The sequence below is a fragment of the Lygodium microphyllum genome, chromosome 10, assembly GCF_053477565.2.
Source record: "Lygodium microphyllum isolate KBCC chromosome 10, Lygodium_microphyllum_v1.1.10, whole genome shotgun sequence".
In the NCBI taxonomy this organism is placed as follows: domain Eukaryota; kingdom Viridiplantae; phylum Streptophyta; class Polypodiopsida; order Schizaeales; family Lygodiaceae; genus Lygodium; species Lygodium microphyllum.
In genome coordinates, this window is record NC_141144.1 from 12,761,562 (window position 1) to 12,905,740 (window position 144,179).

Genomic DNA, 144,179 nt, shown 5'->3' on the forward strand with positions numbered 1-144,179 from the left:
GTGCCATTGATAGAATTTTATTCTTGGAAAAATAAAAGGTTGTGAATAAGAGATATTCAAATATATGATATTAAATATAAAGGCATTATCAAGGCATGAGACATTCATAATGTGCAAAAATTTATATGACAATCATGACCACATATAGACCTTGCTTGTAGAAAAAGCCAACTAGAATGTACAAGCTTTAAACATATTATCACAATGCAAAGATGGATGACAATGGTTATTGATGCTTTTTATACCATGGTAAACCTGTCATTAAGTAGTCATGATCATGAAAAAGCATTGAAAGAAATTCATATGCTATAAAAAGGTCGTGTTTGACTTATGCAAATAGTGTTTCATTTTATAACCAAGATAGTATGTTTTTGTCATATGCTACATACTTCGCTTAAACCTTCTCTATATTTCTTTTTTTATAAAAAGTTTTACTAAAGGAAGAGAGTCCTAATAAATATTTAACTAATTACCTTGGGAGGAACACCTATAAGAAAACATCTATATAATATATGTTTGAAGGATATCAATAAATACCTTTTCTTTACATGCTAGAAAACTATAAGCGAGTCTTTTTGCTCACTAAAATTACATATTTTTTTCAAATTGTAATTTTAAAATCACTTATAAGTATGATCCTTTAAATGTTGCTAAAAAAAAAACCATTTTTAAAAAACTCATGCAATATCTTACATGTTTTGTAAGGTACATCCCCTGAGCTAATTACAAAGACATTTGATTCATCCCTAGATATCTAATGATGATGTCCCGAAATTGATTTGTGTGCTTATTCCTTGAGTTCATATAAACTCTCAAGAGTGATAGCATGTATTCAGTCTTCTTGTAGACATGTTTTGTGAAGAAAATGCAATATAGAAGCAAGCATTATTAGAGGAAGTTCAAATTATAAATCTTGATTAGTTGTCTTCTTTGTGGTGATAGTCTTGCGATGTACCCTCCTGCGCAAATCCATTGTAGTTGGCATAACGAAACACTTTGAAGATCCTCGTTATGCCCCCCTCACAAGGACGTTTTGAAGGTGCCAATAATTGCCCCTTCCTAGAAATAAAGAAAACATTGCAAAAAGATTACATCCTCAAAAGAGATTTGCTTTCCTGTAGCAAAATCTTTAATGAAGCTGGTAGTAGTAAGGTTAGAGCATCTTTTCGCGATTATGTTCCTCTCCCCTTTCTACCACTTATTGACGAAGAATTTTCTCAACTCTCTCTAGGAAACACACACACAGTTTCATACACTTGGAATAATATATGTGATGTTTTGTCCAAATTAACAAGGGTGGACGAGCCCCATTCTCTCTAATGCAAATGTAATGTGAATACAACACAATGATAGATGCTTACAATTTGGACTCTTTACTTCATCAAATCAGTTAATTAAAGTTATGGGATATGGGATGTATGTAGTGTTGGTGTGAGACAATGTGGTGCAATCTCAATTGCTAGATATATTAAAGACAACTCTGTAAAGAACATCAGGGCATATCAATATATATGCCCAACTAAACATGCTGATTGGTATCACAGTCGTCTTCTTATACACCTTCATGCATCAAAGCTTATGTACTACATTGCAATACCAAGAATACTCTGTAGTTTTGGTCTCTCAAATAATAGGATTTCCTGGTAGATCATTTAACTGTTGCTACGACATGAGTGATGATTCTAGCCATGCTATCATTGCTAGTCGCTGAACGTACTATGTATGTTCATAGGCATTTCTTTAGCTGATTTTCCTCAGTCAGTATGCTCAAAAACTTAGATGCCTTTGATAAACAATATGTGGCTGATCCAAATATGAACTGTTACACGCCATAGCATGCCATGTGTTCCCTTCTCTAGAAGTTATGTTCCTATTACAGATAGCATCAACATTCTGTGATCTAGATATTAGAATTAGCTTAGATTTGTGTAAGCTGAAATAGATAATAGTTTTGAGTTTTCAGATACTTCTGGAAAAGAGATTCCTGCTCAATCAAGACAATCATAACCAAGTATGGGGCTGATCAAAGAAGCACAAAACTTTACACAAGGTAAGGGTGTTACAATGAGACAGCAAAATGGATCACGGGATATTGTGACAGCTTCACTGATGTACCATCAATCTTGACAGCTTCACTGGTGTACCATCAATCTTCATTCAAAATATTAGTAAGAATAGAAATTTGTAATGCTTTGGAGATGACGCTTCCACAATATGCGGCAGCCCAATAGGAGCCAACTTCAGTACAACAATATGCATGCTTATGTCCTTCTCTCTCTATTTCCAGATCCAAATCGGGTGCTTCTTTAGAAATCTGAAAAATAATGATTGTGAGTATTCCCTTTTGAAGGTTTCTTAGTTTTGGATTAAATGAATTTGTACGTAACATGTTTTGTTGATTGTTTTAAAAATATAATATCTTGTTCAAGGTAAGCTCTTGAGCTAGCACATGATCTTTTCTATCACATTCTATAAGTTCTAACAGTCACTTGAAATTTATCTCAATATTTCTACTTAACTGTTGTAATTTAGTCATGCTTTTTTTACATTTTGTTTTATACATATGTACTTGCAGAATTATTTGTGAATATAAGTTGCGTGAGTATGATAGTTGTCTCCATTGGTACACGTGGAAAGTCAAATCTATATTTTCAAGTTTTCTTTAAAGACATTTATAACTGTGTGAGTTTGTATCAGTTTGATGTCACTACATAATAAGTTATCATCAGGCAGAGCACTGATGAACAGTTGATAGACCCTCCAAATTTATTGTTACAGTTGCAAGGAAGGAAAGAAGATGCTTCTTGATGCACTACAGAAACAACTTAAAAACCTTGCATATACCTGGTCAAAGAGAGTTAAAGGACCCCAGTGATCATCTACTCCAAAAAGAAGAGAGATCCTATCTTGCTTCTCTTTTAAAACTTGCCAATCAGGATTCCGTTGCAACTGCTTAGAAGGTATGCACAATCGAAACCCCCATCACAAAAGATCAAGACAGGCAAAATACTCACAAGACATTACCATGTAGGATTGGAAATGGTACCTTTTGAAATTCGGTCATTCCCATGTACATAAAATTCTGCACAAGAGAATACTGCACGTGCATGGAATGTCAATCATACTGTCATCATTGTTCCAACAAGTGTGACCTTCATGAGTGTCTGGGGTGGGACCTTACTTGAAATATATATTGGCATGCCACATCAATGGAATGCTTGCTCCATCCATGTCCTACAAAGCCAGCAACAAAACCTCTGGAAAAACTTTTGGGCAACCGTCCAACAAACCTTGCAAAATTGCTTAACAAATTACGTATCATCTGTTGCCTGTCACGTTCCAAAAAGTATTGATACAGTAAGTATGAAACACAGATCTCAGAAGTGCAAATAACACGTTTTGTATATTAAACCAATCCATGTGTTCTTTTCACCTTGCACACCACCTTAGAAGAGATTGATATGAGGAATCTGTATTGATCGCAAGGAAAGGATACAAACCAACCACATGTCCCACCTGGAGAAGAAGATAGCTTTGTCTCAATATCATGCCAGAACAATCCATTCTGCATAGGCTATCAGCCATGCACACTGTTACATTCCAGAGTAAAGGAATAACAAGGGAAGTTTTTATTGAAGGGAGAACAAAACCTTAGACCTTGTCTGGAAACCTCTTTAAGATATGGAGAGCAATATATGCACCAATGGAGTGTCCCACCTGTTCAAAAATAACGATCCATATCGAAACATGAAGTAATAGTGAACATACCTGTTGAAGATTGTAATCAGAAGTCAGTTCTTATGCAACACGCATAGAGTTTAATATATAATGACAATTACCAGGACCATTGGAAGTCTCACATTCAAGAATCTTTTCTGTAGAATCTGGACCTGCAACACCAGTCACATACACACTGATTTTTGAGCCTTAATAGATCAAGGTCTCACTCCATATATAGTGTTTCGGAACTAACAAGTTATCTAAGATATATGACCACTACACAAATCAAGAGAAGAGTAAATACTCTTCCAATGCAAACAAGCAACTGAGCATTTTGAAAGCGATTTGTTGTGTTGTCCACATACTTGCCCAAACGCATTTTAGACACCTAAAATGTGCATACAGTTTGCAAAGCGTTTCACAAACTTTTAAAATCATAAATCATTTCGGGGTCCCCTTTTTTTGTTTTTTTGGGTGGAAGCACTCTACGTGTGAATCCCTATACCCAGTGGTGAACCCTCATATGTCCAGCATCAGGAGGGTGTAGTCCTGGCATGTGCCTATGTTGTACCGTTTCTTTCATTGAATAATGCAAGAGTATACCTTGCTCTCACATATCGTATTACCTTTCTGTGCCATGTTGAGTGAGTGATGAGTGCAAGTGCACACACTTGGTATCAGAGCAACTCTTGCTCGGAGTGGAGTACTCACAGAAGCAGGAGAGGAGATCCACTGCCCCAAAAAAAATTGTGTCAAGATGACCTACGTTGTGACACCCCAATTCTTTCGACCCCCATCACGTCGGCCCTGTCGCAACGACCTCCGGCGTGACGACCCCGGTACAGTGACCCCGACACCAACCAACATCTGAAGACGTGACATGACTTCCATGCAGCACGACCACCATCCGAAGGCAAAACATGGCTTCCCCAGGTCAACAATACCAAAAGCCAAGGTGCGGCTTCCCACGACAATATGGAGGATGACACAGAGAATGCATCCATCCCAATGATGGAAGAGAGGAAGAAGAGCCGAGGTCAAGAATGGAGAGGAGCTCAAGAGGAGAAAGTAGCTAGTCTAGAGAGATAGTTGGAGGGCATGTCACAGGCCTATTGGACTCAATCTGGAGGAACATGCAAATGGAGGAAAAAGAAGAAAGGAGAAGAAAACTAGAAGTGGAGCAAAGTTACCTAGAGTGGGTGATACAACAACAAGAAGAGGAGAAAAGACACAGATTGCAAGAGGAGATGGATATGTTAGGTAAAGAGGAGACTTCTAGGAGAGCTCAAGATACAAGGAAAGACAAGGAGAAGGTAGTTGAAGCAAGTAGCAAGTAGAAGGACAAGAAGAAAGACAAAAGACACAACTATAGGGAAGAGGAGGAGAGTGACAATTCAAAAAACAACTATGGTAAGTTCAAAATGACCCAACTCGCCAAGTACAAAGAAGAAGAGATGGGTTGATTTTGAAGAAGTGGATTACAAAAGTAGGCAGATACTTGAAGTATGCGAGGATCATTGAAGACAGGAAGGGAGAAGTGGCAGCCATCTACTTAAAGGAAGATGCTGCTAGTTGATACCTACTGGAACAGGAGCAAGGACACACTATTTTTTCATGGGAAGAACTACAAGAGAAACTCAGAGAATATTTTATCCTAAAGATGGAGAAATTCAAAGTTAGAGATGAATGGAGAAATCTCATGCAAACACAAGGAAAGATGAAGGAGTATGTTAGCAAATATAGGCAACTAATCCTGTACTCAACATGGACATTGACACTAAGGTACATGGATTCCTATTTGGCATGCAAGAATGGGCCAGAAGAGATGTGGAGAGATAGGAACCAACCATTTTGGTAGAGGACATGAGGATGGCTGAAAGACTAGTTGACCTAGAAGGGAGAAGGATAGCCCAAGGGAACCAAACCAAATTCAATACCAACTTCACCAACAACTCTTGGACCCCGAGGCCCCTTCCCGGAGGTGCGGAGTCAAGTCTCGAGCATAACCCCAGCTGCATCACAATCCGCCTTAGTGCCAAGAGGAGTAGTTGGCCGATGGGGGAACAACCATTGTAGACCAACTTTGAGTGCATTATATGGGTCCGCGGAATCAAAGCCATCATGGTGGAGACCACAAGGATTAGATATTTCAAGTGCGGGGGATCCCACTATCAAAACCAATGCCCCATGGATGACACAACCTTATCAAGCCGGTCTACAATAGCAGCTTCTAGTGTGTATGGAGGAGAGGAGCCACAACCCCCATGCATCCACGAAATTCGTGATGGAAGTGATGAGAGCTTAGACCACCCAAGGGTGGGCACGGTTAGTGCTCGTCCCCAATGCATTGCAGCCACGTAGCAACAATCCAACACTTATACCTCAAAGGCAGAGTGAGTGAAGGGGATGACAAAGGAGCCACCCACAACTTCATCACCCTAGATTGTGTAGCCAAATATGGGCTCAAATTGTCTCAGGCTCCAGAAGGGTTAATACTAACCCTTGCACAAGGAGAAGCTAGGGAAGTTGAACACGTCTTTGCAGTGCAAGTAGAAACAAGGAAATGGAAAGACAAACTCAACTTCTTAGTCATTCCCATGGACGATTTTGAAGTGATTTTAGGCCTTGAGTTCTATAACAAGTATGTCATTGCAATGTTTGGGAAGGGAGTTAATGAGATGATACCGGATATGCAAGGAGAGGGCGTTAAGAGTACCCAGTGAGAGAATGCAATTGCTAGGCAGGACATCAATCAAAGTATAGATGAAGCAGAACAAGCTTGGATTCTCATGCCAAACGACAAAGCCAATCACTAACCAACCAAGAGCACCAACCCAAGCACCCCCTTGCCAGGCTACCCATATTAGGCTTCGCATCATGACCTGCACTGCCAAACAAGTGGAGAAATCAGTAAAGAAGGGAGAAATCATGAACCACACTAAACTCATGGAGTTGAAGAAATAGTTACATGAATTGGAAAAGCAAGGTTTCATCCGACCCAGCAAATCCCCGTTGGGTGCCCTAGTGTTGTTTGTCAAGAAGGATGGGGGACTCCGACTGTGTAGACTATAGGGCCTTTAATAAGATCACCATCAAGGACAAGTATCCCATGCCCTTAGTGGAAGACCTCTTAGACAGATTACATGGAGCCAAATACTTCAGCCGTACAGACTTAGGTCAGGGTATCGTTAGATTCGCATAGCAAAAGAAGACATTCCCAAAACAGCCTTTTGTACCCGATATGCAAGCTTTAAATGGTTCGTCGTAGGTTTTGGATTGAGTAATGGGCCAAGCACCTTTTGTGGCCTAATGGATGGAGTCTTCCGGCCCGAAATAGATGTCTCCATCATTATCGATAGATGATCTCTTAGTGTATAGTAAGACTCTAGAGGAACACAAAGGACACACCTAGTTTTTGAGAAGCTGAGACAACACAAATTGTATGCCAAACCTGAAAAATGTGAGTTTGCAGTGAAGAAGATTTCCTAGGGTTCATTGTAGGCGAGGCCAGCATCAAAGTAGACCCCAAGAAAGTAGCAATAGTAAAGAATTGGCTTTTGTTAAAGACAGTGAGGAAAGTTCGGGAATTCCTAAGCTTCACAGTGTTTTGTAGAAGATTCATCAAGGATTATAACCTAGTCACCACACCACTATCCCACCTCACCAAAGGAGAGAGCGGTTTCACATGGGGAAGCAAGCAACATGCCACTTTTGTGATGATGAAGAAATCTATGAGTCAAATCCCTGTCCTCAAAGTACCCAACTTCACAAAGCCCTTCGAGATCTCTACAGATACATTAGATTATGGCATTGGGGGAGTGCTAGTGCAAGATGGCCACCCCATAGCTTATGAATCCAAGAAGTTCACACATGCCAAAACTAGATGGAGCACACACAAGAAGGAGATGCTAGCAGTGATTCACTGCCCTAGAAGATGGAAGCATTATGTCCAAGACAAACACACAGTGGTCTTCACAGACAACATATCCCACAATTACTTCTAGTCCCAACCAAAGTTGTTTGCCAAACAAGCCCGATGGCTTGACTTTCTAGCAAAGTTCGACTTGGAGATCAAACACAAGCTTGGTTCCACCAACAAGATAGCAGATGCTCTAAGTTGCAAGGCTGATTTGAGAGCCGTCAGTGTGGTCGGCAGCAACTTCCTCAAGTTAGTGAAGGAGGCTTTGAAACATGACCAAGAAATGCACAAGATTATCGAAGAGGTGAAAGCTGACAAGACACCGAATGGCATGTATACCCTCAAGGAGGGAATTGTATTTGTAGGCAAGAGATTGTACATTCCTAATAGTGTGGAACTAAAGAAGGTCATACAACATGAAGTAGATGATGGGAAACTAGGTGGGCATAAGGGACAAAGCAAGACACTACTTAGAAAGCAATTCTTTTGGCCAAACATGAAGAAATAAGTCATAGACTACTTGACAACTTGTGAAGGCACGACGCTCCAAGACAGTAGGATTACTTCAACCAATGCCAATATCAAGCTAGCCATGGGATGTCATTAGTATGGATTTTATTGTGGAGCTCCTAGAATCCCATGGTTACACCATCTTTGTAGTGGTGGACTATTTTCTCAAAGTAAGCTCACTTCGTACCTGCTAAGCCACCATTAAATGCCAAGGAGGTAGCCCATCTCTTCTTCATGTATGTGTTCAAGCTGCAAGGCTTACCCTTAGCCATAGTCTCAGATAGAGATTGTAGATTCATGAGTGACATGTGGAAGGAACTCTTTAAGACTCTAGAAACACAATTGAGATTCTCCTCCTCCTTCCACCCCAAGACAGATGGGCAAACAGAGAGAGTCAACCAAGGCATTGAAGTCTATCTCAGGAGCTACACCCATGTGGATCAAAAAGATTGGGCCTTATACCTGGATGTGCTCCAGTTTCACTACAACAGCTCAATCCACTCTGCCGCGGGCTACACACCCTTTGAGTTAGCTACAGGAAAAGAAGTCATCACACCCCTTGCCTTGGGGTGGGGTGGGTGCAAGGGTATATTTGGTTTCCTTAGTGAGAGAGAGTGCATGGATTTGCACAAAGATTTGGTACAACTCTTCTTGATAGCTAGTAGCTGCTAAATAGTGAGTGTACTTTGGCAATTCAAGTATCTAATTATCTGAAGGCTAAAGTAGTAGCTTGTACCACAAATATATATTCATCTACCACAAGCTAACATAAATTTTTGGTTCCCATTTTGCCATTCCAGACTGAGGCTCAAACTTTGTTTCACAACTCTGACCCCAATTTCTGTTTCCCCATGTCCAAAACTCCTTGCAACAAAGATATCAGCTAGTTTATACCATTGACTTTCGCTACTTCTACTACAAATATATATTTGTCTACCACAAGCTAAACTAAGGTTTTGGTTCCTGTTTTGCAATTTCAGACCATAGCTCAAACTGTGTCTCATGACTCTGACCCCCATTTCTGCTTCCCATTGCCAAAGCTCCTGGCATTAGTCTCAACTTCACTGGACTAACAACAAAGTTAGTCTCAACCTAACTAAACTCACAACAAGTTGGATGTGGTGATTAAACTCAGTTCTTCGTGCAGAATTTCCTCACTGGTCAGGGTAAAAAAAAGCTTCATCCACACAAACGAATGCAGCACCAATACAAGCCATCCTAATGAATAAACACATCACCAAGAGTCTCAAATAAGTCGTTTTCCACTAGGAGGCTAACAATCAATGCTACTCAATCAACAAGGGACACTAGTACTAAAACTTCAGCAACACCTGTAGGGCCTCATCACAATGGAAGCTGGACAATCTCCTCGTCATAATTAAAATCAGATACCACTGGAATGGGCTCACAAATGTCCAATGACATCAGCTATTGGACACTCATTTCTGAAGTTAGCTAATCCATCCCCAATTATCATCTTCCATAACCATTTACAAGGGCACCGGAAACAAAATAAAATTCAATGTGCTGATGAGTCTCAAGAAAGTATTCACCTGATGACTCAATCAACTTAGGGAACAACAAATACTCATTAGACACACAAGAAGTAATGAATTGCTTACAATAATGTCATTGCTACTCCATGACTTGAAAATAAGGGAGGTGGTGTGAAAGTGGTTTGTTAAGTATTAACATCATTCACGCCTTCCTAAACACATTTGCATGGCATGCCTCCACATATAAACATAAATAACTCCTAAGGGCAGAAAAGGAGTAATGGCAGAAAGTCATCCTCCATGTTATCATCTTTCATATTAACTGTCAATTTGAACTTACCTTAACAAAATGTCATAAATGATAAGCCTTTATGACTAGTTCAAAAATTGGGGAAAATGCCTCAAAATCTGAACTCCATGCATGCAAAAGCCCAACTCTCCCCTTCACTTTTGCAATTGACATAAGTGACACTGCTCACATAAGTGACTGAAGCGACACTCTGGGGTTACTTTGAGGAGATCTGCAATTTGTGGTTTAAAACTTGCTCTTTTTTTTGGGTATAAAGTTATGGATCTCACACTCCTCACTTCCAATCTTTAACCTAGAAACCTTTTCCATTGCACATCTTGATGGATCTGATGCAATTCTTGGTATGCCTTGGGATTACAGACGAGATTCAGCGCGCATCTACTTCCCAAAAAGGAACATGGAAATCAAGCTTCAAGGCAAGCAGTACGAGGCTCAAAGTAGTTACACATGCACTTTATAAAGTGCCTCAAATCTCAACCATAAACTGACTCGTCATGATGAATCTTATTGACTGACTGAACAACCATTTGGCAAATTTCAAAAGAGGCACATGCAAGTTCACAGAAACTTGCTAGCTTATTAGATGATGGACAAAAGGCTCAAAGCTTTGACTTAGTCTTTGCCAGTACTAGATACTCCTTCGAATCTATTACAACAAACTTTATACCAAATAACTCAGGATCATGAATTGTGTCATTACTGAAAATTTCAACAAGGAAACACGCGTATTCCTTCTCACTAAGCATTAAAATTTTTACAAGTTGCACAACTCTTCATCTAATATAGCTTCAAATTACCTTTTGAGATTATCTTAGATAAAAATTCCAAATAAACAAGTAGCTTTCGCATAATTGTTTGAGAATGTGAGTTATAGGAGCTGGAAATCCCTGAAACACCTATTGGAGGTGCCCAAATCTTTAAAAAGGCTTAGGGAGTTCCAAGACACATTTCCCAAGGGAAAAGATTCCCCTTGTCAAAAATAGCACCACATATCATTCCCCTTGGATCCCAAATTGGGATGCTAAGTAGCAAATTTCTGGTAATTGAATATAGAGTGGAATGCCATAATATGTTGTACCTCACTATCCCTTTAAGAAATCTTTTTATTTTCCTCTCCTACAATGTCCCCTTCCTTGACACTACACAAGCTTTGGTGTCCCTAGAGGGTCACCACTTTACTCTTTCCCCTTGGATCCCAAATTGGGATGCTAAGTAGCAAATTTCTGGTAATTGAATATAGAGTGAAAGGCCATAATATGCTGTACCTTACTATCCCTTTAAGACATCTTTTTCTTTTCCTCTCTTAAAATGTCTTCTTCCACTACACTAGCTTTGGTGTCCCCAGAGGGTCATCACTTTACTCTTGGAGAGGATATGGTTGAGTATGCTAGATCCTATGTACATTTGGAGATCAGATTCATTGGACCTACATTTTTATTATGAGATGCAGCAGCAGCCATGTCGGACAAAGGTTTTGCAAGTCTTCAAGCAACCAGGGGGAAGTATGCATATGTTCAATTTTGGGAACCTTGGACCAAAGTGTGGTTGTTTGATACATTGACTACTCCAACACTACTATGTGGAGTAGCAATATGGATCTAGGTCTTTGCAAAAAACCTGAAGAGCGTTGAGAGGCCATTAATCATGATGATTGCTCAGATAATGTGGAGCAAGCCATCAATACCCTGAGGACAGACCGTGTCCATTAGGGTTCCAGATGGGACTCAACATCACTCTTGCCTAGCAGTTTCTTCCAATCCTCGACTCTATTCGGTGGAAACTGTGGTCAACCAGGTCCTCCTAGCGACTGCTTAGTACATCGCCTCGTGTGTTGGTGCTTTTCCTTGTCCTGTGTAGTTCAGCTTCGCCGGCTAGTGCAGAATTTTCTCTGGGCTGGGTCAGACAGTTCCATGGACTCTCAGGCCAAGGTGGCGTGGGCGACCATCATTTGTGACATCAGGCAACCCCCAGATGGCGATACACCCCCCCTCCCCCCCCCATGGCTTCTTGCCCCCATCCCCCCCAAACCGCCTTGAGAGGCTTGTACACATGATGTATTTATGACCTTGCACCAGCTCCAGCTAGTCTGTCGAGCATGAGCATTCCATTGTAATCAGTTTTTTGAGTAATATAATATAATTGGCCACATTTTACTTGCAAAAAAAGCCATCAGTACCCCATGAGATGGTAAAGTAGAGACGGGAGCAGCACCTATGGTTATGGAGGCATTATTTCAATCAGTGACTCGCTTATAGAGGATATGGGAACTCTCAAACCAAATGACTAACATTACAAGAATCGCAATTGGACTATGTGGTTGACAATGAGAGTGAAGAAACCACAGCATGCCAAGAAAGTAAATCATCCCTGTGAAGAATGTCCGCAAGATCAATGATGCTAAACTGCCAATGGAGAAGCCCTCTCAGACAAGCAATGTGGCTGTGTACTGCCGAAGTAGAATCTCCCTCCCTCCCTACCTACTCCTCTCTCTCTCAGATCAGTTAAAAGTACTGAAATGTACACAATGCCTTCGAGCCTACCAACTAGAAAACAATCTATGAAACCTCATGGCTACTATCAGAAAGAAGAAAATTAACAAAGGAATGAGGTGGGAGTCGAACACAATATCCCTATCCATGAAGCAGTTACCTTACGAAAGACTATTAATACCAGCAAAAATTATAGAACCAACTTGCTAGAACAATCTCCAGACACCAACAGTAATAGTAGTAGGTGTTCTAAGCTACAAGTTCACAATCAAACCCAAGACCCAAGAATGGACAGTGGTGCACCAATGTGTCACAAATAACCACATAATGAGAAATAAAACCCAAGTCCATCAAGGTAGCCTGTTTCATAGTGCCATTTGTCATTTTAATTGAACAGAGCACTAAATGTTAACATCTCTAAATGATTGAAAATAAGTAAACAACACAATGTAGAAAACAAGATGATGATAGCAACAGCAACTCATAAAGCAAGTTAAATAAAACCTTGTGCTCAATTTGCTCCTCGAGGGAGAAAACATCTCCATCGTGCCAATCCTACAACAGAAAGAAACAAAATTCAAACTTTTTTTTTGGTGGAAAGAACAAAGCTATTAATAAAGACAAATGTAGTGTGGTAAAGGACTTCCAAAAACAGAAGTATACAACAAAGGGAAGTCTATCACAAGGCCTGTGTGAATAACCAATTAGAAGGTTTATAATGCCAATTTGCCAAACCATATGTGGCTGACAAACATGATGTTATTATTTGCAAGATCATGTCTGATTCCCTTATCACAACACAAGTCATGTATTATCCTGTGAGAAATGTTTTTTCCACCACAACCTACAATACTTTCAGCTTTCATTTTGGCTTGTATTGGGCTGGCTTATTTGTGTTTTGTCTTTTACAAAGTGATCTATGCTGATGTATGATCTGGATAGTACATCAGCATAGATCATGTCTGATTCCCTTATCACAACACAAGTCATGTATTATCCTGTGAGAAATGTTTTTTCCACCACAACCTACAATACTTTCAGCTTTCATTTTGGCTTGTATTGGGCTGGCTTATTTGTGTTTTGTCTTTTACAAAGTGATCTATGCTGATGTACGATCTGGATAGTATTGCTTTCAAGCGCAGCAGTCCAAGATGCATCTTGTTACAATCACAAGAAGCCTCCAGTACATACTTTTACTGAATGTGTAAAATGGCATTTTCTAGTTAACCTGAAAATAGAAGTATAGTCGGCATGTGTTGTCACTCATGTTATTAATGTTACAAAGACCACCACCATTGGAATTCTATCTTTACTGTAGTTGCTAGTCTCTTTCTTGACTGTCTACAGAAAAAGTCTTTAGGGACATCCACAACAAACTAAACTTTTCCTAATGCCACCTCCCATGCTGTGCCACACCAGCAATCTGCCCCACCCGATTGCCCTGCCAACCTGCAATCCACCAGTTTGCCACACGGCAGCAGCTGCTGCCACTGCTGCCGCCAGTCCATTACATTTTCATGCACTAGCAGTATGGCCATCAGCAGACCCATAGCATCTTGGTAAACCCAAGCAAATGCAAAGAGTCATTGCAGAACTAAGACTTGTCAAACCATACTACCTCATGCATGCAGTAATATTGGAGTTCCACTGCATACCCTTCTTGTACTTGTGACCACCTACTCCAGCACCCACAGCTCCTAAAGCCTATCAGCATCCATTAACTCCAGCTCCTCATGTTCCACAGTTGTTGTAGGCATATGTCCATGGTACTCCACAAGATTAATAACATGAAACAATGAATGCATCTTCTACTTATAAGGGTACTTCCAACTAATAGGTCAATCACTTAGCTTCTTAATAATGCAGAAAGATCCCATCTTCTATGGAGCTAACTTTGGTGAAAACTCCCCAAACTACTTCAATTGTTGCTTTTAGATCTTGATGTAGCACCATTGACCTTCAAGGAAGATCAATTGACACCAATGCATTGTAGATGTGCTTCATGGACATACAACACATCTGATAGCTTTTTAGATCAATGATTGTTGCAACAAAAAGTAAGTTCCTCTTTATAACGGGTACATAGAGTACACCTGATAGCCTTATAGTAACTCCATTTGGTAGAAGGAAATAGTACCTAAGCCTTTTGCCGGACATTTTGCATGGTTTCCCACAACAGCCACGATGTACTCTCCTACTAGTCATAGCGAGGAATACCAATCTTTATGGTTGGTATGAGTGACACCATTATCAATTATCCAACAATCATTTACTTTTAAAGAGTGAACTGCTTTTGCGCACATCTCTTCAATAGCAACCCATAATTCAAGCTCTACTTCATTATTGTTGGACTCTTTATTGGCTGGTCCAATGGCCTTGACTATCCCGTTCTTCTCATCTACAGTGTTTTTTTTTTTTTTTTTTTTTTTTTTTTGGCATTCACTTTGAATGTGGCCAATCTTCTTGCAGTAGAACCACTTCATCTTTTTCTTCTTCTTATCTTTTGAAGCTGATGAAAAGGGATTACTAGAGTTCTTTCCTTTGCCTTTCTTTGTATTTACAAAGAAAGCTACATCCTCTCCTTGCAATTGCTGTCTCACTTTTTTCGTAGTTGTTTTTCTTGTAGGATTGAACAGAAATCCTCAAAGTTGATCGGAGGAACAATAACTTGTGCATTGAGAGAAGTAACCAAACTATCAAATTTTTAAGATAGCATGCGAAGACATCTTTGTTCAAGATCTTCAGTTTGAATAGGTATTTCAAGTTGTCATCTCATCTCTGAAGTCCTTGATCCAAGTCATCAACTTTTCAGCAGATTCAGTCTTAAACATCTTCTTAAGAGCCAACTAATTTTCAAGGTTTTGCCTCCTTGTCTTGTTTGTTGTTTCATACTTCATCACTTAATGCTACTAAGTTGATCGATGCTCCATCTTCTTACTCTCCGTGTTAGCTTCTTGATTCGGGGCAGCAATTTTTGTGATTGCTCTTCACCCCAAGGTCACTTGTTGATCTCACGCCCCAAATGGGGGTTGCCCTACTCTTCTAGTTGTTGCCCTCCTTGATAGATGAAACCAACCCTTCTCCTTGGTTAGGGTGGTAAAGCATTAAATTCACATAGATTGAAAATGCACACTTTACCACTTTAATCTTGGGCAATGAACACCTGCTTGGCCCCGAAAATGGCACCCCTTGAGGTATTTCTTTATCTTATATTGCAAATGGAAGGAGTACAACTGAGATCCTCTAATCTCCTCCACTTATCCAAGTGCGTATTGTTGTCACAATTGACCCACAAGCCTCCAAACCAATTTTCCCCATGGTTTGCTTGGGGATTGGCCTTCACCCTACTCTGTGAAAAACAAATTCGGCCCCAAATCTAATATTGATTGGTTGGCCTCTTGAATCTCGCTAAAATTCCTCATTTTCACTTACTGGAATTCAAGTCCTAAGCCCTCAATTCTAAGCACACATTTTGAGGCAACTGTCAAAACCCTACTTTCTACTATAAATTAGGATTTACAACAGAGATTGACTAAAATCTCTTCCTCGATAGTTCAAACTGCTGGAAAATACTGAGATAGCTAGGGGATAAGAGAGAATGTTGCAAAGAGAGAAATTTCACAGTTTCATCATGAGACACACTAAAATACTATTGTTGCCTTACTCAAACAGCCATGGACGTTGCCACCTACAGCTTAGGACCACCAGAAAGACTATTGCCCCATCCTATATGATGTCATCTATACCAAAAGGACCTTGGGCTGCTATCACCCGCTCCTCGAGAGCTCTAAATTTCTGTCACATTCCGTAGGATTGATCCATAGTGGCTACAAATCACATCAGTAGTCTCTCCTTACTCTTCTATAGCTTAGGACCATCAAAAAGACTACTGCCCCATCCTATATGTTGTCATCTGTACTGAAAGGACCTTGGGCTGCTATCACCCGCTCCTGGAGGGCTCCAAACTGTTGTCACATGCTATAGGGCTGAGATCCCTAGTAGCTACAAATCACATTAGTAGTCTCTCCTTACTCTCTAACAACCTTCTCTCTCACAATGGCTAGAATAGACTTCCACCAATCCTAAAAACGTTTTTTCCACTTGCATGGGCAAGTTTTGCCAAGTGGCAGATTTCTAATTCCATTTTCTGGCATTACGAGCTTATTAAATTAGTTTTCAGAATATTAATTTTGAATATTAGCTTAAGAATTATTCTAGTGCTCAAAAATTTAATTCCAACAGCCAATAATTAAATTGGCTAGGTCAGTATCCTTGAGCACTTATTGATTCTTAGACTAGCATTAATTAATTAATTGACACCTAGTCTCTAATGTCACCGCCACTGACATTAGTGGCTAGAAAATTATTCTCGGTCAAAATCTGACACCACGTACTATCTAGTACATATCAAGCATAATTTATTATAAATTTTGACTTTGGCATCAAGTGATATCTCGGTCTTGGGTGCCACACTATGAAACAATTAACTTGCACCTCTCATGTGCAAGTAACATTAGCACATTTGATTAACTTTTAATCAAATGCTAAGCAAAGTAATAAAATTTCATGTCCTCATGATAACATACGCAAATAACGTTATCGCATGCTGCTCCTTGGCCTCCTGATGGGGTTGAAGTAGAGTGAAATCCGCCTAGCCCCATATAGACCCTAAGTACCTACAAGTACCTACTCGAAATAACTTTACACTGCTTTTTGCCACACTCACCCACTATTCACTTTAGTTACTTAGGTTGTCACCATGACTTAACTATCTTGCATGTACACCTCATATATATGCACAACTTAATCATGCCAAAGCTAAGCAAGTACATGTCCTCGTGACAAACCTCCCCTTGAAACCCTTGCAAGCGTTCTTGATTGCACTATAGGATGACAAAAAGGAAAACAAAACTCACCTGTATAAAGCATAGGTATCATAGTCAAAGCACATTGATGTTGTTTATACTATGCTACTATCAAACAAATGCTGAAATTTCCAACCACATGATTCAGTTATAACTGACAAAAAATGACTCATAATTAGGTAAGCACAAGGATAAACGTGAGAATCACAATATTTTGAACTTAACCAACTTGATCAATTATCGCCATGAAAATCAAAAGACAGAGGGAGAAAGAGAAAAAATAGAGTCGACACTATGTTGAGAGGGAAATTGACCCCTCCCTTTTACATGAATTAATCGAAACAAACCACGAGCATCAAGTGCTTGAACCATAATTTGTTGGAGTTTTGAAAATTAGGATTTTGAAACCCTACTTTATGTATGTTCTAGGCAACAAGTAGATTTTCTTATTTAGTGCTTCAACTAGATCAAGCTAGGTAGAAAGTGCTCCTTAGATGAGTGATATATAAAAAAGTGCAAAGCATGTAGCTGAAATTTCAGCATGAGAGCTTGTTCGAAATGAAGAGAAATATCTCCAATGTATATGTGTGGGGGTGCCAAAAAGTGAAAAGGAGAGACTAAAAATTGATGAGTGTTTGCTGAAAATGACAACTAAAGATACACTTATCTCTTTAAAATGACACATGCTGCCACAAGGACGTGAAATTTTTTAGATGCTTTACTCTTGCTACTAACATTTAATTAATTTAATAATCAAATGTGCAAGGTTGCTAGGCACATGCGATGCACATGGCAATCATTTCATTGTTGATGGCCAAGGACCCCGAGGAGTCAATGGATGTCAAAGGCAAAAGTTTTGACAAGTTATGCCAGTTGGAGCTTTGGTTGTCAATTGGTATCAATTTTGACCCTAGGACAATTAAATGGCCATTAAGTATTAGTAGTGATACTAGAGACTAAGCACTAATTAATTAGATATGTTAGCCCAAGGGTAAATAAAGATTAGGGACCACTCCAAGTTACAAATGGCCTAGGCAATTTAATTATGGATGGGAACATTAATTTTGGGCAATGTCGAAATGGCTAAAATTAGTTTTCAAAATTAATTCATTTTGAAAATAAATTTAATAGCTAGAAATTGTTAATGATGAGATTAGAAGACTGCCAATTGACAAAAATACCAATGCAACTAAGAAAATAAGTTTTTGGGGCTCATAGAGACTGATTTAGAGTTGTACACAGAGAGAGAGAGAGAGAGAGGACTGCTAGGAGATCACGCCTCCACGGGTCCCCGTTTCTGTGCGCCCGTCTGGCCCCTGCCGTCGCCTAGACCTGCGCGACCTGTCAGCCCGCCCCGTTGACGCCTAATGATTGCCCGCTTGATCCGCCTGTGCTCGCCTGACGACTGCCCGCCTGATCCGCCTATGGCCGCTTGCTCTGCGTCAGCGTGTAGCGCCTGGTTCAACTGCCCCGTCGACGCCTGAAGACTGAACGCCTGACGAGCACGCCTGACGAGCGCTTGCCTCGCGATGGCCTGACGACTGCCCGCGCGCCTGAAGACCCACCCGCCTGTATTCGTCTATCGCCGCCTGCTCCGCCTGTGCCTGTGTGCTTGCCTGACGCCTGCCGTCTGAAGACTGTGGTCACAGAGCACAGGCTTAGCCGCAGCCTGCTCCTACTTGCTTCTTCAGAGAGAAGATAGCAGTATGGCTGGCCTAGATATGGATTTTCTAGACCGAACGGTGGCAGCCCTTTGCCCTGATTCTGATACAGAGGAGCCGGAGGATATGGTGCCGTGCACGGAGGAGATGCCTCCGGGTTCTGAACTGCCGCCTGCGGGCAAACACTCCAAGCATACTTCTGACGAGCCAATGGGTCCTCAGGAACGTTCCTATATGCAGGTTGCCTCTGATCCTGTGGATTCGCAAGAGATTGACTGGGAGCATTTGTTGGACTTTGCCAATACTCTGCTTGGCGATTATGTCCAGCATAATAATGAAACTTTTTCTGACGCGGGAACTGATGAGGTGCTGGAAGCCACGGTGGACCCGAAATCAGTCTTGCGGTCCTTCTCAGTGTTTTATGACCATGCCGTTATACTTTTCTTCACTGGCAGGATACCAGTGCTTTCACATATTCGCCAGTGGATGCACCATTTATTGCAAGGGGAGTGTGTTGAGGAGATCTTCCTTGGACCTCGCGGCTTTTATGAGGTGCTGTTGAAATCGGAAACACATCGAGCTGAGCTCCTGTCCAAGTTGCCATTATTCTTTGATCGCCGCTTGGTCCATGTTGCACCATGGCGCCCTATGGGCGACTTCCAGCGTCTGCTTCAACGAGAATGCTCGGTGTGGGTGGAAGTGGAAAATTGTCCAGCGTTCTATTGGCCATTGTTGAAGGATGCGATGGCAGTTGTGGGAACAGTGTCGGTTCCCCCAAGCCTCAGGGCTATGAATCGAAACCGTTTATGCATGTTATGGGACACGGCCAGGAAAAGACATGCGTGGCTTCGCCTCAATTGTTCTGGCATGCATCCTTTGCAGGGCTATGAATTGAAACCGTTTATGCATGTTATGGGACACGGCCAGGAAAAGGCCTGCGTGGCTTCGCCTCAATTGTTCTGGCATGCATCCTTTGCATTTTCACTTGAAATGGGGCAACTTTGCAGGACATTGCTTTTCATGTGGTAAATTGGGGCATTTTATGGCCGAATGCCCCGAAAGACAACCGTCTTCCGAGGATGCGCATGTTGTGCTGCCTAAGGATGACATGGTGCTTGATGCCCCGACACAGGAAGCCCTTCAGCCACCTAATGCAGTGGATAAAGGCAAACAACAGGTCCTGGGTTTGGATTCCCGTAGAACTGATTGGATTGAGGCACGTCAAAAAAAAGGTAAAAAGTTGGATGCAGGCCTGGCGGATCCTGGGCCTAATGCTTCAAAGGATTCTGTGCGCACATATATGCACAGGAAAGAAATGTTCACTTCACAGCATGTTGCGCGTACTATGGTCCCGTCTGCCCCCCGTAATCAGTCTACAAGGAAAGTCTATACAAACGGTCCCAAGGGCCCACCTGCTAAGCTGGCGTTTGATACAAAAGGTAATGTGATTATACCCTAGGATCGGCGTTATCCCCGCTCCACTCCCAAGGCAGTGGATTTTCCTTCTACCTCTAAAGCAAGTCGCCAGAATTCGTTTGCAGTATTGGCTGATTTTCTGGATGAGGGTGACTTGGATCCTCTCGCGGAAAAGGTGAAATCAAGGCAACAGGCGCCTCGTTCCTGACTTCCTTTTTTTGAAGATATATGAAGATAGCCACGTGGAATGTGCGAGGCATTTGCTCTCGCCATAAGCAACATGCCATGTGGACTGTCTTGCATGAGAACCAGTGGGATGTATTGTGTGCAGTTGCGCACAAAAGTCATGGTGAAGCAGGAAAAGTTGTGGATTGTCATGGATTCCGTCTGTTTTATGCAGGGACACATGCTACGCACTATTCGGGCGTGCTGATGATTGTCCATGAGAAATACCAGCCTATTCTTGTTAAAAATGATGTGCAGGGCTGCTTTCTGGTAATCGAAGTCTTATTTGAAGGAGAGATTTTATGGTTGTTGGGCCTCTATGCTCCGAATGATCCCGCATCCCGACGGGATCTTTGGTCGACTTTGCAGGGCTCGATGTCACTTGGCCGAAGGGGGTTTTTGATGGGAGATTTCAATGTGTGTTGACTCTTCTCAGTCCACTTCAGCGCATTCGGTAATGGATACGCCGGAAAGCCGGGTGTGAAATTCCTTTGCTTTGCGCGTACTTAAGCAAGATCTTTGGTCGTGGCTTCACCCTTCTTTTTCAGGGCTTACTTTTCATTCCGCACAATATGCAACTACTTGGTCACGGTTGGACCGAATGTATATCATGCAGGGGGATGATTTTCTTCTCGAGATGCTGGAAATGAAGATCTTGCAGCAATATGCATTGTCGGACCATTTCCCCCTCTAGCTTGAGATGCGGGCACAACCTATTGCACCTTTTATGCAGTTGCTGGATAGGCTCCCTTTACGTTTCAACTCCTCTTATTTGAAGCATCCAAATTTTCAGGGCTATATGCAGCAATTGATTCAGAGGTTCTTATTGGACTTCGCCTTTGAGGGCTTGGCTTCATTTGCACGGCTGCTCTCTAATGTGCAGCGGGTTGCTCGGCAGTATGGGATTCATCATGCCTCTCTTTGTCAGCGACGTTGACATGTAGCATAGGACTTACTGGCTTTGGTCTGTTCCTTGCTCGTGGATACCCCAGATGATGATTTTCTGCTGTCTCACTGGAGAGGCGTTTGGCCCATCTTATTCAAGTATTTCAGTTGAAATCTTATCAGCAGGCCAAGCTGCATAACTTGACTGACACATTGCAAGATAGTGCCTGCCAGTCTCATAAGTTCTTTCGCGCCTTGCATGCTTCTCCTGCTCGCGAAAATATGACTAGACTCCAGGATTCGGAAGGTCGCATGGTCACTAATCCGCAGACCATTGTCAATATGTGCAGAAATTATTTTATGGAACTTCTTGGTTTTTCTCCCTCGCCTTCTAGCCAGGTTACGCATGCCCGCTCGATCTTCTATCATCTGGTCCGCCAGCAGGTTCCACTTGATATGCAAGCCACTTTGGAGGCGGATATTTGCGAGGAGGAGGTTATGGATGTTTTGTTGCACCTGCCTAAGGATAAAAGTCCTGGTTGGGATGGTCTCACTAATGAATTCTTTGAGAACTTGGCCACGCAACTGGTGAAGCCATTGGCGGTCATGTTTCAGTAGGTTTGGGAAACAGGGGTCATGCCTTCCTCATGGAAAGAAGGCCTTATCAAACTGATTCCAAAGGTCCCTTCGCCGTCAATGCTGCAACACTGGAGACCAATTTCTTTGATGGGCTCGATGTATAAAATCTTCTCCAAAGTGCTGGCAAATCGGCTTCACAAGCACCTTCCAGCTATTGTGCATCCTCTCCAATATGGTTTCATTAAGGGCCGCAACATTCTGCATAATATCTTAAATGTGCAAATGGCTATTGACTATACGCGGCACTCCAGTCAGGAAGTGGTATTGATTCAATTGGACTTAGAAAAGGCGTTTGACTATGTGGACTGGTCTTTCATTGCAGATCTCATGTCTGCTATGGGTTTTGGTACTCGGATGTCCCGATTGATCTACACCATTAGTGCTGCGGCTTCTTCAAGAGTATGCTCAATGGTGGGGTTACAGAGCCATTTGTCCTTGCACGCTCGGTCAGACAGGGTTGCCCTTTGAGTCCTCTCTTCTTTGCCCTGGCGACTCACCCGGTCCTTTCAATGTTATCCTCAATGGTGGCTTCTGCTCAGCTGGCAGGATTGTCTCTTCCTTTGGGGCAGCACTTCATTAGCCAATCTTTGGCTGATGACACCTTTATGATTTTGTGGGCGGACAGGGACAACATTCGAAAGGCATTAGATGTTTGGACGCTCTTTGATCAAGCCTCTGGTCTTCGCATCAATGCCTTTAAATCAGCCATTCTCAGTTGCACGGAGCCTGATTTACAGTCATTAGGCTGGCAGGGCCAGGTGTTTCCCGCGGATCCATTGTCAGGCATCTTGGATACCCATTGGGGGTGGATGTACGGCCAAAGGACCTACTTGAGTGGATTTCACAAAAACTGGCGGCGAAGTTTATGTATTGGAAGTCGCAAGAGTGGCCATTCCATGTCCGCCTCAAAGTGGCTCAGACAATTATGCTACCAATGCTAACGTATTTTCTGCCATTGCTGCCGTGGACGCCTACTACTTTGAAGGCTCTCACTCATCCCATTCGTTTCATGCTATGGAAGAAGGATTCACTGCAGGCAGGTATTTCGTGGATTTCATGGTCACATACATATACCCCTAAACGCATGGGTGGTGGAGCTATTTTGGATGCCGAAACTCATATGCTAGCTCTTCGTTGGTCTCTTTTTCGTACCATGTGTGTGGATCATCACCCGTGGACCATCATAGCCCGCTATTTTCTTGAGGACAGCGGGCTACGCCATGGTAATACACGACTTCGGGCCTCCTGGTGGCATGTCCTTAATGCTGACTCTCGATTTTCCAGTCCCTCTTCCTCTCTGTTACTGCACTTGGTCGGCTCTTGGAAAGTGGTGCTCCAAAAGGCCCGTTGGCATCCAGTGGGGGACCGCTTGCAAACTAACTCCTTTCAACTGGAATTGTTGGCAGTATCGAGATTACTTTCATGGGAAGACAAACATCAGCTTAGACCAAGATTTAACCGCATGGCCCGTTTAGGTGTGACTTCGATTGCGGAGGCTACCCTTGCCACTCGCAATGTCCTCGCATCGTTTCGAACTGCTAGGAGAACTTTCAGGATCCCGCGCGAATACCGTGGTTTATGGGAACAGCTTTTGTCGGAGCTTCAAGGTAGGCAACCTTTTCCTGCCCTGGCTGTGGATCGTCCTTGGCAGGACTGAGACCTTGCAGGCCGATTGAGTCTGGAAAAGGCCTCTACTAATCAGATGTATCATCTTCTCATTCAAGATCACCAATGGCTGGGTGTGAAAGCTAATACTGTTTGGGGACTGCGGAAATCGCAGTCATGGTGGCAGGCAACGCTGATGGAGGGTTGGCTGAATAAGGCACCTTTCAAATGCAAGGTCTTTCTTTGGTGGGTAATGATTGGTGGTCTTCCTCTTGCCTCGGCCCTTTCCAAGCGTCGAATCTCGAATGGCAATTGTTTCTTCTGTACCACTACTGTGGAATCAGCCCGACATCGTTTTCTTTCTTGCCCGCTCGCCAAGAATATCTGGTTACTCTTGTCGCAAATCTGGCGCGCAGTGGTGGGGTCCTCACTAACTCCTTTCGATTGGGTTTCAGGGATTTTAGATGCTAGCTCAACCATTGGAAATTGGAGTAGCATTTGGCCAGTTGGGGATTGAATTTATGCAAGTCTTAGGTGAAAATCAAGGAGCAATCAGCTCGAATTGCTTATTGATAGTTTGTACAACAAGGGGCTTTTGGATCGGCAAAGGAGATTGTGAAATCTAAGCTTGTACACAATCCATTGGCAATTCAAGTTAAAGAAATGCCACAAGGGATGCAAGTTTTGGGACCAACAAGATGCGCATTGATCACGATTGTTAAGGTAAAGTATACATTTCAATTTATGCTCATTTATTTATTGTTGTAATTAAGTGCTTAATTAGGTATTACCACCCTATCAAAGAAGAAAGGCTAGTTTCATATCTCTTATTCTAGATACCACATGTCACTTTTCTAGAGAAAGAAGCTTTTAAACCTCTACTCTAAAAATCTCTCAAGCAGTTAAAAATGTGAGATAGCCACTAAAGACAAAATTGTTCCTTGTGAAATTTTGAAGCCTTTGATGCAAACAAGATTTTCATTTGAGTAACTTCCAAAAATAGTAACCTCCTAAAGTTTAGGAATAGCTAAACTTAGATTTTAGAGAGCTTAATTTGTATAGGTTCACCGGTTCATGGTTCGTTTCTTTGATCATGAGCATCTAGTTTTGCTTTCTAAAACCACTCATTATATGCGCTTCTAGCCAATATGACTACCTTAGTGAAAAAGTCTTAGTCATCTCGACTTTCTGGTCAATCGGACCGCCTGACTAAACTTATAATTTCTCTTGGGCATCTCATCAATGACAACCCAAGTATAATTACAAGGCATTTTGTCCATTTGGCAATCTTGAATAGAAAGATAAACATTTATTCATATTTTGAAGCACTCAAATAATACAAATCACCTTTCAAAGTAGATGAGCATTAAATTAATATGAATTAACTTGCTCCTTGAAAAACAAATTTTGTCCAGACTCAATGTTGCATGGCTGGTCTCTTGAAATCTCTAAAATCACCAACTTCCAATTGCTAGATTTCAAGTGTTAGGCCAAATTTCTGAGTACTCTTCCCAAACTGGCTAGTAAACACTAATTCCTACTGTAAATAAGTGTTTAACAACATAAATTCTTCAATTGTACCCTACTAGGATTGAATTTGGATGAGATTACTAGAGTGAAGTTGTGAATTGGCTGACAAAAAATAGAGAAAGATGGACACACACACACACACAGAGCATCCATCATCCAATAGTTCCAATTGAGATCTTATCAGTAGTTAAACTAAAATCTTTAACTAATGATTTGCAAGATGCTTCCTGCCATTCTCATAAATTCTTTTGGGATCTCCATCCTTCCCATACCCATGAGAATATGGTTAGACTATAGCATCCAAATGAGGACATGGTTACATATCTGCAGTCCATTGTTCACACGTGTTACGACTATTTTTTGGAGGTTCTTTGCTTGGCTCAAAAACCCATCTGAGCATATTTCTACAACCTGTTCAGCTTTTTATGTTGCACCTATCCACCCTCCCCAGGCTACTTACATGGTTACCATGTCTAGGTCTAGTCAGCCCACACACATATGGATCCACTGTTCACACACCTCCAATGCATAGTGGGCACCTTAGGGCAAACCCGGAACTATACTCTAGCAATCACTACTCAACACTCACAGTCCTATTGCTACAGCCAAGAATACTTTTAGCGACAAGACTCAGTTTAACTAGTTGAATTTCACAACTTCCTCAAACCTCATGTATCAAAAGTGTGAATTTGAGGACCTTTGAGACCAAGTAGTTGGTCTAAAGGCTATGCTAAACCCTCAACTGGCCTACCCTAGTAATTTCCGTCAATGGAAGACTCACAATGCTACGATGAATGTAGAGTTGATGCAAGGATTATCACACAAGTTTCACTTATAGCTTTAGTACTTTCCCCCAACATCCGGGGATTGGAGTCATCTCATTGATAGCTATGCAACAAAAGATTAAACCTAACATATCAATCTCGATCATAAGTTTTCTCCATTTAGGAAGGGGATAATCTCAAAGTCAAGATGGCCAAGAATAGGCAACCACTCACCATGTTTGCCACCACACACTCACCGAAGTCGAATGACGACCAAGTCACGTTGTCCTTAAACAAGCTACCCTCCAAAGACTTCCACTTCAAACAAGTCATCTCTTTATCCTACCTCCCAACCTTTTATGAATTTAAATGTCAACTCTTGCATTACGCCAAGCTCCATGACCAAGTCCACAAAAAATCCTTCCTCATATTGTCCATTTTAAAGTGGGCACCAAGATCCTCTTCTTGGAATAGGAAATTTGAAGGTAGCAAGAGCTTTAAAGAGGGAAAGGCAAGTCCTACAAAAGGTGACACCTCTTCTTCCAAATGCAACCAAAGAATCTAGACCTATCTAGTAGCGATTCCCTAAAAGGCATGGGTTTTGCACTCACCAATGCCAATGCTTGGGTCATGTAGATGAGAAGTGTCGTAACACGACCTAAGGTCTTCCACCTAGGTCCGCTCAAATAGCAAACCATGACTCCACCCACATCTCGTGGGAAACTAAGAGAGAATCTCCTCCAACACCTACATCTATTGCTCATGTTCATCCTTGTATCCACCCACCTAAATGGCACACCATTGGATATGTGGCATATGAACAGTCTCCTCATCCTACACCTTTCAAGACACCTAAAGATTTGGATGATAGATCTTACACATATAGGACATTAGAGTTCACACCATAGGCTCATCAAGCCAATCTTATGAAAGCTTATGACATGGCCACAATTCAATTTCTCCCCCTCGCCACAGTTTTCATTGGTAGAGACCTACTAATGACCATGCACACTAGTGGCCGCATCCTTAGGCTAGCACCTTCTAGGTCCCTTAAGGTACATGAGGCTAATAAATCCATAGGCTAGTCCCCTATTACTTCTACTCTTAGCTCATTAGGCTATTGAGTCAGGCCCATCAGCTACTTGTCTTTTATACCACTTACCTTAGGGTTTTTATTTTTAATATTCCACAATATCTTACTTTTACAACAGCTTTGCTTTGTTTTTCTTTGCGTAGCACAAAAGCATCTCAATATGAAGCACTTGTATGCAGATTTTGGTCTTTTCTAGTATTTGCATGTTGGGTTTTGTACATCAATCAAGGACTAACATCGTAGGTTTGCACCAAATCTTATTGAGTTGAAGACATGGGTGATTAGCTATCAACTTTGTGGTTTCATCTTCCTTTAAGATTGATTCTTCAACTAGCATGGTGGCTTCATCTCCGTAAGCCAATTTTCAAGCATCTCTTCTTGCTACCACAGTGGCTGCTTCTGCTTCTCCCTAGCTCTTCTAGCTAGGGTGCATCTTCTTCATCCTACTTTACATGGTTCTCGACACCACACAAAGAATGATATCAAGCTCCTCCTCCTTCCTTATTGATATCCATAGTTGAGAGGGGGTTTCTACTTTTCATCTAGGGCCTAGAGGTTTTGGCAATTTCTTATTGTCTTTTGATATTGGCATCCCTTCCCTATGTATCTTCCCCTTGGCTTTGCATGATCGTCACATCATCTTTGTAAAGGGTGTTGGGCAAGGAAACAATTTTCCCTTAAGGCACACTATCCAACTGGCACCTTGCTGCATCAACATTCTCATTTGCATTGTGTAGTTTCCTTTTACACATCTCATTGAGCACAGCACATAAGCACCCTACTCCCTTTGGATCCCAAGAAGTTTCCACCTATGGTTCAACTACATACCTCCTCTACATCCTTGTGGGTGGCTGAGTAAATGCTCTCTGTTTTGTGATTTGTGAGCCAACCAATGGGCACAATTTCTTTTTAAAGTCAATGCCCTAATTGCTTTGGGGTGGGATCTCTTGAGTAAAACAAGTGAGCTTCACATGGCAATCCCTCTTAGTTCTTGTTTTGGGCTCAAGAGGGAATGTTAAAGTTTTAAAATTTTAATCTTCATCAAGTCATTAAACATCCCAATACTTAAATGCACTAAGTGTGCACAAGAGTCGCATAAGCAAACCCACAAACTATGGTTGGTTCCATCTCCATAAATAAAGCGTGTGCTAGGTTACTTGCATCTCAGTTCATTATCAGTCTACCCACTCCAGTGCTGCCATCTCCATTGACTAATTGCAGTCCATTTTCTCCAACTAATGCTGTGGCCATCTACCACAGCCACCCTGATCATCTAGAGACTGCCCAGACCTGCATTTGGTTCCAACTACTGACATCCCAATCTAGAACTATGATTGCTTCATTCTAGTGCCGCCCAGCTTGCTGTTCATCTCTGCAACCTGTCGCCATCATCAATTTAGGCTTCCTTTTACTGTTAAGCACTACCTCCTCATCATCCAGCTGCTGGTTGACTCCTAGACGCTGCAGATCAGGCTGCCCTGACTGCCAAATCATCAAACTACCTGCGAACAGCTGCAGTATTTTGAGTTTTCAGCACTTCCTCTAGTCCGACTAGTAGTTGATGCACTAAGGATCTATCTCTGGTGGACAATACACTCTGACACCTCCCTCAGCCCACTCCCACAAGCGCCTCTACCGTGACAGTATATACATTCATTCATTCATTCATTCAATTTCATCTTCATTTTCTGTTCTAGTGGGTTATTGTGCTTTAGTCATGTTTGTACATTTTGTCTTTCCTTCCCACAAACCCTTTCATATTTTCACAAATGCATCTTGTACCTTTGGGGAATCCCAAAGGTAGTGCTTTGGGGCCTCTAAGCAGCACATGAAGTACTTCTAACAAGCACTTAAGTTACAGCTATGTTGCACCCACCCTAGAAGAACTGCTTGAAAGGCAAAGTGATGCCTTGTTGTACTAAATGTCAAGTCTTCTCACTCATTAAACAACATCAACACATGTTTGCAAACATTTGCCCAATCTGGCACTATAAGCAGACCTGTAAGGGAGAACTCAGAGATTGAGGAGGCTAGCAAACTCCATACATTGGGGTCCCAACTAAGCTAGTTTATAGTGTGGCTTCCCAAACCCACAGATGCAACTTTCAAAAGACTAGGATAGAATCAATCCTCCAAGTCTTTCTTCACAGCCAAAACAAGACTCTCCATAATGCACATTTGGCAAGGGCTCACCTTTGGGTGCTCCATCCAAAAGAAGTTCCTAACCCTTCTAGATTGTAAAGAGGCAATTTTGCCATAACAATTTACCCTGCTAGGTGAAGCAAGTCCCCCATCAGAAGGGATATTGCCATCCTGAAAGTTCCACTAGGCTAACAAGAAATCCTATCGAATAGCTGCATCCACTCCTAAAGAAGAGGAACACTAATTTTCTACCAACACATCCCAATGTCCCCAGACCCTTTCATGCACTCCAAAACTTCATCCCTAAAGATCATATATGTCCATCCAAACTATAATTAATCCACATCCCAAAAGTGCCTGCTTAGCATGGCTCTCAACAGCTGAGGTTATGGTTTCCAGTGTCATTGTATTTGAAGGCCACTCCTAAGTAGGCCTCAGGACTACATACAAACTATGAAGGGTATGATGGTGGCAAGGTGAAGACAAAGCATGTGAGAAGAATGGTTGACCAATGGGTGAGTGAGGGAACAGACAGCTGAGGGTGTTGGTGCAATAATGCATGATGACAAGCAAGGTGACGACCAGCCTTATGATTTCAAGCCATGTATGTAGACAATGGCATGGTGGTTGATCAGCACACTTTTGCAGCAGGAGAAAGCACATGCAAACATAAGTGGACAGACATATCAGCAAGCTTTTGCAATCAAAAGCATCAACAAGGCTTCCCTAGACAAATAAGTCCAACTTGCAATGCAGCTCTCATACATGTAACCAATATAGTGCTAAGATAATATGCAATTGACAAGCAAGTTTTCATCACTACTTGAAATACTTTTCTTAGTCAAAACTTAAAAGAAGTTTCAGACCTATCCAAACTCTGTATATGGCTGATGCCAGTTCCAATTTCTTGATGCAAGTAGAAATATGTTTATTTTGGAATGAGAAATGGAAATAAATTACACCTTTGAAGTGTGGGCGATGTGGCCAATAGCTGCAGATACCAAACAATGATTGTTAGACAAGTCTGCCACATAAAAGAATACAAATGAAACAAAACTACACTTAAATGTTTCATATATGAAAAAGTAGGGAGCAATTATCTATTGTCATTCTTGCTCCTGAATTTGTAATAGGATGTGCTATGCTATTATTTAGAGATTACCAATTACCAAAACTTATCAAATGCTATTGAGCTCTATATCAATAGTGAAACGAATTTCACATTCGGTGGCGGCTCTTTATTGGCTGAATGGATTAGTGCCTAGTTTAGTTTAGCATTATCAGCAGTCCCCCCCAACCCCCTAGGGTGCCCCCATAGGAACATTGGATGGCCATTTTCTAGCTTCTCGTCCCACTCCCATCCCGTCCCCATGTTAGAGCCCCCTCTCATGGTAACATAGGATGGCAATTCCTGCCCCTCTCCCTATTCCCATTCATAGTTTCCGAGTGTTTCGGAAACGGGAGTTTCAAAAGCTGGAAGAAACGGAGTTTCGGCCATTTGAAAATTTGGTGGAAACGGTGTTTCAAAGAAACAAATAAATTACGATTAAATATACATATATATACACATACTGAGTATACTAGAGACTAGAGTCATTGGTGACTGAACAATCTTAACTTTTAGCACAAGAATCCAACTTCCAAGACCCATGATTTAAATTTCAAAAATCACATTGCGCAGCAATTTCACATAGTTATCAATTTCGCAAGCTGCAAATCACAAGATTGAAGAAATCTTAAATCGCCCAAAATAACTTACAATATTTTGAAACAAAAGTGTAACATACTAACATCATAACATCTGTCATCCAAGAATCATGATCAGAACTTGAAGTTAAAAGTCAAGTTCATTATTCATGAGACTCATCACTCGTCACTCATGATAATACGAGTAGTCACCGATGACAGATCATAGTACTAAGTAGATACATGATACATCAAGATTCATCATTTATCATTCAAATTTCAAAAAAAGGCAACCTAGATTCTAAAATCTAGATACATCTAACATCAACAAAAGCCAATTTAAAGACTCAAGAGTCAAGACTACAAGCTATAGCAATGATCATATGATGTATCATGTGAGTCGTGACATGTCTCAAGAGTCAAATATCAAAGTAAGATAATAGATCTATGAGATCTCAAAGAACTGATAACTTCAAAGTTCAAACAACGGCCATTGGCCAGCCATGGAAAAAAACATAAGCAATTGACAACTATCAACAATGCTCAACATCAACGATAAAATTAAGGCTCAAGGCTCAAGCATCTATAGCAACATCATCTAAGCCAATAGAGGTGCTGTCATCCTGATCCTCCTATGGCTCATCGCTATCCACATCAGCTGATGAGCCAGAACTATCAAAAGCCCCTGAATCTGCTAGAGAATCTACTAGAGCAGTTGAAGTGCTAGCTCATCCTATGGCTCTCTAACGTTGTGAAGCAGTCCTACTGCACGTGGTACGGCTTAGGGCTATCATCTCTTGGTAGAGCATGGTATATATGCCCCGTGTTAAGAAGACTGCTAGGGTTTGCACTGAGGACACATAGAGTGTACGACCACGACAGAGACACAAAGACACAGATACAGACACAGAGGGCAAAACTCAAACCCTAAATGCAAAACTCAAAACTCAAACACAAAAACTTAAACACAAACAGAAGAAGGGAGAGAGAGAACACAACTCTGAAGTGAATGAATGTTGTAAATTAATATAAGAGTGTACAGTGTGCTCAAGGGCAAAGCAATGTCAGAGTGTGATGTCCACCGAAGACGGATCCAAAGTCTATGACCACCAATCGGAGTGTAGGAGTGCTGAATAGTGAATGGCATCAGGCTGGTCACCAAAACGCAGCAGTCTGGAGACTAGAAACTGGTAAACGCAGCAGTGTACCACCGATCATGGGCTGGAAGCTGTGCACAGTCTGTTATAAACAATAGGCTGAAATAGTGTGAGAGTGTCAGGGCCTGCAATGCTGAAAACGCAGGCTGGCTAACCCTGGTGATGATGGACAGTAGGCTGAGCAGCAGTCTGAGTCAATTTGGAGCAATCGCCAACAGCTGAGAGCTGTCACCTACAACAATGGACAGGCTGAAGATAATGTGGCTGCTGTTGATGATGGCTGGACAGCAGATGGAGGCGGGCTGCAGGTTGAAAACTGGGCGCCAACAGCAGCAGAGGGTGTGTGGGCTAGTGTAACCTGCAAAACAAGGATGATTGCTGAATGGGGACAACCTATCTATTTATAGATGTGGAAGGGCGCCCCAAAAAATAGGGTTTCCACTAAACTTTCTCGAACCGCTCCCCGTTTTAGCGTTTCCACTGAACTCTCTTGAACCACTCTCCGTTTTAGGGTTTTACTCTAAAAGAGCATTTTTAGTGTGTTTTGGGGCTGTTTAAGAAGCTAATCAGCAAGTAATGCATATTTTAGTTCAATACCCCCTCTCAGGCCAAAAAGTGAGCCGAAAGGTTAGGCCAGCCATTGTGATGTTGATGTACCCCAAGGCGTTCCACCCCAAAGCAACCAAGGCATTGGACAAAGGGTGCACGTTGGCTGCCCAATGGCCTACCAAGACTACAGAGGCGATGGTTATCTTACCAAGGGAATCCAAGTAGTCACCCCAGAGAGAACAGGGCATCGGACAAAGGGTGCACGTGGGCTGCCCAGTGGCCTACCAAGCCCTATAAAGGCGGATAGAACTACATGGAACTTGTGTTTTTTTTTTTTTGAATAAGTGTGGTAGATTTTATGGGATGCGGCCGATTGAGGAATAGTGACCCAAAAGACAGGAGTAGGGAGGGTATACCCAACACATCACAAAACAGTATAAGCTAACCCATCCACTCAAGGTGTCGATGACGAGAAAAAGTAGGTGATGAGATATCCATGTGATAAAGAAGGATGGTGGTATGGTAACAACAGCCGCTGGTGGAAACAGCTTAGGATCCGCTCAAGTGGTGCTCTGCACAATGAGATGTAAAGTATACTACATACTGAAGAATGCTCGTGCAGCAGGTGCCACTTGGACAGTGTTTCTCATGGAAAAATTGTTCACTTGCCCAAGCGCCCTAGTACAAAGATGATGAAATCATGCAATGCAAAGGATAAGGTACAACACGGGGAGAAGCCGATGTTGAAGACAAAGTACTGAAGCCTGTAGAATACCAAGAAGGATAGGAACCCCCTCTCAACCTGGATGTAGATGCCGAAGAAGGAAGAGGAGCCTGATGTCAGTCTTCGTGTGGTGTCGAGAACCATAAGAAATGAAGAGGAGGAGGTCCAGCTGGAAGAGCTAGGTAGAAGTAACCGCCATGATAGGATCAAGAGAGATGTTGCACGATCCGCCTCAAGAGGGGAAGCCTCCATGCTGGTAGAAGAGTAAAACTCCAAGGATGATGAAACCATGAAGGAACGGCGCACATCCCGAGTCTCCAGCCCAGATAGGACTGGGCAAACCTGCATGCTAGCCCTACACTGAAAACAAAACCTACAAAGGAGATTAAAGTCTCCAATCACAGAGATCACTAGTGAGATGCTCCAAAAACAAAACTAAACTAAAATGAAAAGCTAACTGAAGGAACAAGTGCAAAGATGCAAATGTGTATGTGTGTGTGAGTAAATATAGCAGAAGATTTAAAATGTAGAGACAAAAATCCTATGGGCCCGACTCTAAGAGTGCAAAAAATGAATGCTAGACTGACCTAGGGTATCCAAAAGGACCTAGAGACATGCTAGTCTAAGAAGGTGGCCACCATTGCATACGTCCAGTAGCAGGGCTTTGCCAAGGGAACGCCTGACGAGGAGGGGAGGAAGGTGAGATAGATGCATAAAGTGCAACGGGATCGGAACCTGCAGACCAATCAACCAATCCCTCAGAGATAGTGAAAGAGATGGGCTACTGAGGCTGTACTCGAGCCACATGTCCAGCACAGCAACGGGTGCTGAAGGAGCAGATAAAGCAGGAGCGGAAGATGTAGCCCAACTGGACTATGGAGTCGCAGCGGTCTGCTGAGGCTTTTCAGGTGGAAAACCTTGGGCCTTGGAGTGACACTCCTCTTCCACATGGCCTGCTCTCTGGCAGTGTGTGCAAAACCCGTTTTTCTTAAGGAGTTGCTGCCAGATAGGTCTTGATTCTTTGGTTCCATCTGAGGAAGACGAGTCACCCTTTGATCGGCTTACCTTCGCATCTAGTGAGTTATTGTCACTTGTGGCAACCAACCCCCTCTGCTCTGAATAAGACTGTGATGAGGATTTCTTGTGGACTTGATCATGCAGCCTTACATAATGCAAAAACTCGCACTCAAACTCGTAGAAGGTTAGCAATTGAGGTTGGGAGATGATGTGTTAAATGAAATTGAAGTATTTTGCGGACAACTTATTTAAGAAGAATGTAATCTGATCATCATCTAACTTTGGAGAGCCAGTAGTGGCGAACTCAGCAAGTAACCGCCTATAGTCATCCAGCTTGACTTTCGGATCATCTCCTTCCTTAAGAGATAACTCTTGAAGCTCAAAGTCGAGATTGATGCGCCGAGTAGGATCACGAGCTGCATAGCGGTCGAGAAGGTAACTCCAACGCTCTGACGCGAGTGGGAAGTGCTGCAACTGAGAGTGAAACTCAGGAAGCAATCCCTGCATCAACCCAACATTGGCTGTAGCGTTGCGGACTCTCCATTGACGGATGTAGTCAGGGTGAGCTAGTCGAGGGTCCGGCATAGGCTCTATGACGAGGTCCCAAAGACCCTCAGACTCAAGTACTGTTACATACGCAAAGCCATCCGGATCCTGTACCTCAAAAGAAGAAACAGGCGAGGGTTTTGATTTATGCAACACAAAAGAATTGTGCAAACCTGACATTGGACCCGGCGGAGATGATGAAGATGGGTCTAGGACATTGTGATTCGGTTACGAGTTGTATTGTGTGCCTCGCACAAAGACTAGCTCTCAACAATATCCGCAAGATACTCTTTACAAGAGCATCGGCTCTGATACCATGTTAAGAAGACTGCTAGGGTTTACACTGAGGACGGGTTGAAGATAATGTGGCTGCAGTCAATGATGGCTGGACAGCAGATGGAGACGGGCTGCAGGCTGGAAACTGGGCGCCAATAGCAGCAGAGGGTATATGGGCTGGTGTAACCTGCAAAACAAGGATGATTACTGAATGGGGACAGCCTGTCTATTTATAGATGCGGAAGGGCGCCCCAAAAATTAGGGTTTTCACTAAACTTTCTCGAATCACTCCCCGTTTTAGGGTTTCCACTGAACTCTCTCGAACCGCTCCCTGTTTTAGGGTTTTACTCTAAAAGAGCATTTTTAGTGTGTTTTTAAGCTGTTTAAGAGGCTAATCAGCAAGTAATGCATATTTTAGCTCAACATCCCGCTCCTCTAGAGTGATATCTGAAACAAACCTCACCTTCTCTATGTCGATCTTGTCAATATTTACTTGTGTTTATTTGACATAGAGATTTAAAAAAGTTATCATCTTTAGATTCTAGAATTTGCATTCAAGAGTCAAACTTCAAAGACCATAAGCTATTAACAAAATATAGATATAATCACATGCGCAAGCTCGGGATGAATATCGTTTTTCTCAAGTAGTTGGAGGTTGCAATGGCAAAAGACCAACCTCTCTAACTGAGCAGTGGTAAGTTTATTCATTTTCTTTGTATGGAAAAGGGCCCAAGTACTCCAATTTCTCTCACAAGGGCTTGAGCTACAATCTTGTGAGAGAACCCATATAGCAATGCATTTCTATAAATCATCATTTAAATAGAAACACAAACGGAGCCATAAGAATCTAAGATTCAACTTTCAAGAATCAAACTATGTAGTGAATGCTAGTGATAATAAATTACCAATATGTGATTATGTATAATTATTAAAAGAAATCTTGGGATTGCAAATTACCAATGTGGACGCACAATTTCTATAATTTTCCCACCATGAGACAGCAGGCTGAACTTGAGTCTCTCTCAACTTCGCAGTCTCTCTACCGAAATGCAAGTTCTCATTGCGGAATGTCAAAAGATTATCCTCAATCCCTTGAAGCATTGATACATCGCCACCTGTCACCTTTGTCATATACTCTATGAATCCCTCCTCTAGCTCCTCACACTCACTCTACTCATCATCTCGCCAAAGAGGATGCAAGACATGGGCCACTGAATGAATTGGTCTATGAAACCAATTCCATCTCCTCTCCCACACAGCTACGATTTGAGCAGTCCTTAAGATGTCAACATTGAAGAAATGTCAATTCAAGTCTCAAGAATAGTTATTCAAATTTTAAAATTCACACATATAATATCAATTTGTAAAATAAAGACTCAAGAGTTACTTGTCCAAGAGCAAAAAGTTATTTTTTTTTAGAGTCTCTCCTATCTTATCCATATACTCATAAAGAAGACCCATAGTGCTACCCTCCATATCGGTAATGCGTAGCACTGTATCGATAGGATTGAGAGTTCTCACCATAGCCTCCACATCTTTCCACCAAGGATCATTCATGACATTGCACCGAAATGCCATGGTCTTTGGATAATCATACTCATCCCACTGCATGAACTCATCAAACCATATAGTGCGCACCAACTCCTTGTAAACGCGCACCAATCTCTCAAGCACAATGAAGATATAGGCAAATCTGGTGGTGGAGGGTTTTAAGAGCTCAAGGTGGCTAAATGAGAGAAATATGGTAAGAACCTTAGGCCTTCTCCTCACAAAATTGACCATATTTGTGGCCGTGCTAAATATGACCTCAACCCATTGAATTTTGCCTATATCCTCAATCAAAAGATCAATGGAATGAGAAGCACATGGTGTTCATACAATGCTTGGAAACTTCTCCTCTAACTGTCCATGGAGACAAAATTGCTTCCATTATCGGTCACAACCTGCACAACATATTCAGGCTCGATTTTCAAGATGACATCCCGCAAATGCTTCCATATAAATGTACCTGTTACTACAAGGCTTGGCAAAGAGGCATCAATGGCCTTCACAAACAATGCCCTTATAGCATGAAACCATGACATTATACGCATTTCTCCTACGGGCGTCAAACCATCCATCACACAAAACGGTACACCTATATTTCTTCCATGCATCTTTCAATGGCTCTAACTGAACCTCAATGCATGTCTTTTCCTTCTTGAGCTCTCGTGTGCATAGTGCCTCTGAGGATGGGCCCTCCCATTCACATCCAATGCGGCTGATGCCTTTTATGCTTCGCCTCCATTGCTTTGTTTTAGCCACATGGAAGGGAATAGCACATCTAATGAACAATCTCATGAACTCTCGAGTTGCCTCAGATATGGCTTGCTTTTGCATAGCAGCATGTATGCTAGCCCTCTGTAATGAACCTCTGGGAGCATCTGAAACATCAGGCTGAGGCAAAGGAATCCTCGTCGCACGTGAATCAGAGACCGAGGCTGAAGCGGATGCACTTGCAACAAGATTTGATGCAGCCCTACTTCTCTTTGATGGTCCAACCACACTTGTGCTACCCTCTTGTTGCTGAGCTGTGGCTAAGTCTTGGTCCTGTTTTGCACCAACTGTTGGAAGACCAAGCGTTGCCTCCTCCATAAATCAAGAGAAAGCTTCACATCTCTTGGCACATTTGCACATGGAGTTGTGTCTCTTCTTGGCACATGAGCAAGATGGTCTTTGACCCTAGTGACACTTCCTGTTTTCACCATGCCATAATAAATACATTTCCACTTTTTAGATCCACCTGACCCCTCATATGAGGTTATGAGAGTAACATGGTGCCAATTAGGATCGGGAACCACGGTATTTTCTTGGCGGCAAGCTGTCCAAACATCAAACAAATAACACATAAGGCTGAAATAATGTGCACATGGCTGGCAAGACAAATAATTTCTTATATCTTGGCTGAAAATTGCAAAAATTCAGTTCTGAAATCTACATGTGCCATGAAAGCAGGCTGAATGTTCACAAACAAATGACACATAAAGCTGAAATGTGTGCACACAACTAGCAGGACAAAAAAATTCATATATCTTGCTGAAAATTGATTATTGCAGACATTCAGGTCTGAAATCTGCATGAAACACGCTGAATGTTCACAAACAAATGACACAAGGCTGAAATAGTATGCACACAACTAGCAGGGCAAAAAATTTCATATATCTTGGCTGAAAATTGATTATTGCAGACATTCAGGTCTGAAATCTGCATGAAACCGACTGAATGTTCACAAACAAATGACACACAAGGCTGAAATAGTGCACACACAACTGGCAGGACAAAAAATTTCATATATCTTGGCTGAAAATTGCAGACATTCAGGTCTGAAATATACAGGAAAACAAGCTGAATGTTCACAGTTGAAGGTTACCTTTCGAGAAGAGAGCTTTCAGCGTTACTGAGTGACCACGGGCTGATGTGCAACAGTTCAGGCACAATTGCTTCAGTTCGAGCAAGTGCAGCAGTAGGAGAGTCCAAAATGAGTAGAGGGAGAGAAAATATGCAGGTGACTAAGAAACGCAGCCTGTTTTGGGGGTTTTACCCTGCCCGTCCCCTGTTTGGCAGAAACGCCATTTCCCAGAAACGGCCGTCCCATTTCTGGGCACCGGAAATGCCGTTTTTGGAAACTATGTTCCCATTCCTGTCCCCAAAACCTGTCCCATGTTAAATGTTAATTTAACTATCCTACTTTCTAGAGCCATTGGTGAGAGTTTCTACTTGTTTCTTTTTCTTGGATTATCCAAGATTAAGTTTGACATGTTGGTCTCTAAGTAATAATGGTTACACTTGCAAGGACAAATGAACTCATTTCCCTTTCCTAGTCTAGGTAACTACTCTTACTGACCATAATCAAATACTATTTAGGCATATGCATGTGGTTGATAGCTACAACAATAAGTTTTTTTAATGCATCAAGCTTTCATCTTGGAGATATTTCTTGCACTACTGGCAACTAGCAAGAAATCCAAGTTCAAATGCATCAACCTCCCATATTGGAGGTATTTCTTGCACCCCGTCCCTACCCCCCGTTGCTCACAACTACACAAAACCCTGCTCTCCCTTTCCAATTACTTGGATCATCATTGTGTTATGCCAAAGAAATGTTTATAATGTTTTGGTGTCTTCATGCAAAGGCACCGTTTCATTAAGGCCATCAATACCTCTACCTTAGGTCTTACCATTGCAGAAGCTTTCATTTGGGAGAACATGCGACGGGTCATCATGGACATAGAAGTCCAAAATATGGTGTAAGTGGTGACAAATAATGGAAGAAATTGTGCGTCTATGGAATATATACTTGAGGAGGAGTTTTCTAGTATAGTATGAACTCCATGCGCATCCCATTGCCTCGACTCCTTATTAAAGATGTTGGGCAAATATCTTGGGTGGATGACATTTTCAAGACAGCACAAGCATGGTAAGATTTGTGAAAAAGAGGCCATCCATCACAAGTATGTTTCAAGCCAATAGCACACTTGAGCTATTGAAGCCCTCTGCCACTAGATTTGCTGATATGTTTATTGTATTGGAGAGATTGATAAGGGTCTATCCAAATTTGATACATACTATTGCATGCCAGAAGTGGCTCTCATGGAGTGAGAGAGTCTACAAAGGCTCTTATTTTTATGCGCAATATTTTAAATGAGAGTTTGTCACTTAAGACAAAGGCATTAATGAAAAGTCTCTCTCCTATTTGCATTGTATTGTGCATTACTAATATGGAGGGAAGTACTTTAGGCCTTCTATATAAGTATATGGATAAAATTGGCAAGGCCTTGCTTCGCAAAAGCTTTTTGCCCCAAGTTAAGTAAGTTACTGTTTAACTTTTACATATGTAATTATTTAGTATTCACAACTCATTGATGATTGTTCTAACTTATTTTGTCTATGATCCATCATCCTTTGCTCTCAAGGGTTAATGAGATTCGTGTAGTGTGGAATGCATGATGGGATTGGTTCTAGGTTCTATAAACCAATCCATGTTGTTACACATATCTTGCATCCCCTTTGGCACAAGTGAGGAGCAATATACTAGTGAGGAGTTGAAGGAGGGCTTCAAGGAGTACATGAGGCGTCTCATAGGGGATGATCTAGATATAATGAGGAGAATAGAGGATGATTTACTCGCATTTTGCAATCATTCTCTTCATTTTGGTCGATCCATAGCTAGACTTCAAGAGACACAGCTTCAGTTATCTCTTGGTGGAAGAAATACAATTGTGCTCCTACTTTGATATGTGACTGGTGACTTTTATGTTTTGAATCTTGATAATCTAATGTATTATGCAACCTAGGTAACAGGTTACAAGTTCTATAATCTATTGCCCACTTAAATGCTGAATTTGTGGCTTGGCTATTAGCAATTTCCAATTACCTAACCTCAATCTCTTAAATTTAAATAGAAATACATTGTCATTTGTATCCTCTTGCAAGATTGTATTTCAGGGCTTGCTGAGAGGAATTGGAGTACATGGGCTCTCTTTCACACCGAAGCGAGGAACAAGCTCACAACTACCCATCTGGAGTATTTAGCATTTTGCCATTGCAATCTCCAGCTTCTTGAGAGAACTGCTTTGTCCCCTAAGTCTTCACAAGTAAATTGGTAATGAATAGAATTATTATAATTAACTTTTTAACCTTGACAATTGACACTACTTGAAAGTTTGATTGTAAATTGTAATATATATGAACATTAAATATGTTGAATCTTCTCTCATATCTTTGACTCATTCACCTTTACAGGTGAATGTTGACAAGATTGATATAGAGAAAGTATGTGATATCACGAAGATACCACAAGAAAAGCGGAATATCAACTCCATGCTCTATGAAAAGCTATCAACACTAGTGCATGAGACTCATGCATAGAGGAGCGCTAGAGCTACTAGAGCAAGGACCACACGTGGTTGTGCATCACAGGCAAAGTCAGAGCCTGAGTCTGAGGCTGAGCTTGAGGCTACTTCATCATCTTCTCGATCAACGTTCTCAAAGTCTGACAAAAAGATGGTACATCAATCCTCGGAGTCCAGATGAGTCATGACTCATGATACTAGATACTCATGAGTCAGGACTCAGTTTAGTATTGCAGATTGCAATTGCCAATTGTTCATCATTGATATTGATACTTATTACTCAGCAGTTACTAGAGTCTAGAGACTAGTATCCACTGCTTAGTGCTCACTAGACTTTGGAGTTTGAACAGATTATTCACATGACATAGTTACATGTATCATTGTATCTTGATTTTACTTATTATGCATCTTGTTCCACTATTCTTAATGTCAGCCTTCAATGTTCACTACTCTTCAGATCATAGATGATTCATGAGTCATAAATTATAATTCATTTTTTCATCTTAAATTTTGAAAATTGAGTCTTAATTATGTTAAGTTGTCTTAAGTTTGAATCATTGTGTCTTGACTCTTCACTCGTAAGTCATGATATGTATAATGAATCATGATTTCAATCATATGACACGAAGACTCAAAGTTTTGTATGAAATTTGGGTACATGTTATTTTATAGGGTATATTTACATACATATTTATTTTAGCATACAATCCGAAACATTGTTTCCTAGTTACCAAAATTTGGCCGAAACTTTGAAACTCCAGTTTTTCTTGTTTCTGTTTCCTCCATTTCCGAAACTCCCCCGTACTATGATGCATGCTTTGTCATCTACTACCACATGAAATTGATACCATCCAATAATTCATCAACAGAAAGCATCCAAACTCATCTTGATTATGTTTTGCACACCTGGAATACATAAATGCAGCTCATGCACCTACTCAAATTTGTTTGAAATGAACAAGGAAGTTGCTGTCCCAACACCTGTATGTGAAAAATTTGGCTAAAAAATAAAATGATCAAAAGAGCTCACAACCAATTTGAATGTCAATATAGATGTTATTCGCATGTTTATACACAAAAATGTCGGGGCAAGAAGCTAAGACATGTCAAAATCAGAGTCGAATCGTGCAACTTGGATGAAAATCCTCAAATTTTGCATGTGAATATTGAAGAAATGGCTGAATTTCACAAATTCGATGAAAGTCCACATAAGGGAAGGTAAATCCAGCAAAATCCCTAAATTTCTAGTGGAAATTTCAAAAAAATTTAAAATTTGGGTAGATCAGTCAACCCCCACATTTCTAGGCTCTAAGTGCATGAAATTGCAATTTGAAATTCAAGATGAGATGGGCAAGATGGGGCAAAAATTGCACAAATTTTTTAAAATCCCCAAATTCCAAAATTAGGGTTTTCTGCACTTTTAGGTTCAACAAAAAATGGCGGATAGGGCTAAGGAAACGGTAGACAATGTTGAGAAAAGTACATGCAGCCTATGTAGAGAGAGGGGGAGAGAGCAAGGAAGGAAGTGAGTGGCCAGGTGCAATGTACTAAGAGAGAGAGGAAGAGAGCAAGGGAGGGAGTTAAAGGCTATGTGCAGCTTGCAAAGGCTGCAGACCAAGTATGGGGGGACTGCTGAAGGTGCTGCAGCTAAGATGGCTAGAGGGATGATGACTGGTCGCAGCAATGCTATGAGGGACTTCGCGCATCTAAGTTCACAATGGAGCTGAGACAACAATAGTGGCAAGGCCAATGGCACAACTGCTCTGATGCCTTTGTTGGATTGAAAGCGCAGCTCAATAGAGATGAAGTGGAGTAGAGAGTGAGTGAGAATAGACACACAGAGAAGCATGCAACAGTACCTTCACTATAATGAATCACAAGAATAAAAGTTCAAAATCAACTAGTGGAAGTCCATTCTCTTACAGACCTAGATTCTAACTCTTAGTGTGCATAGTTGCCAAGTACAAAAGGTACAACACAATACGGTATGATAAAATACAATACTAAATGGTACCTTATGATTTTATAAGGTACAATAGAATATTATCACCAATTTTTAAAAATCAACTTGATTTTTAAAAAAACCATAAATTATTAAATGATAGAACACATATTTAAAATGGAAATAGCCATTCCATTACAAAATAAGATAAATATATGAGGGTGGCCCTCATGGTCGCATATGCTATGCACAACATGCGATACAACTAGAGTCTAGTACGTACATGGATAATGGATCATAGTGGCATGTGGATATAATGATAGTAGATACAAAACAAAGAGAGACCTATGAATCTATAGACTTTGATGAGGCATTACTATCATCATCATCATCATTAGAACCATCTAAGTGCTCATCAAGAAAGTCTGAAGATGACTCCTTGGCCTCAGACGATGAGACCCTCTCATACTCATCCTCACTAATGAGGTTACTATTATCATCAAATGATGGCTCTCTAGGCACCACCTGTGTAGGCAAGGGGGGGATGTCATTATGAGACACACGATGGGAGCTACTAGAGCCTCGCCTTACATATGTATGCAAGCCACTCAAACCACCCCTCCTTGATGTCAAAGGGTGCCAAATGACCATGCCTCTGTCACCACCTACACGAACTCCTCACACATGAGTATGGTAACTGCAAGTGTCATGAGTATCTGCTGCTATAAGCTCTCTATAGAGCTTCACAAAGATTATCTCCTCCTCATCCATCTCTTGATGTATACTCGAAAGAGTATCGCCCATCAACTTGAATATATTAACATTCACCTACACAATATACATAAGATTGTATATGCTAAGGTCTACATTGTGAAGTATAAACTTTAAAGTTCAAAACAATAAGTTTTATATTTTATGGTTAAGTGTTTACTTGCTTTGGACTACACATGCTCATCATAGCTCTCATCATGCATAAGTTAGTGTGGCAATAGACTGGCTGGTCTAACCGTCGTGTGCTAAGCAGATTGCGAATCTTCATGTGAATGAGAGAATAGACACTCCAGTTTCTCTCACATGCACCCTAAGAGCAATCTTGAGCAAGGACTCTAATGGCTAAGGCTAAAGGATCTCTAGTACGTATCCAAAGTTTTACCGCCAAAATAGAGGCTTCACAAATGACTCTTCTCCAACAAGTGAAAGAGGTAAAAGCCACATGTCCTCTCTCATTTGTATAGCATCCTAGCTCCTCCAGCACTGCATTTGTAGGCTAGATGTACCAATGTGGCAAAACCATAGATGAGCTTATGCATCCATGTCCATCTCCTCTCTACTATCTCTAGAACATATGCACGTTGTGTCTCTATGATCACCGTGCAAGTACGTGCCTCTAACAATGCCACTCTAGAGAAGTGAACGAGAAGGCCCATGGTGCACCCCTCACAATCACTCATACGTAACACCCTATAAAAGGGAGTCACGACAATGACAATGGCACAGACTTTTTGCCCAAACTACTTATTGAGGCAAAAGCATTGCATGGCTTTGGCCTCCTCTCTCTCATATTCATCCCCATCATTCCATAGAGTGGACACCACTATTTATGCGGACCACACCTCATAAAGCTGTTTGAGTAATAGCCACATGTAAGCAAAGCAAAAAGAGGCTTCTTCAACTTGAGTGTGCTTTGCTCACAATATATCACAAGCATCTTTATCCTTATTGTAAAGGTAACTAATGTGGCTTTGCGGACCACCCTCTTCACCCACTTGAGCTTCCCAATGTCCTCCATGAGCAAGTCCAAACAATGACTTGCACATGGAGTCCACACAATCATGGAAAACTCGGCCTTAAGCAAATAGCCCATGTATAGACCATTCGGTACATTATCAGTAACAACTTGTACCACATTCGAGAAGCCCACCTACAACCACAAATTACAATATTTAGAGAGAAAAAGAGAGAGTTGAGCCTCGAAAGATTCAACTTTCAATAATCAAGAGAATAGAGGCTTGGGGGAAAGAGAGAATCGAGATAGAGAGAACAAGAAGATAGATAATTATGAATAATGAAAGAGACAAATTTAAAAGACAATGTATACCTCAATGATAGCTTGCCGAATGTGGCGATAGATCAAGGCGCCCACAGTTTTCCTCCCCCTCCTACAGGTCTCTATGGCTCGTAAAAAGTAAGTGCCGAGTGGACAAGAGACAACTGTGTTGATAATACCTTCTTACAATCACTCCATCGGTGAAAATAGAGGAACCATATTTTATCCATGCAGCCGGAATAGGATCAAGGGCTCTATCAATCCTCTCTTCATTAATCTTTTTTGTCCTTATGTCATTCTACGTGACACTGGTGTGATACTAGTCCATCCTTCACATGGACCCAAATTGACAATCACTTTTACCATCTTCCATTGTTCTTGCTTTAGGACATTGAATACAATATTGCACTTAATCACCATGCGTGCAATTTCAATGTCCACAAGTCTTTGCCTTTCTCTAAGAAAGGCAATTGATCCATCCACACAACCAAGAGCTTGAGAGAGAGAGGATTGTCTCTCCGGTGCCACATGAGCCTCCACTCTGTCCTTTGGAAGAGCCGGATGCAGACGTGGAGAGGGTGAAAGCTAGAGAGACAGGGGATAGGAATCGAGATAGGCTTGAATCTTGATAGATAGATAGCTTGCTTGAAGGATGGAAAAAGATTTGGGATCTCTATGATAAGCAGAGTTCTACAACAGAGCTATATTGGCTCAAGAAACTCATGGATCTTCGTGTGAAGAAAGAAACATCCATGTCTTCTCACTTAAATGAGTTTCATTTCATTTTCAATCAACTTACTTCGCAAGGCCTAAAGCATGAGGAGAATGTTAATTTTCTTTTCTTGCTTGTCACACTGCCTGAGTCTTGGGATATCTTCTGCACTCCTACGAGTGCCAACCCTCTTGAAGGTGGCTTTCAGCTAAAGGACGTAGAAGGTGCTTTGCTCAACAAAAAAAGTAAACAAGAAGAATGTTGATACAACCCATACTTCTCATTTACTTACCAGACATAGAGACTCACAACCCAATAGGGGCAAGTCTAAGTCTTGTGGGTAATCACACAATAAGTGTCATGGTCATAAGTCCTCTCTTACTTATCATTATTATGGGCAGCACGGTCACATAAGGCTACAGTGTCATAAGATGTGCAATGATAAATGCAAAAAAAGCAAAGGAAAAGGGCAATATAATGCCAAATCTTCTAATGATTGCAACATTGTTCCTAAGTCAAGTGTTAAGATAGAAGAGATAAATGCCTTGGACTTCAGCTTCAATGATTACATACTCCCTCCTTCATCACTTTATACTACTCACTTAACCAATGCTTCGTCTTTCTACACTCAGTGTTGGCTTCTTGATTTGGGGACTTCATTTCATGTTACTCCACATTGTCATTGGTTTAATACCTACCGTATTGTTACAAGTTCGGTTAGACTAGGAGATGACACTACATTGGATATTATTAGCATAGATGATGTGAGATTGCAGTTTGGTAATGGTGCTCCATTTGTGCTTGATGATGTACGTAATGTTCTGGCTTTGACTAAAAGCATTGTCTCCACCAGACAGTTGGACGATAATAGATATCATATCTATTTTGATAATTCCACATAGAAGATAACTCATGGTTGTCTTACTTTTGCTCGAGGTGCCAAGGTTGGCAACCTCTATCCTTTGCTTGTATTTGGATCTGTTGATCATGTCTTGGCGATCTTCCTCACATATCTCTTTGGCATTACCGTTTTGGACATACGTCCCTTAAATGAATGAAAGTACTCACTCGTTTGCCGTATTTTCCACCTCTTGACTACTCATGTTTTGACTCTTGTGATCATTGTTCATATTGTAGACAAACTCGTAACTCACATAAAAAGTTTAATTCTATGTACATAGGTGAGCCATTGACTCTTGTGCATTCATATGTTTGTGCTCCCATACCCTATCGGTCATTAGGTGATACTAAGTACTTTGTGGTATTTATTGATGATTACTCATATAAAGTTTAGGTCTATTCTATTAAGCAAAAATTAGAGGTATTAGCTACTTTTCAACGCTTTCTTGCCACGGTTGAGAAGCAATTTGGCATAGGCTGAAATGCCTATGATCTGACAATGGGGATAAATATGTCTCTAAACCATTTGAGCAATTTTGTGATGAGAGGGATATTAAGCATTAGTTGATTCCCCCCTGTACACCCCACCCCAGAATGTTGTTGCAAAGCGCATAAATAGAACTATTCACAAAAAAGTGTGCAATATGCTTAGTTAGACACGCTTACCGTAGTACTTTTGGGCTGAGACGGTTACTTTTACAATTCTCTTGATTAATAGATCCCCAAGCACTGCTCTTGGTAGTACTATTGCAAAGAGGGTATAGTCCAATAAACCTTCCTTATATGCACACTTGTATGTCTTTGGATGTGAAGCTTTCTGCCATATTCCCAAGGACAAATGTAATAAGCTCAATCCAAAGTCTATCAAATGCATCTTTCTTGGATATGGTGATGCAGCTGAGAAGGGCTATCACCTTTGGGATCCATAGGCTAGAATGGCCAAGGATCTGCTGATATAAAGGATCATGATATTGAACAGAGAGGACAGGCCATACAAGTCCCACAACCAATCTTGAGATACTCCACTAGGGCTTCACATCCTCTTGATCATTTTGAATCCTCTATGCATTGTCATGGTGACACATTTTAGCAAGTCCCTTTCTTATAAGGAGGCTATGCACATAGGTGATAGCCACTCTTAGGAGAGGGCCATACAGTCTAAGTATGATTCACTACAGAAAAAATGTACATGGGATTTTATTATTTTGCCCAACGGAAAACATGCATAGCCATGCAAGTGGCTGTAAAAGTTAAAGAGTACCCCTAGTCGCCCTAAGTCAACATATAAGGCTAGATTGGTTGCTAAGGGTTTTAAGTAGAAGAATGGAGTTAATTTTGATTAAATATTCTCTCTTGTGGCCAAGATGACTGCCCTACCCTTGGTATTGGCCTTGCTTGCCTAGATGGATCTAGACTTGTATGAGATGGATGTGAAAATGGCTTGTCTTCATAGGGACTTACATGATTATATCTATAAACAACAACCTAAGGACCTTCAAGAAAAAGGCAAGGAACACCTAGTGTGCAAGTTGAGAAAAAGTCTTTTTGGACTTGAGCAGGCACCTAGGGAATGGTATCATAAGTTTGATGCTTTTATGGACCTAAGCAAGCACCTAAGGACAGAAGAAGGCTGATAATGATAGCCTTATCATTTTGGTGCTATATGTTGATGACATGTTGATTGCTAGGAGTCCTCATGAGATGAGTTGGATGCTTTTAAGCAATTTAAGACGCTTGACCTCCGAAGTTGAAGGCTCTTACATGTCAAAGCTCCCAAAAGAAAGAGAAGGACAAGAAGAATAAGGATGATAAAGCCAAGAAGACAAAAAGTCTACTATCACACGTGGTAGACTAGGTTGTTGGAATAAACACTACCACGACAAGAATAGGAAAGATGTGAAGAAGGAGAAATCTACAAATGACTCTAATGCAACAATAGCAGTGACTGCTCTATCATCATCAGTGTTTCTTCATCTAGAAGTTATTAAGTCTTCTACACACAATGCAGCATTGATGGCTCCTCAATCTCAAGCATGAATCATAGGTGGTGGCACTTCCCACCATGTGACTCCTCCACATAGTATTGTATACATGTGTCCAATGCATGGGCATATTCTAATTGGTGATAGCTCTTCAATTCCTATAAAGGACAGTGGTCATATATAGCTTGTTCCAAATGGACAAGTGGTCTTCATATTGAGATAGCAAACTCAACACATGCGGACATTGATGATAGACTTCCCGGTTAGATGGCAAAGCATGCCAACATGTAGCAAATCAGTGGTCATTATAATCCTCACATGGCCACTGAATCATCACTTATTATATTAAGCTAGTTACATCTACCTACGGCTGGCATAGTTATAGTGCTAATCAGTATATTCAATTATGTAATGTTTGACTTAGTAGACCACTTTCATTTAAGTTCAATCTATACTTTGTGTACATTATATTAGCGTGTGAAAGAAGAAAGAAAAACAAGCAAGAAAACATTCTAGCATTCATTTCCATTCTTTTGTTCTTTAGTGATCTTTTCCTTTCATGCATTCTGTGTGTTTGACGTAGGATTTCAAGCAATTCTCCCCACCACACAATTCGTAACATAGTATCGAAGTTGTACCACTAATAGAGACTAGTTTTGGTGATTGAAGTAAAGGAGAAGCAAGGGTTCAATCAAGCAAGCAACAAGTAAGAAGCTCTTCCATTTTCTCATTCTTTCCCTTGGATACTACTTGTGGAGGCACCAAAAGTAGGGCAAGACGCTATTCCATTCTCTCATTGTTTTCCTTGGATACTACCTATGGAGGCACCAAAAGGAGAGCCAAGCAAAAATCTTAGATTGTTGTGAGATTAAGTGTGCAAGTAAAATGCCAATGAGTATGGTGGGCCTTTGACTAGATTGAAGACACATCTTACGCACATGAAAGGCTTTGGAATAGAAAATGCTTAACAATTCCTAAACATGTCTATGAGCCACTAAAGGCTTGGAAGGCTGAGCAGCTACTTGATTTGGATGCACTGGAAGACCCTGAACATCTCAAGGTGCCTTCCCTTGGTATTGGCATGGAGCCAGTTGAAATGTAAAGCCAAGGCTATAGCTTTGGAGTAGGCAAAGGTAGTCACAGTAATGTTGTAAGTGAGAGTTCGGGTGATGCACCACAAGAGAAAAGAACAGCCCTTCCTTTGTTGAGAAGGCAAAGTGTAAAAGTTGGGTTTCAAAAGCAAGCAATGAAGGAGGCCACAAGAGAGTTAACCAAGCTGTTCATTCAATGTGCCTTGTCTTTCGACATTGTACGCCCAACTCCTTGGAAGAGAGTTATGTGAGCAATCTCTCATATAGGATGTGAATGGGATAAGCCACCCTATGAAGCTCTTCGCACTACTGAGATTCGAAAGGAAAAGGAAAAGGCGACTATGACTACAGAGTTGGATCCTCTTAAGCGCACATGGGTAAAATATGGTTGCATTATACTATGTAATCAATGGTCCGATGTACATAGACGGAATGTCTACAACATTATCGTCTCCTCTTGCAAAGGAACCATGTTTATGTGGTGACTGACAACACCTCAAACTATGTCTAAATGGGCAAGACACTAGAAGATGAGTTCCCAAAGATTTTTTGGACTCCATGTGCAATACATTGCTTGAATTTCATGATTAAGGACATTGGGAACTTACCTTGGGTATCCAAGATTTTTCACACTACAACAAGCATAGTCAATTTTGTCATGAAAAGGCCAAAGGTTCTAAGTATATACAAGGAAAATTGTGACTTGGACCTCCTAAAGCCATCCCAAACTTGATTTGCCTATATGTTCATTGTTGTGTGGAGAGGTCGATTAGAGAATTTTTCATGGGCTTAAAAGAAACCTTAAGGCCACTTGTCAGGAAGGAGAGATGTAAAACCTTGAATGAGGTAGTGGAGCTTGCATTGGTCCTTGAAGATGGGAAGGCCCAAAGATTTCCTTGGACTAGAGGTGCATGCCTTGTCTTTACTCCTACAGTTGCATCTAGTGCTCCTCATGCGAAGGACACTAGAGAGGTGCATATGATCAAGATTGTGTCAGGTACCAAGAGGAAGATATCTACTATGGCTGAGAGAGCCTACAATAAATCCATGCTCACTCCACAGCAAAGGGAGAAAGCAATGAGAGAAGGACTCTGTTACGGATGCCTGGGGCAACATAAATTTAAGGCTTGTCCCAAGAAGGCAAGAGTCAATGCTCAAATGGTACTTAATCCAATGCAGGATGTGGATAAGGCGAGAGATGGCCTAGATGAGTCATCTCCACATGACTCTGGCTATCATGAACGGATCCTAGCCGTCACAGTAACAAAGAAAGTACCAACTGTGTCAAATGCAGTGTTCTCGCCTGAGACACAAAAGGGGTACCATTGTACCAGTTTGCTAGCACTGAGCTCATTGTAATGAAAGGCATAGTGGTAGGATGCCTTGTGTGTATTTTATTTGATATGGGCTCTTCACATAATGTTATTAGCTCTAATCTCGTCAAGAAGTTGAAGCTCAAGACTACCCCTTCAGAATATAGTTATTCGGTAGAGCTAGCTGACGGGATGGGTACAGAGACATAGGATCAGCGAGTTGTTGACCTCCCTGTACAGATCCAATCCTATGAGGACAGATTGCATTTTGAAATTACATAGCTTGCAAGATTCGACCTAGTGTTGAGCAAGCAATGGCACGCAAAGAAGAGACCTATCATTGACTTCTCTTCTCATATTTATCAATTTGAGCACAAGGGCCGACGATTGTTGATTCACGGAGAACTAGATCTCCAAGAAGCGAAGATTCTCTCAATGACCAAGGCGCTCAAGATTGACTATAAGTCTCTTTACTTTTGTTATATTTTAAATATTTCTAAATGTGTGTCAAAGGATGACACGGATAAAGGTGGGAGTTCCACAAGTATCCCTTCAGCCTTATCAAGTAAAATAAGAGCCCAATTTTCTGATGTATTTAAATCTAAACTACCTCTTGGTTTAGCTCCTCGTAGGAACGTGGAGCATAGGATTGAGCTTGTCCCAGGAGCTAATCCAGTTGCTAAACCCCCGTTCACGATGAGTCTACAAGAGGAGAATGAAGTCCATAAGGTGGTGGATGAGTACTTAAGCAAAGGATTGATTAGACCTAGCTTTTCACCCTTTGCAGCCCTTGTTTTACTTGTAAAAACGAAAGATGGTTCTTTTCGAATGTGTGCAGACTACAGGGCTTTAAATAAAATAACTATCAAGCATAGATATCCTATGCCTCGTATTGATGATCTCTTGGATACTCTAGGTGGTGCTTCTATCTTTAGTAAGATTGATTTAAAAAGTGGTTATCACCATATCAGTGTAAGAGATGAAGATATTTTTAAAGCTGCTTTTAGAACAAGATTTGGTCAATATGAGTATTTGATTATGTCTTTCGGTTTAACAAATGCTCATGCTACTTTTATGATGTTAATGAATGATTTACTAAGACCGTACATGGGCAAGTTCGTTGTAGATTTTATTGATGATGTGCTTGTGTATGGTAAGAGTATCCATGAACATGAGTCACATTTGGTAACAGTCTTTGAAACTTTGCGGGAAGCAAAACTCTATGCTAACCCAGACAAGACGATTCTATGTTTAGTAGAGATAGAGTATTTAGGTTATATTGTATCTACCAATGGGATCAAGATGGACCCCAAGAAGATTGTTGTGATACTTAGTTGGCTGACACCCCAAAATGAAACAGCTCTTCGTTCCTTTTTGGGATTCTAAGGATTCTATAGGAGATTTATACGCATACTCGTATATAGCTACTCCTATGACAGATTTATTGCAAGATATGGTGCCCTATGTATGGACATCAATGCAACAAGAAAGTTTTGAGGCTATGAAACAAGAAGTTTCTACTGCCCCTGTTCTAAAGATAGATGATCTTGAGAAACCATTTGTTTTAGAAACAGATGCAAGTAGCATCGCGATAGGTACAGTCCTTAGCCAAGAAGGCAAGCCTGTAGCTTTTGAAAGCAAGAAGCTTTCCCCAAGCCAACAGAATTGGCCAGTTCATGAACAAGAGCTTTATGCTATTGTTCATTGCCTTAAAGTTTGGCGACACTATTTATATGGTGCAGATTTTAAAGTTTATACAAATCACCATACCCTTAAGTATTTTTGTAGTCAACCAGATCTTCAAGGGTACCAAGCTCGATGGGCTGAAATGATGCAAGAATTTCATATGGAAATTCTATACAAGAAGGGTAAGGATAATGTTGTTGCTGATGCATTATCTCGTATAATGTATCAAATGAGCTTTACAATTTTAGAAAGCTCGTTGCTTCAAGAAATAAAGGAAGCATAGTTAGAGGACTCTTATATGGAAAAAGTTTATCGTGCCATAGAACGAGACTCTTTGATTAGGGATGGACTAGATACTTCTATTTCATTACCTACTGTTATTTCTAATAAGGCAAGTTCATTTAAAAACCTTTCAATTGAGAATGGGTTTCTTGAAGGCAACAAGTTTGTCTCCTTTTGAAATAAATTATGGAATGAATCCAAGTTTTCCTAGTACAGTAAGGTCAGATGAGAAATGCCCAGCTACGACGGAATTTCTTACTGACATACAGGCTAATATTAAATTTGCTCAAGCCAAGTTACAGCAAGCTGCTGATAGAGCTAAGCATTTTGCAGATAAGAAAAGGTCAAGTAGGATCTTTGAATTAGGAGAAAAAGATTTTCTCCAAGTACCAGCCAAGTCGTCTAGTTTATCGATTGGCAAATGTCCAAAGTTATCTCCAAGATATTGTGGACAGTGGAAATTTATTCAAAAGCTAAGTGATGTAGCTTACTGATTGGAACTTTCTCCTGGGTGCCGTGTTCATCCAGTGTTTCATGTTAGCAAATTAAGAAAGTATATCTCACGTAATGATAATCTAATTGATGGTATGGTACCTTTGTAGGAACAGGATTCAGTTGTTGACCATGGACCAGACAAGATACTAGATCGCAAAGAGAAATGATTGTGTAATCGTACTCTCCACGAGTATCTAGTTGCCTGGGAGAGTCTACCAGTTACTGATGCTACATGGAAATCAGAAGCTCTGACTATCACCTAGATCTCCAAGAATAAGGTGCTCCTCACCCTCCTCTATAGCTGAAAACTCCACAAACCACGCATCTAACTCGTATAGACATTCTGTGAGATGGGATCATAAATCCTGTACTCGTATGACAAAGAGCTATAGCCAAAAAACACTTATTTCTTCAAAGTCGGCTTGAACTTGTCCAATTGCCTCTTTGGAATGTGAACATAGGTATCACACCAAACACCCTGAAATAAGAAACATTCGGTTTTAGTCACAAAAATACAAAGAGAGTGCACAATGAAAGAGAATCACAAACACAGAGAGAAAAGGAGAGAAGAAGAGGAAGCAAAAAGAGAAGAATGATCTGTACTAAACAAAGAAGAAGGCTGAATACGACGAGGACTAATCAGTCCCTACACACAACCCAAGGTATCAGTGAGGGCGCCAAATCACACTAAATAACGTGATGACAACACCTTCAACCGTGATCGAGATGATGACGGAGACGGAGAGTGTGCAGCCTGCTGTTCATGACGGAGATGGAGAAGACTTCAGCCATCTGACGGAGCACCTGCAAGACAAAAAGTGGATATCTGCCCCAACCAAACTGATCAGCTATATATAGCTGAAGTGTAGCCAAACTGGCCGACAAGCTGCCAAAATGGCCCAAAAATCTGGCCGATGCAGTTGCCAGCACTAAAATAATGCATAAATGTTGCAATGGCCATCCTGGAAAAATTTGCAGCATGCTAGGCAAAATCATTGACTAGCAGACACTAGCAAAGCACACTAAACTAAAAGAAAACATAGTCAAACCTCCAAATGTCCCTGTCAAACTGTGACTAGGACTCACAACCAAACTGACAAAATAAGGAAGGCTAACACCCCTCTCCAATCCCGAGAGAGTCCGAAGACCCAACAATCTCATGCGATGAAGCATAGAAGCCTTGGGCAAAGGCTTCATAAGGAGATCCACCACATTGTCCACCGTAGGAAAGTAGACCACCGCTAACTTAGAATCCATCATCCACTCCTGTACATAATGTTACTGAATGTCTATGTGCTTCGTGTGAGCATAAAACACGCCATAGCTAAGGCACTGTGATTATCCACGCGCAGCTAACTAGGACCTATCTACGGAAAGCCAATCTCTACCAACATCCAACGGAGCCAAACTCATGCCATACTTGTGGAACAAAGAGCACAGTACTCAGCCTTTGTAGAAGAAACCAACACAGTAGGCTGCTTCTTATTGCTCTACAAGATAGCTCCTGATCCAAAGGAGACAGTATAACCTGTAGTGGATCGTCTCAAATCCGCATCACCTGCCCAATCTAAGTCACTCCATCTAGAAAGAGTGGCCCCACCTCCATACATGATCCCGTAGGATCGAGTCCCTTGTAAATAGTGCAAAACACACAAAGCGGCTCTCCAATGAGCCTAAGCAGGAGTCTCCATAAAAGAAGACAACAATGCCACCACGATACAGATATTCGGCAGAGTGTGAATAAGCCAGATCAATGAGCTAACAAGACACTAGGACATACCAAAACTATGAAAGTAACTCGGAAATATACTTGCGATGGGATATGAAGATGACCTATGGCATCTGATAAATCTCCAAACCAAGGAAGAACTGTAGGATCCCAAGATCCATCATGTCGAGCTCCTGTCACAAGATCTCCCGAGTCCGATCAACCCCTTGTGAGTCAATCCCTATGATAATAAGGCCATCAACATACAAAATAACCAAGACACACATGTCACCCTCAACCTCCTAATAAAGATTGGAGTCATGATCTAACCAATGCAAACCACTCTGTAAAAAAAATCAATCAATCCTCTAGTATCAAGCTCAAGGAGCTTGCTTCAGGCCATAGAGGGCCTTCCACAACTTGTAAACATGGTCCTCCTTCCCAACACAAGAAAACCAGAAGGCTAGGAGACATAAATCTCCTCCTCCAATACACCATTCAAAAAGGCAAACTTTACGTCCATCTAAAAAATAGACCGATGGTGATGAGTTGCAAGAGCAAAGACAGCTCAAATAGTGCATTCGACCTGTAGGTACAAAGGTTTCTAAGCTACAAAGGTCTCAAAGCAATCCAACCCTACTCGCTAGGCAAATCCCTTGGCAACAAGCCATGCCTTATACTTGTCCAAGGATCCATCTACAACATACTTAGTCTTATAAACCCACTTCACACCAATCACCTTCCGCTTCTTGGGACGTGAAACGAACTCCCAAGTCTGGTTCCACTCAATAGAATCGAGCTTAGCCAGCATAGCACCACTGCACCAGACCTCCTGTGCAAGAACCTCATCAACTATAGTAGATTCATGGTTCTTTATATCCTCTTTCTTGTCGTTTTGTTTCTTAGCATTTGGCTTCGCCTTCTACTTCCCTCCTATTGAACTTGCTATGGGCTTCGTAGAGCTAAATCAAATACTACCAACCTATTTGACCCACTCATCATGCTCCAAGATTAGCGGAGCAAGTCCACCCACTCCAAAATGCCATTCTCTTGAGGAGTGTTAGTATTGGCAAACTCTTGTTGAATCCCTCAATGTGCACAGAACCAAGCTAATTCATTGGAGACAAACTCTACACCTTTGTCAAATCTTAGAGTCTTAAGCTTCCTACTGAAACAATTCTCCTCGAAGATAAGCCAATCCTTAAAGTGTGAGAAAGCTTTTAACTTAAATGCCAAAAAATGCGCCCAAGTCATCCTGATGTGATCATTTACAATCAGCATAAAGTAAAGACTCCCCTTTAGGGATTCCATCTGCATTGGTCCACACACATCTGTCAAAACAAGCTCCAATGCCTTTCCTCTAAATGTCTTGAAGCCTTACTCAAAATCACATCCTATGTTGTTTACCAAGATGCAAGATACACATGGTGGATAGCTCACCCCACAACATCAAGCAATCCACCTAAATCAATGCAAGAGTGTACAAAAGGCCCAAGGGCAAAGCAATGCAGTGTTGGAAAGTGCTGTCCACTGGAGATGGATCCCACGTGCAGTAACCACCAATCGGAGATGAGCGAGTGCTGAATAATGAAGGGCAGCAGGCTGGTCACCAAAACACAACTATTCCCCCACCCTATATCCCCTCCCAAACTCCCCTAATAACAGGAAAAAAACCCCCTCTATTTTCACACAACAATGCTACTGATCGGACCAACCGGCCTGGAAGCAATCATCTTTTATGTGTTTGGTACCTGCCAAGAATTGTAGCTCTTTAAGTCAATTGAGGGGCTTTTTTTCAGAAAGCAATAGAAGTAAAAAGCATCTCTGGAAAGCTTCCAGAATTGATGTCCATTCGAAACTTCTGAGGCTCAACAAGCATAAGGACTACAACTAAATGCGGCATGGCGCTATATTCAAGGAGATCATCGATGTAGAATATATAGACACTTTCATAGGCCCAAAATGAGATTTCTGTAGCTGAAGTAGGGCAGTTTTGCATGTTATCTGTAAGATCTTACTCTGATACACTGAAAATTTTTATTCCACATCAAACACAAATCTGTCTTGACAATGAAAATTTATCCAGAAGCTGAAAGCTTAATGTTGTATCAACAAAACACACGATAGATTGTTTATAACTGTGCCATCATGATATTAGACAGTTTCACTACAATGTCATTAGGCATAACTCACAGAAGGCACATAGAAAAGTTCTCTTGCATACATGTACAATGCCTATTCAAAACATGCAAATAATATCCTCCATTCAATGACCCAAAAGGCAAAATAAGTTTTTGTTTGAGGAATACTGCTATAATGAAAACAGACTTCCATAATTCATGTAGCTAGCATAGACAGAAAAGGTAATGAATACTTTTGACACAATCTTTTGATTTATAGAGACAAAGAGCAGCTGCGAAACCTGTTACAGATGCTTTTCCACCAAACTGTTGGAAAAGAGCCTTCAAAAAGATCTCGTAGAAAGATATGATTCCTGCAAATTATGCATCAAACTCCATTGTTATGCTATTACTGTTCAGGCCTGGATGTATTTATCTACATATGTATTGTTATTCAGATGTTTGTATGGGCCATAAGAAAAAAAAAAAAAAGCTTAACCCTATATTGAAGCTCAAAAAAAGAGAAACTCGGCCCACACCACCACACAAAACAAAAACAGGAGTGATTATCATCCAAGCCACAAGAAAGCAATCAAAGAGGAATGGAAAATTAAGATAGCTGAATAATACATTCCTCTATAGTATGTTCCTATAGAGAGTATAGATCCAGCTTGGATTATAGTAGTGGACCACTGAGGAAAGACTAATTCAAGTTCAGCACCACCAAGCAGCCAGAGCAAATGCTAATGACCAGCCCACTGGACCTTTTGACAATTCATTGACCTTTTCCAGTAGATGGATCAAGGGCAAGGATTAGTCCTCACTCAGAGATGGCAGCACCATCATCATCTTTTTTGCAAGTCTCAAGGAGTACTTTTGCCTTACCTATCCAAGCTTTGAAGCACATTTGAGCATATCATATAGAGGGATAGGACCAGGGCACCCCTCTATACCCTTAATACGGGTTATTGTCCTTAAGTCTCTACTTGGCTCCCTCTCTAAGCTATCAAGATATACTCAGTACATGAAGCAGATCTCATCCAACCAATGCATAACTTGAGCCCCCTAGGGCAATGTTTCTAGTTTGAGATGATGAGCCATCTTGTAAAGGATTATGCCAAGACGAGGATGGAGGAGGTAGATCTTGCCCTCAAGGTGGGAGTGACGAAGACCAGCAAAGGATGTGGGACACCAAGTAGAGGAGGAGGTGCAAAGGGGATTAGAGACAAGGGAGACAAGCAGGGAGGCCAAGGTGGATAACACTGTAGATCTTAGACCCTAAAACCTAAAGCCGGAGAGAAGAGGAGACAAATGATTCTCCTGATTTTGATGATTGCCTACTTTGCATGAGGCTATTCAGATAGCAGAAAGAAGACTAAACTCTGAACCCTAAACTTGTGACCTGAAACCTCAACCCTAAAGCTGAAGAAGAGAATTTAGATGAATCTACTCATCCCAAGGATTGCCCTGCACTACATGAGGCTATCAGATATCAAACAGGAGACTAGAATGGCTCTATAATGGGAAGCAATAGGCCCAAGCATGGACGGAAGCCACCCTGTTCCAAGAGACTTAAGTGTTCCCCATAAGGACTGATTGTGATGAATAAATTGGCTGAGTGAGGTGGCTGCTCAAGGCTGGAATAGAGCAAGGAATCCCAAGACATCTGACCAATGAGACAAGGTAAAAGGGAAGTGAACTAAGACAAGAACACATCAGAAGAAGAAGAGAATGAAGAATGAATGCCATAATGAACGAACAAATGAATGAGAGAACCTCATGTGCTCAAGGAGCAGAGGTTGTCCAACAGCAACTACCACTCATGGGACTGAGCTGAGGCGACCAGATCCCGGCTGCAGAAAACCACCAATGTCAATGATGCAAGAAGTTGAGGAGCTGAGTAAAGGCTGTGACTCAGCAAAAATGCAGCAGCCCACAGTCAATGGAGGAATTCTGAGGCTGGAGAGCAACAGCCCAATAAATCACCAGCACTAGGCGACAGGATATGGTAGTAAATGCAACCACCAGCAGGTTAAAAAGCAGCCTTCAAGAACCGCAACATGCAAGCAGAAGCAGTCCAAAACGCAGCAATATCTGCCATGTGGCAGCAGCTATTCAGAATTAGGGCAACGAAGGAGCACCACTTGGCTGGGCACCAGCCTGCAGCAGAGGGGACAGCTGGGTGGCAGCTGGACAGGTAGGCGGACAGCAGCCTACTGAAAGAGAGGTGATGAAGCTGGAGGAGAAAAGCCAGCATTGAAGGTGAAGATGAAGGAATGAGGGATTAAAGTGGCAATGCAACTAAGTCCCCCTTTTATAGGCCATTCTGAGCCAGTTGTCATTAAAAAGTCTCGTGTTCTATCAAATGAATAATTGCTTTTTGAAGCTGATTTAAGAGCTTAAGGATTGATCCCCAACCTAGATTGTTTGACCTGGCTCAGCTGCTACTACAAAAGTGACAGCCAAAGCACAAAACCAAAATCAAGGGTGCTGATATAGAGATATGAAGATGTAGATGATGGTAACTAACACGAGGAGTGCAGTACCTGGGGATCCTAGTAGTTCATAATGCTCAGCTCGATGAGGTTAAAAGTAATCATGCTACACTATGCATGCTTTGTCATTGGGAGGGATGCCTATAATCATAGAATTCATTCCAAACACCCAACATATATACGCAATGCTAATGCAAGGGGTAATGCGTAAGGGGCATGCTCATGCAGCAAGAAGCCCCTCATAGGGATATTGTTTACTTTCCCAAACACCCTTTACAAAGCCAAAATGATAAAATATACAATAGGGAGGCATGCACCTTCAAAGACAAAGAAGACAAGATAAAACCTGAATATACCTGGAAAAGCAACCCCCCTTTAAACCTTGGATAAAACCAGAATTCCTTCTCAGATAGGGTGGTAAATAAGTAGATTACGAACTCACTACAGCAAGCATAAAATTCACATAAACTGAAATAGAAATGTTACCAATCAAACTTGGACAATGGACACCCAATTGGTCCCAAAACTGGCACCCCTTGCGATATTTACTTAGCTTATATTGCAATATGATGAAGTACACTCAGATTGATCCAATCTCCTTCTCCTTCCAATGCTATCTACTATCAACAATGACCAGCAAGCCTTCAAGCTGATTTGCCCCCTGATCTAATGAGGGATTGGCATCAAAGTAACCCTTGCCTGGTCAAAACAAAAACCCAAATCCAATTGGGATAGCTAGCCTCTTAAAATCTCTGGTAACTCCTTGAATTCCAGCTCCTGATTTCAAGTATGAAGCCTTCAATTTCCTAGCACAGGACCTCAAGTGGCTGCTAGACCCTAATTTCTACTATAAATCAGGGCTTTCAATAGCAAAAACACAGCCACTCTTCACCAAGGCCTAAAAATGGCTGAAATCTAGTAACAGATTTATTGTAAAGGAGAGAGAAATCTCCAATTTTTATCGATATAAAGTGCTCAAAATTGTTGCTGCCCTGCAGGAAATGGCTGAATGATTGCAGCCCACCGTCAATAGAAGCCCAACATGTAGTCCCTTGCCCCTATGGTAGAAATATTGTCAACATACAATACCCAAGATGCAAACCAAGTACATCTGAGATCCACTACATGATTGAATTGTCCATCACTAGGGAAGTGGAGGTGCAACCCTCTACTTGAGAATCAGGCAATACTTTGGACCCTATTGCTCTGCTAAACCTCAATGAGCCCGATCCAAAATCCGCTCTAATTGAAACACATCAAGGTAAAGTGCATTACTAGGAATGATCTACCAAGCACCCTCCTCCATCCATTTGCATTCATCCATAGGTGAAATAATCATGAACTATCACCAACTAACACATGAAAACTTTATACATCCAATTTGACTTGCCCCAAAACCTGCACTAAGTTCAAGGCATTATCCCTATTGGATAACATAAATCCATGGAATTTTCTCATTGCTACCAACAATGGTACATTGGCTGCATTCCGTCATGACCAGCATTATAAGAAGCATTTGTATAACCAGCAATTATACCATGAGTTCCACACACATCTGGGCTAGCAAATGCATTACCAATCATGCCACTTTCCTCCCCAACATCATGCCAACATTGCTATAGATTGGGTTTTCCATTCCACTTGTCGTACCCGGATACATTCGTCCTTGCATCTATGAATAGATGGTTGCATACCAAATACATTTGATCTTTGCATCCCCATGGCTGAAGCATTACCAATCATTTCTTGGAAAATTGAACCACCACCAAAGCAGCCTAGGTGACCCACATTAGCATGCATGCCTTGGTGTCCAAAAAGTATTTGATTGGCACTTCAAAGTTGTCCTTGCACATGCATTCCCACTCGGGTAGGTATTCCTGCTTTTAGAAGGCTTGACATACAAAGGAATACGCTAGCATACGCTTCATGCTTATCAGAGTTACAGCAATCAAATTCGTCTTATGGTTAGGACATCGTATTTTCATATCAAAAAACACGAGTTCGATGTTCATATGTCAAATGTAAATACGCCAAGTGTTTCTATGTCAAGAGTTGGTAAGGTTTTGCAAATCATTCCAGTGGCATCATTTGCTTATGCTCATTATCTACATTTGGAACACCATGCTGCTACATTGGCTCTTCATTCAATGCATCTTGTTGGCACGAAGCTCATGAAGACGATTTCCTCTTCTTGCCTTTGTTGCCCTCCTTTGTGGAGTTCAAAAAGCACATAAACTACAAATCATTTGCCAAGTGCACAAATATTTCAACTACTCTCCTCAGATGGTCCTTAAATTGGTGATCAAATTCCCTTTTCCTCTTGCTCATCATCAGCTTCAGGAGGCCTAGAAGGACCTACATTTTGGTCTAAACCAACATTAACTACTTGGTGCCCATACTGGGTGCCTTGCCCAATATTAGGCATTGCATTTTCTCAATGCTTTCCAAAGTTCAAACAGAGAGGTATCATCACTACTTCATCCCATCTCACCATGTGAAGAAATTCTTGTTGTAATGCTTAGCTGGTACAATTTCAACACTCGGCAATGCTTTTGACTTCCAATCACGTACCACAAGCACACCAAATCAAGGGAATTAATGGTATTCCGACAGTGTAACTATGAAACCAAGCTTCCTTCTAAGATGGATCTAGCACTGATTACAGCAAGCATAAAATCCACATTTATTGAAATACATATGTTACCAAATAGTTTTACACAATGGACACCTAATTGGCCCCAAAAAGTAGCAACCCTTGTGATATTTCTTTGACTTATATGCAATTGGATGAAGTACACTCAAATTGCTCCTATCTCTGCCCCCTTCCAATGCTGCTTGTCAAAAATGCTAGCAAGCCTCCAAGGGATTGCCCTCTAATTGATCCCTTGAGTGGTCAAAATGAACCCCAGCTCCAAGTGGCATCGCTAGCCTCTTGAAATCTCTAGCAATTCCTTGAATTCCAATTGCTAACTTCAAGTATGAAGTCTTTAATTTCTTGGCAAAGGACTAGACATGGCTGGTGAACCCTAATTTCTAAATAAATTAGGATTTTCAGTAGCAAAAACACAGTTTCTCTTCACCACGGCTTGAAAATGGCTGAAATCTACTAACACGTTTCTTGTAGAGTAGAGAGAATCTTTGATTTCTATCACGAGAAAGTGCTCAAATTTGTTGCTACCGTACACGAAATCGTTGAATGACTGCTCAACAAGAGCCCCACATGTAGGCCCTTCTCCCTTTGGGCCCCAAAATTGCTATCACCTACCTATAGACAACCTACAAGGGTTGTCATCTGCCTTGAATGGCCTCACAAGCTGCTGGCGGCAACTCTTTGCCAATCTCCAATGGCTAGGCTGCTAATTATGTTGAGCTAAAAATGCATTATCCTCTAATTAGCTTCCTAAAAATACCGAAGTAATAATTTACCAAATGTTTCATTAAACACGGAGCGATTTCTAGAGAATTTGTGTGTCCCACATGCAAAACCCTAATTGGGAGGATCCTTTCACGCCTATAAATAGAGAGGCTACAAACCATTCAGCCCCATCCTTATCTTGCACATTTCAACAATCATCCCTCTTCCACTAGCTATCCAACCCCCAACAACTGGTGCTACATGGTCTACAACAATTCCCCAACCTCCCAATGTTGTCACTGATTATCTTCCATCATCTACATCAAGTTGTTTTTGTGTTTTCGACACTTTTCTTCCTCAGCATTTGCTTCAACTGATAGTTATTGCACTCGAGATCCGACTTCCGTGTGGACAATAAACATCAACACCTCCCTCAATCTGCTCCCACAAGAGCCACCGATTGTTGGACAACTCTACCCTTGAGCATTCTATACACTCTTACATTCATTTACACCATTGATTCATTCACTTCAGAGTTCTCTTTCTTCTTTGTTTGTGTTTGTACTTTTACATTTTTAAGTTTTGCGTTTTGTGTTTTGTGTTTTGTGTTTAGGGTTTCAATTTTGCATGTCACTCTTGGAGTCTTTGTGTTTCAATCGTGGCCATTCTGTCTATGTTTCCTTAGTACAAACCCTAGCATATCTTAACATGGTATCAGAGCCGGTGCTCTTGTAAAGAGTATCTTGCAAATATTGTGGAGGCTTGGTTTTATGCAAGGTATACAAAAACAATACACAACTGATTCATAATGTCTCAAACACCTTCTTCTTGATCCCACGACATGTTATTAGGCTTCTCCATCATTGGAGGCCCAAAGGAGACATTGTGGACTTGGTGAGAAAGACGACACTCCACCTTCACCTTCACCCTCTTTTTCTTCGCTTGTTCCGGATTCAATCTCTTGACAAAGGAGGAGTTTGAAGATTACTTGTGCATTACGTATAGTCAAGCTCACACCCTTTCTACCAGCTCTACTACCCCATCTGGACCGGTTGGTGAGGCTAGCCACCTCTCCGATCATGGAGGACAATAAAGATTTGGGATGACTAGCGGCCCACCATCTTTCATCATCTCTGCCAAGCCCAATGTCATACAAACCCTTTGAGTCATATGATTCAAAACCCTCTCCTATTTCTCCTTTTGGTATGCAAGATTCATATCATTTTCAATATATAAACTTCAATAGAGGGGGCTCTTGAAGGAGACATCCTTCATCAAGTATATCTACATCTTCTGTTTAATTTGAGCATGTAAAGCACTCTTCTCAAATCCTTGCCATCCCACTCTCTTTTGATCCACATCTCCATTTTCTCTCTTTTTCATTCCAAAACCTCGGATTGCACTCCACTTCCATATCTAGCACACTAGGAGTCAAATCCTCCATCTCCACTCCTAGCACTTTTTCTTTCTCCACATCATATTCTATCTACCCTCACTTCACTACCTCTTTACACAATGGTACATCATTAGGGGAAAATCTACCCTTTAACATTGTGCCTTCCACATACCCACAAGTGAGCACCTCTTTTCACCTTAGGACATTTGTGATGGGCATCCCCCTTACTACCCCTAGTCACTCACCTCCCCGTTCCTCGCTTCTAGACATAGGGATTTTTATCCCCTACTTATAGTGTGTCATCACACACTCCATGGGTCACTTCTATCATCTATGCAAGGATTTCCATCTTCTACTCCACGTATCCCTCTCTCCCCCATGGGCTACTCATACTGTCACAAGGACATGAAATTTTGAGATGCTCTAATCTTGGCCATAATATTTGATTAAGATATTAATCAAATGTGCAAGGTTGTTTAGCACATGTGATGCATATGGCAGCTATTTCATGGTAACAAGCCAAGGACTCCGAGTATGCAATGGGTGTTGAAGGCAAAAGTTATAATAACTTATGCCTGACAAGTACTAGGTAGTACCCGATGTCTGATTTTGGCCTAAACTAATTTATTGGCCACTAATGTCGATATTGACATTAGAGATTAGGCATTAATTAATTAATTAATACTGGCCTAAGAGCTAATAACTACTCAAAGATACTTGGAAGACAAATTGACCTAGCCAATTCAATTATTGATTGGTAAAATTATTATTTTTTAGTACTAGAATAATTATTAAATAAATTTTTAGAATATTTTAAAATTTAATTTAATAAGTTGGATAATGCTAGAAAACAGGATTAGAAGACTGCCACTTGGCAAAACTTACCTACGTAAGTGACAAAAATGTTTTTCGGGACTGGTGGAAGTCTATTTCAACCAATGTGAAAGAGAAGGAGATTGTTAGAGAGCAAGGAGAGGCTGCTGATGTGATTTGCAGCTACCATGGACTAGTCCTACAACAAGTGGCAGCAAATTGGAGCCCTCCTAGAACAGGTCACAGCAGCCCAAGGTCCTTATGGTGCAAGTGATAACATAAAGGATGGGGCACCAATCTTTCTAGTGGTCCTAGACTGTAGGTGACAACTTTCATGGCTATTTGAGCAAGGCAATAGCAGTTTTTCAATATTTCTCATGATGAAACTCTGAAAGTTCTCTCTACAATATTCTCTCTCATCCCTTAGCCATCTCTGAAGTAATCTTAACATTTTCTAGCAGTTTGAACCATCAGAGGAAAAGATTTCAATCAATCTCTACTGTAAACCCTAATTTACAACAGAAATTAAGGTTTTGACAATCACCTCGGAATGTGTGCTCAAAATTGAGGGCATAGGACTTGAATTCCAACAACTGAAATTGAGGAATTTCAGGAAAATTCAAGAGGCCAGCCAACCAATATTAGATTTTTAGGCTGAATCTGTTTTTCAAGGAGAAGGAGAAGGCCAATCCCCAAGCAAACCAAACAGCAAATTGATTTGGAGGCTTACTAGTCACTTTTGACAACACGAGGCACTTGGATTAGCAGAGGAGGTCAGAGGATCTCAGTTATATCCTATTCATTTGCAATAAAAGTTAAAGAAACACCACAAGGGGCACCAGTTTTGGGATCAATAAGCTATCCAATATCCAAGATTGTATGATAAAGTGTGCATTTTAGTTTTGTGAATCTGTTAATTGCTGTAATTAAGTGATTAATTAGGTTATTTACCATCCTATCCGATAAGGTAGACTGGTTTCACATGCAATCATCATGCCCATGCCCATGCCCAGTCAGTCCATACCCACCTTTGGATCCATTGTGAACACTTCCCACATGCATGATGGATACTCTACGATTAATTTGCCACTTTTGTCTCCCCAAAGTCAAATGAGAATCGGATTACATTCTTCTTAAACAAGCTACCTAAAAAGTATTTCCACTTCATTCAACACATTACCTCACTGCACAGATTGCCAACCTTCTATGAGTTTGAGTGTTAGTTCTTGCGTTATGTGAGACTGCACGATCAAGTCCACAAGAAGTCCTCCACATAATCTTATTCAACGAGGGATTTGGTTTGTTGGAAGATAAAACAAATGATATATGCTCTAGGAGAAAGGCTCAAAATCCCATAAGCACAGTGAGGAAAGTGAACCCAAAGGCTATAAGAACATTTTGGCTCTCATTTCAATGCAATATATAGTACTTCTCTTTTGTGTCAACTCAAGATTGTGTTATGAGTCCAAGCTAATCAATCTTGGAACCTAATTCACCTCGATTACAATCTCTCATTCCAATCATGTATCGTGTTTATGACTTGCACCCACCATAGCCAATCTAGCTCTAGATTCAAGTTTCTTAACATGGTATCAAAGCCGGCTAAGCTAGGTAGGTAGTGGGCATATTCTCTCAACCATTCCCTCTCTTATCATCTTCTCTACTCAACTCATCAAACCATTTCTTCTCTTACATCTCCCAATCTACATGTGGCAATTTCTAGTTCAATCAAGAAGCTTGATTCGAAGCTCATATTGAAGGTGCTAAGCAAGGGGTGTGCTTCTATTTTTGTCACACAGATACAAGAAGAAAGAAAGAGAGCTTATGTAGCCTCCACAAATCCATCACCTACTGCCAAGAGGATGCCCCTGCATGGATCAAGGACAATAAGTTCATACCAAGAGACACAGAAATTTATGCTGCCAGGTTCACGCCTTTCAGCTCATGTGAAGATTAAAAGCTTTTCTTTACCTAAGCTACGATAAAGCCTTATCTAATTGAGCCTTTCATTCAAGCCTCTTTCACGCTTACTCACTTCTCAATCTAGTTCAGCTTAAACCCCATTCACACCCTCTCCCTCACACTCAAAACCTTGATCACATTGCCAGTTAAATTCTTTCTCCTCGCAAATTGGATGTAACTGATCTTAATCCCAAAAGCGATTCACATTCTTGTGGAAAGCTATTGTGCAGACCGAATGTGAGGGATGATGGACCCTTGAACTGCCAATGCAATCAGTGGCAAAGCCTGTGCATCCCATGTATCCCATGCTTTTTAAGCTGTTGATCTTTGGGGAAGTGGCTGAAGTGGAGTAGACTGAACAGGTTGAAGTGCCTATTGTCCACGTCCTCCTAGAGGAGGAGTAGCAGGAGCCACAACTTCAGGCTTGACTTCTTCTCCACTGACATAGTCCCAAAGATTTTTCGCAACCAGCACATTCTTCATCATGAAGGACCAAAGTGAGTAGTTGTTACCATCCAATCTATCCTCCTTGGATACATAGGTAAATACATCTCCTCCCTGATTTGCCATGATAATCAATACCAAAAGAAGGCAAAAGAGCAATGTCCAAGCTGGACCAACCTGAAAATCTCCAAAATTTCCAGAAATTAGAGCAAATAGCTTGCTGCAATTAGTGCACTTAGGTATTGTAATGCACGCAATCCAATGTGCATTCAATGCTCAGCAGCACTATATGAGCAAAAACCCCAAAATTCCTTGCCCCAAAATTGTCAAAAACAGTCTATCTCTGACTGAAACTGCAGAATATGTACCAATGTCTCCAGAAAGATTAAAAGCCCCAAAACCTTGACTTATTTGCCAAGAAATTTGCATCAATCGTGTCCCAGACACATATTCTGATTTCTGTGCCAACCCTTGTCCAGAAATGAATCTAGAATAAAATAATAGTAATTTTTTTTATTTAAAAAATTTACAGCAATGGGCCAGTCGAGCTGGTGGCCACAGAGCAGGGCGTCAGGCGGCACTAGAGCCGGCCGTGGCATAGGGCATGGGCTATGCTGGAGGCAGTGCACACAGGCACAGGGCTGGAAGCAGTTGGGCGGAGATGGCAGGCTGGAGGTGAACTACTAGCGTTCAGGCAGCGCTCAGCAGACGCAAGCAGCATTTTCACAGGCGGACGGGTGGCACTTTCCCAAGCAGACTAGTGGGAGTCATGGGCACTAGCACAAGCGCAAGCAACAAGTCAGAGGGCGGCACACAGCAGGAGCAGCAACTGCAAGAGACGGAGCAGTCAGGCGTAGCTGGCGCATGCGCAAGCAGCTCGCGGCTGATGGATGCTGGCACACAGGCAACACTGGAGCTACGAGCTGGACAAGGCGCTACTGTGATGGACCTGGCGGTGCAGGTGGCGAACCTACTAGGCAATGGCGACAGGAGGCACTGCTGACAAGCTACTACAGGGGGGCACTTCCGGTCTTCCACCAGAGGCAGAGCTGGACTGAGCAGGGACTCCTGGAGGCTGAGCAGAGCTTAACTGAGCTGAACTTAGCTCTGATACTAAATGTGAGAGACTAAGACGATCGAACCTCAGCTAAGAGTGCAGTAGACAGTGTGGAGAGTGAAGCACGACACCCAATGCAATAGACTGAAAGAGTGTAACCTGAAAGTACAAAGTACAACCCTTAAACCTTAGGGTTGTAGGGGGTGTTCACACCCGAACATGATAAGTGCCCATAAGTGTGTAACATAAGCACATACGAAAGGAGAGAATAAGTCTAGGGGAAAAAACCTCTCGTGCCGAGAGTAAAAAGTGCCCCAATGTCCTAGTGATCATCAACACTCCTCTCTAAGCGTAGGCGTGAGTGAAACCCAACATAAAGAAACCTAGGTCCTTGATCAAAAAGCTTGTCATCAGAAACAGGTTCACAAAGGGAAGATGAGTTTAAACACTACTTCATCAATTCAATCTCCAAAACCTCCTATGCTGAAACCTGAGCAAAAGTGGGCTTCACAACTTGATCAACAAGATACCAACACTCGCGGAGAGACATCTAACTATCCTGGTGTTTATACACCCTTTGAGATTTCACAAATTGAGTACAACTTGACTCTCATGTATCTCACAATCCCAAGAAGCCATTGAAGGTAAACATGATCTTTTTCCTTTGGATGTTTCCCATAAATCTAAAGATATTGCAAGATCGTCAGAGTCACCATTAGGGATGGGCCCCCCTTTTGGTGAAAGAGATCAAGAGTATGTTTCTTTCTTCCAACCTAATACATCTAGTATCTACTCTAGTGCAAGATACACAAGTTTCTACTTCTACCCTTCTTTTGTTACTTCTACATCCATGCAAGATTCTGGACCAGGTTATGATTCATGAACAAGATCAATTTCAGTTTACTATGGCATAAGTCTCAAATAGAACCAATTTCTATATGTAAGTACACAAAGAGGTGCATATGAGAAAAACTCAAATTTTCCTTCTTCGAATTTTGCTTCTCATTGTCAATCTAAAGTAAGGGCATCATCATCATCATTTCAATGCCCAAATCATTCTTCTCCATTTACATCTAATTTTCAATTTTTTCAAAGATGAGTTTCCATTCACTTCTACATCTTCACCGCAATTTCCACTCCCACACATCCCACCCTTCTCTTCCATTGCACCCACATCTATATTTACATTATTTTCCACATCACCATTCACCATTCCACCAGTCCAACCACACACCACACTCCAGGGATCCTCAAACGTAGGAACATCTTATGCTTTAGATCCTTTGCTTTTGCACATCCAAGTAGTGGTAGGTAGACTGGTGGTGGGGATTTATTCTCCATGGGAATATAAATGCATGACCGCATAGTTTGCCAATACGACAATATCTAGTGGGCCATTCTATATCTTTTTCGCCATGTGAACCATCCACAAGTCAATCACCTCCTTTAGGGCACACATCTAGAGTCACCATGCTAGGCAGTTTGATGCCTCATGTAGCAACTAGCTACCCTCCTATCATATGCCACCCACCTATCCCCCCTCAAGCCATCCATCCATCTGCATCAGCCAAGTATGCATTTATGGATAAGACTCATTTGATAGGTCTAACTTTACCGCTTGATCTAATTTGATGAGGCATGTCCTAGATTTGCAGGGCTTGTGGAAACTTGTTCAAGGGCAGTCCAAGGAAGAAGTGTATGATCCCAAGATCCATCATGTCAAACTCCTATCTCAAAATTTCCCAAGTCTAATCAACCTCCTAAGTATAGCTCCCTATGATGATAAGATCATCCACATACAAGATGAGCAAAACACACCTATCATGCTCAACCTAGTAATAAAGGTTGGGGTCATGAGTCAATCAATGGAAGCCACTCTGTAGAAAGAATCAATCAATCCTCTGGTACCGAACTCTACGAGCCTACTTCAAGCCATACGTTCCATGGCACAAGAAAACCTAGAGGCTATGAAACATAAATCTCCTCCTCAAGGACACCATTCAAGAAGGTAGATCCCCCGTTGGTTCTCATATGACATAGTTCACTCTTGGAAGAGCAAAAATGCCATAGCTATAGTGAAGCTTATGCAAGGTTTTATGCCTGAATTTCACACCCAATTACAACACTTTGACCTTGCATGTGAGCATTGGCCACATCTTGTCAACAGCTATGCACCTTGCAATCATACCCAACATATCAACCTTGACCATGAGATCAAAGAGTTCACAATCGCTGAGAGGGATGATTTAACTAGCAAGTTAACTGAGTATCACTGGTTGCTCTCGCTAAGTTTGCTAACAATAGCTTACCCAAGTCAACTAATGATCAAGTCACTTTGTTCATGGATAAATTGCCACAAAAATATTTCAACTTCATTCAATAAGTCATCTCATAGCCCCATTACCCACCTTATATGAATTTAAGTGTCAACTATTGCATTACGCTTGTCTACTTGATCAATTTCATAAGAGAACCCAATATTTAGAGGGCGCTTTGACTTCTCAAAAGGTGATGTACGATGGTGGAAAGAACAACACCAAGACTGAGTCAAGTAGTGAGAAGGAAAGTCACTCCCCTCTAGGATTGAAACCAGGTTAACAAAATGTCCCCGGAAAGAATACACACTGCCAAGATCACCAAAAGGCCGGCCATTTTGATTATGAATGTTGCTCAAAGTCCAAGGGCAGTCCGCTCAAGGCTCACGACCCTCCTCCCCATCTAGGAACTAGAGTACATCAATCAAGGGCCCTTCAGCCCCACCTCCATAGCTGAGAGGGGCTCAATCTCCACCTCAGCAAGGTAGATCCACTGCTCACAATCACATGACAGCAAGTCCATCTACTCCCGCTTCACCTAAGGGGTTATCTGATTCGTTTACCAATGCCACTATTTTGAACTTTGGTCCTCAGGCACTCCTTGTCTCCCTTCAAGATAGACTTGTTAAGTCCCCATCTATTTCAAAGTTGCCCTCTCCATTGTGTGCACGACTAGAAGCAATTGAGCTAACTTTCTTTAAAGATCCTTCAATCCATTGGATCGTGGAGCCTTCTACTAGTTCAAATGTTGGTGACACTAACCATAGACCAATCCCACCTCCCACCTACATATCTAATGATTTTTGCAAGGCAAAGAGCTTCTCTCCTCTATTACACATTTCTCCTCTACTTTCCTACATCTTTAGTGTATCTACCATTTGGTAATGGAATGATTCCAAAACTCTCCCGCCTTGCACTCACAAGCACTTTTCATTGAAGTTAAGGTACGCGCAATTTATGGTCTTATGTGATATTTTTACTCCTAACTTCTCTTTAGCAGGTTGGTACTAACCCTTACAAGACTTACCAATTGATCAAATCAAAGACTTGGATCGCCCAACACTTCTTGGTTGCCCTTCATGGAAGCGACTTCCCACTCTAGACTAGCAAGGAGTCCTCTTCTCTTGAGACGGAGTTCTTGCCTCATTTGAGACAACCTTGAAGACCATTCATTTCACAAGTTTTCAACTGAACATGCAATTCACTCTTCTTCTTTGGGTGCTTCTCTTTTTCCCATTGATATCTGTCTCATCGACATCTTGGGGAGAGAGAATTCTTACTTGTCCTTCCACCATTCAACACTGAGAGAGGGCAGTCTTCTACTCTTGGTGATGACAAGATTTTGATTGCAATTTGCTTCATAGACATTGTTATTCTCATACATCCACATCATCACGATGACTATGATTGTAAAAGGGCGCTTGGGAAAGTGAACAATTCCCTTGCAAGGGTATTGTCCAAGTGACATAGTTGCATAGCATTTTGCATGAGTATGATGTTTTGCTTTGCCCTTTGCATTACCCCATGTATTGGCATTCTGTTCTTGTAAACATGCATCTATGCACATTTATCTCTTTTCAGTCAGAGAGTGGTCAGCTCTGGATTCACATATTCACAACACACCACATGGCAGTCTCCCTAGGCAATCTCTCTTACCAACTTCTACACACAACCCCCCATATTTTTCTTCTTCATCAACACCCACAAGTGGTCGGGTTACCTTGTCTCTTTTGTGATGTGTTGGATCTGACCATCCGTTATCATTCTCTCCCAAGGCACAGTTGCTTAATAGGACACAAACCATTACTCAAAACAAAACCACCAAAAAAAAAACAAATAAACAAACGAAAAAAAAAAGGTTCAAAGTGGCTCCATCCACCTTTGCAGGCTCTAGTAGGCCACTGGGTAGCTGACAAGCACCCTTTGTCTGATGCCTTGGCCTAACTCGAGTGACCCTTTGGTCTCCCTTGGTAAGATAACCATCACCTCCTTGGTAAGATAACCATTGCCTTTGTAGTCTCGGTAGGTCACTGGGCAGTGGACACCCTTTACCTGATGCCCTAGCTGCTTTGGAGTGGAATGCTTGGGAATAAAAAATAGGATGGAGCTATCTTGACCGTCTCGTCGCAGTTCCAGTTTTGGGCCTAAGAGGGGGTGTTGAGTTTAAAAATACATTCTAAACTGATTAGCTCTTGATTATAGTCTCAAAACTCAAATTAACCAATGTTTCATTAAATAGTATGCATTGCTAGAGAGGGTCTATGTCCTATAAGCTAGACCCTGATTTGGGAATCCTCTATAAATGGACAGACTACCCACCACTCAGCCCCTTCTTGTTATTGCAGGTCCTCCTTCAATTGGCACCCACACTACATCCAAGCATTGCATTTGCTGCTCGTGGCAATTTCCAGCCTACAAATACCCGTTCCCAGCCACTACCCACATTTTGACCCTTCAGCTGTTTGCATTTACTGCAGCTTGACCCTCTACACGTTGGGGTTGCTGCATACAGCTGATGCCAGCCCTTCTAAAGCATACTAACAGCTGTGTTTGCTGTCTACACCAATTGCCTTCATCTCCCTGGCAGTTCTCAGCCTGCTACCTGCCATTCCATGCTACCACTAAGTATTCAGCCCAATCTTGACTCTACAAATCTACATTTTGCTACTGCTGATCACATTCGGAGGCTACCTGCTGCATTTTGAGATCCATCAGAGTACAACACACTCACCGTCTCATACTCTCTCCCTTGGTCCTAGAGACAGAGGAGTTCAGGGGTCAATATTCTCTTTGCATAGTGTGTTTGCTGCTTTGAGCACAGTATATATTCAGCATTCATTCATTCATTGTCTCCTTCAATATTCTGAGTTATCCTAACCCTAATTGTGTTCTTTACGGCTCTGTGCCTTGTCATCCGATTGTATTTGTTATCTATAGACAAGTATTTCTTTACAGCCGGGATGATGAACACACACTTGTGGCAGCATCAAGGATGGTGAGAGATTCCGTGAGATAGTGATGAGGTTGAGTGATGGTGATTGGCAGCTGAGCCACAATTACAATGGGAATCACATACTTGGGAATGAAAGTGGCCTTGTCCCTTGATCCCCTTTTATAGAAATTTTGGGACATCTATTCTAATGAAAATTCTCAAGTTCCATTGCAATACCTTTTGGCCTTGTATAAATTAGCCAATATGTGAGGATTGTACTTAATCTAATTTTTCTTACCTTAACATTGGAAAACTCCAAATTCTACATCACAAGAGCCACCCCTCCTTGGCTTTGCTAGTAAAGCATCTAGAGGAGCCAGCATCTAAATGAGTAAAGAAGATCTATCTCCTTTGTTGGACTATAAAGGTTCGTCTCTAGGATGGTGCATGAAGTGGAATCCCTACGGCCTCAGCTACCACAAAGGTTGCTGCTCTGACTAGCCTACTACCTAAATTTTTTGCAAACCGGTGAGGTCAACCTTCATGGCTTTTTCTTTTTAGTTTGCTAGATGGGAGGGAAAAAGGTAGTGCGGTGGCCCCTGAAAGAAAGTAGGACAGCTTCAAAGGAGTAGGGGGGAGGAGCAGGGTGCAATGGCTCCTGCAAGGACAAGGGACAGGTCAGAAGGGGCGGGGTGAGGAGAAGAGGTGAGGGGTGGAGAAGAAGAGATAAATGAACGTGAAAAGGAGGAAGCACAATACCCTACAAGAAGGGCATGAGACTACAAGCAAGGCAGCAGGTAAAGACATCTGTGCCTGTAAGAGGAGAGAGCCGGTGGAGGAGGAGGTAGGGCTAGCAATAACGAATACAGATGACAAAAAGCAAAGAGCTCAATTCCAATTCTCGGCACGCACGTTATCTCTAAAGCTTGACACATAATAGATTCCAACTTAAGAAACACTACCATGCTTGAAATTAAGTGCATGAGGTCAATAAGACATTCACAAAAGAGGAGTTAAACCATCTCAGTTATACACAATATGGTGATTGTAGCACCTGATTGTTTTAGCATCCCTAAACTTTTTGATAGGGACCAGGTACAGTCTAGAATTACAGTACAAAGAATCTAACATTCGAGGAAGTGATGAGGAGAGATATTAGCTGCTATTCTTGAAACCAGAACATATTGAACAGCTAAATCAAGGGTCAGCTATGAACCTGGATTCCCTGGAATAAAAATAATCTGCAAAGATGGAGTTTCTGCATGAAGATCTATTATCTCGGCCATGTTTCTGAAACGAGAACAAACCATTAATACTCGGACATTGATGTACAAAGTCACCTCTACATTATGAACAGTGTGAAAGCTTAGCGAAAGGACATACCCTGCCATTTGTTCAATTCGCATGGTCTGTCTGTCATTCAACGTGCTTTTCCCCATAGACACTTTTGTGCAATAAGTTTTACACTTTGCTGTCCTGCCATACAATGACACTTGATGTGTTCAGACACTGTTATTGGATGATTGACTCAGGTTTTGACAATCACCTTCAAATCAGTATCTTCCCAAAAATTGTCTAGTCGTTATGAGCATACTAAGTACATGCATTTGCTTCCTCTTCATTGCAATTAGTGTTACTATGTTCTAATCAAATCTTTGTTCAAGCCCCTCATTACATGGACAAAAAGAAATTTAAATCGTAAAGAAAACTAAATATAACAAGAAGGCAACAAGGCTTCTGAGATACTGCACTCCAAATGCATGGTGGACAGTTCATATTGAATCCCAGTACCAGGTGTTGATTGCAAAGGGACAATACTTGTTACTAGTTTTCAGTTTTTCTTGCTGATGATCAAGTGACTAAGTCCAGTAATTAGAACCTTTCAGATTGGGACCTTTTGGGTAAAAGTATCAAATACCCCAACTTGTTGATAAGCTTGCCATCTAATGAAAGATTGGAAATTTTGTTGCATTGGCTGGTGATAGAAGGACTGAGAGCAATCATTGGCATCCAGTATTTCTACAACTAACAGCAGTCAGATCACCTTGTCACAAACATATGTTTCTTGAAAAACGTCTCTCCACTTGCCAAGATGCAGGCACGGAACACAAAGATCTTTGCCAGAAAATCAGGAAGCTATTGATTCGTTCCAATACTTTGCCCTCCTGCTCCCAGAAGATATATAGAACAAAAACTTCGAGTAGCTTGAAGTGGCTCCTGTGCATTGTTCAATAATTGTGTCTGCACAAATTGAGCCAAACATTTCCCCTATCAAAAGTCGCAAAAATACGCTGGTATCAACTGATATCAACCAAATGCAGTGTCTCTTAACCAACTTGTGTGTGTGTGTGTGTGTGTGTGTGCGCGCGCTCGCGCGCGTGTGCGTGCTATTTTTGGTGAGATGCAAGTGTGCAGCTGTATATGCACCACGAAACTTCCATCAAAGGGCTGCTGTGTGCGTGCAAATGGCTGCTTATCCTAGGGTGCATAATCCATTTGTCTAGAAACTTTAATAATGCTGCTTCACAATTGGATAACTCTTCTGATCACTTTCTACTGAGAGAGTTAAATGGAATGCTCTTATGTGTGATACTGATGCTTTGGATCTTTGGAATTCACAGTTTGATGTTCAGTGAGGTTACACTTATCATCATAATATGCACACTGCATAGTGACTATTGGGATCGATCGGATCAATGGTAGCTGCTCAATGCTGCAAATTGTGATTTGTTCTCTTGCAAATTATGGATTGATTATGGTATGGTCTTATCATATCATGTGCCCCTTTGGCTTGGCTTGTGCTTCGGCATGGATACTATGGATGATTCCTTATCACATGTATACATTGCTTGCTAGTTACTAACCCTTAATTTTTCACATGATTTGTTTCACTAGGAAGTACGTCATGTTATTGAAATCTCCGTCTTCAATTAAATAATGATGCAAACTTTGAATGGCATTACTTTATTGAGGGCATTCAATATGTCATAAGAGATTATGGAAAATATTATACGGACATCCATAGGTGGTTGGTGCAAGAACCAAATCACTGTTGAAAAGTTTACATAAAGCAGCCAACTTGCTAGATCTTGGTGCATCAAAATGGAGGATTTGGCTCAGGCAAATACATGCAGCTTGTTGATCAATGATAATAACGCAAGAAAGTTGTATAAATGGCAGTCTAGAGCTTGATGTATGAGAGCAAGATGCCACCCAGGCTGCCACCTGCATAAAATCTGAAATGCACTCCACAAAATAGACTGTACAGTGTGAACAGGCTGAGAGTAGCAGTCAATGAAATGATTAAGGCCTAGAAATGCTAATCCCCATCTGATGTGTCTGTAGTGAAGGAAATTGACACACAAGGAAGACTTAAAGGCTATGACAATGTGACAGAGCTCCTAATGTCCTTGTTTGACTCAAACTAAGCTTCACAAGCAGTGAACATGGAACAAGATACAAAATAGCATGTCTGCACACACTCCCTCTTAGATCCTAGGTGTGGTTGAAGGTGAGAAGCTAAAAATCTGATGAAAGATTGAAACATCTAAATATCGATGAAATCCATTGATGAAATAACTAGCTGAGTAGTATGACCTCCTCTCCAAATGAGAACCCACTAATAGAGGTGGCTATAAGATGCCAAAGAGAGTGGAAGGCCTCAAAAAAGTGATTCTAAATGCATCCATCCAGGAAAGGGATATTCCAAGTCTTTGATCTGATTGGAGGACAATAGCGAGGAGTTATTGAAGGCACCATAGAGTATTCATGTAAAGAAATACTTGTCTATAGATAACAAACTAAATCATACAACAAAGCACAAACTAATAAAAAAACTTAATAGGGTTAGGGTAACTCAAAGGCAATGACCACAGAAGATAAATGAAGAATAATGAATAAATACAATGCTCATGCAGCAAACACACTACGCAAGATGAATATTGAACCTTGAACTCGTGTCTCTAGGACCAAGGCAGAGAGAGTGAGTTGAAGAGTGTGTCATCCTTTGTATAGATCCCAAGACACAACAAACAACCTCCGAAAGTGTACAGCAGCAGCAAACGCAAATCTATAGAGTCTAGATCAATGTCAAACAGGTTTTGAACAGCTTGAATAGAAGGCAACACAGTGGAAACTGTCGGTAGGATGTAGAGAACTGCTATAAACAGCACAAAGCGGCAATAATGATGATGTGGCAAGCTGGCGACAACTACTAGATTGAAACACAGGCTGTAGATGAACCAGGCTTCTTTCTTGGCAAGGGTGGTCGTAATCTGATTTAACTCGAATTATAGCAAGCATTAAATACACTAATCTAGAAATAAGCACCCTACTATTTAATCTTGAATAGTCGACACCTGATTGGCCCCAACAATCAGCACCCCTTGCAATATTCCTTTATCTTGAATTGCTATAAGTTGAAGTACACTGAGATATAGAGGCTGATCTCCTTCAATCATCAATATGAATGTCTGTCATAAGTAATCAGCACTGCTTGGGTACAATTTGCCCCTTGATTGTACAGCAAATTGAAGCTTGCATTGGGTCTTCAATATCTCACATGCAGGCCACATAATTGGAGAATGGGCTACCCCTCAAATCAACTACAAATAATACCTTGAGCTACTACAGCAAGTACCTAGGTCTTTGGTAATTGAGCACACATTCAAAGGTGGCTATGGAAACCCTAATGGTTACTTCAAATTAGGGTTTCAAAAGCTATTTCTTCAATTGCTCTTCACCAATGGCTGGAATATGCTAAGAATTGTTAAGGGAATGTCAAAGGATGAGAGAGGATCAATTGAAAGAAGTATCTTTTGAACAATAGATTTGATGGCGCCAAAAGCTTCGAAAGGGGGTGTAAAACCCTAATGCAACTAACAAGCCCTCTTCTTCTATCACCACCTCTCACCAAGGCAAAGAAGGAAACCTACTACCCTTGTCCTATCATGCGTGTGCGATCAGTTGTTGCCTCTCTCAAAGCTCATTTAGCAGCAACTCCTTCCTCCCTCAGCCTCTACCTCTAAATGCTAGACTAACTCTCAACCAACCCCCAAACAGCTCTTGTCCAATTTGCATGGATAATTTTCGCAAGTGGTAGCTTGGTTTGCATTTCCAGCATTGATTCATTAACTTTCATAATTTAATTTTTAACTATCATGAGAACATGAAATTTTAATGCTTTGCTTAGCATTTGATTTAAGTGTTGATCATATATGCAAATGTGAGATTCACGTGAAATATGCAAGTTAGTTATTTCACGATGATGGAAAAAAGGTTTTAAGGGGCTGGTGAAAGTCTATTCCAACCATTGTGAGAGAGGAAGAGGTTGTTAGAGAGCAACGAGATGCTACTAATGTGATTTGCAACCACCAGGGACCATTTCTACAACAAGTGACAATTGTCTGGAGCCCTCAAGGAGTAGGTGACAGCAGCCCAAGATCCTTCTAGTGCAGGTGAGAGTATACAACGAGAGGCAACAATCTTTCTAGTGGTTCTAAGCTATAGATGACAGCTTCCATGGCTATTTGGGCAAGGCAGCAACAATTTTTCAGCATTTCTCGCAATGAAACTCTGAAATTTCTCTCTACAACATTGTCTCTCATCCCCCAACCACCTCTTAAGTTATCTCAACAAAATCCAATCATTTGAGTCATCAAAGGTGGAGATATTTGAAAATCTCTGCTATAAACCCTAATTTACAGCAAAAATTAGAATTTGACAACCACCTCGAGATGCTTGCTCAGAATTGAGAGCCTAGGACTTAAATTCTAGCTTTTAAAATTGAGGAATTTCAGGGAGATTCAAGAGGCTAGTCAACCAATATCAAATTTGGGGCTGAATTTGTCTTTCAAGGAGCAGGGTGAATGCCAATCCCCAAGCAAACCAAAGGACAAATCGGTTTGGAGGCTTGCTAGTCAATTTTGATAGCAAGTGGCACTTCGATTAGCGAAGGAGGCCAGAGGACCTTGGTTATACTCCATCCATTTGCAAGAAAAGTTAAAGAAATACTTCAAGGGGCACCGGTTTTGGGGCCAATAAGTTGTCCATTGTCCAAGATTAAAGAGGTAAAGTGTGCATTTCAATTTATGTGAGTTAATTACTTGCTGTAATTAGTATTAAATCGGGTTAGAAAAGCTCTATTTGAGAAGGGAGGTTGGTTTCAGCTGCCCTACATGCCCCCCCCCCAGCTTGCTTACCCATGCAAGAGGTGACGTCTAACAATTGTACCTCCACATCAGTCACAATGATGGTCTGCAAGCTCTCCACAAACTTGGAGACAATCTCATTCTTGATAAGGGAAAGAAACATCAATAAGAATTTAGTGAAGCATTCAAGCAAGTGATGAAACTGTCCACATCCTCCCCTTGTTTCTTCTTAAAGGACTCCCAATTCTTTTATTGCTGCAATTTGTAGTCTGTTGGAGTAAAGTGTTGAAAAATGGCCAAACATATCTTGGCTCGAGTACTCATTGCATGTGATTTTAGATACAACTCCCACCATAGAGCCACTCCATCTTAAAGAGACAATCCCTCTATTTGTCATACCAAGGCAAGGGCTGTATACATCTCCTTCACCCACGTGTAGACAAGCTTCCAATCTCACTTGCCATTGAACTTGGAAATGGTTAATTTCTTCACCATTGCCGCAAGTTCCTTCTTGGTGAAAGAGATGCGAAGACCCACTACATGGTTAGGGATAGATACAAAAGATGGTCAAAAACACTCGAGGTGGCCCAAGGCATCCCATTGAGAAGGATTGAAGGTATGGGAAACATGAGCAAGGGTAGGTCAGTGCTCTCACCCAACATGTTCCAAACCCTGATGTAAACTTCGTGGTTAGGATACTCAAACCAATAGCAAGGGTAGGTCAGTGCTCTCGCCCAAGCCCCGATGTGAACTTGGTGGTAAGGACACCCAAACTATGCAAGCCCTTTGATTACTAGTTGGTGAAGAGTTGCGACACAAACCACCGTTCTAAACACTTTGTCCATTGAATCCAAGTCAACACTCCAACTTGCACTACATCGCCCCATGTCAGTGACATTCCCTCCGAGATAGGAGACCATCAAACAAGAGAAAGTCATCTAACTTTGGAGAATAGTAAGCCCTTGCCAAACCGGTACCACCTCCGTCATTGCTAAGTGTCTCATACAATGCATCCATGATCGAGGGGCGGGGATCCTTATAATTAACTATAGAGAAGCAACGATCTTTTTTTTTTAATATTTGATCAAAATGCTCCTCACCTATCATCGAGAGCTGTAAGACTTACAATCCTAATGCACAACTTAACAGAAGAGGAGAAACCATGAATGAAAAATATTAGATATGATCAATGCCCCACCCTTGTAAGGTGCCACCAATGATCCATGGTGCTCAAAGTTATAAGACCCCCATTATGAGGAGAAGCCATGTGTGAGCACAACGGACATTAGTTGGGTCCTAACATGTATGTCAAATGAGGCCTATGTGACCAGATAGCAAAAAGGTGACCTTTGTGGATCTAGCCTTTGGGTTAGATAGAGTAGTTGTGTTAGTAGCAACTCAAAGCACAATCCATCCAATTGCAAGATATGGGAGTTATCACGGACCCCTATTTAGGGGTCCAGGGGCTGCAAAAGCAACCCTTGGCTTGCGGGTCTTAGGGGGGCAAGCGGCCCACCTAACAAGGGTCCGAGGGCAATGCTCCCGGTTTGACAGCAAAGGGAATATTCCCTAGCCAACTAGAAAAGGTTCATAATATGATCGGACATACCGACCAGACTACCTTCCCGGGCTATAAAAGGAAAAACCCTCTAAAGCCATCATTAATCTATCTTTCACCCAATCAGAGTTCTTCCAACTACCCTTGAGCTCTTCACCTATCATCCATCATCTAGATCGCCATCTAAGCTTCACAGTAGAAGCGCACAAGTGGACGGAGCCACCTTTGTATCAATTCATTTGAAATTAAAGCGATCTCTATTCTTCTCATATTTGTTGTGTGTTCTCTACTCCTTGCTCAGATTCTGTCAAATGTGCCGTGTAATTTCTACATGGTATAAAGCCTAGGGGGCTCTGAGTGAAGAGTACGTGAGAGGTAAGGGCTTCAATAGCAAAGAGGAGAAATGTCGTTTGCTACATCAAGTAACAAAACTCGCGCATCAGGTGGTGCTACTGTTGTATTGGCAATTCAAACACTAAGCTTTCATCCACCAACCTTCGACAAAGGCAAGTTAGATAGTACAAACTATACTTTGTGGAAATTTAAAATCACAACTCTCATTGATTCTAATGAGCTTCAGGAGAGTACAAGGGATTGATCCAGAACCACAACCCACCCCCGATCCATCAAATTCGAGTGTTATGATTCCTCTAAATGCAAATCTTTTACAAGCTTGGAAACGAAGGAGCGCAAATGCATTGTATGTCTTAGTTACAAGTTGTTCTAATAGTGTTTTGACCTTAATTCACCATACAACCAAGGCATCAGAGGCTTGGAATTTACTAAGAAGTCAATACAAAACGTGAAACCAAACAAGGATTCAAAACTTGGGGAGAATCAACTAGCAGCAAAGAAGTTTGCTAAAGGAGAGACAACTGAAGCATTATCATTGGATCAAGAATCTGCATGACCAGATGGCTAGCACTAAGATACAAAAGACTAGTGAGGAGTGAGCTCGAAGGTGTCTTCGGATTTTTCCACCAAACTTTGATGTATCAGTAACTGCCCTAAACACTCAAGTGAGACCCCAAGCTTTGATGTTTGAGGAATTTTATGCACTATTAACGGAGGAGTTGAGGCTCAAAGCCCAAGAAGGTAGCAGCAACGAAGATGCTGCATTCTCTACCAATGCGAAGGGCAAAGGTGGTTTCTCTACCAACAATGACAAAAAAATGAAGGGTGATAACAAAAAGTTTCAAGGAGAGTACTTCTCTTGCAAGAAGAAAGAACATGCAATTACAAATTGTCGTATCAAGAAGACAAATGAAAAGAATGGCACCGTGAAGACTAAAAAAAATAAGAAAAGCAATACGATTGAAGTAGAGTTGGAGTTATTTATAGCGACCATTGAGAAAGTGTGTTCCTCGGTGCAAGAAATATCTAACACTAACTCATGGGTATTTGATAGTGGCACCTCCCGTCACATAACCAACAAGAAAGGTTTATATAGTTCTATGAAGCCTCTATAAAAATCCATCACTATGACAGTTGGGAATAATCCAAAATGCCCTACTGAGAGCACAAGTACTATTCCCTTTGTTACTGCAAATGGTAAACTCAAAAATCTTTCAAATGTGTTGTATATTTCAGAGATTAAGAGAAATCTACTATCAGTTGCTTCTATGATTGATCTTGGCCATGAGATGAGATTCACTAAGACAGATGCAGAAATTATTCATAGTATTGGTAAAGTTGTCGGCAAAGGAGAAAGAAGGAACAACCTATATGAGCTAAGTGCTCTAATAGCCACCGCTAGTATGGACATAAGTATTTTGACATGAAAGATTTTGTCGCATTGATTTTGCAATGTTAAAGGAGATGCATAAGCAGGGTATGGTTACTCACCTATCTCTAAACAAGCAAGAGAGAAAAGCATTTCCCTAAGAAATCAAGAATAGAGCTAAGGCTTCTCTAGAGCTAGTGCATACTAACTTATGCAGTAAAATGCCTACAAAAGCCTTGGGAGGATCTTCTTATTTTATGTTGATCGTCGACGACTACAGTAAGAAGATGTGGGTATACTTCCTTCATGATAAGACTCAAGCTTCTGGTAAGTTCAAAGAATGGCTAAAACTTCTTGAGAATGAAACAAGGTAAAGTATGAAGAAGTTTAGAGCAGATGGTGTTGGTGAGTTCAACTCAAAGGAGTTCAAAAACTTTTGCAAGATTAAGCATCAATTGACGACGCCTCGTACACCTCAGCAGTAAAATGGCATTGTTGAACACCAAACTCGCACCATTGTGAAAATGACAAGGTGCACGCTTAAAGGCAAGATTGCCTAACCAATTTTAGACAAAAGCTGCTAATACTATAGTCTACATTCTCAATCGGAGTTATACAAAGGCTCTTAAGGGCAAAACTTCTCATCAGGCCTATTCTGGTAAAAAACCGTCTGTCTTAGATTTTAGAACTTTTGGATATGAATGTTATGCACATGTTCCGAAGGATAAGAGAAACAAGTTAACTCCAAAAAGCATAAAATGTATCTTCTTGGGTTATAGTGATGAGCAAAAGGCTTACAAATTGTATGACCAAGAGGCAAAGAAAATTATAGCAAGCCGCAATGTGATGTTTAATGAAAATCCACATACAGTGGAGGAGGAGAATATAAGTTCTTCCACTTTATCATCCAACGAAGAAGTAATCCACAATAAACCTATTCCAAGAGTTGTCCCTACCCTCAAGGAGGAGGAAGTATCATCTTCGGATAATGAGAAAAAAGTTCATCAACTTGCAATCACACCACCGGAAAAGCCACCATTGCGAAGGGGTGAAGTAGCTCTATGATCACAGTAATTCTATGCCTACTACAACTAAAGAAAAGGAAAATGGACCAAGGAGGTCACTAAGAATAGAGGAGCAAAGAAAGGCTTCTGCTCACATCATCAATATGGCCTTGATGGCTGAGATTATAAGGGAAGTAAAGGAGCCAGTAGACTTGGAAGAAACACTTGCAAATCCAGCATGGAGAGTAGCTATGCAAGCTGAGTATGACAACATAATAAAGAATGATACTTAGGAGCTAGTAGATTGGCCAGAAAAAAGGAAGATCATTGGCACCAAGTGGATCTAGAAGGTAAAGTACAAGGTTAATGGCAGCTTAAAAAAGTACAAAGCTAGATTAGTTACACAAGGATTTTCACAGGTTGAAGGATTTGATTTTCGAGAATCATTTGCTCCAACTGCTAGTATAACCACTATGTAAAGTTGGATGCTACTTCAATGGAAATTAACATAGGACTAACAAGAAATGCTGAATTAACAAGAAATGCTAGAAACCATAGCTTGCCATTTCTTAGTTCAAGATGTCTTACAACCAAGAATTACAAGAGATGTTGAAGCTATGTAAGCTTGAGAATCAATTGATAATGGCTGCTGCAAGGAACTCACCCCTTACAATGGTGGGAAAGGAAATACCTTCAAGCTCCAAGAAGTGAAAATGTACAAAAATGATTAAAAGATGATTTACATTGGTACCCTCTTGCCTTTTATACTCGAATCCAAGCTAGGCTAATTTCCTAATTAAAGCAACATAAAAATTGCTTTATTAGAATCCATCCTTGCCCAAAAAGTTATCCTCAAAACTTTGAAAGGGTGAAAGGACAAATGAATGGTAAGTGGTAAGAAGTGAGAAGCCAATGCTGAATATCTTTGTTGAAGTTGTCCATTGAAGAAGATAATCTTCCATTGAAAAGAATCTCCAAAATAAGCTCAAAACAATGGAAATCTGGATTGCTGTCCTGAACAGGGTAGTGATAATAAATGACCCATAACGTTTGACTGAAATGGCAAAATGTCACATTTGAGGGATAAAAATGAAGTATACTTCATGAGGTATCCATCCATATCATCAAAATCCAAGTTTGATGTTGGCAGGTCAATTATTTTCATGACAGAAAATTAATACAGCAAGCTGTCCACTGTGCAATGAACTAACTATCTTCTTGAAGAAGCCATGGGAACTAATCCAAATAAGTAGCATGTTGCCAAGATGATTCTTCCGTAGGTAATCCCTTCCATTTGACAAGATATTTCGTAACAATACGGTTCCTTAGAACCTTCTCTCTCTTGCCAACAATTCTTTTGGGCTCATAGATAATTAAGCCATCTTCATCAAGAGGAGGTAGTTCTTCAAGAACTTGTATGTTAGGTCCAATGTACTTCTTGAGTTGAGACACATGAAAAACATTATGAATGCGTGTGGTAGAAGGTAAATCAAGTTGGTAAGCAAGGTCCCCAACTTTCTTAATGATTTGATATGGACCATAATAACGATGAGCAAGCTTATTATGTCCACCCTTGAGAGAAGCATAACAAGATTTAGGTACTTTCAAGCATACCCATTCTCCTTCTTCAAAAGCCACATGCCTTCTTTTATCATCCACATATGATTTCATTGTCTCTTATGCCTTCCTGATATTTTATTTGCACTGCTTCATTAAGGCTTCCATTTTTTCCAACTCTTCTCTAACAAGAGGATTCACTTCATCATGAAACAATGCTGAAGGTAGTTGGACTTTATATCCATATAATGCCTCAAATGGTGACATACCAATACTCATATGATGAGTATTGTTATAACAGAACTCCGCAAGATGAATCCAATGATCCCATGCATTCTATGTATCATGGCAAAAGTGTCTGAGGTAGATTTCTAACCATTTATTGACCCGTTCAGTTTGACCATCTATTTGTGGATGATAGGCAGTACTTGGAGTTAGTTTTTGTACCCATGGAAGTAAATAGACTTTTCCAAAAATTCCCCATAAACTTGGAATCCGTATCAAAAACAATCTTCATAGGTAATCCATGAAGTCTGAAAATCTCTTCCATGAATTGATCCGCCACCTGTTTGCTAAATATTGGACTTTAGTAGGTATGAAGTGGGCTGATTTCGTAAGACGATCAACCACAACAAAAATACTATTCCAGCCCTGCTTAGTGGTAGGAAGTCCTGTAATAAAATCCATGCTGATATCAGTCCATTTACCATGTGGAATAGGCAAAGGCTGAAGTAGACCACTAGGCAATAGATTTGAGTCTTTATTCTGTTGGCATAGTAAGCACTGCATCATATATTCCTTGACATCTTTCCAAAGTCTTTTCCAATAGAAGCATTTATGGATCTTGTCAAAGGTTTTAAACAATCCAATATGTTCTACCAAAGGAGAAGAATGCATCTCCTGTAAGATTCGAGATCTAAATGATGACTGAGGGGTCAAATATACTCTCCTTTAAAACCAAAGAAGTCCATTTTGCCATTTGAAATTGGGAAATTCAGATCCATCATCTTGCTGTAATTTCTTCACAATATTGAAAGTGTGCTTATCTAAAAGATATTCTTCTTGAATGTCCTGGATCCAATCCTTATGTATGGTAGAAATGCTAGAAACAGAACATGCCCACATCCTGGATAAAGCATTAGCCACTACATTATCCTTGCCTGCCATATAAGAAATCTCAAAATCATATCCTTGAAGTGTAGCTAACCACCGTCTTTGTTTGGAGAAAGATTTAGCTAAGAGAGGACATATTTCAGCACACGATGGTCGCTCTTCACCTTAAAATGGCTGCCATAAATGTAGTGATACCACTTCTTGATGGCATGAAGAATGGCTAACATTTCCTGCTCATAGACATGGAGCTCTCTTTCTTTATCATCCAACTTCCTACTTTCATAAGCAATAACACCATGGTCTTGGCATAAAACAGCCCCAATACCTCTGCCACTAGCATCAGCAAATATAGTGAACTCCTTGGAAAAGTCCGGGCACACTAAAATAGTTGCTGAAATAAGTAGACTTTTCAGCTCATTGAAACTCTTAGTGGTTGTAGTATCCTAAAAGAAAGCTTCTTTTTTCAATCTATCAATAAGAGGAGCTGCTACATGGGCATAATTCTTGATGAATCTTCTATAGAAAGAAGATAGTCCAAGAAATCCTCGTAGTGAAATAGAATTCTGTGGTATAGGCCAATCCTTGATGCACTGAACTTTCTTTGGATCAACCATAATCCCTTTCTCACCAACTATATGACCCAAGTATTCTACTTCATCAACCATAAAAGTACACTTGCTTTCTTTTGCAAAGAGCTTGTGTCTTCTCAGGGTAATAAGGACTTCTCTGACATGCTTCAGATGTTCATCTCTATTCTTGCCATAGATGAGAATGTCATCAAAGAATACCAAGACTGGTTTATACAAGAAAGGCTACAAAATCTTGTTCATAAGAGCCTGGAAAGTTGCAGGTGCATTTGAAAGTCCAAATGGCATAACTAGGAAGTGGTAGAGACCTCTTTCTGTTCTAAAAGTTGTCTTGTACTCATCCCCTGCTTTCATCCTGATTTGGTGATATCCTGACCTTAAGTCAATCTTTGTGAAAACTCTTGCATCTTTGAGCTCATCCAACAAATCATCAATACTGGTTTATACAAGAAAGGCTACAAAATCTTATTCATAAGAGCCTGGAAAGTTGCAGGTGCATTTGAAAGTCCAAATGGCATAACTAGAAAGTGGTAGGGACCTCTTTCTGTTCTAAAAGTTGTCTTGTACTCATCCCCTGCTTTCATCCTGATTTGGTAATATCCTGACCTTAAGTCAATCTTTTTGAAAACTCTTGCATCTTTGAGCTCATCCAACAAATCATCAATGCGGAGAATTGGATACCTGTTCTTTATGGTGCTCTTGTTTAAGTCTCTATAATCAATACACATCCTAAATGACCCATCTTTCTTTTTGACAAGTAGTACGGGAGAAGCAAAAGGTGATTGACTAGGCTGAATAAACCCCATTTTCAACAAGTCTTTAACATGTTTCTCTACTTCTTCTCTCTCATACTTGGATAACCTGTAAGGAGGTTTGTTGATGGGTTTAGTGTCAGGCATTAGATCAATAGGATGATCTACTTCTCGCTAAGGAGGCAATGATGTATGTGGCTGAAATGTATCCTTAAACTCTTCCAAAAGTTTACATAGACATGGATCTTGCTTCTTAGGTGAAGTAGATTGCTGATTTTCATCTGCCTTTGATAGAAGAAGTGTGAAAATGCAAGACATAGCATTAATTTCCTTCATCTTCTTCTTATCGATTATTTCCACTTGCTTTCTCTCCATGCCATTTAGTTTTACTTGCTGCCCATTCTAAGTAAACTCTATGAACATTTGATTTAGATCCAAAGAAAATTTTCCAAGCTATTTAAGCCAATCGCAGCCAATGATGATATCAATAGGACCCATTTCTAAGACAATCAAGTCCATCATAATAGTGCAAGTCTGTGATAATTCAATAGGAGTCTGCCAGCATATCTCTTTACTCAACTCTTGGGCACCATTAGCTACTTGTACTTTCAGTGGAGCTTCTATCTCTTGAGGTAGTAACTTCAGCTCATATAATGATTTGGCATTGATAAAACTATGTGTGCTACCCGTATCAATGAGAATATGGGCAACCTTTGAATTTATAGTGCCTTTAAGCCGAAGTGTACTTTCACCTTTACAACCCAACCATGCATCCTGAGATATGGAATATAACATGGGCTGCCAAGTAAACATAGAAGAATCATCAATCTTTGATCCACCAGGATCAAATGGACCACCTGGATCATAAGGAAAATTACTAACCGGCTCTAATTCCTCCTGTGTGTCTTGATCATCATGCTCATGCATCTCATCATAAGTAGGAACTGTCTCTACTTGCAAAAGATATCCTTTTTGTGTCTCCTCTTCATCAGTCTTCAATATTCAGCATATTAGACTTTGCTATATATCCCTTGCACTTCTGCTTGCACTCAAGAGACCATTTCTTCCCACATTTGTAACATAGACCCTTGGATTTATCATTAGGAAGTGCCTTGTTACTGTTGTTATTGGGATATTGCCTATTTGCACCTTCAGCCCTTTTGAAATCTTCTTTTGGATCAGCATTATATCTGAAATTATTGCCCTATTTTGAAGCATATGCTGTAGGATAGGTTGACACATTGCTGAATTATTTTAAAACCTGTTTTCAGCTCTAAATCCTTCTCTTTGTTGGCTGAACTGCTGTCCAAATCTCATAGGCTGATTGGACATTCCTGTTTTGGGCTGAAATGAAGTCAAATCTCTTCTATACTTTTGGTTGTACCTCTCAACATATTGAATGGCTGCATGAACATTTGTAGGCTTGGTTGCCTCTACTTCAATTGAAAGGTTTGGATCAAGACTAAAAATGTATTTCTTCAATTTGGCTGAATTGGAAATGCCTTCCACATATATGAAGAGGTTTAAAAATTGGCTGGAATACTCCCTCACGATGGAACCCCTTTGCCTAGGATCATACCATTTCCTTTCAAGCCTTTCCTTCTCCATTGGTGACACAAACACTTGAGTCATGGCCGATTTGAAGTCCTCCCAAGATTGAAAATTCTCTCCAATCTTGCTCATGTATCTCCACCACGTATGCGCATAACCCTCTAGGTGTAGGGCTGCATAACAAATCTTTGCTTGATCATTACATGGGTAGAGAGTGAAATACATTTCCGATTTGTTGAGCCATTCTTCAAGTTCGATCGGTGAAGAGTTATCTCCTTTAAAATTGGATATATTGATCTTGTCCTTGTATTCCTTGACATAATGATAGTGCTGCCCATTATGGCTGGTATATCCAAAAGATTGTTGTCTATTAAAATGATCACTCATTGCTTGCTGTCCATGATTATGTGTAGATGAATGTTGTCCAGTTTCATTATTTCCAAAAGATTGACGACTAAACAATGAGTTTCCATGCGAATGTTGGTTATGAGTGGATATCCCATGTGGCAACCTATCTTCTTGATCTTCAACATGCTAGAAACTCTCTCCTTTCCTTGCTTTATCATGTGCATATTGCCCTTGATCATCTCTTGCATGAGGAACTTGGATATGTTGAGAACCAAACTCTTTGTAAAAGGGATGACATCCATGTACAAACTCATTTCTGTCATCATACAGGGAATAATCTTGCTGTCATTTATCTCTTAAACTAGTAAAGTTAGGCCTATTCCTATTCCAAGAATTGGTATGAGGCTGAACTGAATCATTCACCTTAGAAGGTCCTCCATGTTCAAAAGTTGGTGGTATATGCTGATGGCCTGTTGGGAACCACACATTACCATGAACAATAGGTACATCTTCACCATGGGAAAGTGGATTGCCTTGCAATTTATTACCCAAGTTGCTGAATATTGTGACCAGTTGTCCAAATTTGGCATCCATTCTATAGCTTTTTTACAATTTGCTTTGATAACTGTTGGAAGTCATTGGAATCATGGGTGACATTTGCTTCAATTCTGGGCTCAATGTTACAGGGAACCCTTGGCCAATGGGCCTCTTCATTTGTTGTACTATTGCCCATAAATTCTTGTCCCTGATATGTGGCTCCAATGGTAGGATTAGCTTCAGCATGGTAATCTTCTAAACCTTCGTTAATGGGCTCCAATACCTGATCTTTCTTCTTGTTCCTTGCCATCATGGAAACTGTGACAATTCGGGATTGCCTGATAAAGAATGGTCCATATCCAAAGCTATTCTCCTCCAATTTAAGTGCTTGATAGCTCCACACGAATCTAATAACACATAGATATACCAGATTTACTGAAATAACAACTTTGGAAGAGGTATGTGGTTGCTTTGGATCAAAACAGTGTACCCTGTCAACCAGTCCCAGTGCTGTCTACAGTGACCACCTGTCACTAAAATGGCCAAAACTTTTAATCCGCTGGTCCAAATGAAGTGTTCTATAGCTAGGTCGAAGCTAACTTCGTCCTCTACACATTGAGCATAAGAACCAATATTTCAAAGTGAAATATCCCATTTCTGTAATTGATTCTTTATGACTGTCCAGTATTAGACAGCAACCTGTAATAGCCTGTAAGTTCACTGTTTGTACCCTGTTTCAAACCCTTTGGTCATAGATCATCAAAAACCACCTGTGAGCACTGAAGTATGACCTGGAGGCTCAATCATCTATCTCGAATCAACTTCTAAGTACCTGTAGACCTGTATATCTGATCAAAAATGTCACTGACTGCCCTATTTTGCTCCGTTTGGTACCATAAGCCTTCACGTCTTCATCCACTCTTTCCAAAGTGGTCTTCCGTGGTCCACCACCTGTGGTGAGAGATAAAACAGTAGGACGGGCAGCTAAATGGGCTCTAACACTCTGGAAGGTTGTGCATCCCTACGGAGTCGTAAATAGCAAGGGAGGGTCACCTCTCTTTTGTCTTGCTATCTTGTCCGACTTCAACCTTTTTCCTCAGTCGGAATATACATGGCAGAGCTAGTGTTCTAACAATCAAGGCATGATATGCATGGCTAAATTACGATTTTGCCATTTCATGGTATGCAAGAATTGAAAGGTAAAATGTATGAAAAATGAGGATGAGAAAGGTTTACCAATAGTAATCAGTGACTCACTGATTTACTATGCTCACCTTTTACAATTTATTGGGTATTCTCAATGGGTTGAATCACAAAAGACCACAAAGTTAGAGGTTAAGCAATTCTTTAGCATCAATGAAAGGAAATTGCATGAGTTTATAATATGGGGTGATCAAGCAACAAGGCAAGGAGTAATGATTCAATCAATGTCAATGGGCTGATTAATCAATCAATTCACGCTTGGTAACTTGAGCATTATGGTTCAATCAATCAATGATGAAATTGAAGCTCAATGTAATCAATCAATAATCAATCAACAATGCAATAGTACTCTACTTAACCTCTCCTTCAACAATAGGAAATGCAACAACAATTCAATGAAGGTTGGAGAGATTTAAGAAGAGTAGTAGGAATACCTCTTTCAATTATTGAAGAAGAATACTTGTTTGAGTCAATCCTCAATCACAAAGATTGATAGATCCTCCTCTTGAATAAAACACTTGATCATGAGAAGAGTAGCGCCATAACCAACTCATTAGCTTCAAATTTAATCCAAGAATGAAATATAGATCAAGACTTCAGCTCCATTGAATAATATAGATGATAATCCCTGAAATTTGAAGCCTATTTGATGAAGATTTCAGTAAATTGCTTCAATCCCTGACATAGTTGCAATCCAAGAGAAAATTGAGCTTCAATCTTGAATACATTGCTTGGATTCTTCAATATCTTGAGTGGTTGAAGTAGAAGGAAGATCCTTGGAGTGTTTTAGAGCAAATGTCACGGGGACGTGAAATTTTGAGATGCTTTAATCTTGCTAGTAACATTTGATTAAGTTACTAATCAAATGTGCAAGGTTGTTTAGCACATGTGATGCACATGGCAGTTATTTCATGGGAACGGGCCAAGGACCCTAAGAATGCAGTGGGTATTACAGGCAAAAGTTTTGTTAAGTTATGCCAACTGGGTTTTGATGGTGGTCAGTTCATCCTAGGTTGGACCCTAGGACAATTGTTTGGCCATTAAGTGTCAATGGTGACACTAGGGACTAGCATTAATTAATTAATTAATGCTAGTCTAAGGTCAACAGAGGTTGGGAACGACTCCAAGTTGCAAATGGCCTAGCCAATTTCATTCCAGATGGGCATGTTTAATTTTGGGCAGGGTCAAAAGGGCTGAAATTAATTTTCAGAATTAATTAATTCTGAAAAATTAATTTAATGACTGAAAATGCATTAGAAAGGCTGCCACTTGGCAAAACTTTCCCATGCAACTAGGAAGAAGGCTGTTGGAGGGTGGTGGAAGCTGAATGGCAGCCATTCGAAGCTTAGTGGAGAGAGAGGAGGTGATCAGATTTGGCTCTGAGAGGCGACGACAATTGATCGCGCGCCGCGACAAGACAGGGGGCAACAAGTTTTCTCTTCCGCCTCAAGAGAGGCGGCAGTAGGAGAGGAGGGCTCGCCAGCCGAGCTACTGTTTTACCCCCCTTTTGAAGCTGTTGGTGCCATCAGATTTGTCATTCGAGCTACGAATCAGAAGATACGTTTCAGCTGATTTTCTCTCATCTCCTTCAATCTATGCTCAAGTATTCTCAGCAATTCTCAACCATGGGTAGCAGAGTATAGCCAAATTTGGTGGACATCAGAGAGTTTACTGCTGTAAACCCTAAATTACAGCAATAATTAGGATTTAGTAGCCACCTTGGGACCCGTGCCATCAGTCAAAGGCATTGTACACTGAAATCAGCACCAGAAATTCGTGGAATTGTGAGGATTTCAGATGCCAACCCATCTATTGTGAATTTGGGGCAGCATGGTTGGGTTTCCATTAGAGCAAGTCCTAGGTGAAAATCAAGGGGCAATTTGCCCGAATGCTTTGCTGATTATTTGAACAGCAAGGGGCTTTTGAATCAGCCAAGGAGATTGTGAAATCTCGGCTTGTAATTTATCCATCAGCAATTGGAATTAAAGAAATACCGTAAGGGATACCAGTTTTGGGGCCAACAGGGTGTCCACTGTCCAAGTTTATGAAGGTAAAGTGAGCATTTCAGTTTATGTTCATTTGCTAATTGCTGTAATTAAGTGCTTAATCAAGTTAAACCACCCTATCCGAGAAGGAAGGCTGGTTTCATGGTTCCATTGCCGGGATAATTACTCTATCTCTTGATTTGGTGAGCCCGAGGCACCTGATTGCAAGCCAAAGCTTTGTGCTAGTGCTGATTTTTGTGCTCAACTGAGAAATTACAGCAACATGTCTTCATATAGTGAGATGGAATCAAGCAGTGATGATGCCTCTCAGTATGGACATTCTCATGGGAATGAAGGAAATGCAATGCCCAATCTTGGACAAGGCTCTCATGATGGACAACAAGCTAAAAATGTTGCTATTGGGCAAGATGCAAGGCCTTCAAGCCGTCATGAGGTAGATGACCAGCAAAGTGAAGAGGAATTTGATGACCAGTTCAAGAATTGGATGAGGACAGCAGTAAATCTCTTTGTTGAATTGGCAAAGGATCCTCAGTTCACCTGATTTTTGAATGCTCCGAAGAAGGACAGCAAGGGCAAGAAGAAGAAGTCAACTTCTACACCTTCGGGACAGCAAGATGCACCGAAGGTAGTGCCAAATCCTTCACTTGAAGCTCCTAAAGAGGCCAATGAAGCTACACAATTGGTACCTATGGGGCAAGGAATACAAATGCAAGGCCATTATGGAAGTGCCAATCCAATGGATTTTGGACAGCCGCACATGCATGCTATGATGGGGCAGCCAAGATACTTTGGTGGTAGCACGATTTTTCATGCAATGGTTGGCCAAGGGCCGCATACGGGAATGCATGGCATAAATCCCTATGGTATGCAGCAGCCAATGCATGGTGTGCAAGGCCCATTGTTTTCGGGTATGGCTGGAAATGTGCAAAACCCTATGTATGGTAGCATTGGCTTGATGCCTGGGGCACAAAGTGGAATGTTTGGCAATGCATCTGCACCCCCGAATGCTTATGGGGCTCAAGGAATGATTGCTGGTCATCCAAATGCTTCATTTGGGCTTGGTCATGATGTAAATACAGCAAATGCACCCTTTTTGCAGCAGCCAGTGTATGACAACTTGACTCCCAAAGGGGAAGCAAAAGACTATGATGAGGATGGAAAAGCAGTGAAGTTTGAGTCCTTTAGTGGTGCACAAGATAGGCTGAAAGCTTTGACCTTCATTCAGCAGTTTGATGCAGCCTATTCAAGGGGAAACTTCACCGAATCCTCTAAGATTCGAAAGGCAGCCACTTTCTTGAAGGGGAATGCATTGCAGTGGTGGTCCACGCTCTTGATGCAAGGTAGAGCACCGTCAACATGGGTACAATTCAAGCAAATGTTTACATCGAATTGGTTGATTAGTACCTTTGAGGTGGACACATGACAGCTTGTAACAAACTTGATGCTAAGGAATGCAAAAATTTAGAGCAATACAATAAAAAGTTTTGAGATGCATTGTTGCCCGTCACTTCTTATCATGCCGTACCCCTTCATGAGCAAGTGGAAAAATATGTATGTGGGCTGCCCAAAGGAATCAAGGATTTTTGCATAAAATCCACTGTGTCTAGCATGTCTCAACTCATAGAGACTGCTGCTACAGCCGATGCTTTGCTGCATGGAAAGGATTCGGGCTTCCAAGAGAGCGGGGAGAAGCCGAATAAAAAGTTGTTTAAGGCTGAGAAAAGGGGCATATCTGAAAACCAGCCTGAAAAGAGGCCAAAACAGCAAAGAAAGGGCTCAAAAACATTGGCACAACGTAGAGAATTAATGGCTGCAAATAAATGCTTTATTTGTGAACAGGAGGATCGTATTGCAAAGAACTATCCCAATAGGCAGCAAGCTGCAAAATTAGAAAATCAGGGAGATCCTAAGGGTAAAAGGCCCAAAACATCAGTGGGATTGGTGCCCGATGTTGTTAGTGATCAGCCCAATGATGATGCTACTGAGTTGTGCAGAGCATGGGGCAAAATTAGGAATCAGCATGCATTGATCTTCTTTGATAATGGTGCACGAGCCAACTTCATCTTTACTGACATGGCAGCCCATCTAGGCATCAAAGAGGAGATGGGAGCCATGGGGGAAGTTGGAATGGCATGTAAGGGTCATGCAGAACATGTCACACCACTCATTGGAAAGCTTCGGTTGCACATACAGGGATATGTGGATAGCGAAGAGTTTTACATTGCTCCACTTGAGGGTTGTGATGTGTTGCTTGGTATGCCATGGTGCCACCGTATGCATGCAGTGATTGATTCATATGCAAAAGAGATCACTATTCAACATAAGGGAAAAACACTCACACTTGATGTAAAGTTGAAAGGGGAATCTGTCCCTGTTGTATCTACAACTGCTATTTCTAAAGTAATGAAAAATCATCTTTCAGCGTATTTAGTTTTTGCTAAGGATAAGGATGATAGTGAGAATGTTGGGAATATGTCTAAATTAGAGAAGGATTGCATGTCATTTCTGAAAATGTATGCTGATTGATTCTCTCAGTCACTTCCAAGGGAGCTACCACCTGAAAGACCCGAAGATCATGGCATAGACCTTATCCCTGTAAGTAGCCCTCCTAATAAACCACCCTATAGAGTCAGTGCAGCCCAACAGGAGGAGATTATGAGTCGGATAAATGAGTTGTTAGAAAAAGGGTTGATTCAGCCCAGCTCATCTCCTTTCTATTCTCCAGTGCTTTTGGTGCAGAAAAAGGATGGTTCATGGCGTATGTGTATTGACTATCGTGCTCTGAACAAGATCACGATAAAGAACCGCTTGCCGATCCCTCAGATCGATGATGTTATGGATAGATTGCAAGGGGCAACAATATTCAACCATATAGATTTGAAAAGTGGGTATCATTAGATACGCATTAGACCGGAGGATGTGCCTAATACAGCTTTTAGGACATCTTTTGGGTTATATGAATTTCTTGTCATGCCTTTTGGACTTACGAATGCTCCTGCCACTTTTAATCGGATGATGGATCGCATCTTTCGACCACATAGAGCATTTGAGGGTACTTTCTTTGATGACATGGTTGTCTATTCAAAGAATGAGACGGAGCATAGAAAGCACTTGGACATTGTTTTCAATGAGCTACGTAAGCATAGGCTGGTTATCAATGATAAGAAGAGTGAATTCTTTTTGCATGAAATCCACTTCTTGGGACATATTGTATCGGCTGATGGTATTCGTATGGACCCTGCTAAGGTTGAAGCAATACGTTCATGGCCAACTTTGAAGAATGTTCATGAGATCCGTAGCTTCTTGGGTTTCTATTCTTACTATAGGAAGTATGTACGCGGGTTTGCTGAAATTGCATCTCCATTGCATGCTTTGCAAAAGAAAGATGTGCCATTTAGATGGACAGCAGTGGAAATTTCAACATTTGAAAAGTTGAAGGAAAAGATGACTTCAGATCCTATACTTGTGTTGCCTGATCTAAAGAAGTCACTTGTGGTTCAGTGTGATGCATGTGGTAATAGCATTGGGGCTGTCCTTATGCAAGATGGCCGAGTTGTGACTTATGAGAACCGAATTTTCCACGGTGCAAAGAGAAATTTACAGGTTTATGAGAAAGAGCTCTTGGCTGTAATTCATGTACTGTCTACGTGGAAACATTATTTGTTGGGGGCTGATTTTACAGTGCAAACAGACCATCAGACTTTGAGGTACTTTCTGACGCAAACAAAGTTGTCAGAGAAGCATATGAGATGGGCAAATTTTCTCTATATGTTTCATTTTCAGATTGTACACATTGATGGTAAAAAGAATGTTGTGGCTGATGCACTGTCAGGTAAGCCACAAATTTCAGCCGTCACTATGGTTTATCACATTGAGTTGGATGCCATGAAAGAGCAATATGCTGTTGATTCGAACTTTGCTAATATTTATGATCAGTTTTGCAATGGCCAAAGACATTAGCATTTTATGCTAAGAGATGGATTTCTGTTGATGCATGGACGACTGTGTGTCACAAAGCAATTGAGGCCTAGAGTGATCATTGAAAGTCATGCTCCTCTATATGCAGGACACAAAGGTATTGTTGCCACAGTCAAGACAGTGGAGCATTTCTTTTATTGGCCATCTTTGAGGCATGATGTAGAGCAGTTTCTTAGGGCATGCATCATATGTCAGAAGGTAAAGCATGATAGGCAAAAGATGTCGGGCTTGTTGCAGCCCTTGCCTATTCCAGATAGGCCTTGGCAGAGCATTGCTATGGACTTTATCTTTACGCTTCCTAGGACACCTACAGGGAATGATGGGATATGGACTATTATTTGCAGGTTTAGCAAACAAGCCCATTTTATTCCGGTGAGGAAGAAGATAAAGGCTGATCATATGGCACGATTATTTATGCAGCACATTTTCAAGTATCATGGTATGCCTGAGTCGATCATCAGTGATCGAGACCCTCGAATGACCAGTCTATTCTGGAAGGGGTTGTTTGAAAATCTGGGTACCACGCTAAAATTCTCATCATCCTTCCATCCGCAGACAAATGGTCAGTCTGAGGAAGCAAATTCCACAGTGTTGGATCTTTTGAGGTGCTATGTTTCAGATCACAAGACACAGTGGGAGCAGTATTTGCCATTGGTTGAGTTTGCATACAATAATACGGTGCATACTTCCACTGGCAAGGCTCCATTTGAGGTGGTTGAGGGTGGCAAGAAGGTTCCATCTATTTTGCACACTAAGGATAAGATCTTTGAGGGTAATCGCTTTGTGGAAAGCTTGGATGCAGCCTATGCAAAGATAAAGTATGCACTTCAGAGATCACAGGACAAGCAAAAGCGGGCAGCTGATCGCCATAGACGTGCTTTGCAGTTTGCAGAGGGCGATTATGTATTGCTGCGTTTTGAAAAGGCAAGAGTGAAAAAGATAAAGGGAAGAGAGAGGTTGTATCCGAAGTTAAGCATGAGATACTATGGGCCCTTTCAAGTGTTGGAAAAGATCAGCGATGTTGAATATCGGCTGAAATTACCTCCACATTGGCGGATACACAATGCCTTTCATGTCAATTTGTTGAGACCTTTTCGTGGTGATGTGCTAGAAGATATATCTACTGAAATTTAACCAGAGGTTGAGGAACTAGATGAGATCTTGGTACCCGAGCAAATTTTGGCACATAAGGAAAGGAAGGTTAGAGGTAAAGTTTCCAGAAGATATTTGGTGAAGTTTCAAAATTATTCACCAATGGATGCAAAATGGATGAAAGAGGATGACTTGGTAGACCATCCTCAGTTGTTGCAACTTTATCTCGATGCCTTTCAGTTAGAGCCAACTTTGGATCGGGCTTACTCAGGTTCAACAGAGCGGGCGTCCGGAGCATTGCCTGATGCTCAAGGGGAAGGTAGCACTTCCACTCCACCGGTTTTGGACAGCTCTCGTATATAGTGGATCTCGGATGCATTCAGCATGCATCCAAGGTACTGTGCTGACAATATGTCTGCCATGAGGTCACTACTCGGTGTACTAGTCACTGTGAGATACATGTATATGAGTATGGTTGTTATTGCGGCTCTATGACTATACTTATACATGAGTTTTTGAACCACTTTGGCAAGAGTTTTTGGCCCAGTTTAGCATGAGTTTTCGGACCAATTTGGCATGAGTTTTTGCCTCAATTTTGAGATCAATTTCTGATTAGTTTCAACCCAGTTTTTGATCAGTTTGAGAACCGTTTATGATCACTTTGGGATCAGTTTTGCATCAGTTTCTGATCAGTTTTTTTACCATCAGCTTGTGATCAGTTTGGAGTCACATTTGCAGCCGTTTGTGATCAGTTCTCATATCAGTCCATGATCAGTTTATGATCAAGTCATGCTCAGTTTTTAATGGTTTACAGCTGATTCCATGGACAGCCGCATGTAAACGAATGTCATTGAAAGTTTCAGCCATGGTTTATGCTGACAATATGCTTTACTGTGGTTTTGAAGTCAGAATGGTTGAGAAACATGAGTTATGGATGCATCCAATGGTTTCTAGCAACAGTTTTGGACTGTTTTTCAGTTTTCTATTATGTTTTGCTGGCTGGAAATTTTCAATAAGTTTTGCGCATATGCAACGGTTTGACAACAGTGGCCAATGTTGTGGTGACTATCATGCCAAATTGAAATTCCAGTGCAATATACTTTTGCTTTGGCCCAATGCAGTGCAATCGAGGACGATTGCAAGGTTTTCAAGGGAGAGGTCTGTTACGGGGACGTGAAATTTTGAGAAGTTACTAATCAAATGTGCAAGGTTGTTTAGCACATGTGATACACATGGCAGTTATTTCATGGGAACGGGCCAAGGACCCTGAGGATGCAATGGGTGTTAAAGGCAAAAGTTGTGTTAAGTTATGCCAACTGGGTTTTGATGGTCAGTTCGTGCTAGGTTGGACCCTAGGACGATTGTTTGGCCATTAAGTGTCAGTGGTGACACTAGGGACTAGCATTAATTAATTAATTAATGCTAGTCTAAGGGTCAACAGAGGTTGGGAACCACTCCAAGTTGCAAATGGCCTAGCCAATTTCATTCCAGATGGGCATGTTTAATTTTGGGCAGGGTCAAAAGGGCTGAAATTAATATGCGTTAGGAAGGCTGCCACTTGACAAAAGTTTCCCATGCAACTAGGGAGAAGGCTGTTGGAGGGTGGTGGAAGCTGAATGGCAGCCATTCGGAGCTTGGTAGAGGAAGAGAAGGTGATCAGATTCGGCTCTGAGAGGCGACGACGACTGATCGCATGCCGCAACAGGACAGGGGCAACAGGTTTTCTCTTCCGCCTCAAGAGAGGCGGCGGTAGGAGAGGAGAGCTCGCCAGCTATACTAGTGTTTTACCCTCCTATTGAAGCTATTGGTGCCATCAGATTTGTCATCAGAGCTACGAATCAAAAGATACATTTTCAGCTGATTTTCTCTCTTTCTACAGCATTCTCTCATCTCCTACAGTCTATGCTCAAGTATTCTCAGCAATTCTCAGCCATGGGTAGCAAAGTACAGCCAAATTTGGTGGACAGTAGAGAGTTTACTGCAGTAAACCCTAAATTACAGCAATAATTAGGGTTTAGCAGCCACCTTGGGACCCGTGCCATTAGTCAAAGGCATTGTACACTGAAATCAGCACCAAAAATTCGTAGAACTGTGAGGATTTCAAATGCCAACCCATCTATTGTGAATTTGGGGCAGCATGGTTGGGGTTCCATTAGAGCAAGTCTTGGGTGAAAATCAAGGGGCAATTTGCCCGAATGCTTTGCTGATTATTTGAACAGCAAGGGGCTTTTGAATCAACCAAGGAGATTGTGAAATCTCGGCTTGTAATTTATCCATCAGCAATTGAAATTAAAGAAATACCAAAAGGAGCGCTAGTTTTGGGGCCAACAGGGTGTCCACTGTCCAAGTTTATGAAGGTAAAGTGAGCATTTCAGTTTATGTTCATTTGCTAATTGCTGTAATTAAGTGCTTAATCAGGTTAAACCACCCTATCCAAGAAGGAAGGCTGGTTTCAGCAAAAGCCCCATGAAATTGAAGGAAATAATCCAAAAATTAGATTCTTAAAGCTTGCTGCCCTGTTTTGACTCCATAGCCACCATTCTTTGAAGCTTCACATCCAAGAATGCATCAATGTCGGTCCCTTGAGTGTTGAAGAAGCTCCAAGGAGCTTGATGGAGTAAAAGCCCTTTGATCTTTCGAAGAAATTTCAGGAAAAACTCATTGCTGTCTTGAATCTGCCATAGCCAGGGTTTGAGAGATTAAGAATGTTCAAGAGAATGAGATATAGTTCAGTATGCTTGTTAGAAGACTCAGAGAATCATTGTCATAGCTTGCAAAAGCCATAGCCAATGCCACATGCTGCAGATTTTCGTGGAGGAAGAGAGGATCAATTCAGCGCAAAATGCGCAAACTCAGCCTGCTGTACCACAGATGACAGTTGCCTTGATCAAGGCATATGGCTACTCTATGGAAAGCTTAAAGCATGAAGATTAAAGTCTTGGAGGTCACTTCAACCATTGAAGGGCCTGAGAGAAAAACAAAGCCAAGATTCACCATGAAAGCTTAAAGAAAGCTTGAGAGAAAGAAGAGAGAGAAGCTGGTCCCAAAAAGTAATCAAGGTTAAACCCCTATAATGCCAGTTTGGACTCTAGTTAGAGTCAAAAACCTTCAAAATGGACCTCCATTTGACGACGTCCTGCTATTTCGGCTAAGAACTTCCATCTTCCTCAAGATCTTCTTCAAGAAACCACCAAAATTAGTTCCGACTTATTGCAAAGATCTTTGACTAGTCACGGTTTGAACTGTACCAAACCCTGTGACCAAATCTTGGTGCTCCAATTAACTAGTTCCTGTCCCTGTGACTAAATTCTCCATGAAAATGACTCTTCCCATGGATCAAAGTCCATGCTTTGATACCAATGTAAAGTTGGATGCTACTTCAATGGAAATTAACATAGGACTAACAAGAAATGCTAAATTAACAAGAAATGTTGGAAACCATAGCTTGTCATTTCTTAGTTCAAGATGTCTTACAACCAAAAATTACAAGAGATGCTGAAGCTATGGAAGCTTGAGAATCAATTGATGATGGTTGTTGCAAGGAACTCGCCCCTTACAATGGTGGGGAAGGAAATACCTTCAAGCTCCAAGAAGTGGAAATGTGCAAGAATGATTAAAAGATGATTTACATTGGCACCCTCTTGCCTTTTATACTCCAATCCAAGCTAGGCTAATTTCCTAATTAAAGCAACATGAAAATTGCTTTATTACACACTATTTGCACAGTACTTGTAGTAGTTGCTCATAAGAAGTGGCCAATTTACCAAATGGATGTCAAGTCAATATTCTTGAATGGTGACCTCTGTTGAGCTAAGACACGATTTTCAACTTATTAGCATTCTTAAACATCCCCAAAACACACTTAATTATTGAAAAACCCTAAAAAGGGGAGCGGTCCGAGAGAGTTTCAATGGTCCCCCAAAAAACCTAATTCTTTGGGGCACCCTTCAACATCTATAAATAGACAGGCTGCCCCCATTCAGCCTTATCCCTTTTTGCATGTTTCTCACCCTTGTGTGTAGATTTCAGCCATCAATCTACCTCCACGTGGTCGTCCAGACTTCGCGACTACTGCCACCTCTCCCTCAACCCTTGCAGTGCCTTGGCACCTTCCTCCAAGCTATCACCCACTATCTAGCGCTACCTTCCACGCTGCATTTGGCATTCACCTACCACCACCATCTCCACCATCTCCTGGTGCCTATGTTTGACCCACATCAGTCAGGTGTCAATCTCCACACCCTCCAACTGCCTACGTCTCAACCTGGCGACAATGTAGTTGCTTCCCTCTCCATCAAGCAATATCTTTCAGCTTGCATTTGCACCCTTATGGAGCCGCCTGGCATCACCTCTCTCTTCTACAGCAATTGTCACCTCAATCTCCTCAACCTCCTCGCATCAGCATTTTACAAATCCCTCACTCCACACTCCAACTAGTGGTCACAGAATTGGTATCCGTCTCTGGTGGACATCACTCTCCAACACTTTGCTCTGCCCTTGTCTCTACACTCTTACATTCATTTACGGCATTCATTTACTTCAGAGTTGTGTTCTTCTCTCCCTTCTTCTATTTGTGTTTGAGTTTCTGTGTTTGAGTTTTGAGTTTTGAGTTTTGTGTTTAGGGTTTGAGTTTTGCTTTCTGTGTTTATGTATGTCTCTCTGTGTTTCTTTTGAGGTCATACACTATGTTTCCTCAATACAAACCCTAGTAGCTTTCTTCACATGGTATCAAAGTCAGTGCTCTTGTAAAAAGTATCATGTGGATATTGTGAAGAGCGTGGTTTTGCGCGAGGCACACGATACGACTCGTAACCAAATCACAATGTCACAAACACCTTCTTCTCCACTTCCTATGATGTCCTATCAAGCTTCTCCATCATTGGAGTCCTTGAGCCGGCATTATGGACTCATTGAGGAGGATGACACTCCACCTTCACTGTCACCTTCTTTTCCTACTCCTATTCCACATTTCACCCACATGACAAAGGAGGACTTTGAGGAGTACAATTGCAACAAGTATGGTGATGTTTACACCCCTCCTACCAGTTTTACTACCACATTCGGACCGGTTGGTGAGGCACCTCTCCAATCATGGAGGATATATAGCATTCGGAACGTCTAACAACCCATCTTCATCATCTAAGCTAGATCCAGTGTCAAGTTTATACAATCCTTTTGAGTTGCATGAATCAAAACCCTCATTCGTTTCTTCTTTTGAGGTACACGATCCGCATGGCTTTGCATATGCGAACTTCAATAGAGGGGGCTCTCGAAGCAGACATAATTCAGATACGTCTACAACTTCTGTTTCATTCGAGCATGTCACACACACTTCTCAACTCCCTCCCATCCCACCCTCTTCTACATCACACCTTGATCACCTCTCATCATCTTTCCAAAACCTTGGATTACACTCCACATCCGAATCACACACACTAGGGGTTGGATCTTCCATCTCCGCTCCTAGCACTTTCTCATTCTCTATCCCATTCTCTACCTCTTCACACCTTAGTACTTCATTAGGGGGGATGTCACCCTTTAACACAATGTCTCACACCTTTCTGCAAATGAGCACACCCATAGCACCTGGGACGACTATGATGGGCATCCCCCCTCACTACCCCCACATTCATATCTCACATAGACACTTAGACGCAAGGGTTTCCATCCTCAGTTTATGGTGCGTCTTCACACTCTCCTTAGGTTACACCTACGCAAGGATTCCCATCTTCTGCTCCACGTATTCCCATCCCACCTCCTTGGGTTGCTCATGCGGCTACCATGCCCATGCCTAGTCAGCCCATCCCTTCCTATGGATCCACCTTGCATACCCACCGTATGCCTAGTGGGCACTCTGGGGCCCATTCCCAAGTATACTCCACTCTCCCATCTTACCCACATTACATTTTCCCCCATTATCCATCACCTAGCACTACCACTCCTGTTGCAACGGCCAAAAATGCCTTCACAGATAAGACTCGTTTTAACGGGTTAAATTTTACCACTTGGTCAAATTACATGCAACAAGTGCTTGAGTCTCAGGGCTTGAGTCTCAGGGTCTTTGGGACCTCGTTGTTGGTCTAGAGCCTATGCCAACGAGCTCATCCTGACTACATCCGCCAATGGAGAGCTTGCAATGCCACAGCCAATGTCGAGATGATGTACAAATTGCTTCCTGAGTTTCACTCTCAGTTACAGCACTTCCTGCTCGCGTCAGAGAGTTGCAGTCACCTTCTTGACCACTATGCGGCCAGAGATCGTACTCAATACATAAATCTTGACTTTGAGATTCAAGAGTTCTCTATTAAGGAAGGGATGATCTGAAAGTCAAGTTGGCTTAATATAGACGGTTACTCACTGAGTTCGCCACTACTGGCTCTCCAAAGTCAGACAACAATGAAGTTACATTCTTCTTGAATAAGTTGCTCGAAAAATCCTTTAATTTCATCCAACACATCATCTCACAGCCTAGACTGCCGACCTTTTACAAGTTTGAGTGTCAATTCTTGCATTACACGAGGCTACACGATTAAGTCCATAAGAAATCCTCATCACAGCCTTATTCAAAGCGGAGAGGGTTGGTTGCCTCTTCTTCGAGAGGGAAAACCAACAATGGCAAGAACTCACAAGATGTGAAGGTAAGCCAATCCAAGAGTGACACCTCTTCCTCGGACAAAACCAAAGAATCAAGATCTATCTGGCAGCAACTCCATAAGAAAAATAGGTTTTGCACACTACCAGAGATCTAGCCATGTGGACGAGGAGTGTCGCACCAACGCCCAAGGTCTCCCAGCTAAAAAGCCTCAGCAAACTGCTATGATTGCACAGTCCAATGGGGTTATGCCTCCCCTTCTACTTCATCTACTCCCTCACCACTAGTCATTGATGCTGAACATGTGGCATGCGGACAGCCTCGGAAGACAATCTCTTTCACTACCCCTGAGGGATTGGCTGATTGGTTTGCACGTTCCGATCCCATTGCACTTCATGCATCCATCTCACCTTCCTCTCCACCTCGTTAGCATGTCTCTTGGTCCCTTAGGATCCCTCAATCAGTCTAGCATCCATTTTTTGTACTCTTAGAGTCGGACCCATAGGATTCATTGTCCTTAGCTTTTCCATTCTTATGTCTTCCGCTACATTGACTCACACGCATAAGCATTCATTGCATTGTACTTTCAGTTAGCTTTTTCTTTCTGTTATGTTTTGCTTTGGAGCATCTTACTGCTCACCTCTGTGTGCTAGCAGATTCTTCTCTCTTTTGCAAGGTTTTATATTTCAGTCGAGCTAACATGCAAGTTTGCTTTGGTCCTTCTTGGGCTGGATACGTGGGGATACACGCCGTTCCTTTCATGGTTTCCTCTTCCTAGGAGTGTTTGCTCTTCTTTCAATATGGAGGCTTCCCCTCCCCAAACAGATCGTGCAGCATCCCTCTTGATGCTATCATAGCAGTGACTTCTACCTTGCTTTTCCAACAAGTACTTCATCCTTTTTAACATCTTCTTCTTCCATTCATCATGGTTCTCGGCACCACACAAAGACTGACATTAGGCTCCTCTTCCTCCTTCGGTATCTACATCCAAGTTGAGAGGGGATTTCTACCCTTCTTGGTATTCTAAAAGCTTCAGCACTTTGTCTTCAACATCAGCTTCTCCCCCCCCATTGTACCTTTTTCATTTGCATTGCATGATTTCATCATCTTTGTATTAGGACGCTTGGGCAAGTGAACAATTTCCCCACAAGGGACACTGTCCAAGTGGCACCTGCTGCGTGAGTATTCTTTAGCATGTAACATACTTTGTATCTCATTGTGTAGAGCACCACTTGAGCGGATCCTAAGTTGTTTCCACTGGCGGCTATTGTCACCACACCCCCATACTCCATCACATGGACACCTCATCACCTTTTTTTTCCTTGTCATCGACACCCTCGAGTGGATGGGTAAGCTTGTACTGTTTTCTAATGTGTTGGGTATACCCTCCCTACTCCGTCTTCTAGGTCACTGTTGCTCAATCAACTGAATCCCATAAACTTTTAACTCTCACCATTTTTTTTAAGTTCAATGTGGTTCCATCCGCCATTGTAGGGCTTAGTAGGCCACTGGGCAGCCAACATGCACCCTTTGTCCGATGCCCTATCCTCTCTAGGGTGACTACTTGGACTCCCTTGATAAGATAACCATTGCCTATATAGTCTTGGTAGGCCACTAAGTAGCCGACATGCACCCTTTGTCCGATGCCCTAGCTGCTCTCTCTGGGGTGGGACGCCTTGGGGTAAGTAAAAATCAAAGCGGCTAGCCTAACCTTTTAGCCTAGTTTTGGGCCTGAGAGGGGGTGTTGAGCTAAACCACGCTTTTCAACTTATTAGTATTCTTAAACAGCCCCAAAATACACTTAATTAATGAAAAACCCTAAAAAGGGGAGTGAGCCGAGAGAGTTTTAGTGGTCCCCCAAAAATCCTAATTCTTTGGGGCACCCTTCAACATCTATAAATACACAAGCTGCCCCCATTCAACCTTATCCCTTTTTGCAGGTTTCTCACCCTTGTGTGCAAATTTCAAACATCAGTCTACCTCCACGTGGCTGTCCAGCCTTCGCAATGGCTGCTGCTACCTCTCCATCAGCCCTTGCAGTGCCTTGGCACCTTCCTCCAAGCTGTCACACACTGTCTGGCGCCATCTTCCAGGCTATGTTTGGCATCCACCTGCCATCACCAGCATCTCCACCATCTCCTAGTGCCTGCATTTGGGCTCCCTTTGCCTGGTGACAGTGTGGTTGCTTCCCTCTATTGAGCTAAAACACACTTTTTAGCTAACTATCATTCTTAAACAGTCCCAAAACACACTTAATTAATGAACAACTTAGGGGCTAAAAAGGGGAGCGGTTTGAGAGAGTTTCAGTGGTCTCCCAAAAACCCTAATTTTTGAGGCACCCTTCCACACCTATAAATAGACGAGTGGCCCCCATTCAACCTCATTCCATCTGTGCAGGTTTCTCACTCCACGTGCAGATTTCAGCCATCACCCTCCTCCCACGTGGTTGTCTAGCCCTCGTGACTACTGCCACCCCATCCGTGTTTGCTCCTGCTACTGGCGCCTTCATCCATGCTAATGCCATGATGTCATCTGCTGCGATCTAATCATTCAATCATCACCAGCCACATCAGACATTGTTTCAACCTGCGTTTGCACCTGTGCAGTCTAGGCATCAGCTGTTCATCATCCTGCGGTAATTTTAGATCTGCGTTTGCTGTCTGGGACAGCTGCCAGCCATCACACACACACCTATTATTTGTGTTTGCCGATCAACATCCACTATCACTTGTGTTTACAGCATCTACCTCCTCAGACACTCTGACTGGTGGTCACAGACTTGGGATCCGTCTTCGGTGGATGTCACACTCCGACATTGCTCTGCCCTTGAGCACACTGTACACTCTTACATTCATTTGCAGCATTCATTCATTTCAAAGTTGTGTTCTCTCTCACTCTTCTTCTATTTGTGTTTGAGTTTCTGTGTTTGAGTTTTGAGTTTTGCGTTTAGGGTTTGAGTTTTGCCATCTGTGTATGTGTCTGTCTCTTTGTGTTTCTGTCGTGGTCTTACACTTTGTGTGTCCTCAATGCAAACCCCAACAGTTTTCTTCACATAATGTCAAAGCTAGTGCTCTTATAAAGAGTATCCTACAGATTTTGTGGAGAGCTAGTTTTTGTGCGAGGCAAACAATACGACTCGTAACCGAATCACAATATCCCAGACACCTTCTTCTCTAGTTCCTGTGATGTCCTATCAAGCTTCTCCATCACTGGAGGCCCTAAGACACCATTATGGACTCCGTGAGGAGGACGACACTCCACTTTCACCTTCACCTTCCTTTTCTACTCCTATTCCAACTTTCACTAACATGACAAAGGAGGACTTTGAGGAGTACTATCGCAACAAGTACGGTGATGTTGACACCTCTCCTACCAGTTTTGCTACCACATTCGGACCGGTTGGTGAGGCTGGCCACCTCTCCGATCATGGAGGACATACGGCATTCGGAACATTTGGCAATCCATCTTCATCATCTCAGCCAGGTCCAATGTCATGTTTGTACAATCCTTTTGAGTTGTATGAATCAAAACCCTCACCTGTTTCTTCTTTTGAGGTGCAGGATCCGGATGGCTTTGCGTATGTAAACTTTAATAGAGGGGGCTCACGAAGCAAACAGTTTTCAGGTACATCTACAGCTTCTGTTTCATTTGAGCATGTCACACACTTCTCAACTCCCTCCCATCCCACCCTCTTCTATATCACACCTTGATCACCTCTCATCATCTTTCCAAAACCTTGGATTACACTCCACATCTGCATCACACACCCTAGGGGTTGGATCCTCCATCTTTGCTCCTAGCACCTTCTCCTTCTCTACCCCATTCTCTACCTCTTTGCACCATGGTACTTCGTTAGGGGAAATGCCACCCTTTAACAGAGTGCCTCTCACCTTTCAACAAATGAGCACACCCATAGCACTTGGGACGACTGTGATGGGCATCCCCCTCACTATCCCTAGCTTCACATCTCATATGACCACTCAAACGCAAGGGTTTCCATCCTCAACTTATGGTGCGTCTTCACACTCTCCTTGGGTTACACCTACCTAGGGATTCCCATCTTCTACTCCCCGTGTTCCCATCCCACCTCCTTGGGTTGCTCATGCGGCTACCATACCCATGCCTAGTCAACCCATCCCTACCTATGGATCCACCTTGCACACTACCTGTATGCCTAGCAGGCACTCTAGGGCCCATTCCCAAGTGTACTCCACTCCCCCATCCTACCCACACTACACTTTTTCACACTATCCATCTCCGAGCACTACCACTCCTTTTGCAACGGCCAAGAATGCCTTCACGGATAAGACACGTTTTAACCGCTCAAATTTCACCACTTGGTCGAATTTCATGCAACAAGTGCTTGAGTCTCACGGTCTTTGGAACCTCGCCATTGGTCTAGAGCCTATATCAACTAGCTCACCCTGACTACATCTATCAATGGAGAGCCCACAATGCCACAGCCAATGTTGAGCTGATGCACAGATTGCTTCCTAAGTTTCACTCTCAGTTATAGCACTTCCCGCTCACGTCAGAGCGTTGGAGTCACCTTTTCAACCACTATGCGGCTCCAGATCGTACTCCGCGCATCAATCTCGACTTTGAGCTTCAAGAGTTCTCTATTAAGGAAGGGGATGATCTAAAAGTCAAGTTGGCTGAATATAGGCAGCTACTCGCTGAGGTCGCCACTACTGGCTCTCCAAAGTCAAATGACGATCAGGTTACATTCTTCTTGAATAAGTTGCCCGAAAAGTACTTCAATTTCATTCAATACATCATCTCACAAACTCGATTGCCAACCTTCTACGAGTTTGAGTGCCAGTTTTTGCATTACGCAAGGCTGCATGATCAAGTCCACAAGAAATCCTCATCACAGCCTTATTCAGAGTAGAGGGGGTTGGTTGCCTCTTCTTCCAAAGGGAAAACCACCAGTAGCAAAAACTCGCAAGATGCGAAGGCAAGCCAATCAAAGGGTGACTCCTCTTCCTCAAATCAAAGAATCTAGACCTATTTGGCAGCAACTCCTTAAGAAAAACCGATTTTGCACACACTACCAAAGAGCCGGCCATGTGGACGAGAAGTGTCGCTCCAAGGCCCAAGGTCTTCCGCCTAAAAAGCCTCACCAAACCGTTGCAACTACACAATCCATTGGAGCTACGCCTTCTGCTTCTGCTTCATCTGCTCCTTCAGCACCCGTTGTTACTGCTAGACGTGTGGCCCGAGCACAGCCTTAGCAGACAATCTCTTTCACTACCCCTGAGGGACTGGCTGATTGGTCTGCACGTTCCGATCCCGTTGCACTTCATGCATCCATCTCACCTCCTCTCCACCTCGTCAAGCATTCCCTTGGCAGAGCCTTGCTATTGGACGTACGCGATGGTGGCCACCTTCTTAGACTAGCATGTCTCTAGGTTCTTTTGGATACCCTAGGTCAATCTAGCATTCATTTTTCACACTCTTAGAGTCGGGCCCATAGGATTCATTGTCATTAGCTTTTCCACTCTTTTGTCTTCCGCTGCATTTATTCACACACACACATTCATTGCATTTATTGTGAGGTAGATTTTCTTTCTATTATATTTTGCTTTGGAGCATCTCACCACTGACCTCTATGTTGGTAGATTCTCGTCTCTTTTGTAAGGTTTTGTCTTTCAATGTAGGGCTAACTTGCAAATTGCTTTGGTTCTGCTTGGGCTAGAGACCTGGGGATGCACACCGTTCCTTCCATGGTTTCATCATCCTAGCAGTGCTTGCTCTTCTTTCAACATGGCGGTTTCCTCTCCCGAGGCGAATCATGCAACATCTCTCTCGAGGCTATCATAGCAGTGACTTCTACCTTGCTCTTTCAACGGGGTGCTTCATCCACTTCATCTTCTTTCATTCCTTATGGTTCTTGACATCATATGAAGACTAACATCAAGCTCCTCTTCATTCTCCGACATCAACATCCAGGTTGAGAGGGGGTTCCTACCCTTCTTGGTATTCTACAAGCTTCAACACTTTGTCTTCGACATCAGCGTTTTCACCTGTTGTGCCTCACCCTTTGCATTGCATGATTTCATCATCCTTGTACTAGGGTACTTGGATAAGTGAACAATTTTCCCACGAGGGACACTGTCCAAGTGACACCTGTTGCATGACCATTCTTCAGGATGTAGCATACTTTGCATCTCATCGTGCAGAGCACCACTTCAACAAATCCTAAGCTATTTCCACCAGCGACTGTTATCACCACACCACCATACTCCATCACATGGATACCTCATCACCTCTTTTTCCTCGTCATCGACACCCTGAGTGGATGGGTAAGCTTGCACTATTTTGTGATGTGTTGGGTGTACCCTCCCTACTTCTGTCTTCTGGGTCACTGTTACTCAATCGGCCGCCTCCCATAAAATTTACCTCACTTATTCAAAAAAAAAAAATCAATGTGGTTCCATCCGCCTTTGTAAGGCTTGGTAGGTCACTGGGCAGCCGACGTGCACCCTTTGTTCGATGCCCCATCCTCTCTGGGGTGACTACTTGGATTCCCTTGTTGAGCTAAAATATGCATTACTTGCTGATTAGCCTCTTAAACAGCCCCCAAAACACACTAAAAATGCTCTTTTAGAGTAAAACCCTAAAATGGGGAGCGGTTCGAGAGCGTTCAATGGAAACCCTAAAACAGGAAGCAATTCGAGAAAGTTTAGTGGAAACCCTGATTTTTGGGCCGCCCTTCCACATCTACAAATAGACAGGCTGCCCCCATTCAACTATTATCCTTGTTTTGCAGGTTACACCAACCCACACACGCTCTGCTGCTGTTGGCGCCCAGTTTCCAGCCTGCAGCCTGCCTCCATCTGCTGTCCAGCCATCATCGACTGCAGCCACATCATCTTCAGCCTGTCCATTGCTGTAGGTGACAGCTCTCAGCTGCTGACAGCTGCTCCAAACTGTCCCAGACTGCTGTTCAGCCTGCTGTCCATCATCTCCAGGGTCAACCAACCTGCATTTTCAGCATTGCACGCCCTGACACTCTCAGACATTGTTTCAGCCTGCTGTTTACAGCAGACTGTGCACAGTTTCCAGCCCCCGATCAATGGTACACTGCTGCGTTTACCAATTTCCAGCCTCCAGACTGCTGCATTTTGGTGACCAGCCTGCTGCCATTCACTATTCAGCACTCCTACACTCCGACTAGTGGTCACAGACTTGGGATCCGTCTTTGGTGGACGTCACATTCCGACATTGCTCTGCCCTTGAGCACACTGTACACTCTTACATTCATTTACAGCATTCATTCAATTCAAAGTTGTGTTCTCTCTCTCCCTTCTTCTGTTTGTGTTTGAGTTTTGAGTTTTGCGTTTAGGGTTTGAGTTTTGCCCTCTGTGTCTGTGTCTGTGTCTGTGTCTTTCTGTTTCTGTCGTGGTCGTACACTCTGTGTGTCCTTAGTGCAAACCCTAGCAGTCTTCTTAACATCCCTTGATAAGATAACCATCGCCTCTGTAGTCTTGGTAGGCCACTAGGCAGCCGACGTACACCCTTTGTCCAATGCCCTGGCTGCTTTGGAGTGGGACACCTTGGGGTAAGTAAACATCACAGTGGCTGGCCTAACCTTTCAGCTCAATTTTGGGCCTAAGAGGGGGTGTTGAGCAAAAACACGCTTTTTAGCTGATTAGCATTCTTAAACAACCGCAAAACACAATTAATGAAAAAACTTAGGGCCTAAAAAGAGGAGCGGTCCGAGAGAGTTTCAGTGGTCTCCCAAAAACCCTAATTTTTGGGCCACCCCTCCACGTCTATAAATAGACAAGCTGCCCCCATTCAGCCTCATTCCGTCTGTGCAGGTTTCTCACTCCACGTGCAGATTTCAATCATCAGCCTCCTCCCACGTGGCTGTCCAGCCCTCATGACTGCAGCCACTCCATCCGTGTTTGCTCCTGCTGCTGGTGCCTTCATCCATGCTGACGTCAACTGTCGGCGACATCATCATCTGCTGCGATCTAATCATCCAATCATCGCCAGCCACATCAAACATTATTTTAGCCTATGTTTGCACCTATGCAACCTAGACGTCAGCTGTTTATCATCCTGCGACAATTTCAAACCTGCGTTTGCTGTCTGGGACAGCCACCAGCCATCACACACACTCCTACTATTTGCATTTGCTGATCAACATCTGCTGTCACTTGCATTTACAGAGCATCTACCTCCTCAGACACTTCAAGTGGTGGTCACAGACTTGGGATCCGTCTCCAGTGGACGTCACACTCGGACATTGCTCTGCCCTTGAGCACATTGTACACTCTTACATTCATTTTACAGCATTCATTCACTTCAGAGTTGTGTTCTCTCTCACCCTTCTTTTGTTTGTGTTTGAGTTTCTGTGTTTGACTTTTGAGTTTTGCGTTTAGGGTTTGATTTTTTGAGTTTTGCAGTTAGGGTTTAAGTTTTGCCATCTGTGTCTGTGTCCGTCTCTTTGTGTTTCTATCATGGTCGTACATTCTGTGTGTCCTCAGTGCAAACCCTAGCAGTTTTCTTCACACCCTCTCCATCAAGCGACATCCTTTAACTTGTGTTTACACCCTTCTGGAGCTGCTGGCATCATCTCTCTCTTCTACAATTGTCGCCTAAGTCTCCTCAGCCTCCTGGCATCAGCATTTTGCAGATTCCTCACTCCACACTCCGATTGGTGGTCACAGACTTGGGATCCATCTCCGGTGGACGTCACTCTCCGACACTTTGCTCTACCCTTGAGTATCTCTACACTCTTAAATTCATTTATAGTATTCATTCACTTCAGAGTTGTGTTCTTCTCTCCCTTCTTAAGCTTGTGTTTGAGTTTTGAGTTTTACATTTAGGGTTTGAGTTTTGCTTTCTGCGTCTGCGTTGGTCTCTTTGTGATTCTGTCGTGGCCGTACACTTTGTGTTTCCTTGGTACAGACCCTAGCAGCTTTCATCATAACCTCAAGCAAGAGGTATACATGGCTCAGCCAACCACCAAGGTTTGAGATCCCCCCATTCAAAGAACAAAGTTTATAAGCTGAAGAAGGCATTGAATGGGCTGAAACAAGCCCCTAGAGCATATACCAATGGATAGATAAGTTTTTTTGGGGTTTGAATTTCAAAAGATGTGCCTCAGATGCTAACTTGTATGTTTACAAGGATAGTGAAAAGTCTGTAGTAATTGTCCTATATGTGGGCAACCTTATTACAAGAGACTATGAAGATATAATCCATCAAACTCGAAAGGCTTGGAACTTTGAGTTTAAAATTGTCAAGAAACACGGATCTAGAGCATGGTGGATAGCTACAGCGGATGGAAGATGAAGATCAAACTCATGATAACATAGACAAGTAGAGGCAAACTATTACACAAGTGAATTAGGCTCCAAGATGGCAGCTTGGACTCATAAATACAATCTTATGTAGGACTAACAAGGACAAGACACTTAACTGAAAGTACAAAGCATCATGACATTGTATTCATTCCATATGAAAAGTGGTAGTCAAGGATAATGCTTTATAGTTGTTGGATGGTAGTAGTTTTCCATTTCTGTGCATATGGGATTCAGTCTGTCTGCATGTCCTAAGCTCAAAACTGCCTCATACAAAGAGGCTACAATAGGTGTAATTGCAAATATTTCGACACCCCTTCTCAATCACCAGCAGATGGTACAAAGTGTGTAAAGGCTTTCGTGAGAGTAACACCTGCAACATGTGGGCACACCATAAACATGGCAAAACACCAGGGGCTGTCGCAGAAAAGGCTAAGTATGGGTATCACAAACATGATGGTCATCTAGAGGCTGTAACAGGGGCCTTACAGAAGCTGTAGTACATGAGGAGTTTACAAGCTTATGTCAGAAGCATTAGGGCTAGGAATTACAAGGCTAAAAAGTCAGTAAAAAATAAGATCAAGGACCGTGAGGCCCTTGCGGTTTTTAGCATTTCTTTTGACATAGATCTTTTGTTTATTGCAGGTCTTCTTATCGATGTAGTCCAGCTTGATCTTGTACTTATTCTTCACTTTTCTTTCAACTTCAGTGTCCACCACTTTGATCTTTTGGTCCTCTTCTTCTAGGTTCTCCTGGTCTTCTTCTTTATTGACTTTGCTTGCATCGATTGCATCAGTCTTCATGTCCATGTCCCCCTCAAGCAAAGGTATCATCTTTGAGGCAGCGGAAATGACTTGCACTTTCTTAAAGGTAGCAGACATATCTTCAAGTTCTTCAAATAAACTCATTGAGAGCTCTTAGTGTAGGCAACTTCATGACCTCCTACAATTGGGTCAAACAAGTCTTCTATGTAGTTGAAATGAGCCATAAGGTACATGTTACTCTTTATGAGAAGCACCCACTTAAAATTTTTATGTTTGGCATTGAAACTCAGCTTCAAATCTAAGATAAATCAGTAAGAGTGTTGTACTTAAGTGTATCAAAGGATACAAGAAGATTAGTATCAAATGACACTTGATAAGTATCAATAGATACTATTCTTTGATGAGTTTGATACTGATGCTTGATCCCGTTGCTCGAGTCCCCGCTTGGCTGGTAAAATCTTGTTGGTAAAACACTTGAATCTTTGCTGGAAGCTGAGTTGGGAGCTCAGATCATAGTGGCAGCTCAAACCAAGTGGTAGAACCTCAGTAGAGTGAGAAGAGTAAGAAAATGAAGCAAATAAGGAGTCCACGAAGTCACCTAACTATCTTATCCAAGATAGCTTTTCACACCATCTCAATCCACCTTGAACAATGTTCACATCAATCAAAAATACTACAACTCATCTCTTGTTGATCACCTCTAAGATGAACACCATGATGATCCTCAAGCAATCGCTATTAGCCCTTCTTATCATCACTTGGGAAGTTAAGCAACCAACACCCTTGAATCGTCACTTTTCCATTCAAAAATGGCCAACTAATGTTTTGATATTCCATATCATTAACATTTAATGTTTCACTTTTTGTAAATGTCGACCAGCCTTCGCGAGGAAATAAGCGACTAGCTACCCACGATCTACTACCAATGATCTACTACACACCATCTATAAGTCATGCCATGACTTGTCTTACATCTCGTGCAATCCTTCACTCACATCCTTCCCAAATCCTTCTCGTGCGTACTCCCTTGACAATGTCATTTGCCTCCACCTATCCCAGCACATAAATACATGTATGTGGTCAGTGCCCATGTGTATTACAAAGAGTCACAACCATGTCATCCAAAGGAACTTACTTTCCAAGGAATATAAGCTCATATTAGATCTCTTTCCATCTTCATGATGTGATCTTTCAGGGTCGGGGAGTCTACAATTGGGGCATAGCTTCAGCTCTAGGCTCATGCTATGGACAAAGGTCTTGACCTCTACATGTCAAGGACACTTGTTGCATAAGACCTCTATTGGGCATCACTCAAGTGGACCTTGTTGCATGATCATGTGTCTACTTGCATAATCCTTTTTGCATATGCATTGTGTTCACTGTTTATGTCCTTTATGCACTTGGAAGAGGGATACTTGAATATATGAGCCGCTTTTCAAGTGAAACACCATGCATTGTGCAACATGCCTTACCCTTTTACACTATTGAACAGAGATCTCAAGTGACATCCATTGATCTTAGATTGTCGCCGTCGGACTGCCACCACTCTCACCATTTCATTTCTCTCTCCATTGATCTCAGATTGTCATCGTCGGATTGCCACCACTCTCACCGTTTCATTCCTCATCTTCCACACCCTTTGTGGGTGGTTGGGTACTTCTTCTTGTTGACAAATGTGTGAGTTAATCAGTCCTTTTCCCACTAGACACTTACTTCCCCAAACAAAACATGGGGATTAAAAATCAAAAGAAAAGAAACAAACCAACCAACAAAAAAGAAAATATTTGGACTCCCAAGAAAAGATAACCATCGCCTTGGTAGATTCTTAAGCAGCCAGCATGCACCCAATGACCGATGCCCTAGCTACTTTGGGGTGGAACCTCTCAAGGTACAATAAGGGTAATTCCTCATCGACTCTCATAGTCTTGGGAGGCCATTGGGCAGCCAACATGCACCCTTGCCTGATACCTTGGCTGCTTGGGTGAAACCTCTTGGGCAAGCTATGCTCTGCAATCCCCCTTATAAGGTTTACGCTTTTGTGCTAATAGGAGTTGTTAAGCAAAAAAGGTTTGATTAAGATTAATCAACCTTTTTCAGCTCATTAAACATCCCCAAAAACTCAAACAATTAATGTACCTAAAGTGTCTAGCCACCACCTGAGAATACATCAGCGCCACCCAAGACAATCGATTGGCTCGCGTCTCTATAAATGGAGGATCTGTCCAGCCACTGTGCATCCCACATGGTTGCTGCCATTGCCTTGCTCCTGTGCCTTCTTTGCCTACTAGCAACTGCTCCACCTGCCACCACATCATCCAAACTGCTGGTGGCTGCATTTTCATGCACGACAGGCTATCCTACTGCCACCCAGCTGCCACAACATCTTCTACCAGCTGGTTGACCTGTTTGTGGCTAATTGTCTGATGTTTCCCACACTGGAGATAGCTATGTTCACTGTTGTTCAGGCTGCTCTAGCTGAGATCATCATCTTGGGCAGTTTGCTGGCTGCATTTTCATAAATCTGCTGCTGCTCGGCTTCCCAAAGTTCTCCTACAGCTGCAAATGTTTCTCCAAAGGGTGTGTATACTGGTGATCACTCCTCCAAGACTTCTACAGCTGTGTTTTCTTTGTCTCCAGGCTTTGTGACATCCTCCACCATCCAAGCCTTGGTGGTGTGCTGCTTCAGGATCTTTTGGAGGCTATCTCCATTGACTTCCTTTGCTTAGCCCAGTCCTTGAGAGCCAGTGGTTTGAGTTTTTCTCCACTCTTTGGACATACACTATATATTTTGATCCATGGAGTGATTCCTTCACCCTACACTCTATGTTTTGTGTTTTGAGTTTCTCTCCACATTCATTTGTTAGTCGTGTTTGTACACATTTTGTGTTTTCTCTGCAAGCCTTGGAGTGTTCTCCACACGGATTGGTGCATCAATCCAGTAACTGAAAGCATTTGACCTTCACTTTGGCAATGCAGTAAAATGCCATCTTTTCTTGATGGAGGTAATAAGCAATTAAAATGTAGAATCCCAAACAATTTATGAGAGTCTATTTGGCTATTATGTAGGCAGCCAAACACGCATAGGGACTATGCCCACCTTCTTGCTTGGGCTATATTCTAGTTTGCCTTTCCCAATGCTGTTGAAAGTTTCTCTATTGATTGCATTGGCCACGTCTCCTATAGTAAATTAAGATAACCAGAACATTGTTTGTAAGGTAGGAAGCACTTGTGATCTTAAAAATGACCCACGACAAATCCCTACCACCTAGGGTAGAGTGATGTTCAAATCAAGTGCACCGATTTTTCAAAGCTGGAAAAGGTAACGCCAAGGTGTCCTTTTAGCTCCAGAAAACCAAAAAAACAGATTGAAGCACCGAAAACAGAGCTGTGCTTTAATCGAAAGCTGTAACCCTGAGCTGAGTTTTTCAACCTCCGACACAGGCAGAAAGGTTCTGTGTACGGTTGCAACATTTTTTCGGGATCTGGAATCAGGGCCCGAGTATAAAGAGGACTACTTTTGTTTTCATCTGGGAAACTCAGGCATCAGATATCAGTAAGTTTCCAGTACGACTAGCTTTGCTGTGTAACGCAAAGTAGCGTTTTTCCCAACCATTCATTGGCATTCAGTCCCGTCTCAAAGCTAGCACTCTTCCGACAGGATTCTTTTGTCTAATAATATCAATGATGCACTTGAAATGAAGAATGCCAAACAATGCCACGGACAGACAGACAGAGAGAAAGTAATGCTAAACAACCTGCCACAGAGAAAGAGAGAGAGAGAGATAGAAACATAGAGATTTACCTGCTGATACGGCTACCCACAGTCGCTGCAAACGGAACTGAACGCAAGTAAAGCATGGTCCACGTAGATCTTTATATCTTTCCATGCAGTTTGAAGAACCTGGTGTCTACTAATTAAAAGAACAAGGTCTTTTTCTGCACCAAATGAATTATATTGATTATATCGATTATGGAAAAAAAAATTGTACAGCATCCTAAAGGATCAAACATTCCCTTTACAAGAAATCATTACTGATGAATGCTAGGGTAGACATGCCTGTATGATGTCATTTTGGAATGACCTTTGAAATACACGACTGCTATGCCAATGTGGGTCAGGTGGATGCATGGGAAGCATGCTCTAGGTGTCTTTGCTACACAAATTTGCTTTGGGCCCCATTGCCACGTGGTAGGTGGCCTTTGGAAAGGAGACTTGAAAAACAATGGAAAAAATTTGAGTTGAAGGGAACCATGCTTTGCCATATGTTAAGTCTCTCTTGGTCTAACGGTAGTCCACCCCCTTGCATGTCAATGATTGAGGTGTCCCCTCTAATCATCCACCAATGCACCTACTAATGGTCAGCTATTGGCCATAGCTCTATCAATCTATACTTAATGTCCATAGCTCTGCCACTGCCCAATCACCCTTTGCCCTCTCTCTCTCTCTCTCTCTCTCTCTCTCTCTCTCTCTCTCTCTCTCTCTCTCTCTCTCTCTCTCTCTCTCTCTCTCTCTCTCTCTCTCTCTCTCTCTCTCTCTCTCTCTCTCTCTCTCTCTCTCTCTCTCTCTCTCTCTCTCTCTCTCTCTCTCTCTCTCTCTCTCTCTCTCTCTCTCTCTCTCTCTCTCTCTCTCTCTCTAGCAAACAAAGATTGTATCATGTGTGTTTGATTGCAATAGGCCTTTGATTAGAGCCTATGGGAAGACTCGGCACATGCACCCTACAATGAGTTCTCCTCTTCCTCTAATCGCGCCTAGAGGACCACTCTGTCGCGTGGGAGCACTCTGTCCTAAGGCCCAACACCTACTGCCACAAACTCATCACATAATAGTTGGGGGACATGTTTACCATAGACATACTAGAAGGTTCAAATAAAGAGGACAATGACAACATGCAACCTTGCAATAGTGGCTTTACCAGAAAGGTGGTTCTCATCTCAAATTTAGTTCATAAGGACCGGTTTTCTATTGCATTTGTTCCCATTTGCTACATCATTTCAACTGTGACCTCCAACTTAGTTGATTTGAAAATTTATTGAGCTCTATTCATTCCATGGTGCATGGACCCAAAACCTACAGAAATGTCTTTGTTTGCATTGTTTGTGAGGACTTCATGCTACAAAGATCCCCCCCCTTTTCTCCATTCTCGTTCCATCAATTGTGATGATGCTATGAATGATTTGCATAAAACATAATGCATTCTATAACAACAAAAATTCAAGCATCTACATCTTCTCTGAGTTACTTAGGCATTAAACATCCCTCCCCTTCTTCATTCTCCTTCCCCATAATGTGCCTTACATCTAATGACCTGCATGCAACATAATTTATTCCATGATTGTGTGAATTGCATTGGTAATTCCCACAATCAAAGGTCTTAACATCCATATCCATTCCCTTGCATTGAGAATACCATTCATCCATTCGATGTAACTTCTTTTGCTATGCTTATTGCCTTCAAGTTGTGTTGTTGCATGCATCATATACTTTCGTGAACTATGACCTTCAATTGCTCATGCATGGAGTAGAATTTCGCATCTTTTTCATTTTGCTTCCCTAATGCATGCCAAGCCATATGACTTGTGTTTCTTCTTATGGGATGCATGCAAGCTCATACATAGGCACCTTGATTTCTATGACTAAGCATGAGGTTATCTATAATCAATGCAACATTTTGTACACTTTGCAAAATAATGTAAATTATTCAATTTGTTTCTACACCACATTTATTACAATTCAAGCCTATAGACATCTTAGAACTATGCCTAGGTAGATCAATTCATTATTTCAGCTTTAATGGGGCAAAATGAAGTAATTTTGATTATTTTCAAATAGACTTAAGTCATATATCAACTAATCTACACGCCTGCTATACTAGGAGTCTTAACTCTTTATATACTTTTGTTTTTGTACCATATGCATACTTCAAGTGTGCAAGCAAACAACAAGTTTAGATTCGAAGTGATAAGGGTAGCACAAGGTAATTTAGGTTACTCTCTGGCCTAAAGGAGGCCTGTGAACTATATTTTCTTACCCTTAGCTCCACTTTTGTATATTGTCTTTCAATTCACATGCATTTGAGTAAAATAAGATTCAAATACAAGTCAATTTTTAAGAAATTGAGTCATATTTCGATATCCATAAGCAGTGCATTAAATTTGCTACATATGCAACATATTATAGTTACTACAATTGAAGGACAGCATGCCATATGAAACGTTGCAAGTGATAAGTGATAGGTTAAATTCCCACAAGTGGCTTACAAAAGATTGAGGAAGGAAAAATCCACCTTGCAATGGCTAGAAGGGTGCCACATGGCGTGCTTTAGTAGCTCTCAACTTTGCAAGCCTTTCTCAACCCTTACTTGAGTTCAGGTGGACAGACGGAAAAACAAAAGGCCTTAGATGCTCATCAGGAATGGACTACCCTTCCCATAATTCAACTCATAGCCTATTCAAACATGGCTTGTTTATAATCCCACTCTTTGTGATCTTGTCACAAAGCAACCTGCTCTCCCATTTGTTGTCTCTTTGGATCCGCAATGGCATGTTGCTTGGCTCACTTCTAGGCTTGTCACTCCTTCTTTTCCTTCTTAGATCTCTCCGCTTCTTCTCATTTTGCAATCTTGGCCTTCATGCTTTCAATATATTAACTTGAGATTAAGATAAGTGAATTGCGTGATCCACAAAGGCCTCTCCTATAAGCCCGTGTACACTAAACTGAGAATGTTGCTAGAACCCTTCAATGAATCTTGGCTTGTACACTAAACTGAGCATGTTGCTAGAATAGTGTACACTAAACTGAGAATGTTGCTAGAACCCTTCAATGAATCTTGGCTTGTACACTAAACTGAGCACGAGGCACATTCTGGTGTTCCAACATTCATTGAAGGGTTCTAGCAACATTGGACATTGGGCATGCTTTAGCCCTATCTACCCACCCATTTGGGGTTGATATTTGTTGCTCAAAATTAGCTAATGTGGTAGCAATAGCCTCATCCTCATTCCTCATATTTGGTGTATTGGGTAACTTGCTACAAGCTTAACTATCCAATGCGTCTACATTTTCATGCAAAGACTACATCCATGACCACAAAGTCCATGTGGGCATTAGGGAGTTGAGCAAAGTTGAGTTCATCTAAATTGAGAGGCCAAATGCTAGTGGCTCTAAATCCCACCTTTATGTTCCTGATTATAATAGCCTTGTTTAGTGCTCTTGAAACAATATTAGTGATATCAGCCTCGCTCATTGCCACATCATGCTTCTTTAATTGCAAAATCACCCATCCTTTTTTAAATGTAGTCTTAAATGGTTTAAAGATGGACGCATCTAATGGCTAAAGTCGATGGGATGTATGAGATGGAAGAGCAACAATGTTTATGCCCCATGACTTAGCCTTTGCAACAAGCTCTAAATCGATGTAATCCATTTGGCACCACATGCCTAAAGTGTTGCATCCATGTTGCAAACAATTGCATTATTATCCATGCCTTGTTTTGCATAGACTTTGTGGCCCCCTCTTTGCATTGGCTCAAATAATTATGCATGGCTCTCTTCCTCTTACACATGTAGTATCCTAGCAATGATTGGCTTTCAGCACTCACACATTTGAGAATGGTTAACCATTATTAAGAGCCTAGCGTAATACCATACGCCACCCTTGTGCCCTTTTTGGCAAGAATATTCATTCCTCCATCTCTAGAGCCTTGGCAACCAGTCTCATCTGCATTCCAAAAGTTGGAAGATGGGTATTTGTGTTGGCTACACAATAGCTCCAAATTGACAGATAATGACCTAACCACTTCAAGGCTCAAATTTATAGTTCATTAGCACTCCAATGGTTCAACAACTCTCAGCCTTAGCTCAGGATGGTGCTTCCTAAATCCATTAACTATGGATAGGAATACCATCAGTGAAGGGGTTCACCCTAGTTTGATAGATCTCAACTACCTTCAAAATCAAGACTTGAGTAGTGGCCCCATAACCATCATCTTACTTCTTGAAGCACCATTGGACAACTGCTTCTTTCTCCTCCTCTAACAAAGTGGGAAATGGTTCTTTACACTTTTTAGTAGTTTTTCCTTCCAAACATGCATCAAATGCAATTTGGGTCATTCCATAGTGGCGAGCAATAGCCTTTGAGACATCCCACTCTCCACTCCTTCAATTATAGCAACCATGTCAGCCTCCCTCCAAGGCCTGGCTCTCCTCTTGGATCTTTGAATAGTAGTGGCCACCTTTGGCTCTGAATTGGACCGAGAAGGAGCATGCAGATATTGTACAATTGCTATTGTGACCACTATGCTTATTACATTGGATCATCTAACTCTTGTTCATGTAGCTCCCAAAGGTGGCAGACTTGGGGTAGTGCATCATTGAGCTGAAATGAAGTTGGACCTTTGAGCACCTTTGTCTTCTTGGTTGTTTTGAGGTTCATAGTTGGGAATAAAAAAGTGTTCAGAAACACAATTGTAGTGTGCAAGGTGGAATATATGGATTTCAAGGATGCATTACAAACAACCTTCAACTACATGGAAGCCAACCAGTAAAAAAGACAATTATCTTTGTCATAGATAGTTGCAACAAGTCACAAAAATCATTCAAAATATATGGGATTCAAGTCTCAAATTTCCTTCAAAAGGTTCTCATAATCTATGACCAAGAACTTGGATTTCTTAACTTCAAGAAGTAGATCAGTTGGCCTTAACAAGGGAGAATGAGTTAGTTTGTTTGAAAGAGAGTTGAGAGAGTATACTATCAATATATTGCCTTCTTCTCTTGTAGTGATTGTCTGCAATAATACCTAAGGGGGGGACTTGTCAAGTGTGCATCTATTTTTTGGGTGTAGAGGCTAGCAAGCTTGGCATACACACCTCCACAATTGCAAAGTTTATACTCGCATTTGTCCAACAAGAGATTAGTGCATAGGATGTTGGTTAGTTGTGGATGACAAAACAACATCGTTGATTTGCATTGAGTGTTCTCTCATTGGTTGCAACATGGAGATTAGGATCAGTATACCATGTGAGAAGTTTGTAGGGCATATGTGTAGGAAGTATCCTCCGTCAACATTATGAGTTTAGAATTGATGGAAAGACTGGGACTAGAAATCCAAAAGGATGCCTCCACAATTCTTTGGATGGCTGATGAAAGTTTAAGACAACCAGAAGGCTGCATTACCAAAGTCCACGTGAGTGTTGCTAATCTAGAATGCATTTTGGACTTTAGGATTATTAGGTTTGCAAGGCGGCCAAGCTATCACGTATTATTAGGAAGGTCATGGATCTTGCAATCCGATTGTCAAGTTGATATACCCACTGGTCACTTGATTTTTGGCAAAGGTGCCAGATGCGTACTTCATTCAAGTTGCATAAATAAGCCACTATTGAAGCACGACAGTTTCAGTCCATTAACTTCATGACAGTAAATTCTCTATATTAGCCAGTAACTTTCATCTCAAAGGCATGTTAACCATTTTGATACATATGCCATAACATTTGGAGTGATAATAGTACATGAGAGTCTCATTAATTGCATAATAGACATATATGTATCCTTCAAATTCTGTGATAGACAATAGTTTGTTTTATTGAAGAAGCACATGAGCCATTATTGAAAGTTGTGATGATTCGTACATTGTGCACTTCAAAATGAATGTGTTGCATGTCAAAGAAGTCGACTGTGCACTTGGACTGCTCCTTAAATGGGTGGCCCAACAATGTCTTACTTCCAACTCCTTCTATACTAGGCAGCATGTAGAAGATCTATGGCAAACTTTCAACCTTGAGACAACTACCAAAATTTGGCATGTTTCTAATAATCCATAGGGTGTACCTCCATATGGGTTCACCTTGGCAGTGTGGTCGGCACAAGTATGGATTGGTCCAGTTGCTATAGGTCATGATGTTACAGTCAACTCCTTCATCAATGAGTGTGTCAATAGTACATTCTCTTTTTATTGTAAGCTTTATTTTGAGATAGGTAGCAAGTATTGTCTCTTCATCTTCGAGGTCAAGTTTGCTAATTGTAACAACACTTTTCAAATATTTCTCTCCCTTTTAGATGTGCCCTATTGTGATGCCAACCTACCTTCATCACCTCTCCTTGCTATGGCAATTTAGTCAAATGTGGATTATCATATTCATAAATGTGTGGGAAATTTGAGCTTGAGAATTTTGGCACGAGTAACAAAAAATCATGTAAAAAATAATATCACCACGAGTTTCATGGTTTCTATGTTCAAGCGATTTGCAAAGAGTGAATCAGTCCCCTAAGGAACCTTGAAAGGGCAAGACTTGATAGGTAAACATTCATTTTTTCTTATATGATATATACAAAAATTTGAGTAACACACAAAACACAAGGAGTACACAACCAAGAATAGTTTTGGCTCTTTGTTGCAATTTCATGTATTTGTTACAGTTCATCTCATGCTTGCTAACCAATCTCCTCACAACTTGCAAAATAGGTTGTCAAAAAATCCATGTTTCTTTAATCCCATGGCTTGACAGTCCATTACATCACATATCCTATGGTTCCATACATTGATAGAAGAGGTATTGTGCATGATAAGCCTTTTGTTACATCTTTGGCATCATATTGGAAGTTTTTTGTCATGTCTTTGTTCTCCACATTGATAGGGTATTAGTTGATGCAATATATGGTACTAAAAATATCATTGCATGGATTCTCTATATGGTGTAATGACACTTTTGATGGTCTTTCATCATTTGTAAGTGATAATCAATCTGAAACATCACCCCTATAATGTTTTATACTAAAATTTACCCCAACTTGATGCTCAAATTTGAGATTGAGCCAATAAGATTGAACCAAGTCCCCTAGAGTGCTATATCCCTCAAATTTCTTCATATTTAGTTTCAAAATTGAGTGTCAATGAAAATATAATCTCTTCTCTTCATGGTCAAAGCTGAAATGATGCCTTGATAATGAGATATTGTCTCATATCTCTTCTCATTGCATTATACAATTGAGTCATAGTAAGAAATACTTTTGAGTTTCATTCATATAACACCCAAACCAAGTCTCGTATAATGCTATGCTTCTCATAAGTCTTCATACTCAAGTTCTATCTCTTTCTCCCTCATCCTCACTCTCAATTTTGAGATTGAGTCTCCATAATAAGAACCTCTTATCCATCAAGTCTCAACCTTTAATTCAAGTCATTAGGCTGGATCCAACTATCCTTTTTATGATGCTATGCCCCTTTGTTCTTTTATACTCCACATTGAGATTGAGTCTAAAAATAGGATTTAAGTCCTCTACAATGATATGTCTCACACATGGGTTTATGCTCAATTTTAAAATGTGTCTTGATAACAAGCTGTTGTCTCATATCTCTTCTCATTGCATCATGCAATTGAGTCATAATAAGGAAAAATGAATGAATTTCATTCCTACAACACTCAAACCAAGTCTCCTATAATGTTGAATTTCTTGCAAGACTTCATACTCAAGGTGTGACTCTTCCTCTCTCATTATCACACTCAATTTTGAGATTAAGCCTCCATGATAAAAACCTTTGACCCATTAGGAATCAAATTTGAATTCAAGATATAGTAATAGATCTAATTCTCCCTTTTATGATGCTATGTCTCTCAATTCTTTTATGATCTACCTTGAGATTGAGCTTAAAATGAGATTTAAGTAATTCCTCTATAGTGAGAGACCTCAAACATGCCTTCATGCTTGATTTTGAAAAGTGACTCAGAATATATTATCTCGTATCTCTTCTTATTATGTCATGCAATTGAATCATAATAAGGAAGTATGTTTGAATTTCATTCCTATAATACTCAAACCAAGTCCCCTATAATTCTAGGTTATCTCCAATCTTCGTACTCAAGTTATGGTCTTCCTCTCTTGTGATCACACTCAATTTTGAGATTAAGACTCTATGATAAGAACCTCTTACCTATTAGGCCTCAATTTTGAATTTAAGTCATCACAATAGATCCAAAACTCTTTTTTATGATGTTATGTCCCTCTGTTCTTTTATGTTCCACTTTGAGATTGAGCCTAAAAAGTGATTTAAGTTCTTTACAATTATATGCCTCATACATGGGTTCATGCTTGATTTTGAAATGTGACTTGATAATGAGATGTTATCTCGTATATCTTGTCAATATGTCATGCAATTGAGTCTTGATTGAATCTCATATCTCTTGTCATTATATTATATAATTGAATCATAATAAGAAAATAGGTTTGAGTGTCATTCCTATAATAGTCAAACCAAGTGCTCTATAATGCTAGGATTGTCACAAGTCTTTATAGTTATGTTGTGTCTCTTCCTCTCTCTTGGTTATGATCTTAAAATTGAGCATGTATCATAATAATCTCTCACCCACATTGGGCTTCAATTTTTTGTTTTTCATAACGAATCTAACTCTTCTTTTTATGATGCTATATGTCTTTATTCATTCATATTTCATTTTGAGATTGAGCGCCTTAGAAGTGAGATTTAAGTAGGTGCTCTACTATGATATTCTTCACCCATGGCTTCATGGTCAATTTTGAAATGTTGTCTTGATAATGAGATGTCATATAATATCTTTATCATTACATTATGCATTTGTCACAATAAGCAAATAGCTTTGAGTTTGACTTTTTTTTTTTTAAACACTCAAACCAAGTCCCCTATGATGCTAGGCTTCTCACAAGACTTCATGCTCAACTTGTGTCTCCTTCTCTCTTCTTGTTAGGCTCAACGTTGAGATCGAGCCTCCATAAGAAGATTTTCTCACACATCAAGCCTTAATGTTCTATTTAAGTCGTCATAATAGATCCAACTCTCCTTTTCACCATGCTATATCCTTGTGTTCTTTTGTCCTCCACTTTGAGATTGATCATAAAAATGAAAGTTAAGTAAGTTTTCTATAGTGATATATGTCACACATGGCTTCATGCTCAATTTTGAAATTTTCTTGATAATGAGATATTAGCTCATATCTCTTCTCATTCCATCATGCAATTTAGTCACAATAAGAATATAGGTTTGAGTTTTATTCCTATAACACTCAAACCAAGATCCCTATAATGCTTTGCTTCTCACAAGTCATCATACTCAAGTTGTCTCTCTTCCTCTCTCCTCATCTAGCTCAAATTTTGGATTGACCCAAATGGTAGATAGAAGTAAAGTAATAGAGACAAGGTTGGAATTTTGGGGTCAACACTATACATGTAGATCAACCCATATATATGACAATATAAACATGCCATTGAGTATCGAGTCAAACATTGAAACTCTAAACTTCATGTTTCATGGCAAACAAGTTTGCAACATAGGCTAGTACACAATACATGGAATTGCCAAAAGGATTTTCTATAGTTACAAGAAGAATTTTCTTCAAGGGTGCAAAAAAGCAAGTCATGGAAATACAAAAATTATTTGCAAAGGTCATGACCATGTGGAGACATGAAAGGCAATCATTCGAGAGTTTATTGACATGAATGCAAAGAGAATGCCTCATAAATCAAGGACATCAATCTATGGAACTCATGAAACACAATTGTTTTTGCCTACTATGTACAAGCAAGTAGACATACTAAATGAAGTAAACATGACACTAACATGACTAGGATATGCATGGCTTTCACAATCCACCTTTTCAGGCCTTTGGAATACAACCTTCATGCAATATTTCTGCACGAAATATTAATGAATTTTGATCCTACACACCTTGCGCAAGAACATTTTAAAATAATCTCCCCGCAACTAAAAGAACCCTGGGCTAAATGCTCCACCCTCGCGCATTAATAAACTCTAGCCCACATTGTGCATAAGAGGCCATGGCTTGAAGACCGCAAGCCTGCACAAGAACACCTCTTCTAGGGGGAAAAAGGGGATAATTGTTAAATTTTGTGCAATTTTTTTTAAATTATAAACCCCTCCCCCTCAGCCGATGCATGGCAGGGGAGAGGAGTGTGAGAGGGAGTGGAGCTAAGTGGAGGAGAGAGGAGCATGGGAGGGGAGCATGCCACTAGCCACGTGTGTGGCTATCTCCCCACCCCCCCCCCCCCTTATCCTATAAGACCTCCCCCCTCTCAAGCATGAGGAAAGGGAGGAGAGAGAGAGCAGGTCGTGGAGCTGCCGTGCTACCGCCATCACCGTCATGCTGTCCGCCAGGTTGCCGCCTGCATCATCACCATCGCCATCATCATTATAATCATCATCCTCATCCTCTCCATCATCACGTTTTTTTTCTTCCCACGACTTCTAACAGACTGTTCAGAAGCTTAGAAGCTTCTTTGGAAGCTTCCACTAAAGGCTTCCATAGGCCTGGTTCCCCGGTGTTTCCCCAAAAATTTTAAAACCAAATCCCTGAGGCCTGTGTCCTGCGCGGAAGGAGGAAATATCGGACAGAAGTAGATTCGACATGCGAAGTAACCCAAAGGAGAATTGCTAGAACGAAATTACTGCATCAAATGGCCCCCAAACAAAAGACGCGAGGCACACACGCGGGAGCTTCTACACCGAGTTTGCGTATGGATAACATCCCGGACCTCAATGCCCAGGTTCTTAAAAGTTGATTCCGCATGAAAATAATACACTAGGCATGTCCAATTCTCGTAGGCAAGTTTAATTACATTTGAAAATTTTAATTGATCGCCCAATTTTCAAAGATTTAGTTGCATGAGGTGCATTTGAAATTGCTTGCACTTTCAAGTTGCAATCCTTTTTTGCATAGGTTAAAAAGTGGATTTGTCTAAATACATCCTTGATTTCCTCGCGGAAAAGAACAGCGCATAATGTACTTAGGTAACCACTTCCTAGTCGTGACTCGTGCATGAGATAATCTTAGATGCCCTTTGACTGTTGCCCAAAATAGTTGCAATGAATGAAAGGGATTTATGTACCTTGCAAGTTGCATGCGATGTTAATTACATCCTAGATTGGGTTAAGTGCTGTAGGATGGATTAAGCCAATAATAGTCTTATGGCATTCGCTCATGCATGAACTTCTTTTATCGAAGTTGGATTTGGGAATGGATAAAATTTCATATTAAAGCTTGAATTCAATGCATTAAGCAAAGGGTTAAGAGCATAGTTCTTGATGAAAATCAACATAGATTTTATACGAGTTAGCCCTAAATTGTCAATCTTTATAGTTTAGGCAAGGAAAAGAAATGGTCATTGTAAATCTCATAGTTCAATAGAAGAAAAAAGTCTATGAATTGCATATTTGCATGGAATATTGTATCTTGAAATTATTTACATCTTTTTAGGAAAAGTGTTTGCATTTCTAAGGAAAGATCACCTCTTGTTGCAAGACAATTAGATCGATTTAAGTAAATCGCTTATAATGGCATAACCCACATGGGATTCATAAAAGCATAAATAGTTAGAACGATGAACACCTCAAAGTGCTAGGCAGGGTTTAGTTACGTTAAAAATTCTGCCTCGTATCACACTTGGGATGCCAAGTCAAGACTTTCAATCCCAAAGGTTCTACCCACATTCACGGAATGTTAGGGTTAGTGAGACGCCCCGTAAGAACGATCTAGGGTTTTACCATAAGGATCAATGAGCCAAACACTAGACCTCCATATGGATTTAAAAACCCTAGGGCCAAACATTGTTGGCCTAGTAGGGTTAGGGTTGGGTTGAGTCAAGAGGACTCCCAAACCCTACATCTTGACCAAGGTATCCTTGACCAAGTCAAGTGCGACACCTATGCAACAAGTTGCAACGTTGCAAGATTTCGGGTTAAATCACAAAATAGTATTGCCACTCCTTAGAACAAGGTTGGCAAGTTTTACATACAAGTCCAATTTGCAAAATGATGAGTAGACATCCTGCTACATCACCCTTCCTTGAGGCTGATTTGCCAAGTTAGGGAAGTTGTGTATCGTCTAGCAATAAATTGACCAATCAAGAATAGGACAACGAGGTTGTCCAGAAATTATTGACCTTAATGTAAGGAAACCTAAGGTATTTGTTAAATTTGGGATAACAGGGTATAAACCCTAACCCAAGGAAAGAGGGTAAACAAGCAACTTAGCTTACAAAACCCTTAGGGGATCTTGCCAAGTCGCAATTGATCCCGGATCAAATGTTGGATGTATTCAAAGAGAAGGAATTCACACCTTAGCAGTTGGCCAAACAAACGACCACTGGATTGATTGTGTTTGTACAATTAGGAGCTCTGTTTGTACTTCTTTGCTCAGGTTGAAGGCTTGGAGGGAGAGGCAGCATCAGTTACCCCCGATTGTCAACCTGACCCTATCTAAGGGGGTTGTTAGCCGCACTGGGTACGTGGACCAAACCCACCGCAAGAGGTCTCTCCGTGGGTGCTACTTGGAGCAGGAGGACGCTTGGGTGCTAGGGGGGCTCTGGCCGTAAATCCCTTGCCTCCGGGTCCTGCATAAGAGGCCGAAGTGACTTGAGATTGGATCTCAAGGCCCGCATACTAGTCTACGGGTGGAAACTTGGAATAGCAATCCCTGAGGATTGCTAGAATTGCCTTCACGCGGATTATGGATTAGCCTTTGGGCGGATTATGGATTAGCCTTCGGGCTGGATTATATGATGTATTCCAAAGACTGATAAATAAGATCAATTGTTGAAAAGGAACTTGCTTGACATTGTTTTTCTATGTCAGTGCTTAAGTTACGTGAAGGAACTGATGATTAACTGGCTAATTAAGGAAGCTATTTTTGCTCGTCAAACTAAATGTGGTAGGTAATTAGGCAACTAAAGCAACCTGAGGAAAGTGCGGTGGATGCGACCATGGGTCCGTCCTACGGAAGGGTGGTCCCGGTTGGCCGATAACTTTTCTCAATGGAATTAATAGCAAGGTAATGATGACCTAGAATCTAGGAAGCTAGAGTCCCGATTTATGCTGTTTTAGGGGAACAGAATGGGACTATGCCTTATGGACAGAGAGGTCGAGCTTTGCATCCCTCTCATTTCCCATTCTCCTTGAACCAAGTGCGGCATGAACCCGCTTTGATCCTGATGTTTCTGTGTAAAGTAGTTCGTCTGGGGTTCGACGCTACTTACCTCCAAGGAACTTGACCATTAGGGAAACCTTGATTCAGGTCAATCCTAAGTGGGAACGGCCGGAATGCTTCCGCTTCATGGCAGACTCGGGGAGACCTAGATCGCGAACCCCGTGACATTCCGTGGGAGTTCCTGGCGGTGCTTTCTGGACTCTCTTCCCGATGGGCTGCTAAGATGTGTCCTATGAGTGAACAGGTGGACACGTTACAATGGGTTCTTCTAGTCGCAGTGAGATTATTTTAAACTATTCTTGCGCGGGGTGTGTAGGATCAAAATTCATTAATATTTTAGGTTGAGGGCCTGGAAGGAGAGGCAGCATCAGTTATCCCTGACTGTCTGCCTGACCCTATCCAAGGGGGTTATTAGCTGCACTGGGTACATGGACCGAACTCGCCGCGAGAGGTCTCTCTGTGGGTGCTACTTGGAGCAGGAGGACGCTTGGATGCCGGGGGGGCTCTGGCCGTAAATCCCTTGCCTCCGGGTCCTACACAAGAGGCCGACGTGACTCGAGATTGAATCTCGAGGCCCGCATACTAGTCTATGGATGGAAACTTGGAATAGCGATCCCTGAGGATTGCTGGATTGTCTTCGAGCAGATTATGGATTAGCCTTTGGGCGGATTACGAATTAGCCTTCGGGTGGATTATGGATGAGCCTTCCGACGAATTATGGATTAGCCTTCAGGCTGGATTATATGATATATTCCAAAGACTGATAAATAAGATCAATTGTTGAAAAGGAACTTCCTTGACATTGTTTTTCTATGTCAGTGCTTAAGTTACGTGAAGGAACTGGTGATTAACTGGCTAATTGTTTTTGCTTGTCAAACTAAATGTGGTAGGTAATTAGGCAACTAAAGCAACCTGAGGAAAGTGCGGTGGATGCGACATGGGTCCATCCTACGAAAGGGTGATCCCGGTTGGCCGGGAACTTTTCTCAACGGAATTAATAGCAAGGTAACGATGATCTAGAATCTAGGAAGCTAGAGTCCCGATTTATGCTATTATAGGGGAATGGAATGGGACTATGCCTTATGGGTAGAGAGGTCGAGCTTTGCATCCCTCTCGTTTTCCATTCTCCTTGAACCAAGTGCAGCATGAATCCGCTTCGATCCTGATGTTTCTGCGTAAAGTAGTTCGTCTAGGGTTCAATGCTAGTTACCTCTGAGAAACTTGACCATTAGGGAAACCCTAATTCAGGTTGATCCTAAGTGGGAACGGCCAGAATGCTTCTGCTTCGTGGCAGACTAGGGGAGACCTAGATCGCAAACCCCGTGACATTCCGTGGGAGTGCCGAGTGGCGCTTTCTAGACTCTCTTCCTGATGGGCTGCTAAGACATGTCCTACAAGTGAACAGGTGGACACGTTACACTTCAAGATAGTATCCCTTGTTAAAACTAGCACATTCTCTAAGTGTGACATTTATATATCAATAAAGCTCAAACTTGAGTCAACAAGAGCTCAAGAGGAACACGCACAATATTTTATGTTAAGGAAAAAGCACATGCTACAACAAATGAGTTGTTGAAATGTTTATTATACTTGGAGAACATGTTGAGAACTGTATCCATCAGAAGATCTTTGCATTATTCATGGTGATAAGATGGATCAAAAGAAGACATGTATATTGCATTAAAATCCAATTCCAAAGTCATTGAACCAAGTTATGCCTCTTCTAATATCTCTAATTGGAATGCTCACACATGATCATGGATGGAATGCCTATGGACACTCACCTTGAGACTTTGGCCAAGTGACCCAAAATTCACAATTGGTTTCTTATCAAAGTGCTTTACAAACTTGGAAAGACACAAAAATCATATGTTTGGGGATTTGATGCATGAGTATGGATCTCCAAAAACATCCAATAATGTTTTTGATTGTCTAATGTCTACAAAGGCTATGGATCATCATACAACTCTTAAGAATGAGGAAAATGTGTTTTGCATAAAGAGAAAGGACATTGATATGGAAGGTCAATAACTCACATGTTTGAATGGGAATAGTGGAAGTGTTAGCATCAATGGGTGTTGTGATAATGTATGTAGAAATGAGGGTTAGGCCAACTATTGTATATAACCATTTGGATGCATGGACAAATCAAGAAACAAGGGATACAAATACTATTACATGCTTTGATGAAGATCTTCAAATGTTGGAAAGTGATGCAAACGAGAACATTCAATGGCTTCCATGCTCACAAAGGAATAGATCATTCAAGAGGTTACCTAAGACGCTCTTGCTTCAACTAGATAATTGTGGATTAGAGAACAAAAATCATCATGTATTTGCATACTTATGTTTGCTTATGGCAAATGGAGTTTTTGATATGGTGCAATTGGGATTCTTGATGGTGGGGCACACACACAAGGATATTGATGCATTGTTTAGTTGTTTTTCTAAGAAGGCAAGAACCAATCAAATATTCACATTTTCTCATTTGATGAGAAGTTTTAGTGAATGTACAAAGTCTCGTCCTACACCATTTCTCATGCAAGCAATACTTGATTTTAAAGAGCACGTTAAAGGCTATTTACATGAAGCCTGGGCAGATAGATTAGGTGGCCACTTAAAACCCTTGCACTTTAGGTTCTATATGACTGATGGAGTTCCACTGATAAAATACAGGCTACACCCCATTAAGAGTGAGTAGTTAGCTACTGAAGGAATCAAACTGTGGAAATGTGGTGATGATGAAAAACCAATGCTTCCTCAAGGTGTTCCTAAGACTCTTCCAGTCTATGAACACATAAAAGATCACAAGTAAGTTATAGAAGGCTTGGAACTATTTGTCAATTTGTGGAAAAGTTTTGTGGAAAGCAAAGGAGAGGACTCTACATATATAAAATGTATTGGACCTATGATTCAACATTGGGAGCAAATGGTTAATGCCCTAAAAACTCATAATGCACAAGAAATAACATTTTGTCATGATTTTTTGACTAAAAGCATGTCTTTTCCAAATTTGATAGTTGATGAAATATGTACATATGAAGAAAAGGTGGGACTAGAAGAAAAACGAAGGTCATTATTGTGGTTTAGCACGAAACAAACCTAGGGAAGAATTCAGACCAAACATCGATATAACAAAGGTAGGGTAAAAAATAAGAGACCCCTTGGGTTTTTATTTTGTAGATAGGTTGGGTGAATGTTTTGGCTAATCAATGGTGAAGTCTTTAGAAAATTAGGAAAATGTTACTTGAGTTCTTTGCCTTCCATTATCCTTTTCAAATAAATCTTTATTATACTTTGTGTGTTCTTGAACGCTTAATCCTCAACTTAACTTTCAAAATTCCACCACCATCACTTGAGATTATTCTAACTTTCTATTATGATAAGTGTGAACATTCCTAACCAATTCATAGCACAAACCACTTATTCAACTAAATGGTTTCTATTTAAAAAACCGTTTATTTGTAATAACTGCATACTTCTCATATTCTCTTTTCATCTTTCAAGTAATCTCCATCATTTTAGCACATCACTCAAATTAAGATTTGTGCCAAAATCTTGAAGATGTGCCAAATTTCCTAAATAGGTCTTTACTATTGATTACAAAGATATATAAAAGTCTAATGATTTTTGTTAATTATTTTATATGTTCTCATATTCTCTTATAAATAGTTAGTTCTAAATGTTATCGGTGCCTTTTTTATAAAGAAATTCACCTTTATATCATCAAAAGTCTTGCTAGATATGTAAGGCTATGCAAAGAGTCTGTTATAAATCTAAAAACCATATGGATGAGTTTTTTCTACCCTTCTTTCAATTAACTCACCATTTATACTAAACTAGGATCTCATATCCATGGTTGCAAATAAACTTTGAAAGGCCTCTCTAACATCAGCTAATGTCCATTTCTTATTTACCAATAGACTCTTTGAAAGGCCTATAACATCAACTAATATCCATTTTATCATTTACTCATAGATTCTTTGAATGTCCAATGAATGTTCGTGTTTTCACTTTTCCCTTTGTTGATTTTTTGAGGACCTTTTCAAGAGGGAAGCATTGTTATCCAATCATTAAGCTTGTAGTTTGTTGGATACCGCATATCATCCTCTCTTTCATTGTAGCATGTACAAGCCTATATAGAATTAGATGGTCACCTAGAAGGAGCCATCGATGAATTTTGAGGTATTGATAAGAAATTAGGTTAGAATAAGCAAAGATAATGTGCAACAAGGAGTTTGGATAGAATGATAGTAAGTGGAATGCCTTACATAGATTCAATAACGAAATCCATTTCATTCTAGTGAGGAGGCATATAAAAGCAAATTGTATGGTTAGGTTATTCCATAATAATGACCATGAGAATGTTCAAAAATTTAATAGCATGCTTTTATTTAGCATCAACGATATAGATTTGCATGGATGAGTTAAGTTTGGAAAACAAGGTTAGTTCTCTAAAGGACTTTGGCGTAAGGCAACCAACCACAAAGAATGGCTTGAAGTCATTGTAGTGCATTAGAGTTTGTTAATAGTCATTGTATTCTCTTGTGTGTTGAAGAGGTTTTGGAGATGATTAGCAAAGTAGATTATAAACTTTAGCTACTGGATCATTCATAATGCTTTTCATGTGAGTCTTCTTAGACCCTTTCATGGAGATGTGCTAGAGAATTTGCTTAATGAGGTTAAGCCTAAAGATGAGGAACCATATTAGATTTTTGTTCACAAACAAATTTTGCCATATAATGAAAAGAAGATAAGAGGTAAAGTTTCTTGCCGTTATCTATGAAGTTTTAAACTTATTCACCGCATATGCAAAGTGGATGGAGGAGGATGATTAAGTAGATTCACCTAAATAGTTGCAACTTTACCTAGAGGTTTTTTAGTTAGGGTCAGGCTCCTTCAAACTCATCAGAGCCATAGAGATCTTGAGCTTTGTTTGATGCTTAAGATGGGGATAGCACCTCCACTCCCTCAGTATAAATGGTCTTAAAGTTTTAGGAGCTGTTTGATGATGCTATATGTTCAACTGAGGTAATATTTATAGACTATATATTTTCTTGAGGACTCCCATGATGAGCAATGTACACAGTCTTGTCAAGCAATAACATCTTTATGCTTATCTAAACCTTGAGTATCATGTGTAGTACTATATGTGACAATTACCATGTGTGTCATTTATGTTTCAGCATTTTGGTGCCTGTAATGAAAATAGATGTATGGATGAGTTTATGGTAGCAACAATGCACTATGTTTCAAGTGTCAATGTGTTTTAGTTTTGGATGCCTTTTGGTCAAGCTTTCATGTAATCAAGGAAGCTTACAATTCTTCAAAATTTTTAGGCTGTCGGCAAGGGTGCGGGTGGGGGAGGGTTTATGTCACCAAGTTGTTCTTTTCCAAGCTTGAGACTAACATGTTATTAAATCCTAGCTCTTTAGGTAGGAAAGACAATGTATAAGTTGTGTAGGACATCGGCAAATCCATTAGTGGTAGGGGTCCAATGCTTGAGAGCTAGGGACTATGCAAACTATGCACAATTTTCTCTCTCCTTAGTGGACACAAGTGTTGATGTTAACAGCTATCTTGGACTAGATTTAGGTTCTTTTTCCAATTTCATGTAGATTTGATGCAAATGATTGGTTTTACTCTCTCTTTTGTATGCAAAGCATAGGACTAGACAACATTGTGTAGGGTTGTGCAAAATTGTTTGGCACTACTTATAGCTTAAAGCTTCATTATTCAATATGGCTTGTTGTCTAGGGTTGTGTGTAGTAATTTCTCTCTCCAGAGTGTGTAGACTTTGCTATAGGCATCTGTCTTAGTCTATGTGCAAGTGCTTTTTTAAGAGATTGTGTCAAAATTGTGATTTTCAAGTAAATAGTCAATTATAGTGTTTGTTAGTCTCATTTGGTAGGATCAACTCGTGACTTAGTGAGTAGGTAGGCCTAAATTGTCAAGAAAAGAAAAAGCAATTGTAGCTCTCTTGAGTGGCTCCTATGGGGAAGTCTCATGCCTCTATAAAACTATATCAAAGATTCACAATGAGGCCAAGGTCATTGGGGTTTTCTCTTTTCAAATATAATAGACATAATCTATGTATTTTTGCAAGTGCATACATGTGGGTAGACATGCAAAAACTAAAGTCATTATTTATTATGTACATCTATGGTTTGCAAGCATGCTATATATATGTGTATAGACATGTGCATGTGCAATATTCATGTGATGCCTTATGTGTATGTTTTTAACGATACTTATGTATGTATATATACATGTGTGTATTTATGTGTATATGTTGTTGTAATTCATCTATGATTGCACACCCACCTCCGAGAGGAGCACTGCATGTGTCAATCAATTAGCTTTTGACTAGAGCTACTTGCCTCTGCATAAAAAAATATTTTAATATTTTTGAGGTCAGTCCCCTACTGAGGTGCTTTCCTTCCATAAATGCTTTATAAGGTGCACTTTGCAACACAATCAATGACAAATAATCACTATATGCCTCATAGAGTGAGACATACTTAAGGTTTCCATGAGTTCCTCACATGCTTGAGTGCTTACATTCTAGTAAATTTGTTGTTGGAACAAACCTTGCATTTTCTTGCTGTTGCATGAACATTCCTCCCCACTCGAAAAACCCTTACATCCCACCAGTGGAACCAAGACATTAGGCTAGGGAGCTTTGCACCCTTCTCATGGATAGGAGACCAAAACTTCAAAAGTGCCTCTTTGCACTGTTCAGCTTCCTGCTCCCTCCTTTTGCAAACTTCTGTTTTCTACAAAGGAGTTTGTGCTCTTCCAAATATGGGGCCTTAACACATCTCTTTGTGTGCATGCTCATCTCCCAATGGAATGAGAAAGTCTCCTTGCCATGCATGTTGTTGTTTGGTCCACCATTGTAGACTATTTTAATTGCTTCCAATTTTATTGTGTTGCATTTGCCATGAATCCTTAAAATTCTAGGGCAAAGAAGCCATTTGCTATCATAACATCATTTAACATTTGCCAAAAGGATACCTGTGCATGCTCAACCTCCCATGCCTTTTTGCAAGCTTGGAAGTATGTCTCCATATTCGTTAGGGGATATGTACAATGGAGGCCCAAGGGCATGTGCATACAACTAAATCTATTAGGAATAGAAGCCTAAAGAATGCCTTAGGTGTGTCAAGTGAGAAGTGGGTAGAGGATTTTCTTGATGGAAGCTATCCTTTGGCTAAATGGACTCGATTAGTTGAGTGCTTTTTTAAAAGATGCGATTAATATTAAAGCTAAAATGTAATCTACCTAGGGTTTCCATCATACAACTTTGGTCACATTATTTTAGAAGTTTAGGGTTTCCATCATACCTAAGTTGAGTCAATAGGAACCTAGGTCGAACCTTGTGGATCGAGCTAGGTGCTTTTACCTATGAGGTAAACTCGGTAGCAACCTAACTATATAAGCCCATGTGTTCCAATGGGATTTAGGTGGTGACATTTAGGACAAGAGACTAGATGACTATCCAATTTAAAACCAAGCTCAAGTGAAACATGCGTTTCATGTTTTAAGAGAGTAGAGATGTAATATTCCCATGCAATAAAAGTTAGTTGGTTAGTTCAAAAGTTAGTTAGTCAATTAATAAGATAGTCAGGTTATTAACTAAAGAAAAGATTAACTAACATTAATAACTAACTAAAAATAAATAAATCAATAAATAAAACCGAGAGTCGTAACTCGATATTTCATATGAATTAACAAGGACGTAACCACCCTTCATGGAAGTTATAACGTGAACAAGAGATATGAGCTATATTAATCACTAATGTTAATGTGCGTAATAAGGATGGTCTAAGAATATTAGACTTTTAGACAAGACTAGAATATTTTAGATATTTTAGAGATTATCCTTTAAAAAAAAAGAGAGATATGGAGATTTCTAGAACTAGATGTCATTTAAAAGAAAAAAAACAAGTGATGTGTTCGTTAGTTTGAAGATTTTATAAAAAGAAAAATTAAGAAAAGTGACTGGCAAAATCGCGCGCGCCGTGATCACAGTCTACAGGCAGTAGACAGCACTTCGAACAGAGAAAAGAAGGAGTGAACTGAGAGATTTCTAATCAAGTGTCTTGGAGTTTTACGCCCCTTTTGGAGCCAATGGAACCATCAGATTTATGATCTGAGCATCAGATCACTGATCTTTCCAAGACCCCCCTCCACAAAGAGCTCCACTTCTCAACCACAAGCCCTCTTCTCTAATTCACTATAAATATGAGGCATGGGAGAGGCATAAGGAGACATAAGGAGACCCTAAGAGGCTGCGAGAGAGAAGAAGAGAGAAAGAAGGATACTCCTTCAAGAGGCTGCGAGAAGAAGCTAGAGAGAGAGAGAGAGAGAGAGAGAGAGAGAGAGAGAGAGAGAGAGAGAGAGAGAGAGAGAGAGAGAGCTCAAATCCCTTGTCTCGATCTTTAACTAAGCCATATTCTCTTATGCTCTCTCATCTCAAATCTATTCCACCTTCCCTATCTCTCGAACCACTCGTGGACGATGGCTCCAAAGCGACGAAGTGGAAAAACCATGGAGACCAACGCAACCGGCCAAGCAACGGGTATTGCCAATGATATGGGAGTGCCCGAGGTTGCGGGAGTTGCCACTACAAATGGAACATCGGATGTGGCTAATGCAAGTGCGAGTAAAGATGAAGTTCCTAATGTCGTCATGCTGCCAAACCAGGTTATTCATTACTAGATTAATTATTTTGCTATATAAGATAATTACATAAGATATTAGCTTCCATATTCTTCACTTATACAAATTGATAATTCATCTAGAAAACATATTAGTACAAGCATAAAACAATTAATCACTATGATTTGTAGCTAGAATAATTGAGATTCTAAGTCATAGAATCAAGATAGAATTAATTGCTAAAGGTTATTGTACATATGTCTTTATGCACATTCGATATAGTTATGGTCAAATACGACAAGTTTAAGAGTCGATTAGTGATGGTTATAGAAACTGATTGTCTATTTAGGAATCCTATAGGTCATCTCGTTGAGTTATTGACACAATATACTTCCTTAAGGGATTTTGCTTATGCTGGATAAGTGAACCCAAATGGAAAATTCATGCCTTGCTTTACATGTTATAAGAGATGTACTCAACACTCCTTTATGGGGAGGAGATTCCTCATTAGAATGTAAGGTTACCTTAGGATAAGGTCTATCTTGGCTATGTGAAGCTGTGAATTACATGTTGGGATGATTATCATTGCATCATTTGATACACATTTGAAAGGACCGTTTGTGTTTGCTAGAATCTAGATTTTTGATTGAAATTATTGTCAAATAGAATAAAAGGAAGGATCGTGCTAGGCTACCCCCAAGCTAGTGGCGAGACCCTACTCCAAGGGGGTCATGATTATCGCTACGAGAGGCTTGGACCGGCTCCGTAGGCGAAAGGTCTGTCAATAGGGATAGTCTCGGGTAGTAGGAATTGTAGGTGCCGGAGGGGGCTCTGGCTGTAAATCCTGCATTGTTCCAAGAATCTGACGAGCCCCTTCGTGACCCAGGATGGGATCCTGGAACCCTAAATACTAGTTATGAGGGTGGAATCTTGGTGAACAAAATATCCTTATGGAATTCTGTGTATCTTCTGTTGGGACGGAATGATGAAAATTGTAATAAACTTCCAATATAATAAAGAAGTTTGCTTTACTGTTCGAATTGTATGCATGTTGGTGAGATAAATTATGTGAAGGAACCTGTGACTTAATGGACTAATTAAGGAAGCTCGTTGTATATGTTCCAATAAACGTGTGAAGGTAATTAAAAAAAACTAAAGATGACCCATCATCATAGGAAAGCGGGTGGGCGTAACCCCCGATGGAAATTTACCCTAGCTCAAGCATAATCTATAGCTAGACTCCTCCTTAGATGCAAGATCTCAACCATACATTTTAGCTTATTTGGTTATGAGTCGATTACATCAAGTCTATGTTGTAGCCAAGTCTTTGCCTTCTACTTTGAAGCTTACCACACATGCTTGAATTCAAATACACATGGTGGATCAACTAAAAGAACACATTGATTTTGAAAAGGGGGGAGCTCCTGTATTCTCCTCACTTAAAGTATTCAAAATGTCTATTGGATGGCTAAGTGGTTTGATATAGCCACATCACCCAATACTAAAAATGTAATATCTATAGCCAACCATCATGCATTATTATTTGTATATATACAATCCAATCATGTGGCCCATCATGTTTCACCTTGATAGTAGTTGTGCCATATGTAGCATGTGTTTTTGCTTCTTAGAAACCACATTTGCTATATCCTCTATATCATCCAACAAACAAAGCTCATCCCATTGATATTTCTTTGCTTTGATCATTTCTCTACAACTATGTGATCTATCCAAATTGGCATTGTCATGTCCTAATCATCAGCCATTGCCATTGTTAGGACCTCTCTATTGAAGTATTTATTGCATACATAAATATTAGTGCCATTTCCTTTTCTTCTAGCACAATCACGACTGCTAGAATTTCTCCTTCAAAGTTTTCCCACAATAGAGTAGGGTTTAGATCCTCCCAAATAATAATCATAATACCTCCTTTACTAAGGGAGTAGCCTTTAGCTATCAATGTTACATAGCTACTTACTTACCTTTGTCTTCTCCTACCTTAATCTCTTGTAGGACTAATACGTCAAGTTTCCTTCTTTTGATTAATTCATGCATGATGCAATTTCTCTTTTGAGAGCAGAGACCCCTAACATTCCATGAAACAAACCTCACTTTACCTATGGCTTAAGTCATTTTAGTATTCAACATCTTCAAATAGCTCTTCTCCTCATGCAATCATAGCATTGTAGTTTCAATCAAGTGGTAGCCATGCAAGCCTCTTGTGAAATATTATTCCTTAGAGAGGTCCGATTGCCAATTTTTTTTTGGTTGCTTTGGGGTGAACATTTTCCTTATCTCTCATCCTAGCATCATTGTTGGTGGTCTCATTTTGCGTGTTTGGGACTTTTGTGAGGCTTCTATAGACTCAATTATATTGGGTTCCCCCTCTCTCCTCTCGGCTCATCCTTGATTTCCCAGACCACTTTAACCTCATTTTTCTTGGGTTGCTTCACTTGCCTTGGTTTCCTCATTTGTCTTATCTCCCTTCTTAGGTTATCTCCACTTCAACCTCATTTTTCTTAGGTTGCTTCTCTTACCTTGGTTTCATAAT

General features: G+C 41.2%; 1 protein-coding gene across 4 annotated transcripts; it reads right to left on the reverse strand.

The window, feature by feature from the left end:
• Positions 1–1,764: 1,764 nt before the first annotated feature.
• Positions 1,765–119,934, reverse strand: LOC148029718 (alpha/beta-Hydrolases superfamily protein). Of its 4 annotated transcripts, XM_087686032.1 has the most exons (14): positions 119,796–119,908; positions 76,207–76,403; positions 75,546–75,638; positions 75,379–75,452; positions 57,696–57,767; positions 30,232–30,260; positions 12,949–12,999; positions 3,861–3,890; positions 3,658–3,768; positions 3,434–3,516; positions 3,182–3,329; positions 3,047–3,097; positions 2,845–2,949; positions 1,765–2,314 (listed from the first exon to the last, which is right to left on the reverse strand). In XM_087686032.1, exons 2-14 carry the CDS (start codon positions 76,218–76,220, stop codon positions 2,147–2,149), a joined length of 1,029 nt encoding a protein of 342 aa, XP_087542158.1. In that variant the 5' UTR covers positions 76,221–76,403; positions 119,796–119,908; the 3' UTR covers positions 1,765–2,146. The 4 variants fall into 4 exon arrangements, with proteins under 4 accessions (XP_087542158.1, XP_087542159.1, XP_087542156.1 ...); XM_087686033.1 differs by lacking the exon at positions 76,207–76,403 and having other exon boundaries at positions 3,658–3,717; positions 119,796–119,934; XM_087686030.1 differs by lacking the exon at positions 76,207–76,403 and having other exon boundaries at positions 119,796–119,934.
• Between the last annotated feature and the right edge of the window lie 24,245 nt (positions 119,935–144,179).

Bases quoted from the DNA above. Each gene is read 5' to 3' on its own strand.
- LOC148029718 (XM_087686030.1), bottom strand. From the start codon at position 119,851: ATGCTTTACTTGCGTTCAGTTCCGTTTGCAGCGACTGTGGGTAGCCGT. The intron at 75,639-119,795 runs GTAAATCTCTAT...ATTGTATGGCAG, and splicing joins GTGGGTAGCCGTATCAGCAG to GACAGCAAAGTGTAAAACTT. The intron at 3,098-3,181 runs GTAAGGTCCCAC...ATGCACGTGCAG, and splicing joins CATGCCAATATATATTTCAA to TATTCTCTTGTGCAGAATTT.